The sequence below is a fragment of the Amphiura filiformis genome, chromosome 10 (genome assembly GCF_039555335.1).
Source record: "Amphiura filiformis chromosome 10, Afil_fr2py, whole genome shotgun sequence".
In the NCBI taxonomy this organism is placed as follows: Eukaryota; Metazoa; Echinodermata; class Ophiuroidea; order Amphilepidida; family Amphiuridae; genus Amphiura; species Amphiura filiformis.
This window is the reverse complement of record NC_092637.1, coordinates 42402516-42541433: the sequence shown is the minus strand read 5'-3', so window position 1 is coordinate 42541433 and position 138918 is coordinate 42402516. Positions and strand designations below refer to the sequence as shown.

Sequence of the window (138918 nt, the reverse complement as noted above, 5' to 3'; positions counted from 1 at the left end):
ATATCTTCCACAGGGGGAGTATGTTTTTCAAATGTAATTTTTCAGAGATAATCATTTTGAAACCATACTCCTCCTGAATTATGGCTTTCCTATATCTTGCACAACTGGAGTGAGTATTTCAAATGGAAGTTACCCAATTGTCTATTCTATTCAAAATTGATACTCCCTCTGTGGCATACTTGAGCTAAATCTTCCGCAGGGGTAGTGTGGATTTTAAATAGAATAGCCCCCCTTGAGGGTATTCAAGGGAGCTGTTCAAACTGCTTATTTGCTTATTTTTTCAGGAGTGGTCTAGATGTTAAGAAGAGTGGTGGGTGAGCTACGAGAGTTGTTCTACATTAATGTCTAATAAAGGACCTAGAATTTATTGATAGATTTCAAGTATGTTTTACTGATATAATTAGTCATAATTTGTGAATAAATTTCTGTGAAACTGTTGGGTGAAATCATAAAAAACAGCTCCCCTGATGTATTTAAGGGGAGTGATTTATAGCTCACACCAAAAGTATTTAAGGAGAGCTGTAGGAGAGTGACAGCTCTAGCTCTTCTCAAAACAAAAGGCCTGGGAATTTTGGTGATTTTATTTGATTTGCTTTGACTTGGTACTACAGTGGAAACTCTTTAATACAAGCTCTGATAATACAAAAAATCTGATAAGACAAGCTTGAATTTCATGTCCCTGACACTGAATCCCTATGTAATATGTGATGGATAAGACAAAATCCTATAAGACAATCTAAATTTTGTGACCCCTACAAATTTCGTATTAAAGAGTTTCCACTGCAAAAGCTTATTTCCATTGGGGTTCTTTATAAGCAAGAGATAACATTGAACCCAAATACCTGAACTGATGGAAACCAAAGCTTGCAGCAATAAAAGGCTATGAAAAATGTTGGCCTATACAGCCTGTCTCAAAAAAAATTGTGCAAGTGAAAAGCGCCCTCTGTAGCAATTAGAAAATACCGTTGTGACATAATGCTTACATCGACGCAAGGGCATAGTCTTAGCTCTCAAATGCCGTTTAGTCTGTTCAATTTGCTTGTTTTAATCTCGAGATATGCTTACTTAACAACGAAAGGCTAAAATCGCAATTGTGCCACTTTTACTAAGGAAGAAGCTGTACATGTAAATCAATGATAGCATTAAGTTTATCAAGAGTTCCTTCGTGAAATCAAAAGAATGCATCAATTACACAACAATACAAAATTGTTTTTAATGTTTTATCATGATAAAGGTATAATGATTCTCTTTTTCCTCTTACGACAAATTAAACGATAAATAAATATTTCACATTCTCCTTCAAAATGAAATACATGTGCATGTCAATGATTTTACCACGGTAAATACTGTTCTTTTTGTCATTCAAGACATGTTAAAAGACAAACAAATATTACACACTTATGGGTTAATTAACTTTGACAAGTTCATGAAATTTGACAAATTAATGAAATTATACGAAATAATGCACGCGCGCTGGTGTTGATGCGTTTAATGCACGAGCCACAAAGGGGAGTCCATTAGGCGGCTAGGCGATCAACATCAGCTATCATTGATTTACATGTACAGCCCTATTCCCTAGTAAAAGTGGCACAATTGTGATTTTACCCTTTCGTTGTTAACTGAACATATCTCGAGATTAAAAAGAGCAAATTGAACAGAACAAACGGTATTTGAGAGCTAAGACTATGCCCTTGACGTTGATTAAGCATCATGTCACAACGGTATTTCCTAATCGTCAAAGAGGGCGCTTTTCACTTGCACAACTTTTTTTGAGACAGGCTGTATACTGGTGTTTAGGCAACAGTTTTTGTCCAAAATATATCTTAGTTTTCTCCTTTTAGACCACCATGTTTGGATATTAAAAGTGAGTGTGTTTTCTTGCAAAATTGAAATTGAAGCTTTACAGAATCAATGCCATTAATACTCGACCGGCGGTTCCGTTCGGTAGCTATTGTTCTAAACAATGGCAACCGGGCAGAACAAGTTTTGATCTCATCCTTAGAGGTTGATTAGGGAAGAGAAAACCTGGTCAACAGTGCACACTGTTTTGCAGGGTATCCAGCTTGTAGTGCATGATTCTGATGATGTTACACCCGGAGTAAGTTGTTTCAATGGCCCATGATTGCAGGTGGAGGAAACTTGTTGTTGCCTGCTCTGCAGTCTACTGATGATGATGGTTAGCAAATAAGCTATGCTCCAGGAGCACTACATATTGAAAATATCTCAAATATTGTGTTGTGTTCACAGTATATCCCAACTAACTTGGTTTTGCTTAATTACTGATTGACAGCCAAAAACTTGGGCAGTTAATTTCTGGTTGACAGACAATCCTAAGGGAAGAAATCTTAAGTTGGATGAGGTCCTGTAAGTCCTTTCATTAGGGGCAGGGGGTCAAAAAGTCTGATTAAGTTTGCGAAAAAACTAATTAATACATTGGTCAAAGTTGATCGTTCAACATTTCAAACTTACTTGTTTGTTCCCTAACTTGTGTATCATACTGTATATTAAAATAGATGTTGTACATTATTATGTGTAATGTAAAAATAAAATAAATTAAAAAGCAAAGTGCTGAAAGAAAAGTACAATTGTTTTGTGAGTTTAATAAACCTGCCTCGCTCGCTCATACACCCTGCACTCGCCCACACACAGCCCCGCCCACACACGCCTCGCTCACTTACCCCTCCCTCGTGCCTAACTCACCCCTACCCTTACTCACTAGTAAATAAAGGCCTATTACAAACATTAATGCAACATACATAATGTGTGAAGAGTTTGTTTGGACTTTCTTCACTTCATACACATACATCCAAAACACCACACAAGAAAAAAAAAAAAAATCATACATTCATATTCATAATACATCAACTTCTACATTCCCTGAGATTATATACCATTAATAGGTCTGGGCGATGCATGGAAATACTGAAAAGACTATTTTAAAATCACTGAAATTGACCAAGTTATATGGCCAAAAAAGTACATTTTGGGGTTTGATGCTTCGAAGTGATATATTTTCTCTCATAATTATGACAGTTTTGTTGTTATATTACTAAAATCGGTATCGGCATCGGTTATTAGTAAATATTCGTCCTACAATTGTAACTTTCAGCTTCAAAGGTGCGCTGCCATTTTAAGGTGTTTACGGTTCTAAATAAGAAGTCTTAGGTCAAACCTGAGATCGTACATTACAATAATATTGTAAATCAGGGAGGCCCGAAGCATGGAAAGTCTACTTTAGTATCCTGAGATCGTGTATATATATTACAATGATATTGTAAATCAGGGAGGCCCAAAGCATGGAAAGTCTACTTTAGTATCCTGATATTTATTATTGCAATGACATTGTAAACCAGGGAGATCCGAAGCATGGAAAGCCTATTTAGTATCTTGAGATCGTACATTACAATAATATTGTAAACCAGGGAGGTCCGAAGCATGGAAAGTCTAATTTGGTATCCTAAGAGCTCCTAAGATCGTACATTACAATGATATTGTAAACCAGGGAGGTCTGAAGCATGGAAAGTCTACTTAGTATCCCGAGATCGTACATTACAATGATATTGTAAACCAGGAAGGTTCGAAGCATGGAAAGTCTACTTTAGTATCCTGAGATCGTACATTACAATGATATTGTAAACCAGGAAGGTCCGAAGCATGGAAAGTCTACTTTAGTATCCTGAGATCGTACATTACAATGATATTGTAAACCTGGGAGGCCCGACGCATGGAAAGTCTACTTTAGTATCCTGAGATCGTACATTACAATGATATTATAAACCAGGGAGGTCCGAAGCATGCAAAGTCTACTTTAGTATCCTGATATCGTATATTACAATGATATTGTAAACCATGGAGGTCCGAAGCATGGAAAGTCTACTTTAGTATCCTGAGATCGTACATTACAATGATATTGTAAACCAGGGGGGTCCGAAGCATGGAAAGTCTACTTTAGTATCCTGATATCGTATATTACAATGATATTGTAAACCATGGAGGTTCGAAGCATGGAAAGTCTACTTTAGTATCTTGAGATCGTACATTACAATGATATTGTAAACCAGGGAGGTCCGAAGCATGCAAAGTCTACTTTAGTATCCTGAGATCGTATATTACAAGGATATTGTAAACCTGGGAGGTCTGAAGCACGGAAAGTCTACTTTAGTATCCTGAGATCGTACATTACAATGATATTGTAAACCAGGGAGGTCCGAAGCATGGAAAGTCTACTTTAGTATCCTGGAGATCGTACATTACAATGATATTGTAAACCTGGGAGGTCCGAAGCATGGAAAGTCTACTTTAGTATGCTGAGATCGTACATTACAATGATATTGTAAACCATGGAGGTCCGAAGCATGGAAAGTCTACTTTAGTATCTTGAGATCGTATATTATAATGATATTGTAAACCAGGGAGGTCCGAAGCATGGAAAGTCTACTTTATTATCTTGAGATCGTATATTATAATGATATTGTAAACCAGGGAGGTCCGAAGCATGGAAAGTATACATTAGTATCCTGAGATCGTACATTACAATGATATTGTAAACCAGGGAGGCCCGAAGCATGGAAAGTCTACTTTAGTATCCTGAGATCGTACATCGCAAAGATATTGTAAACCAGGGAGGTCCGGAGCATGGAAAGTCTACTTTAGTATCTTGAGATCGTACATTACAATGATATTGTAGTCCGAAGCATGGAAAGTCTACTTTAGTATGCTGAGATCGTACATTGCAATGATATTGTAAACCAGGGAGGTCCGAAGCATGGAAAGTCTACTTTAGTATCTTGAGATCGTATATTATAATGATATTGTAAACCAGGGAGGTCCGAAGCATGGAAAGTCTACTTTATTATCTTGAGATCGTATATTATAATGATATTGTAAACCAGGGAGGTCCGAAGCATGGAAAGTATGCATTAGTATCCTGAGATCGTACATTACAATGATATTGTAAACCAGGGAGGCCCGAAGCATGGAAAGTCTACTTTAGTATCCTGATATCGTACATCGCAAAGATATTGTAAACCAGGGAGGTCCGGAGCATGGAAAGTCTACTTTAGTATCTTGAGATCGTACATTACAATGATATTGTAAACCAGGGGGGTCCGAAGCATGGAAAGTCTACTTTATTATCCTGAGATCGTACATTACAATGATATTGTAAACCAGGGAGGTCCGAAGCATGGAAAGTCTACTTTAGTATCCTGAGATCGTACATTACAATGATATTGTAAACCAGGGAGGTCCGGAGCATGGAAAGTCTACTTTAGTATCTTGAGATCGTATATTATAATGATATTGTAAACCAGGGAGGTCCGAAGTAGGGAAAGTCTACTTAGTATCCTGAGATCGTACATTACAATGATATTGTAAACCCTGGAGGTCCGAAGCATGGAAAGTCTACATTAATATCCTCAGATCATACATTATACAATGATATTGTAAAGGGGGAGATCCAAAGCAGCATGGGAAGTCTACTTCAGTAACCCGAGGTCTTCCATTACAATGATATTGAAAACCAATGATTTTTGAAATCCTTACACCTCAAATGATAAAACAAGGATTGGTTCCATTTTTCTATGCCCTCTAAACTAGCTTCCCATGGGTGGTCGTAGGTCATAATAGGATCAAAATGTAAAATGTGTGGTATCATGTTGTAATATACCTCACATTGTTTCTCTCATTGCTAGGAATAAAAAAAAGTCTGTTGTCATATTACACTAGGGTGCTTAGTTCAGGAGTTGACAATACAAATTGCACCAAAATTAAGTATATGTTAGAGTGGCCGACGCTGGTACTTTGGTGTAGTACCAACGTCGGCCACAAAGGGATTGGGTACTCGGTAGTAGCATCGGTAGTAGCCGCGAAGTAACTTTGCAGCAGAGGTACTACGTCGCCAGGAATCTTGTAGTGTAGCTATTCGTCTGACGTCTTGTTTGTACATGATAAATAATACAATCTGCTAATACACGCGTTTTAGGTGCTGGAATGAAATAGCAATTTATTTCGTTTTACCTTATTTGTTTGGTTCGAAATTTAGAGTGGACAATGTGATCCCGGGCGAGGGGGGGGGGCACTCACAATGTTAAGGTGGTACGGGCAGGGGCGTAGCCAGCTTTTTTGGTCAGGGGGGGCAAAATAAAATTTTGGGGCACAGACGAAAAAAATGACAGTTGCATCATACAATACATAGAGACGAAAGACTTTATTTGGACGATGTGCGCGCGTAGCGCGCAAAAAAATTGGTATTTTACACTATTTTCGCCTATTATCAGGATAGAAAGGGCTTAATCTTTGCAATATGCGCGCGTAGCGAGGAAAAATTGTGTATTTTCGGGCTGAATTTCGGTAGAAAAGGGCTCCTTGCCCCTTTTCTTTTCCTTTGCCCTCCTGATTTTCCCTTTTATTTTTTTGTCAGAGGGCACTTTTTCTTTCATTTTTTTGTCAGGGGGCACTCTGCCCCCTGCACCCCCTGCTGCTACGCTACTGGGTACGGGTATGTGCGGCGATCAAGGGTCCCTTTTTCAGGCTCTCCGGCAGTTTCCTTAAGCCCCACATTTGGATCTACTCCAGTTCTTTGAGCCTCAAACTCTGACAATTGTAGCTCTTTATGCTCAAATTTGGAAATAATTTAGAAATTTTTAGCTCAACAGCCTATAATTTGGCCCTAATTTCAGTTCTTCAAGTCCCTATTTTGTCGACCGAAAATCAGTTCTTAGTTCCCAAAGTTCGGCGCTCCGCGCCGCACACCCCTACCAAAATTTAAGTTGAGTGCCCCCCGGGTGGGAATGTGATCAGTGAAACTAACATTTAAATAGGAATCTTTTCTTTATGCAAAACACACATTATTGCTTTAACAGGGTGTCTGTTGCGTGTGCATACTACCACAGACGAAAAACAAACAGTCAAAGTCTCAGCATCACCCGATAATGAGGGCCGATCCTCGGGGCCGTGGCGTTCCATGGTGTGCTGCGACAGACGAAACTGCTACGCACATACCGCGTATTTTACGGTCTTTCACGTATAGGCCTACGAGAAAACACGCAATGCTAGGCACGCAGGATCGAACTAGTCTCCACCATGTCCACGGCAGCCAGTTTGGTTCCGCTCCCTCCACACAAACAGTCTGCCAATGGCCACTTATAACGCTGTTTCTGATTGGCTACACGTATGTAGCTGTAGAGCTGTACATACGGGAACTTGATTGACCTCAGTCAGCTGGCGAGATGGCGGGTCAAAATTATTCATGAATAATGAAGTAGCCGTCTAACCGATCGACCAATTGAAAGCTTTGTTTGACGTCAAGCTGGATGACGTCGTCAGAAAACCGTTAGCCAATCAAAAAGGACCAGTTCGTTATCATTGGCAAACTGTGTGGAGGGAGCGTAACCAAACTGGCTGCGTAGAAGACTAGGATCGAACGAGCGGTACTCATGAATTTGAGATCATTCACAGCATACAAAGCACGTGGACTTTGACTGTTTGTGATTCGTCTGTGGTAGTCTGTGGTTGCGTGCCCCTGTTGTACGACAGAACGAGGTGTCAGGATTCAAGAAAGATCATAGGCTAAACACAATAATCGCCAATAATTAGATGTTCGTTTCTATTACAAAAGCATCAGAAAAGTACAACTTTCTCTTTATTATATCCCATTACGTAACACTTGTCATTGTTGAGATATGAAATTAACTTGAATGGTCAACGCAATTTATGGCACTTTTATACACGACAGTCTAAGTTATATTAAAAATAATGTACTTCTAGGCAAACTGAAGTCCTCCGTGTAGTGTAATTAAATTCAAGAGTTTAGAATGTTGACAAAGTAAAGAATGTAAATATATTCCATATAATTATTCCATTTTATAAAACATTAGGGTAAAAAGAGACAACCTGCATGAAAAGATGAACTTTTCTGTACTTCCTGGGATTGCAATATGGATACGTCTTTATTATCAAAGGGTAGGTTTTAATAACATACACTCATAGAAATTGTTCGTTGGCATTACTCAGTAAGTTGATGTAAGTCGTTGCGTCAACTTTCCGAGTAATGCCAACGCGTACATTTTGAGTAACGCTGACTCGATATCATTATGTTGGTCGCACTCATTTGCACTTACTTTATTGAGTTGTTACAACTCAGAAAATGAAACTAGGTTAACATAATTTTCTAGAGGTGTGCTATAGTATACAAAATTTTGCACTGATTACAAAAATAAATATTTGAATACTGCTAATTGTGCAGAAAATTATCAAATTACGTGAATTAAGTAACAAAGTACCTAATTGGAATAACTCAAAACAATAAGTAGGCCTACCAGTAACTTAATATGAACGAGTTACATCAACTTACATGTTAAGTTGCAATAACTCAACTAATTGGTTCTTTGAACCTTGTTTATTTTTCTAAGTTCCCTGAACTTGAATTCAGGAGTTGGCATTACTTAAAAAGTTGACGCAACGAATCAAATTTTTAAGTAATGCCAACAAAGTTGATTAGTTGACGGAACTTTTTGAGCTTTTTCAGCATTTTTTAAGTTCGGATAACTAAAATGAATTTTGTTTTGGCAACTTTTACACTAATTTTGAGTTGTCTAAACTTACTCCTTTCGAATTGCGCCAACAAGGCGAACAAGTCATTTCTACATGTTCTATGAGTGTAGTGATCTACAATTCTTACGCACAATTAGAAACTATTTCATTGTTATAGATAATTCTAGCGCTGAAAAGTGTTGGAAAGCATACTGGGACCACCCTAGTGAACTTCTGAACCGGTCTCTCTAACTGATATAACTGTGTAAAAACGCCAGTGAGCCCCAACTAACATGACTAAGTATTTCACAAACCTTTCGCAGTTGGCATGGCACCGGTGTGCATGACAGTGGTGACATGTGGATTACTAGATTATAGATATCCGTACGTCATACTTTTCTCCTGTGGTTGTTAACCCTTCCAACAATACCATGTTTTCATTAGCCTCGACAGTAATGTTCTTCCATGTATCAGTTCCTGGCAATCTATCCATATCCCGCAATCTATATTCAATCAGCAAGTCATCTACCAGCAAATCTGAAGGCCAACGCACTACAGGATTTTCATATACCATCAACCATGCGCGATATATACATGTAATATTTGGATCTGAGTAAGAAATAAAAGAGCAAATAAAATGTTACGTCGAGATGTGGACGCTGCCACCACTCTAACGTCTTTTTGCGGCAAAAGCAGACAGTAACATGATAATTCCAGTGATCTATTATTAGAAATCTTGTTAAAACACGTTACGGGCCCATAACTCTTTTGTTTGATTTTAATGGGCCGTAAAAGAGCAAAGAAAAGAGATCTTATAATGGACATCTTGAAAATGAAAAGATGACTGGTGATTAGCTAGAAGACAATGTGACCTATCAACACTGGTACGAACAAGGTATCGAAGACTCTCACGAAATGAGAACGGAAAATATGAAGAAAAGAAAAAACATCAACGAGGGAATGAATGAAAACAAGCTAAGGAAAAGGCCTATCTGAAGACTCTATGTGGAGATAAACCATTTTTGACCATAGATAATGGCAGACCTCGAAGAAAAAACGGAAAAGGCATGGACATCATGAAAGCTCTGAATAGTGTGATAGGTAAACAGCAAATTCAGTTCGATGGTCTGTTTTAGTATCAAGACGATGAGCAAGACGAAATCGGCGTCGACGAAGACACTGATGATTAATTAGAGAAAAAAGGTGATGTTTTTAGCCCCTGGAGTACATCTATCGTCTCACCGTGTTATATGAGACGATAGATGCACGACAGCGGCTAAAAACAATACCTTTATTCTCATTCTTAATCACTTCAATTTAAATAAAAATATCACAAGAGTATTACAAATTTTAATCAAATTAAATCCTACATGTTGCAAGAAATTATACCCAGGGCTTAAAATCGATCAGTCCCGTTGTTGCTATGCGCCTCCGATTGGTTCAAATAGCGAGTACGCGTATCGCGTCGATGCACACCCGCTGACCCGTGTGATATCGTGTCATATCACACGGGTAAGAACCAATAGAGGCCTTGCATGTGACGTATCATCCCGTAAATATGGCGGACTGATTGCATGATTGCAATCTACCGTGACAGTTCACTCACACACATAACCCTGCACTACCATGACTACGATCAAATAGGTTGATGACAACATTTGATTGAATGGACTGCACTCCGCCATAACTACGGTGAAGGACACCGGCTCAAATCCTTTGTTTGGAGCCAATCGATAATTTCATGCAGGGCCTCTATAAGATTGTAGGAATATTCTCAAGTGTTTAAGAATGCGAAATACAAATATATCTTTATAGCTTATTAAAGGGTGAATCCGGCAATCACAACATTATGCCTTATATGTTAGAAAATTAATTATCAAGCACGCATCACGTGGTTTTATTTTAAACAAACTCACATTGACCATAAAAACGAATCAATACAGCCGTCTCCTAACACGTCTCTCAACACGCAGTGACGTCCCAGTAATACGATGAAGGCTGACAATAATTGAGCACAAATAATCATGACGTCATTGCACTCGACAATTTCGGCGCGGGAATTTTGAATATCGCGTGTTGACAGCCGGCTGTTTTTATTCGTTTTACCACGGGATTTGTGCATGATAATTATTTTCTAACAAGGCATAATGTTGACATTACCGGAGACATTATTTTTAACAAACTCTATTTTTCATTATTCTAAATTTAAAAGGGCATTTCGTAATCCACAGCATCATCCCCACACCTTTCTCAAAAAATGCGTTTTGCAAAGATATCGTGAAATTTTAATTTCGTTCTGGTATACCAGAACGAAATTACAACACATTGTCTATAGAGCAGTGTAATACATGCACATAATCATGCATAACTCGCAAACGCAAAATCGGAATTAACTGAAATTTTGGGAATAAGCTTTTTTCGTGGATATCTGCTGAAAAATGTCATAAAAAGAGGATGCTAGGATCACGAAATACTCCTTTCAGTGTTGTATGCATATATAAACTGGCCTCAAAAAGAAACTTATAATTTTTCACAAGGTCATATCTTAAAATCCTGTTCATAAAAATGAACCACAATTGCACACAGGGTTACTTTAATACTCTACTCTAAACACTGATCAGTTCAGTTTCAGTTCAGTTCAGTTTATTTCATCCATTCAAAATACATGTTAACATAATACAGAATAATATTTTCTTTTATAAAATAGTGCGGAACATTTTAAATTATATGACAAAAATATGAGAAACAGAGGATGAGGATGCCACCAAACGCACAGCGTGATGTTGTGGCACCCTATAGTAATGTTTCAATTATAGGCCTACAATAAACAAAACAAAATTTAATACATTAGGGAAAAAACGAACAAAGACAAAGAAGCCTTGTAAGTAGAGAAAATACAGGATTTATCAATGCAAAATTCAAAGTATACAATGCATATTAAATAGTCAATAAATGGTCAATAACTAAACAGTTGTCCAACTGACACAACAGCAAAATGCATTGACATCGAACAGGTTCCTGGACCACATTCACAACCCAATAATTGGCACCCAACAGAAAAAATATGTGAGTAAGTGGAATAGTGTGGAACAAGACATGATTTTTGAAGAAAGTGTGTGAAAAGCATTTTAAAGTAGCCCGTTCCACCGTATTCCACTTACTCTTTGGAAATTATCACACGTGTAAGGATCTTGTACGCATTCTCACAGATTTCCTTTGTTGGATGCCAATTATTTGCATATGAATGTGGTCCAGGAAGCTGTTTCGTGTCAATGCATTTTACTGTTGTGTCAGTTGGACAACTGCTTAGTTACAGACATGTGTTTAGAGTAAAGTATTGAAGTATTCTTGTGTGTTATTGTGGTTCATTTTTATGGACAGGATTTTAAGATATGACCTTGTGTAAAAATATATGTAACTTTTTGAGCCCAGTTTATATATAGATCCCTGTAAACAATAATTCCCTAGCTGTTTCTTGTAAAAAAAGATACAATTTGAGTTATTCTGTGAACAACCTGTGAAAAAAATTTCTATTATATTATAATAATCAGTTTTATATACTTATATGTGTTGAATGCAAAATATACTTGTGTTTATATTGTGTGTTGCTTCATTCTTTCCTAGCGTTGGATATAGAATTTCAGTACGACGAACCTAAAATCAATATATTCATCCTATAGACGAATCCAATTTCACGCGCATTCCTCAATGGCAGTCAAAGTTGGGCCCTCGTCGGCTCCATCTCACCTAAAATGTGAAATGATGCGGGCTTGGAGGGTATTTTAAACTGCATTCTATTACCTGTGTTACACGTAGACAAAAGAATATATAATGACAGTGTACAACACAAACGAATCTAACATCGAATTTTAAGCGGCTTTAATCCACCCAATTGGGCAGTCACTACACCAGTTTGGTGCATGCGGGGACCCGTCATGGCCGACCAAATCCTGACCATGACTTGGCTCGTTGGATTCGTCTATAAGTATAATAAGCGTATAGTGTAAAAACGTGTGGGTGGGTTGGTAGGAGGGATGAGTAATGGTATTATGGGGGAAAGTCCATCCATTACTTGCGTTAACGACTAAAATAGCCCGGAATACTCCTATGAGTTATACCGATGACGTCAATTCTGTACATGGAATGGGAAATTCGAATACGATGTCACGCTGCTAAAAATTGATATGAGCTGATGTTACTCTCAGACCTCCTCAGGGTCGATCGAATACAAATAAAACTACTTATATCCTTGACTAGAAAATTACATGAAGAATAATGAAGTCTTAATAACATACCTTGGGTTGTTGACGCAGAAATCAAGCCGTCAGTCATGGTAGTTGGTGCAGCTGTACTGGATGAAGTGATATATTCAGGCTGGGTTGATTCAGCAGGACTGAGAGGAGTGATAGGTTCTGTCTGTGTTACCTCTTCTCTTGTAGTTGAGTTAGCAGGACTAATAGGAGTGGTGAATTCAGGCTGGACTACCCCTTCTCTTGTAGTTGATTTAGCAGAACTGACAGAAATGGTAGATTCAGGCTGAGTTGTCTCTCCTCCTGTAGTTAATTCAGCAAGACTGACCGGAGTGGTAGATTCAGGCTGTGTTGTCTCCCCTCCTGTAGTTAATAATTCAGCAGGACTAACCGGAGTGGTAGATTCAGGCTGGGTTGTCTCTCTTCCTGTAGTTAATTCAGCAGGACTGGCAGGAGTGGTAGACTCAGGCTGGGTGGTCTCTCCTCCTGTAGTTAATTCAGCAGGACTGGCAGGAGTGGTCGATTCAGGCTGGGTTGTCTCCCCTCCTGTAGTTAATAATTCAGCAGGACTAACCGGAGCGGTAGATTCAGACTGGGTTGTCTCTCCTCCTGTAGTTAATTCAGCAGGACTGACAAGAGTAGCAGATTCAGGCTGGGTTGTCTCTCCTCCTGTAGTTAATTCAGCAGGACTGGTAGGAGTGGTAGATTCAGGCTGGGTTGTCTCCCCTCCTGTAATTAATTCAGCGAGACTGGTAGGAGTGGTAGATTCAGGCTGGGTTGTCTCCCCTCCTGTAATTAATTCAGCGAGACTGGTAGGAGTGGTAGATTCAGGCTGGGTTGTCCCTCCTCCTGTAGTTAATTCAGCGAGACTGGTAGGAGTGGTAGATTCAGGCTGGGTTGTCTCCCCTCCTGTAGTTAATTCAGCGAGACTGGTAGGAGTGGTAGATTCAGACTGGGTTGTCTCTCCTCCTGTAGTTAATTCAGCGAGACTGGTAGGAGTGGTAGATTCAGGCTGGGTTGTCTCCCCTCCTGTAGTTAATTCAGCGAGACTGGTAGGAGTGATAGATTCAGGCTGGGTTGTCTCTCCTCCTGTAGTTAATTCAGCGAGACTGGTAGGAGTGGTAGATTCAGGCTGGGTTGTCTCTCCTCCTGTAGTTAATTCAGCGAGACTGGTAGGAGTGGTAGATTCAGGCTGGGTTGTCTCTCCTCCTGTAGTTAATTCAGCAGGACTGGTAGGAGTGGTAGATTCAGGCTGGGTTGTCCCTCCTCCTGTAGTTAATTCAGCGAGACTGGTAGGAGTGGTAGATTCAGGCTGGGTTGTCTCTCCTCCTGTAGTTAATTCAGCGAGACTGGTAGGAGTGGTAGATTCAGGCCGTGTTGTCTCTCCTCCTGTAGTTAATTCAGCGAGACTAGTAGGAGTGATAGATTCAGGCCGTGTTGTCTCTCCTCCTGTAGTTAATTCAGCGAGACTAGTAGGAGTGATAGATTCAGGCTGGGTTGTCTCTCCTCCTGTAGTTAATTCAGCGAGACTGGTAGGAGTAGTAGATTCAGGCTGGGTTGTCTCTCCTCCTGTAATTAATTCAGCAGTACTAACAGGATTGGTAGATTTAGGCTTGGTTACCTCGTCTAATGTAGTAAGTTGTGGCAGAGGGGTCGGTGTTTCTCTTGTTGACCCAATGACTGTCATGAAAAACAAAAACGAAAATCAAATATTTACAAAGTAGATACTCGATTGAGCATTTTAAAACGTACGACAAGGATTTTGAAAGAACATAAATGCAGTGTAACAACAAGAGCCACCAAATCCATACAAGTACTTTTCTGATGTATACTTCCTGCATATTTCTGGTTAAAGAAAATTATTGAAAAACAGCATTTTATTGTGCTACATACAATAAGCAGGATTGGCGTTGTAAGCTTTGTCATTATGGCCAGATTTTCTGTTGTTGATCCATTGTCTGTCGATAAATACCAATACTGGTAAAATTTTGATTTGAAACTTGACCAATGTTAAAGATTTCAAAAATAATGTACTGACGGTTTTCAGAAGGTTAGATTATAAACTAAACGGCAACATGCGAACAAAGTAACAATAGGCAATAAACCAATCAGTTACAAAATATCGAGGGCTTAAAACCAGAACCATCTATGTCCATATATGTCTACAATGTTTATGTTACTCATTTCGGTACCCCATTTTGGCAACAAATGGACGGTTAATTCTGCCCTCCATAATGTAAGTGACTTTAGGGTATATGCATGGCCACTTGCGTCTGTATAAAATAGAATATTCAGAAGTATGTAAAACTATCAGGAAACGACTGAAGGTAGAGCTTAAAGAACACAATGTCAAGAAGGTACAGCAAACTTTGGAAGAAGGCAGCAGCTACAATGAGGTAAAACAACAGTAACACATGGGAGATCACAGATGGTTGCCCTGCCAGATGTGGATGGGGAAATAATAACAGACCGGGATGGTATAGCATCCAGAGTTGAACATTTCTACCAGGACCTCTATAGCAGCAAGACACCAGTAGAAGACCCATATGAAGGCTATATTGACATCTAAGTATGACAGGAATTCCATTTTCGTTATCGACAGCCCTGACCCATTTCATACTTAGAGACAGTCCGTCCACCATTATATACTTATAAATTTTTTGTACATTTTACCTCTTAATTTCCCTCATTCTTCAAGCCATGTCCTCTATAGGGGGCTAATTTAAAGTTTAACCTTGATTGTTTATTTGTAGCCCTGCTGGGCAACCTTAGACTGTATTGTGTTTGTGAAGAGATTCATCAGGTTTGTAGATAATTATAATTTGGAGTTTTCTTATTACAAAACCAAATTTTTGACACTGACCTGACAGTTTCGTATGTCTTGGACGACATACTTCCTCAGAGTGATTGGTATCCCATCATCCTCTTAGCTGCTGATAACACAGCTCCATCCCCAGGGGGCGTGGTCTTGAGACCGGCCGAAAATTGAACACCCGGCTGAAGGAACATCAGAAAGAAACGGAAAAATTGGAAAGGAGCAAAAAGAATTTTGCGCACCAGAAAAGAGTCACAGAACAAAGCAAGTCAGCAATAGCAGATCATGCTATTCAACAGAATCATATAATAAACTGGGATGATACAAAAGTATTACAGAAGGAGTGTGATGCGAGTACTCGCTTCATCAGAGAATCAATATGGATTCGCAAGGTCCTGTCGTCATGAACAGAGACGAGGGGGCCTACCATCTCAGTCACTTGTATGACATTCTCCTTAAGACCACGCCCCCTGGGGGATGGAACTGTGTTATCAGCAGCTAAGAGGATGATGGGATACCAATCACTCTGAGGAAGTATGTCGTCCAAGACATACGAAACTGTCACGTCAGTGTCAAAAATTTGGTTTTGTAATAAGAAAACTCCAAATTATTAGTATTGTGTTTTTTAGCAATGATTGTTTTTCACAGCGGTTACTAGGGGTCAAATCCAAAATGCCTCACGTCTTAAAATAAACTCTCTTGCATAGTGGCTCCCAATTTAGGGGTTTAAGATTTCACACCACCAAATAGAATAATAATTATGGTTGTGCGCCCTGAATTTCAATTCTCAGAAAAACCCATAGACAGCTAAACTAAGCATTAAAATGAGCAAATATTTGCATAATTTTGGCAAATTTTGGATTGATCATGATTAGTAATGTTAAATACTGCAAGTGTACCACAGATGGGAGAGATCGAGTAATTTTTAATGATTTTAAGCAGGCTTAACTTAACAGAAACACTGGCATGATTTTGCATGTAAAATAGGCAATTCCCGGACATCGTAGACTACGAGGACCAGTCGTAAAAAATAAGGATGATCAACCTATATTTTTCCCAGCCAGGCAAGGGCTGATTTCAACCATCATAGCTGTCGCTGAAAACTGAGTCGCTCCTGTGAAGAAAAAATTACGTTCTTTTAAGGCATATTTAGCACATATCTCTATGGGACTCTGATTTGGTGGTGTGATATATTAGCTTGTGAATTAATAAATGAAGCGGAAAAAACCCAACGATAGTGGAACATTTTGTTTGAAACCAAAAATATTCCAAAATGCACATTTTGTATCAAACTATATGGCGCCAAAAAAGTATCCTTACACTTGGAAAAATAATCACAATTTCAAAACTGAACCATATTGGGGTAAATTTATTTTTGTGATAGATGCACATTATGACACCACATTGAATCCAATGTGAACTCAAGAAGTAAAGTTACAAGCAATTGAATAGACGAAGGTCCAGTTTTAAAAGTGACAAACTGGCATATATACAAGGCGCAGAAAGATTCCAACAAGCGCAACAAAGAGACAAACACAGTTTCTTCAATGAAGCTTTATTTAAAGCAGTATGTATTTCAGTTTTTACTTCTTTGTACTTTTCATAACTTCCATTTTATTTGTCAGCTCTTTTGTTTCAGTTGTCTTTTGTTCCTTTTGTTTTAAATTAAAGGCACGCATAAATTAGTCATTTACCACTCTCAAACCAGATGTCTAGTCCGTGGAGTTTTGAATAGGCCAGTATGACACTTTTAAAACTAGAAATTCGTCTAAATTTGCTTGTAAATTTGCTTCTTGAAGTCACATTGGATTCAATGGGGTGTCATAATGTGCCGGATTGGATAGTGCATCTATTAAAAAAATAAATTCACCCCAATATGGTTCAGTTTTGAAACTGATTATTTTTCTAAGTGTAAGGATACTTTTTTGGAGCAGTATATAATTATCATAATAATTGGTAAACCGAAATGATTAAGCTGAAAGTAGTGATAGAAGCAATGGTACACTACGTGCACCGGACACATTATTTACATCATGCATCGTGCAGTTATTGTTAACTACATGTATGCACACAACACAGGGGCATTCACAATAGGCAGTTGAACGCTACTGGTAGCGCTGTGTTGTAGATATACGAGATGAACTAGTTAGCGTCATAGCTATGATTTTAGTACTTTCTCTATGTTTCAATTACTTATTCTTTTCAAAATATCTGAATTTTCAACCCGGTACAAGCTTTAATAACGGGGGAGCATACATTTTTATGAGAAAAAAATATATCCAAACTCCCGTGTTATTCCAATGTACATTATGCTTCACCGGGCCACCCTGGCTTGGTCACATTTACAAGAGGCGTGTCACGAAACCGTAATAGGTACAAATTTAGTACTTTCTCTCAATCAAGTATGGTTTATTCTCTACATGTCAATCTTTAAATCATTAGCATAGTCCTTATAATAACGGTGGAGCGTCTTGATGAGTAAATGACAGCAAACCAGTGAAAAATACCCCCAAACTCAGTCAGTGGAGCTCCGACCGTACATGTCAATAGCGTCATTATCAATTGGAATCGACCGTAGCAGACAATTCGATCGCTCATTGGATTAATATTATCACGTGGTAATAAATTTGCGCTGGACAATGATTGCTATAATGGTTTAGTACTGCATATCTCGGTTTAATCTTCACTAAGCGGGTTTATGGCTGGAAAGGTCACGGTGAATTTGCCGTGGACATAAGTGCACTATGGATGAATGTAAACCCTAACCTGAATGTAGATGTTAGTAATTTAAATGTTCTAATTGTGACTTAGAATAGGCTATGTATTTGCTTTGGTTGCAAAGGAGATATACAAGCATCTACAAGCATAATTATATGCCTCTAAATTGTTTTGTGACAAAAGAGACAAAAGGCAGACACCTTCCTCAAAACTCACAAACATTTTTGAGCAACTATATTACTGATACAGGCGGCTGTAAAAATATGCATTATTGTAAGACCTATTGTAATGTTTTGATTGTGGAGGGTGTCTGCATTTTGTTCTTTCGTTACAAAAAAAAAACCCACTCATTTATAGGCGTGTAATATTGAAAAGTCTACGGTATTTGAAAGGGTACAAAACACTGAAGGGATTAGTGGAATGAGTTTTACTGGTTTAACCAATTGTAAGGTTTTCCTTACTTTCCCCTCCAAAATACTTACTTTCAGTAATGTTTGTAACATTGAAGTCAGGTGGAGGTTTTGTACAATTATTACAGGGGTATATCCCGGGGTATATATAACCTGCATAACCTGCAAGCATAAAACACACGGAATTATGAGAACAGTATTCTGTCATGGGCCAGTCATAACTTATAAAACCCATAGTAGCTCATAGTCTGTGTTTTGAAACGTGGATCACCTCACAAAATCAAAAACAAAACAGCACAATAATTAACTGCGGTGATCAGATGTCAAAAATAAGTTTAAACCTGATAGTGACATTAATTATTCAAATACGAGGGCCGGTCAAAAAGTTCGTAGAACTCGGTATGCTACTTTGTCGCACGGTATTGAATTTGGTCGCATTTGAAAGCTTTTTCCTTCAAAACATTACTGCAAAGATATTATATTTTTGCATCACTGTATATGGGCAGGACACTCTTCAGAGGAAGCCTACCTCCATGAATTCACAGGTACTACCAGAAGTGAATACAGGGTCATCATGGAAATTACTCCCGACAGTGGTGAAAACTCAAAACTCAAAAACTCAACTTTAACAATGTAGAGTTGTTGTAAATGATAATGAAGTCCTTGGTATTCAACAGCAACGAAATGGTTCTTAGAGTTCAAGAATGGAATGAGCGTCCTTGAAGATCATCCAAGGTCCAAAAGACTTGCTGACGTCACTACTAATGATATACGCGCTGGTACAGTGGCATTGATAATGAATAAAGAGCCAAATAAGAAAGATGAGGTAGCCACAAAATATGCATGACAACTCTTATGAATGTGTTTTCAATATTATTCCATTAACATTTGGGTATTCCAGGGTGTCTTCTAAATGGGGTCCCGAAATCATCATGCACAAAATTGATACCAGTTGACATATTCAGGTCCACACCTTCTGTATACTTAGAATGAGGACCAAGGCAAGTTTAATCAATATGTGGCTAAAGGTGATAAGGCATACATTAATCACTGGAATTATGAGTGAATTTAGTGGAAGCACCAGGATCTCATCCCCCTAAGAAGATCATCACTTGGTCACCGTAGTGCAAGGTCTTCATCGCTATTTCTGAGATCCAGGGATAGTCTTGATGACAGATCGTTTGCCAAATGAAAGTACAATCATAGGCATATATCATACAATTTCGATAGCAAAATTGAGGCAAGCCATCATGTGAAGAAGGTTGATGGTAGGAATGTGGCTGTTCTCGGATTGTGTCCTGTACGCTATTCTTAGTTTGTCAAGCTGCCATTCACGACAGAGGGGTCAGTTAATTAAAGTAACCATATTGTGGTTCAGGCATGACCTCCAGTTAGTAAAACCTATTTTAGAATTTTAAGTCCTACCTTCATAATATCAAGTGTAATGGTGATCAATGCTGGTGAGCCTTCACTGAAGAGTGGCTCAAGGAGCTTTCGGAAGGCTTCCATTGTGTTGACATAGAAGGTTTCAAGAAAAATTGCGACGGGTGCAATCGTATATCATTCTTAATAAGCCCATTGATGTAGTCCAAAGTTATAAATACCTTGGTGTTTTAATTTCCTCTAATATGAAATGGGGTGATCATGTCAAGTATGTTACTTCAAGAGCTTCAAGACTCTTTGGTTTTATTAGGCGGCTGGTCCGTTGTAACGATCCAGATATTCTCGTCAGATTATTTTCCACCTTATGTAGACCCATCTTGGAATACGGAATACCAGGGCGGCTCCCTTACCAAATTGGTCATTTAAAATCACTTGAAAAAACTCAAAAACTTCTGGCTCGTGTTTGTGTTCCTGCTCCCCGTGGGGAGCTTAGTTACAATTTCAGATTAAGGTTTGAAGTAACCATGCTCAAGAGTGAGATAGAAAGAATTTGGCTAGTACTCTTTCAAGTACCTTATTCTACGAACTTATTGACCGCCCCTCGTAGCTTGTAGGATTGACCCGGGCAGGACTTCTAGTACTGATGCACTCAATGTTTGCAAGCTTTGGTCTTTCTTTGACATGAAGACGGATCATTGCGCTATTCCATTTAAATTCCCCACTACCCCTATGGAGGATATTTTGGAAATATCTTCCACAGGGGAAGTATGAAATTAAAATGGAATTAGCATATCAGGCAGGTCTACTTGAATTTCTTTCACCCTCTGACAAGGATTCAATCTGAATCTTTTACAGTGGGAGAATGAGTTTCAAACTAGAGTTGGCTAATACGCTAATTCCGTTTGAAATTCACACACCCCTCCCCCTGTGGAAGGTATTTCTAAAATCTTCCACAGGGGTAGTGTGGACTTCAAATGGATTAGGCCGACTCTTCTTAGGTTTCCCATACGACTTTCATCACCATAAGAAGAAAAGATTTCAAGATCTTCCTTCTTCCCGGGGATTATCTTGCTGAGACCGTTGGGGTGCACTGCGTGTAGCAAAACAGTCTAACCTGATATTTAATAAATATTTTGATAAATAGATTTAGATATGAGTGGTCTCTGACTTCATCAGAACTGAAGAAAAGTTCAAAAGCAAGTGCTATTTCTCTGACTACCTCTTCCTCCTCCTCCTCTTCTTCTTCTTCTTCTTCTTCTTCTTCTTCTTCTTCTTCTTCTTCTTCTTCTTCTTCTTCTTCTTCTTCTTCTTCTTCTTCTTCTTCTTCTTCTTCTTCTTCTTCTTCTTCTTCTTCTTCTTCTTCTTCTTCTTCTTCTTCTTCTTCTTCTTCTTCTTCTTCTTCTTCTTCTTCTTCTTCTTCCGCAAATAGCCTGACGGAGGACGTATAATGTTCTCCGGCAGGTCATTTATATAGATTAAAACAGCAGCGGGCCAAGCACTGTGCCCTGGGGTACCCCAGACTGAACTTTCGCTCACACAGGGAACGGCTGCACCGGGACTGTGATAACCGACAACGTACTCTTAGAAATACTATAACGTATATTATTTCACCTGCCCGTACAGTCTGAGTCTGATTGTTCGATAATATCCCTATACATTAAAATGGCGTGTAATGTAGTATACAGATGTAACTTCCGTAATGCTGAATAATTGTTATTCTCAATGTCTAATTAATATATTCATAATATGTATGTTTTTACCCTTGTTATTTAACATATAAATGAGCCTCAATTCAAACAGTACCGTTACTATGGTTACACTTCTAATGAATTATATTACTTTCTTACATGTTAAGGTTGTGTATGGAACAGTTGATGACACTTCCACAGTTGTAGATTCAACAGAACTGACAGTAGTGGTAGATTCAGACTGTGTTGTCTCTTCTCCTGTAGTTAATTCTTCAGAACTGAAAGTAGTGGTATACTCATGCTGTGTTGTCTCTTCTCCTGTAGTTGATTCATCAGAACTGACAGTAGTGGTAGATTCATGCTGTGTAGTCTCTTCTCCTGTAGTTATTTCATCAGAACTGACAGTAGTGGCATATTCAAGATGTGTTGTGGAATTAGTTAGACTGAGTGAAGTAGTAGACGTTGGTTGGGTTCCATTATCTTCAGTTGTTAATACGGGTTGGGTAGTTGGAGCACCTGTAAACGAGAAAAAGATATAAGTGAACATCGGAGTCTTTACACTTTGAGGCTAAGGGTTTTGGCGAAGCCCAGTGAGTTTTTTTACTTACACAAAAATTTTAAGTAATATTGACGTAGGTATTTCGAATAAATGGTAATTTAACTTTCTTTCATTTGTTCCCCAAACCAGTAAAAATCGCATGTTTGTACGACTTTCTAGGCAAACATAATGCCCGGCATTAATGTTGCCGGGGAGCCGAGTGTAGCATGACATTTAGAGTATTTATTTATTATTATTTATTATTTATTATTATTCATTAGGCATTTCAACTAAAATATACAGCAAAATTAGACCAGCAAGCAAGGGCTGCCAGGGCCAAACAAAAGTGGCAAAGAAAGCACTGACATCTAAAAGATGAGTGGACCCCACCCTTGCAAGCTGGTCATGAAAATAAACAAAGTATTGCACTATAAATACACATAAACATTACAAAGATTATTAACACATTAAAAGTACAAACATTTTTTAAAAACAGCACTATGTTAAAACTAGAAGCATGAAGCCCTAAGATACAAGGGACACAATATATTGCACTTAGCCAAGCAGGGAAAAAACACACCATAACATAATGAGATAATGCCCCCCCCCCCTCCCACCCTATCACCACAACAAAACATAGATGGCACCAAGGATTAAATTTCTTGAATGGACTGAAGTAGTCTCTCAAGTGGGATTTGAAGCAGTTAAAGCTATTGCACAAATAAATATCAGTGATGTGACGGGGGTCGCCAGACCATTTTTTGGGGAAGCGTTGGATGGAATGATAAAGAAAAGCATCAGTTTTGGCTTTGAGATGGTGAAAAATAAGGTGATCGGGATGCCTACTATTTGGACGGATTCTATTTAAAGCAGGCATAGCATTGCAGCAGTCAACATTGAGGAGGCATTTGGAAACAAGTGAAATGGACATGTATTCACGTCTTTGGGACAAATAACTGAGGTCAAGACGCTCCAAACGAACATTGTACTCCTCCTCGCGACGCTTCTGATGGAGAATAGCCCTGGTGGCTGTCCTTTGAACGCGTTTAAGAGCATTTTTGAGACGCTTTGTGTGGGGCATCCAGACAGGGGAGCAATATTCGAGGATGGGCAAGACCATGGTCCGATATAATTGGAGGAGAACCTCTGGGGGAGATTCCCCGGCCACATGGCGAATAAAACCAAGAAGTTTGTAGCTTCTTGCTATAACATCCTTAACATGGGCATCCCAATTAAGCTTATCTGAGATGATGACACCCAAGAGGGGAAGATTATTTACCTGATCAAGATTGATGTTGTTAATACTATACACTGATGGATATGAAGTACGTTTACGAGTGATAGATATAAATTTACATTTGGTAGGATTCAATTGAAGTGAATTACGAGACGACCATACTGAAAGCTTGTCAAGATCCATTTGTAAATCCCTTACATCATTAGCATTGCAAATAGCACGATAAAGAAATGTATCATCAGCAAATTACCCGATACCAGAGGTCAAGTGCTGGCCTAGATCATTGGCATAACTGGAGAAGAGCAGGGGGCCAAGAACAGAGCCCTGAGGAATTCCAGAAAGGACCGAGACCCAATCAGCACTCTGCCCTCTAAAAGTAACCCTCTGAACACGACCTAAGACAAAGGAACTGATCCAGGCAAGCAGTTGACCTCTGATACCATAAGTTTTTTCAAGTTTAGAAATCAGAATGTTATGTGATATACAGTCAAATGCTTTGCTGTAGTCTAGAGAAATGAGGTCAACTTGAGTAGATTTACTGTCCATTAATTCCAAGAGTTCATTTGTTTTATCAAGTAATAGTGTACAGCATGATAAACCAGGCTTAAAGCCATGTTGACTTAATGATAAGAGATTGTTGTTACCTAGATGGACACGAAGGTTGTCAGCCACGATGCTTTCAAGCATTTTACAGACAATACTAGTCAAAGCGATGGGCCTGTAATTGGCAACATTTGATATAAACCTTTTTATAAACAAGGACAATATTGGCTTGTTTCCAGCCGCTAGGAAGGTGACCAGAACTAAGAGAAAGATTAAATAATTTGGTGAGAATTGGAGCAACCTGGTACATGCAGAGCTTAAGCATCCTCGCTGACAAACCATCGGGACCAACAGCACCATCAGTTTTAAGTTTTTTGATGCGGTGTATAACTTGGTCTATGGTTATTTGGAGGGAGCATAAAGGGGTCACAGGTAATAAGGAGATGTGATATCAAAGGCTGGAGAGGTGGGGGCAGTGAAGTAGCTAGCAAAAGTTTGGTTAAAATTGTCAGCAATAACGGCCGGGTCAGAGCACAGTTTGCCGTTGACAACAAATGATTTAACATCGGGTTCTTTGTTGCGACGACGAACAAAAGACCAAAAGCGGTTTTGACTGTCGTCAGCAGTGAGGAGAGAATGAAGGTAGTTACTGTAAGCAGCTTTTATACCATTGGATACCCTGTTACGAGTTTTTTTTAATGCAGCCCAATCAGTTTGTGATTGAGAAGACTTCGCCTTACGAAAAAGGGCATGTTTACGAGTTATGAGTCTGTGCATTTCTGGTGTAATCCAGGGCTTGGGACGTTTTCTTTGAGTGCGAGAAGGTATGGAGTCCCTAACACATGCCATGAATAAATCGAGAAATTGATCCCAGGCACCATCGATGTCGAGGGGGAGCAAGACGTCCCATGCAGTCCGGGAAACAAGATTTTGCAATATAATCTTGTCAGCCTTTGCATAAACAAAGCATGTCCGGAGAGGGTTTTGAAGGCGACTCGGAGTACCACGGATGCGAAATTTCACACCCAAGTGATAAGACTTGCCAAGCCCATCAGTGACGTCAACGTTGCAAATACGGTCCGGTCTTGATGTAAACAGCAGATCTAACATGGTACCATCTTCGGGGTTCATGGCAGAACCTGATTAACAAGTTGATGGAGGTTATTTGCATTTGCCAAATTGGCAAGTTCAGGAAACAAGGGGTGATTGGAATTCCAGTTTATATTAAAGTCACCTACAACTAGGATACCACTGTAGGGTGTAGCAGTCAGCTCCCAGAGCATGGTTTCAAGGTCTTGGATACCATTTGTAACTTCCTTAGGGCGGTAGACTACACCACACAACCATTTTTCATTTTTGATTGTAAATGACACCCATTTGGTTTCAAGCAGGGTATCAATGCGAGGGGTGTTGACAACAATGGGATCTAATTCAGGTGACAGCGCTAGGAGTAGTTCTGAAGCACAACTGAGTTTGGAATTGAGTCATTCAACCATGTCTCTGTTAAAGCACAAATTGATGGTGAGCTTGTCTGAATAAGTGTTTGAAATTCGCGGAATTTGTTCTTGATACTCTGGGCATTGAAGTGGAACCCCAACATATAATTGTCGGAGTGTGATAATGTAGAGTTAATAGTCTGAGATAACTTTGAGTCCGAAAACTTGAACCAGAAGAATTATTGAAGAAAGAGTCTGTAAATGGTGGGAGTGGATCCGAACAAGTTAACGCAAGTCCAGACGAGTGAGTTCAGAGAGTGGAACTGTTGCATAGACAAACCGCTGCACCTGCGGTGGAAGTGTTCACAACATGCTGTGCACTGAACACGGTATTTATTGAATATTGGCTTATTACACGTAGAACACTCTTGCCGTGGTCCAGGATGAGGGTGGATATCGCCAGACAAGAGTAATGCTTGAAATGAGGCAGTGCTGTTAGCGTAGTAGGTTACTCGCCTGTTGAGGTATCTGGTGCCATGAATTTTGTATGAAGTGTGGTGTATGCCTAAGTCTAGACCATGATGAACTGCAACAAGGTGCAGAATTCTGCAGTCAGTAGTTAAGCCTACACCAGTGTCTGAGGATCTGGTGAAATGCAAGTCTAAAACAGTTATTGTGAGAGTCCAAACAACCAGCAGGTGTGTAAAACTGATGATAATCATCATTAATCCAGGTGGAATCCCACAAACATGCAAAGTCAGTACAGATCGAAGATGATATTTTCAGACACAGACATGACAGCAGCTCAACCTCTGGCAGCCATTGTTTTTTTTGTTGTTGAATGTTGGTAGTTATTTTGATATTGTGTTACTGAATAGTTGAAACATGAAACATTAGTACTAAATAGAACAAGATACGTGTAAATGGCGAAACGTGTAACAAAAGAAATGTAAAGCGGAAGCAAAACGTGTAACAAATAACAACCAAACACCAACAATAAGGGTGTCGAGGAACGGGATTTTTGTCAAAAAGCAGGACGGCTCCATCAAATTGCTCATATATCGCAAAAAGACACACACCGATCAGTATTTGCATTTCAATTCGCATCACCCCCTACAGCACAAACTTAGCGTCATACGCACTCTCATGGACAGGAAAGACAAAGTAGTAACAGAAGATGAAGATAAGAAACAGGAAGAAGCCAAAATCAAAGAAGCTCTCAAGTTGTGCGGCTACCCTGAATGGGCTTTTAAACAAACGCAAAGCAAAAATAAATCGCATAGCAAGGATCAACCAGAGTCTAAATCCAGAGGAATGGTAGTCCTCCCTTTTAAAGAAGGGCTCTCCCAGCGTGTGAGACGGGTCTTTAAGAAGCACGGCATTAACACCGCCTTCAAACCTCACCAAACGCTGAGAAATATTTTAGTGCACCCAAAAGACAAGCGGGACATCACACAAACATCTGACTGCGTATACGAGATCCCATGCCTCAATTGCGACAAAACATACATTGGAGAAACCGCCAGACTGTTTGGAACTAGACTCAAAGAACATAAAACCGATGCGGAAAAAGCTTTAAAGAAAGCATATACTAGATCTCAAAGACAAGCATCCATTACAGGGGTGGACAACAAGTCCGCTATAACAGATCATGTCGCAGAAGACAATCACGTAATTGGATGGGAAGAATCACAAATCAGAGACAGAGAACAGAACAGAAAGAAGAAGACACATAAAGGAAGCCATCTGGATAAGAAAGAGGGGCCAAAACACTCAACAGAGACGAGGGAATTACTTTCTACCGCACATCTACGACCAACTCCTAACAGCGCCACCAACGTCAGCTCCAACCGGAAGCAGCCGTCAAGGTGCAGGAATTGGTCAGTCAATTTGAGAAAGTGCTAAGTCTTAGCACGAAACTGTCATTGAGGTACGTAACATCAACCCAAATTTTGGATTTGTATACAAGAAACTCTAATTATCAATAGTTGACACAGTTCTTCCTAAGTCTTTAAAAGTTACTTACAATTATTTTTCTCTTGTCTTTTTTTTAAATTCTTACTAGCCCTTTAGAGGTTTGAGATGACATTTAATCACTGCACGTGTACGTGTGACAAATCATGTAACGCTGCTCGCAAGTCATAGCAAAACAGAAGTACACTGACTGCAAAAAGGTCAAACAATCTCTTTCATAAGGATAAACACTGGGATCCATAACAAGCTCATCTATAAGGGCTCAGTTCTATAACCCCAATACATTCTGACATTCATTGAATTACCTTTGAAAATTTAAGTACAAAAACTCATACTCTGCAACATGAGGTCAAAATTTGCACTATGATTGTTTATTTGAGGTTATTGAACTATGCCATTAGGATGAGACTATTGTGGTCTATAGTGAAACAAGATTTGCAGTATGAAAGTAATCTACGGTGCGGTGTCTGTATAATATGAATCCCCGAACAAGCTATTCTGCCAGAAATGTTCAATCCTAATGGCTGAATGTCAGTCTCTAGGATCTCCAATCCGGGATCCCCGAAGTATTTTAATGTGTTTCATATTTTGTACACCATTGACATAAATACATGTGAAGTAATTTTAAACGAGTTGATATAACTTTAATCAGAAGCGGCTACAGGGCGACATGTAACTATTGTTGTCACGCAGTAAGCAGTAATCCGTTGACCACTATCCTGTCAATCGACATCTAATTGGGGTTAGGGGTAGGGTTTAGGGTAAGGGTTAGGGTTAGGGTTAGGTTGACAAGAAAATACCGAGGTTACCTGTCGTCCCGTAGCCGCTTGTTTTTAATCTCACCTGATATTCCAACAATGCAAATAAATAGAACCCACAGAAGGCTGAAATACTTCATTGTACAAGTAATTGCCATTTTGTATTATGTTGAGTGTGAACAAGGTTCATAGTCAAAGCCGAATGCATGATGTAGCAAAATTCTACCAAAACCCGCTCACCTGACCTGTTATTTGTGTGCAATGAACTGATTCGATCCGTTTAGGCTTATTCCTTTTATAGATCTCAATAAACATGTTACACAGCCAAAAATTAAAAATGAGCGACAAACTGAAAAAATAAATTAAAAATAAATTTAAAAAAATGGAAAGACAAGGCGGGTAAGGTGCAGGAAATTAATTTCACCAAAATTTTATCAAATTTATCAAGATATATAATTTTAGAAAAGTGATTTGGAGTAAGAGCAACAGGAATTTTTGTGACTTACAAAATTAATTGTAAACTTGATGACGTTTCTTTCGACTCATTTCCATTTGCAAATTACGTATGTCTGTATCCAGTACAATTTCAGGTTTTTTAACACACACACACCCACCCCACCCCCCCTGGTCCTACGTACACCTACAACCACATCCACTACCGGCACCCACACTGTGTGGCACACCATGCAAGCAAGTAGAACTATAATTATTGAAAATAATAGATTTTGTATGAGGATACAAACACCAGAGAACCGCAAACTCCGACACACATACACACAATTTCTGGAGACAAGAATATCTCTGGGCAGACTCACAATTGTTTTGTTGTATATAAGATTGCAGATAACTAAATAAACTCTAATAAAGGATTTATATTGGTCTTCTGTAGAAATGCAAAAGTCTGGTTTATAAAACGACAGGTCTGTCAATGTAAGTGGAGCAGATTGGATTACTGGTCTGTTGCAGAAGAAAGTAGTGATTGGTGAAAGTAACACCGGTTTGGAGATTGTCATCTGTGTAAGGACTTATATGCATATGCTGCCAGTTGTCTTCAAATCTACACAAAATGTTTTTAAACTTTGGTTTTAAGGTTAGGTAAATCATAAGCTAGTAAACACTTGACGTCGGATAGAGAAACCATGGTCAACATACGTTTTCTAGCAGAGGGTGCTATGATAGGCCAATGGACAATGATTATTAATCAATTCGTGGAGCAGTTACGCGAACAAACCTAATGAGTAAACTCTACGTGTGCGATTATAGGGCACAGTGGCGTAGCTGTACGGGCTCTGCCTTACAATCGGTGGATTGCGAGTTCGAGCTCTTAGGCAAGGCACATTACCATACTTGCCCCTCTCTACCCAGGGGTGAAATGGATAGCTGTTATGAATATTGTCCATTGAGCGCCGCCAAAAGTTATGAGCATACCTTGGGCATTGTATGGCAGCTGATATATTCTAATGACAGTGGAATTTAATCCTATTAAGTTTTCTTAATAAAATACTAAATGTAAGTGAATAATAGCAGTCCAAGAGAACGCCAAATATGGATCAGGAGTATTACATAATAATACCCTGCTATGACAATAGCTGCACTAGGTTAATCGTATAATCTCCTTATGCGGTTAGCATGGCTGGGCCAGGAAATCCACAAGGTCAGCCAATGTATGTACATGTATTCGGTACATGTGCCATATCTTTTACAATGGGTGATAAATTTCTGGTTTGTTTTATTTCAAAACGCAACATTCGATATTCTAAAGCTTGGTCCAAATCCAAGAGAAGAACCAACTCTAGTAATTTATGTGGTTTCAAATTATATCAGACGTTGCCTTTTTTATAGAAATGGTGTTTGTTGATGTGCACAGTTTCCCATTAGATCATAACATGCTGTTGTACATCCAAGGTCAAAGGTCTTTTAATCCATATTTGGCGTTGTTCTGGGACTGAATAGAGTAAGTAAATATCCTTACCGGATATATCCCGATCTGATTAGTTTACTACCGGTATATTCCGAATTCAAAAATTAGAAAGCTTATGTAGTGATGTAGTAAAAGACAGAAAATAGATAATGATGTAATGGAATGAAATATGTAAATCTATAATGTGATGAAATCAAACGAAGCAAATAAAATAAAAGATATATAAAAAAAAAGAATGTTCTACAATTTTCAATATTGTTTATTCTTTGTTTCTACATCTTACAACCCTCCGTGATGCACGGTTGTTTGATGCCATGCAGTGGCGTAGATTTCTTTTTGACATGGGGGGGGGGGGGGGTGGATGGCGTTAGAATAAGTTTATGGTACAATTGCGAGGGAAGCGCGCGAAAAATGTGTACTATTTTGAAGCTAAACTGATGAAATATGGTGTAAAAGTAGAATAAATGCGCTCGAAGCGCGCGAAAATGTGCACATTTGGGGCTACAATGGGCAAATATGGGGTTAATGTGGTCAGAAACCTATTATCAGGTGTCAACATTGGGGGATGATTGTATGGACCATCCCCTGGCAAAATATTGGGGGGGATAAATCCCCATCCCCGGATCTACGCCTATGATGCCATGTAAAACTCTGTTCATTTTAAAGCAAAGTTGAACACTGATGGCGCTATTTATCTTTATTCTTGTTTGCAACTTTAGAAGGGGTAGACACTTGTATAATGGTGTTAAAACATAAAAATAGTAACATATAGCAAGGAAATTTTCAAACTACTTTTTATTATGAAATGAAAGGAATAATTCATATCATTGGACTAAATTAAATTTAAAATATATATAAATAGCGTCCTCAATTCGCACACAAATATACAGTTTATAGAATTAAATTTACCACAAACTGCAGAAAAATATGACAAATTTGATAAAGAAGTTTAAAAAGCCTTTAATCGTCTATTTTGAAGTAGTTATGTCAGCCTCGTACATCACGTGACGCGTGTGTCAGCGGATTAATAGTAATACATTGTTTTTGCATTTTGATTGACAATGTAAAGTCAATATTAAAGCTCAACATAAGGTACTTATATGATTGAATATAATGCTTATAATGATAAATTAATATCGGTTTCACTTTTTGTTGATATACGAGGGTCATTGAAACAGTTCTACCTGCGTTATCACATCTCTCTTATCTTACGTTTATACTCTGGCTGTTTAGATATGTTGGTTAAAGCGAATACAGATTTGGCACAAAAGTTTAGTAAGCATCATATTGTAGCTTTGGATAATCTCCATAAAATCGAGATTAAGGTACGGTTATCCAACTGCTTTATTCCTGTTTTAGCTCCTTGAAATACCTTGGGACTTCAAAACAAAATAAAACATGTTTTATATGAAAAGAAAAAAACAAAGAGTTCAATAGACACATAAATGTTAGTGAAATTTGCCAGCTTTCGACTAGACTACGTTTAAGATAAATTTGTAATTGCGTCCTTATAATATTTAGCAATGGCTGCATCTTGACGTAGAAATAAGACGAACAGTTTGTTTATATAATAACCATGTAGAATAGGCCTACTTAAAAAAAACCTTAACTTATAAACCAATTAATACGACTTGAACTAACAAGTGCTCAGTACTGCTCACCCGAACAACCTTGGAACAGATTCAATATGAAGGCTATAATTCTGAACATGTATCGGTTTGGTGTGCAAAAGACACTATACCCAATAAAACTGTACTAACTGCAAGCATTAGATATTGCTTAAATTATTTAAAAATTTTCAGAAAAAAAATCTCTAATGATTTCCACATAGATGTGGCCATATAAAGGGTCCCGTGCATCAGTTTTGAGTCTCCTATATCTGTTTAACCCGGTTGGCAATTCTGAAAAGTGACGTGGACTGAAATATTGTTGTTGAAAAATGTATTTTTTGTGACTTTTTCCAATTTTTACTCAAAAATGTCAAATATTAAAGTAGCCATAATTTCAAGAGAAAAATGGTTACAACCTTAATTTTTTAAATTTGTGAACAAATATATTCCATCATACCATATTGAGGCAAAATTTGGGTTAAAACATGTTTTTTCACGATTTTCATAATGTTTTACCCAAAATGCCCATTTTTACGCTATTTTTGTAAAAATTATTTATTTGACAAGAAAATGTATTAAGCTGGATGTTTGAATTGAAAAAAGTTCACAGTGACATGTTTCTGTGACCCATAGTTTTTGTATTATGACCATTAGATAACCATAGCCCATTTTATCATGATATAAATACTATTTGGATTTTTTCATTTTTATACAGTCATGTAAATATAATAAGGCCGTAATAAAAAGTCCTATGATTTAAGATTGTAGAGAGACCACATAGTGATTTTGAAGTGTCAAAGCTTCATTATGGTGTTAAAATGTATCTACACACGTGTACTCTGATATCTTCTTATTTTACCCGGCTGCAATTTCTGAAAAGTGACGTGGGCTGAGATATTTGGGTTGCAAAATGCAGTTTGACAGTAAACAAAGTATGAACTTCATGTTTGCTGTATGCAATATTCGTTAACAAATAAATTGCATCTGTATACTTTGACAAAATATGTTTTGGTGATTTTTGTTGAGTTAGGAGCAGTGGCGGCGCCAGGATTGTGTTTTTTTTGGGAGGAGGGGAGAAGGATTGGGGAAGGGGGGAAGTGAATTTCGGGGGGGCAAAATTGCTGCAAAAGTGGAAATTTACGTGACGTCATGGCAAAGACTGACGTGTTCCCGTCCTTCTGTCGCACTAACTAACATACCCTCAGAAATAAGGATCTTCAATCCCTACGCGGTGCGATCTGTCAATATCTTCTTCTGTGAGTTCAATATTTAGGGGTTCATTCTTAGGATTCAGGGCATGATCGCTGTTTATGACCGAGGCGTGAGCCGAGGGCATAAACAGCGATCATCCCCGAAATCCTATGAATGAACCACGTTCATACATACCCAACATTTAAATAACATTTCCATAGCGTTTTCCTTCAAAAATTGGGAGAAAATGAGTAGGACTACTTGCAGGTAAGCAGATCGGCTCATGAGGTCAACTGCCGGGAGTCAACGCGTCATCTTTTTCGCTCCGCGTGAGATGGGCGCGGTTACATGCGCGTGTACGCAACACTAGCAAATCGTGGATCGTGTTAATTGGGTTCCAACGCTGCGTGACGCAGCTTGTTTATGCCCTGCGTACTGGTCATAAACGGAATTTATGACCAGCAAGAAAGGCCCCAAATCCAATCAGAAACGTCGTTATATCGTGAGTATGTATGAACAAGATGTTCAGAAGCAAATTTCATGATTTTGGCGTTGGTATCCTCCTTTTCTATCTGTGGTATGCCAAATACTCTGATGTTATTCCTTCTTGAATATTGTTCAAGGTTGTTCAGGTCTCTGTCTACCTTCTCTTTATGATCAAGAAGTTGGGTGATCTTGGAAGTTGTGTCTCCAACTCCTTGGTCGACTCATCTCCTAAATTAGTCAAAGAATTCTCTTATGAATTAAGTACCCCTCTACTAACTTGCTCAATTGCTCGTTTACTGAAGGTGTGGTCCCGAAACAGTGGATCGAAAAGAGCCGTGGTTGTTCCCATCCCTAAGACACACCCACCCAGGGAAGACAATTACGCCCTGTCTCACTGACTGATTGCTTTGCCAAAGTCAGTGAGAGTTTTATTACCAACTGTGTTCGAGGATGTTTCTGAGAAAATAGACACTCAACAATTTGGTAATGTAAAGGGGGTGTCTACTTCCCACTACCCAGTTATAGTCTTTTACATTTTCTTCATACAGGTGCTGATGTTATCAACACCATTGGTACGGTGGTCCTCGCTGATTTCTCAAAAGCGTTTGACATGGTTGACCTTTGAGAAGTTTATTCATTTGGGAGTCATGGGGGGGGGGGCATCGTGCCATGGTTGTGTGATTTCATCAACGAGCGTCTGCAATGTGTTAAATGTAATCAGTCATTCTCAGATTTTAATGCTCTGCGTGCTAGCCAAGCGCTTCAATGGGAAAAGTTCAAGTTTTGAAATATTTTCTCAAAATATCAAGAGCTATCTTAAGAACTACTGAATCAATACTAGGCTTGTTTGTACTCATTTTAATGCATTTTTCATGCTGATTTAATATGGTAATGAAAATTTACATTTCTGAAAATTTTGCAGTCGACACCCGCGTGAAGAGCGTTAAAGTTCTGAAAAGGGGGCTTTCAAGCCATAATTAATGATGCTGCCGCTGATCTTGCCCCAAATTGTAAGTGTTTGAAATATGTGGATGACCTGACACTTGCTGAGAATCGCACTTATTCCACGCCTGGCAAGCTCCAAGAGGTTTTAGATGATTTTTCGCAATGGACCAGTGATAATAAACTGTGTTTGAATCCCAGCAAGTGTCAGGCCCTCAGGGTACATCAGACCTCTTTTAGAGTATTGTAACATAGCATGGCACTCATCTTTATCTGCTGGCCAATCTAAATCACTTGGAGAGCTGCAGAGAAGAGCTTGCATGATAGTCATAGGCAGGAATTTCTTATTCTGAAGCACTGAGTGATTGGGATCTGGACTCTCTCTGTGATAGGAGGGTGAACCATTGTCTGAGGTTTGCCGAAGGGCTCTCCAACAATTCCAGAACAAATGATTTACTACCCACTGTCAGGGGCAGAGTCCTTGGTCGCAACCTACGTAATGCTGACAAATTGCTTTTTGCCAGAACTTCCAGGGTAGCCCCATCCCATTTTTTATTAGTTTATTGAATAATTAGAGGTTTTTTCATATTACCTGCCCAGGACTGTCCTGCTAACTTAATTAATTCAGCCACTATCATTGTATTTACATATATGACATTGAAATAAAACAAACATTACTACTACATTATACTACTTATATGGCTTTAAGTGCAAATATTATTAAGTTATGCGCATATCAGTCTTAATCAGGACTTGGTGGCGATTCCGGGTTAAGTTTTCGAAACTGTACCGATAACATTGGTATTTACTCTAAGATTGTATTTTTCATATAAACAATATGGTTTGTCAGTTGATCCACAAATCAAACAAAACTATGTGATCAATCAGTCAAGTTTTGAAATATCGGAACCAGAGGCGTTCATTAAACCTACCTATAAAGCATCTCGCAAGAATGCGGGAATTCTGTATCCATAAAAAGATGGCAAGGTTTTCCCTTACGTGTCGGCTTAAACTGTGGAAAGTTATTGTGATTCTGGTTTTATTGGCCTTAATTCATAGAGGTAAGACGAAATGACTTTCAGTAAATCTTTTAAGCATAATTAATTATAATAATCTGGCGCATCGTTTTAAAAGCATATTTCCCGCAAATGCTATTAGAACATTGTCAACAGTGGCGGCACCAGGAATTTTTTTCGAGGGGGGGGGCAAAGTGAATTTCAGGGAGGGCAAAATCGACAAAAAAGTGGAAATTTACGTAATTTTATTTGGGGGGGGGGAGGAGGGGGAGGTTGCCTCAAAAGTGGGAGGGGCAAACTGGGGGATGTTGGTGTTATCAACAGGTTTTTTAGGCATTATACTGCTATATTATTACTTTATTCTTAATATAGCCCAACTATCAATTACAAATTGTAGCACCTTTTAAGGTACTATAATTACATAATTATACATATTAAAATATGCTGAACCATTTTCTTGGCCACACATACTAAATGTTAAAAAGTTAGTGGTGCCACTGAAACCTAGTATGGAATATATTGTGAACGGAAATATAATATGATCAATAATAAATACTAGTCTTCTTCAATCTTGACCGTGTTTTGTGATGGAATAGTCATAATGATGTCATGTTTTGCTTGATTTTTGAACTATTTTCTCTCCAGAGATGTTGTCACAGGCTTATCCACCCACCCAAACTTTGGCGGGAAAACATTTTGTCTTCTGTTTCCCAAGCATGCGTTATCCAACAGGAGAACTATTCATGGATATCCAACTTCAATCAGGAAATTTAGACGTAAGCAATATCACTATTGCCGCTCCAGGTATATCTTGGTATGAGCAAGTCATTTTGCAGCCAGAAGAAATCAACTCCATTAGAGCTCCAGATGAGGCTGAAGCCAACCCCGATGAGGTATTGCAGAATGGTACGATCATTATTACTTCAGATCAGGATATCTACGTAACAGCTGTCTCATATCGTAGTCCGGGTTCGCTTGCAAGCTTCCCTATAATTCCGTTTCACTCTGCTTCAGGTTTGGAATTTTATGCTGTTAATTATCCTCCCGTGTCGAGGAATTATCCATATGAACTCATGATTACAGCTGGTAAAGAAGACGCCAATCAATGATTGGCCGTTTTCACACAATTTTCAACATGAAACAAATGACTATAACATATCCTTTGTTATTCCGTCATATACATCTGCCCAACTTAGATACGAATCGGATATCAGTGGGTTGCGTGTTACAGCAAATGCCGTGGTTAGTGTCATATCTGCTGGGCAATGCGTCAATGTTCCAGTCAATGTGCGTTACTGCGATGCCATTGCAGCGTATATGCCTTCTGTCAATCGACTTGATAGGCATTTTACGTTGGCACCATTCAGCGGTCGGGACTCTGGATATATATTTCGCATAGTAGCTGTTAGAGATGATACGAATACCACAATAAGTTCTCTAGGAGATGTCGCTATAAACGCAGGGCAATACTATACAGGTGATATACAGGGGAAAAACAACGTGACAATCATAAGATACAACAAGCCAATATTGGTGGCACAGTTCGCTAAGGGCTTCATGACTGATATGATTGGAAGTCCTTTTATGATGGAAATTCCTCCGTGGGAACAATACAATAATTTCATATCTTTTGCGAGTTTCGATATGAGTTTGTATAATATTCTGAACAATTATCTCAACCTAGTTATAAAGTGTGACCAGTTAGACGGAATCCTATACAATGGAGAGACTTTTAACATAAGCGATTGGCGAGATATCGTATCAGAAGGAGACGAATGCGTCGCTAGGAGGGACTTAACTAGCCACAGAATTAACTAGACTTAGCTGTGGTCTAAGACCACGAACACAGCCGTGTTGTGACCTCTTAATCACCTTTGACCCCAAAATATATGAAAACCCCATAGACATCGGTTAATGTCAATGCACATGTCCACGTGGCATCACTTTGCTATGCTTTTTGTGGCAGAAGGGATATTTTGAAGGTATATCGTTTTATACCGGAAGTAACCCCTTACTGACCTTTGACCCCAAATGTATGTACACCATATAGACACTGTGTTATAACAATGCATGTGTGCAAGTGGCGTCACTGTCCAACGTAATTAGTAGAAGAAGAAGAAGCATTTTCAAGATTTTCGTTTTATACCGGAAGTGACCCCTTAATGACCTTTGACCCCAAATCTGTGTACACCCCATAGACACTGGATAATAACAATGCATGTGTGCAAGTGGCGTCACTGTCCTACAGAATCTGTGGAAGAAGATGCATTTTAAAGGCATTTCTTTTTATACCGGAAGTGACCCCTTAATGAGCTTTGACCCCAAATAAAAAAAAAAAACCACATGTACATTGGGTGACTGCAGATCATGTGTGAACATACCGTTACTGTCCCATGTTTTACTTATCTAATAAAAATTTTTGAAGGTATTTCGTTTTATACCGGAAGTGACCCCTTAATGACCTTTGACCCCAAATCTGTGTACACCCATAGACACTGAGTAATAACAATGCATGTGTGCAAGTGGCATCTCTGTCCCACATAATTTGTGGAAGAAGATGCATTTTAAAGGCATTTCTTTTTATACCGGAAGTGACCCCTTAATGAGCTTTGACCCCAAATAAAAAAAATACCACATGTACATTGGGTGACTGCAGATCATATGTGAACATACCGTTACTGTGCTATGTTTTACTTAGCTAATACAAATTTTGAAGGTTTTTCGTTTTATACCGGAAGTGACCCCTTAATGACCTTTGACCCCAAATCTGTGTACACCACATAGACACTGGGTAATAACAATGCATGTGTGCAAGTAGGGTCGCTGTCCTACGTAAGTTGTGGGGAGAGATGCATTTTTAGTTGAAATCCCGTTTTTGACCCCTGTGACCCCTGCGTGACCTTTGACCCCACAAGTTTCATGTGACATGTAGGGGCATGGTCAATGATCATTGTGACCAAGTTAGGTCAAAATCGATGTAAGCATGTGAGTGCTAGAGCAAATGTAATGGTTGACAGAAGAAGAAAGAAGAAAGAAGAACTAGACTTAGCTGTGGTCTAAGACCACGAACACAGCCGTGTTGTGACCCCTTAATCACATTTAAACCCAAAATATATGAAAACCCCGTAGACATTGGCTAATGTCAATGCACGTGTCCATGTGGTATCACTTTGCTATGCTTTTTGTGGCAGAAGGGGTATTTTGAAGGTATATCGTTTTATACCGGAAGTGACCCCTTAATGACCTTTGACCCCAAATAAAATAATACCACATATAAACTGGATAACCACAATTCATGTGTGAACATACCGTTACTGTCCTACGTTTTTCTTAGCAAATACAATTTTTTGAAGGTTTTTCGTTTTAAACCGGAGGTGACCCCTTAATGACATTTGACCCCATAGACACTGGGTAATAACAATGCATGTGTGCAAGTGGCGTCACTGTCCTACAGAATCTGTGGAAGAAGATGCATTTTAAATGTATTTCGTTTTATACCGGAAGTGACCCTTAATGAGATTTGACCCCAAATAAAAAAATACCACATATACATTGGGTGACTGCAGATCATGTGTGAACATACCGTTACTGCCCTATGTTTTACTTAGCTAATAAAACATTTTTGAAGGCATTTTATTTTATACCGGAATTGACCCCTTAATGACCTTTCACCCCGAATCCGTGTACACCCCATAGACACTGGGTAATAACAATGCATGTGTGCAAGTGGCGTCTCTGTCCCACATAATTTGTGGAAGAAGATGCATTTAAAGGTATTTCTTTTTATCCCGGAAGTGACCCCTTAATGAGCTTTGACCCCAAATAAAAAATACCACATATACATTGGGTGACTGCTGATCATGTGTGAACATACCGTTACTGTGCTATATTTTACTTAGCTAATAAAATAAATTGAAGGTTTTTCGTTTTATACCGGAAGTGACCCCTTAAGGACCTTTGACCCCAAATCTGTGTACACCACATAGACACTGGGTAATAACAATGCATGTGTGCAAGTGGGGTCGCTGTCCTACGTAAGTTGTGGGAGAAGATGCATTTTTAGTTGAAATCACGTTTTTGACCCCTGTGACCCCTGCGTGACCTTTGACCCCGCGAGTTTCATGTGACATGTAGGGGCATGGTCAATGATCATTGTGACTAAGTTAGGTCAAAATCGATGTAAGCATGTGAGTGCTAGAGCAAATGTAATGGTTGACAGAAGAAGAAGAAAGAACTAGACTTAGCTGTGGTCTAAGACCACGAACACAGCCGTTTTGTGACCCCTTCATGACATTTGACCCCAAAATATATGAAAATCCCATAAACATTGGCTAATGTCAACGTATGTGTGCACGTGGCATCACTTTGCCATGTTATTTATGGCAGAAGAGGCATTTTGAAGGCTTTTATGTCTCAGACCGGAAGTGACCCCTTAATGACCTTTTACCCCAAATAAAAAATACCACGTATACACTGAGTAACATCAATTCATGAGTGAATGTACCGTCTCTGTGCTATATTTTTCTTGGCTGATAAAGTTTTTTGAAGTTATTTCGTTTTATACCGGAAGTGACACCTTAATGACCTTTGACCTCAAATCTGTGTACACCCCATAGACACTGGGTAATAACAATGCATGTGTGTAAGTGGCATCACTCTCCTACGTAATTTGTGGGAGAAGATGCATTTTAAAGGTATTTCGTTTTATACCGAAATGACCCCTTAATGACCTTTGACCCCAAATAAAAAAAAATACCATATATACATTGGGTAAACACAATTCATGTGTGAACATATCATCACTCTCCTATGTTTTTCTTAGTTTATACAATTTTTTGAAGATATTTCGATTTATACCGGAAGTGACCACTTAATGACCTTTGACCCAAAATCTGTGTACACCACATTGACACTGGTTAATACCAATGCATGTGTGCAAGTGGCATCACTGTCCTACGTAATTTGTGGGAGAAGATGCATTTTAAAGGTATTTCGTTTTATACCGGAAATGACCCCGTAATGACCTTTGACCCCAAATAAAAAAATACCATATATACATTGGGTAAACGCAATTCATGTGTGAACATATCATCACTCTCCTATGTTTTTCTTAGTTTATACAATTTTTTGAAGATATTTCGATTTATACCGGAAGTGACCACTTAATGACCTTTGACCCAAAATCTGTGTACACCACATTGACACTGGTTAATAACAATGCATGTGTGCAAGTGGCATCACTGTCCTACGTAATTTGTGGGAGAAGATGCATTTTAAAGGTATTTCGTTTTATACCGGAAATGACCCCTTAATGACCTTTGACCCCAAATAAAAAAATACCATATATACATTGGGTAAACGCAATTCATGTGTGAAAATATCATCACTCTCCTATGTTTTTCTTAGTTTATACAATTTTTTGAAGATATTTCGATTTATACCGGAAGTGACCACTTAATGACCTTTGACCCAAAATCTGTGTACACCACATTGACACTGGTTAATAACAATGCATGTGTGCAAGTGGTGTCATTGTCCTACGTAATTTGTGGGAGAAGATGCATTTTAAAGGTATTTTGTTTTAAACCGGAAGTGACCCCTTAATGACCTTTTGACCCCAAATAAAAAAATACCACATGTACATTGGGTAACTGCAATTCAAATGTGAACATACCGTTACTGTCCTATGTTTTCCTGAGCTGATAAAAATTTGAAGGTATTCCGTTTTATGCCGGAAGTGACCCCTTAATGACCTTTGACCCCAAATATGTGTACACCTTATAGACACTGGGTAATTACAATGCATGTGTGCAAGTTGCGTCACTGTCCTACGTAATTTGTAGGAGAAGGTGCATTTTGAGTTGAAATCACGTTTTGACCCCTGTGACCCCAGCATGACCTTTGACCCCACCAGTGTCATGTGACATGTAGGGGCAAGGTCAATGATCATTGTGACGAAGTTAGGTCAAAATCGATGTAAGCATGTGAGTGCTAGAGCAAATGTAATGGTTGACAGAAGAAGAAAGAAGAAGAATTAGCTGTGGTCTAAGACCACGAACACAGCCGTGTTGTTACCCCTTAATGACATTTGACCACAAAATATATGAAAACCCCATAGACATTGGCTAATGTCAATGTATGTGTGTACGTGGCATCACTTTGCCATGTTATTTGTGGCAGAAGGGGCATTTTGAAAGTTTTTTTGTCTCAAACCGAAATGACCCCTTAATGACCTATGACCCCAAATAAAAAAAAACCACCATATATACATTGGGAAAAAACAATTCATGTGTGAACATACCATCACTCTCCTATGTTTTTCTTAGCTAATAAAATGTTTTGAAAATATTTCAATTTATACCGGAAGTGACCCCTTAATGACCTTTGACCCCAAATCTGTGTACACCACATTGACACTGGGTAATAACAATGCATGTGTGCAAGTGGTGTCACTGTCCTACGTAATTTGTGGGAGAAGATGCATTTTAAAGGTATTTCGTTTTATACCGGAAATGACCCCTTAATGACCTTTGACCCCAAATAAAAAAAAAATACCACATATACATTGGATAACTGCAACTCATATGTGAACATACCATTATTGTCCTATGTTTTCCTTAGATAATAAAAATTTTTGAAGGTATTCCGTTTTATACCGGAAGTGACCCCTTAATGACCTTTGACCCCAAATCTGTGTACACCTTATAGACACTTGGTAATTACAATGCATGTGTGCAAGTGGCGTCACTGTTCTACGTAATTTGTAGGAGAAGATGCATTTTGAGTCGAAATCGCGTTTTTGACCCCTATGACCCCTGTGTGACCTTTGACCCCACAAGTTAGGTCAAAATCTATGTAAGCATGTGAGTGCTAGAGCAAATGTAATGGTTGACAGAAAGAAGAAAGAAGAAAGAAGAAAGAAGAAAGAAAGAAAGAAGAACCTGTAAGAAAAAAGACACAGCCGTGACTAACGTCACGGCTGTGTAAAGAAAGAAGAACCTGTAAGAAAAAAGACACAGCCGTGACTAACGTCACGGCTGTGTAATTGTATTAATCATGTATCGAATCATGTCAAATTCCTTGCATATCTATATGGGTTTGGAGACGTTTCTTCTTACGGCCATGCTTTGGATCACAGTTTTACTCAATTAACATGCGATATGGGTGAGTAAAATACAAGCACCACTTTTAAAACAACATATACACAACTATTATAGCGCTTAATGTGGACACCATTTCATAGCGCCACTGTATATTGAACGTCAGGATCATTAGCACGCCAATGTCCGTTCCATTATTATATCCAAACAACACCGTAATGGATTTGAACAGTCAGGGGTTATATCATACTCTTTTCGAAACTGACTGCGAGATACATCCCCTACTTCCAATATATCGAAAAGGGGGATGTGAGGCTAAGTACGATATATTTTCTTTTCTTGTGGAAGTTGTGGTAGAGAAATGGCAATTTCTCGACACTGTCACGAATGCATGGGCACAGGGAATTTTGATGATACCCGGGAAGGGCGACTGACAAAAAGTCACGAGACGTCAGGGGCGTAGGCAGGGGGGGGGGGGGGGGTTTCCCTCCCCAAATCACCAAAAAGCCCAAAAGGTTTTTTATTCTTTTTCTGTCAAAATAGGTCCCAACTTGTACAATATTGGCCCATTTCCGAGCGTAGGTCGCAAAAAGTCTTTTTGCACTTTTGCAAAATCAGCTCCCAAATAATTCCTGGCTACGCCCGCGCAGAGTCACGACCCCAAAGCTTAGTAGTCACGTTCCGTAGATGATATTATTCTTGTGTTTCACATAATACTTATACATTTTGTCATATACAGTAAACATAGTAGAAAAACTGTAGTAAATCGGTTGTACCAAGGAACTCATGAGGCATATTATATGATACTAGAGAGATTGCGAAGAGGCGTTCACTAGAAACGCCATACGTGTTACGTATTACGATGCGGTGGAACGTGATAGTGCAGTTCACATCCAAACTAGTCTCCTACACCGCCAGTTTGTGTCGGTCCTAACGCTCATCGTTCCTAGTATGTTTGTGATAGCTGCATACAGTCTGACCTAAGACTAAATCTCAAACGCAATTGCAATAAGCTCATGGTGGCGCTATGCTGAGACAAATATATCTAAAGATATAGGAAGCACCCATTGATTCGCCTTGGGTGCATCGAACCAAGAAGATGAGAATAGGTTCTCATCTTCTCTCTTCAAACCCATTTTCCTTGGTATTGATATGCAAATACGACTTGCCAAATGAGTAGGCCTATCGTTCACACGTGTATGCTATTTGTCTATCAAAATAACCTAAAAAGAGTTTGGTGTTGGATGCCTTGGAAGTCGCCATGGGGTATATTATTCGAACAACAAGAAACAAACCCCATTATCATATAAATAGTACCCTGTTTACTTTTCAAAGCAAAATGAAAATAGATAATTTAATATGCCTAGTTCGATTACTACCTAGTAAACACAAATATATTACAAAAAAACATTCGGGTTAAAGGGTATGTGAGGGTCAAGGGTATAAAAGGTTTTAATAACATTCTAAAAACATTTTGTTCAAAACCTGCTGCAAAACATTCTAACATAATAGACTTAAGTATACAAAATGTTTGCCAAATAATATTTTATTATAGCATTTTGAATTTTGGTTTAAAATGTTGTTGTATTATTATTTTTTCAGTATAACACGTTTTAAAAAAGAGTTTTCATGATTTTTTTTTATATAAACCGACATTGATATGTTATCAAAATGTTTTAACTAAAACCAAAAACACATGCATTATCATGTTTTAAAAACATTTTGGTGTTTGCTGAATAGTATCCATAAGCAAAACACTTTGACAGCTGTTTAACACAACGAAAAATCAAGGCGAAAAATGGCGTTGCACGAACTTCTGTTCCCCGTCCATAACAGACAATTCATACCGCATTATGCGGTAACACGACACGATCTTGCCTAAAACGCCTCTTCGCAAGCTGATTTTTGGACGGCATTTTCCACACACAAATGAATAGGCAATCTGCCCGTTCGAATTCGCGTCGAAAAAATCTAAATTTATTCACTTCTTCTTGTCTATACTAGGCCAAATTGTAACCCTCAAAATAGATTTTATTACATGTCAGACTCTACTTGTTCTATTAGGATACTTTGATTCGCTTCATAACACTTCAAACATAACATTTTTCTGCATTTTATAATGCGTTTTTTGTAATTTTGGAACGCCATTTTTGCTACCAACCGCAACGTAATCGCCTTACGGTAATTCCACGATTGACCATTTCACAATAGATATCACCCTCTAGAGGGCATACTAACTGATTTTCGACTATTGTAGCTTGCCGTTGGCGTTCCCGTTTCACGTAAATTTCGCAATCTCTCTACTAGCCACAGACCGTCCGACAGAAAATAGTTACAACAGCGACTATGCGTTAGAATGATTTAAATGGCCGTGGTGATATCATCTTTTCTCCTTCCTTGTGACCCGAGGTCCCGACATTTCACTTATGAAGTTTCATCCTCCTGATGGGCACTTTACGCTCACGCACGTTCTTACAGATGTTTCCCGTTGAGTAATATTTCGTCGGCCGATCACCAGTATCACACAGTTACGTATTAGTGAGAGACTGTATAATGGCGATGTTTCAGACAGCCTAGGGTACCGGCTTATTTGATGCAGCTTTTTGTTTTGAGTAATTTTACACCATTTTATTCGTCCAAAAGCCGAGATAGTGCCAGCCAAAAAAAACAACAAAAAACAAAAACAAAAAAAAACGTCATACAATAGGGTGGGTGGGGGGGGGTCTATTTGACTTTTATTTGCTAGTTTTACGGTAATTTTGTCACATTAAGGATATGTAAATGCATTTTTGGTACATTGTATCTACATACATAGTTTTAGGTCTAGGAAGGCCATTTATGCACTTTGCGTCAAATGAAACTTTTTGGTGTCCTTAAAACATGCGGTTTTGGGTTAAATTGACCATATTCTGAAATGTTCAGCCTTTTATCACATTTGCTGTGGCCGTGCGTTTATAATTTTTAATATAGGGGTAACTTGGCCAAAGTCAACGAATCTGGTCAGATTTTCATGAAATTGAAAGCCATTATTTTGGCATGGTCATATAAATTTGTTATCATTTTGCTACCTGATTATATAATAAATGCACTTATCACCGCAGCGTTGTGATAACGTGGAAATGGTAATTGATCTTTTGTACACACACTGATCTATCCATCTTCTGCCAACAGGTGAATCTCACTCACATTCATTCTCTGATACGGTCAGTCTAAAATTTGTGTGCAAGGGGTCAATTCGTCCCACATATTCCCCCTCATTTTTTTTTTTTTAATTACTAAAGCTATGTTTGTTATCGCGTAAGGTATATTTGATGTGATTTATATTATCCAAGTGTTTTGCTCACCCTGATATAAATGTTCATAACAGTCTGTTATATAACATTGTCATGTTCAATATGTTTTAAATACTACTGGTTTTTCTTGTTACCAATGATGCATAATAACTCGTGATGTATTAGATTGCGTGCTCTTGATACATTGTAATATGGTAATCATCTCATTACCATGAGACTTATTTTTTTTCCATCTATTACCATTATATTATCTTACAATACTGGGGTAATGGTCATCTCGTTGATTGAATCTGATTTAATCATCCATACAAGTCAGCAGTCATCCGATACATGTAGGTTTTTCGCAATTTAACAACTTGCAATTGTTCCTCTCCACAATTCATTCTGTTTGCCGTCCATGCGTGCTATCCCACAAGATAATTAGGCTTCATCTGGGGAAAAATCCAGGTGTTCGCTCATTTTTCTAGATCAAGGATACTGTTTAATCCTTGAAATTCGATTTTTTGGCTTTTGTGAACTCCATGAATTGCATTGTAGTTATATGTGAATGACCTGCATGTATTTCAATAATCAGTAAACCACAGACAGCTGATCTAGTATTGCGAGTACTTTTCATAGACTTTTACTATTGTGTTACAAACATAATCCATCAAAACACAGCTGAAATTGCATGGTATTTATCTCATGTATTGTACATCAATCATCAGTTATTCTTTGATAATATTCACCAGTCAACCGAGGCATGTAGGTTTTTCACAATTGACTCTGTTAGCCGTCCATGCATGCTATCCCACATTATAATAGGATTCATCTGCTTTTTTTTTTTATCCAGGTGTTCCCTCATTATTCTTGATCAAGGATACTATTTTACCCTTGCAATCGGTTTCTTGGCTTTGTGAACTCCATGAATGGCATTGTAGTCATATGTGAATGACCTGCATGTATCAATAATCAGTAAAATACAGACAGCTGATCCAGTACTGAAAGAGTTTTTCAACTAGTATTGTGCCCCAAACGAAATCATTCAAAACACAGCTGGAATTACAATGTATTTACTTCTTGTATTGTATTTATTATCAAAGGGGACTATGAGTCCCTTATATTTGTTCTAAACCACATATTGATTGTTAACTTAACCATGAATTTATTTTATCTTCATGGTTTCAGCTTGTTCTCGTAAAATGGCTTCTTTCCTCTTTTCCCTCAGACCAAATCCAACCTTATTTGCTTTTTTTTAACCAAATTCCACTTTAATTTAGTTTCTCTCCTGCACCCTTTGTCCCGTTCGCACCATGCCCGATTTGTCAACTTTCATGTCAGAGCACAAATTCACTCCGTCTAAATTTAGTAGCGTACTCAATTCACATTCCCAAACTTCAGATAATTCATGTAACATTGACCTAAACCTGTGCTGCAAATGCAAATATTACGACACTAATTCAATTATTAATGAAAATGCCCTCCGCCAAAATAAATTTTCTTTATTCCACCACAACACCAGAAGTATTAACAAAAAGGCTAGTACTATTGTGGATTACATTTCGATTCTAAATCATGATTTTGACATTATAGGTTTTACAGAAACCTGGTTCAATTCAACCGATGAATCCAATTTAATTGACCTTGACAACTATGACAGAATAGACTGTATACGCCCCGATAGATCTGGTGGAGGTGCGTCCTTATTTATCCACTCTAAACATAATTTCATTCAAAGACCTGACCTTAAAATAAAAGCCACTCACTGCGACTCTGTTTTCATCGAAATCCCTGATAGAAATATAATCGTTGGCGTCATTTATAAACCAGAATATGTCGATTACCATCAGTTCATTTCTGACCTAGAATCAGCCCTGAATACCATCTCTAAAGAAAGGAAAAAATGTTTTGTCTTAGGCGACTTCAATATCGATCTCCTAAAATTTGACCATAACCATCAAGTCAATACATTCGTTAATCTGATGTACGCCTATTCATTTTTCCCTGTATTGATCGACCCACCCGAGTCTACACAACCAAGACCGGTACTACAATCTCGCTAATTGACAATATTTTTACAAATGATACTGATAACCAAATAACTTCTGGCAACTTGGTTACAGACCTCTCAGATCATTTCCCAAATTTTATTTCTGTTAAAGGCTCTCGTTTTGATAACATTTCTCAACCTATAACTAAACAAACAAGGCAATTCAAACCAAATAATATTAAAGGTTTCAAAAACTCCCTGTCTATTGTCAATTGGGATTTTATACTCCACGACGATAATCCTGAAAACTCATACACGAAATTCATTAATAAAACCACTGGCCTATTAGACATCCACTGCCCTATAAGAACAACTAAAATGTCCAAACGTAAATCACCACGTAAGCCCTGGATCACTACAGGCCTTGTTAAATCAATTAGAACTAAAGATAAACTATATAAAAAGTACATCTCTAAACCTACATCAGAAAATAAACTTAAATATACTAAATATAGAAATATATTAAATAATTTACTACGTACAGCCAAAAAATCCCATATTACCGCCCAAATTGAATCAAATAAATTTAACATGAAAGAAACTTGGAAAACATTGAATAATCTTCTAGGTAGAAACAGACGTACCAAATTACCCGACTTCTTTAAAGATAAAGATGGCAAAAAAATTACCAATTCAACTGAAATAGCCGATAACTTCAATAATTTTTTTTTACCAACATAGGCACTAAGCTAGCTGAGAAAATAACTACTCCTGACGATGACTACATCTCTCCACTAAATTCATTAAATCAGCATAGCAGTATGTTCTTAAACCCAACATCCCCTGACGAAATAATTAAAATAACTAAAAAACTTACGGCTAGCAACAGTAGTGGCTTTGACAATATAAGCACTAAACTACTCAAAACAATAATCAATGAAATAGCCCCTGTTCTCTCACATATTTTCAATAGGTCCCTACTCACAGGCATTGTCCCATCTTTACTCAAGATCGCAAAAGTAATACCAATTTTTAAATCTGGTGATAATCAGATTTGTAGTAATTATAGGCCGATTTCAATATTACCTTCTGTCTCGAAAATACTTGAAAAAATAATATACACCCGGCTTTCTGATTTCATTGCTAAAAATAATATCTTAAGTTCCCACCAATATGGTTTTAGACCAAACCGGTCCACATACATGGCAATAAATGACCTTTACTGCAAAATTACAGGTGCGTTAGACGAAAAATTGCATAGTCTTGGGATATTCTTAGACTTAAGCAAGGCCTTTGATACCCTCAACCATGATATACTTCTCCAAAAACTAAATAGCTACGGTATCAGAGGTCTTGCCAATCTAAAAATAAAAAATTATCTTTGTGAAAGAAAACAGTATGTCGTTTATAACCACCAGAAATCTGCAGAAGGTGACATAATATGCGGTGTCCCCAGGGATCAATCCTTGGGCCACTTTTATTCCTTTTATATATAAATGACCTCCACTTTCATCTCCTTCCTCCCATTTTATTATTTTTGCTGACGACACCAACATTCTTTTTTCCCACAAAGACCCAGAACAACTTGAAGAATTAATAAATAAAGAACTCAAGAAAATTTCGAACTGGTTTAAATTCAATAAGCTTTCATTAAATATAGATAAAACTAACTTCATGATCTTTAAAAATAAATACAACAATAAACCTGACCATAATTTTAACATTGAAATTGATAATAAAGATATCGAAAAAGTAGAAGTAACTAAATTCCTAGGTATTTTAATTGATAACAACCTTTCATGGAAGACCCATACATCCCATATATCAAAAATTGTTTCAAAATATAACGGCATAATTAGGAAAGTCAGACCATTTTTAAACCAGTATTCACTCCAAACACTTTACAACACTCTGGTGCTACCATACCTATCCTATTGTACAATGGTATGGGGTGATAAAAATAATAGTAACTTGGAATCCCTTTTTATTATGCAAAAGAAAATCATCAGAACATGCACTTATTCACTTTGGCTGGATCATTCAACCCCTCTTTTCATTTCCTTAAAAAAACTAAAAATTTGTGATATTTACACGTTTCAACTAGCAACTCATATGTATCGTTACCACCATGACCTCCTCCCACAGGACTTACCAAATAATCATTTCATGACAAATTCTGAAATTCATAATTATGAGACCAGACAGGCCCTTGACCTTAACATCGCGACGACAAACACACTGCTAGCCAAAAACACAATTAAAACCCAGGGACCTACCACTTGGAATTCACTGAACGACGACATTAAAACTCTTGCTCCCTATCCTCCTTTAAAAACGAATGAAAAATTATATCCTGGATCAATACCACTCTGAAACCGTCAATAACGAGTACGCATCAATCATGTAAATTTCCTTACCCCCCCCTTGATGCTTTTTTTTCTGCACCCTCATTTTCATGGATGTTCTAGTTCATATCAAAGTAATTTTTGTCAAATATATTCATGTGGTATATGTATATGTACCTAATATGACATCCATTTACTGTTTTTCTTTTCTTTGCAAAAATGTTATTTTCATATTTAATAAATTATTAAATTCTATGTTTTTCATTGTAATATTTTCATGTAACCTTGGGTGCCATCAGCCACACGCTCAGCGTTCTTGATGGCATCCACATCTCATATAATTTATAATGTATTTGATTATCTGTATTTAATAATAATTTGTATATATGTGAGAAGAAACCAAATAAACTTGAATTGAATTGAATTGAAAGGGCCATCTGAGGTCAAATAAATAGATATTCTTGGATTTTCTTTAAAGCTAGTGGAAATGTTAAGAGTACGACATGCGGCCAGATGTCCTTGCTGGTTCTTGCTTTTAGTTCTCGTAAAATAAAGCGCTAGTTTGTTTGATCACATTCTTTATAATTATATCAAACGAAACTATTAATGAATGATATCATTCAAATTATTTTCTTGAAACAGTTGAAATCGACTGTCCAGAGAACTATCTTGACCATCCGACTGATCCTGGAATGCCTACTGCTGAAGTCACGTGGCCCGACGTAATAGCCAATGATACAACAGGAATTTTGAACGTGACATGTGATTATATGTCAGGTGATGCCTTCCCAATTGGGACCACGAACGTAACATGTTGGGTCGAGGATGAAGATGAGAGCATACGAGCAAGTTGCTACTTTGAGGTCAATGTCATTGGTAAGGAAGGAATAAGATACATGTTGCCGTAAAAGGAGGACTAAGTCGTGAAATTTCATTATCGGGTTTTGTTGACATTATCTGTGATAAAGTTTCGTATTTCGTTGCAGCAGGTTTCGTCATAGAACATTAAGATCCGATGGAATCTGTACAGGTTCTTTGGTACCAATTGGCACACTGGGAATGTATTCGTGTTTTAACACGAATACATAATAACAATTATATAATTGTAATTATATTGAATATAATTATTATAATTAAAATTATAATTAATAACAATAACTATAGCTGTTTAATTATAATTGTTAGATTTATAGCTGTTGCAGTCATTCTTGTACTACATGTAGCAATTGCTTCAAGAGGTTTTAAGCTCGATTCCTCATCGCATAATAATGGTTTGTTATTTTGTTTGCTAACAGCATTAAAAAAGGTTGAATATTTATTAAACTATCCGATTATCCATCTTTCAAATTTAGTAAAATGGAAATGGTACAGTGGACTGAAATTCACTGTGTCCCAACCTTGAAATTGGATTTAAGCCTAAACTGAATTCGACCAAAATACTGATCATTATATTTTATCGTTGTTCTGCTGGTAAGTGCATTATGATTTTATGTTATATATTTGGGGAGTATGATGACACAGAAATATTCTGTTATCGACTTTGATCATGATATTTTAATTTTAAAAAAAATCTATTCAGTCTAAAATTCAGGATATCTTAACGTAACGAATAATATTCTTCCTTTTATTTCTGTATAATTTGTTATTATAAAAAAAACCAATAAATAGATATCGAAGCACCTGTTTTGGAATGTCCTCAAGACATCACAAGTTACGCTGAAAGTACAGTATCTATTCCAGTAGAATGGATACCGCCCGTGCCGACTGACAATTCTGGAGATGTGTTAAGGACAAATTCAACCCATAGTCCAAATGACGTGTTCTTCGTAGGTAACACTACAGTGACGTACTCCGCTTGGGATCCTTCTAATAACAAAGCTGTCTGTAACTTCAATGTTATTGTAATATTGATTGGTAAGTTCATTTAAATTCAAGCGTGAAATAAGGGAGGAAAAAATAGTTCATTTCTTGTAACCAAACTGAGACCGTGTGAATGAAAATTTGATTATATAGTGATTAATTAAGTTAGTATTTTTGAACTTATGAAACAAATACTTGTAAATGTCTTGTAAATCGCTGGCTTGTTTGAATTTATTCTGTACTTATGAAACGAATGTGAATATATCTTTCAATTAGTGCGTTTTTATCGGGTTCGCCGTCGGACAAGTTTACAAATGGTTTAGAACTGTCAAGCTTTCGTCAGGAGTAGCTCTGACTTCTTCAGGACAAAGTACCTAAGTCATCTGTTTCTGCTATCTGCAAAATTAGCAGATAGGCGAGGTCTGCTTGTTTTTTGTAGACAAGAGGCAGTCTTCAGTGAACGGCTCTTTTCAGAACCACCAAACCTTTAATTTAGCAGATGGGCGAGATCTGCTTGTTCTCTGTTGACAAGGGACAGTCTTCAGTAACGGTTCTTTCAGAGCCATCAGTACGCATGGGCCTGCCTACATGTCTCATTCTTAGGTACTTTGTCCTGAAGAAGTCAGAGCTACTCCTGACAAAAGCTTGACAGTTCTTAACTTGTCCGACGGCGAACCCGATAAAAACCCACGAATTGTTATGAATTCCCGTCGTAAAAGCCTATTCAAATTATTTTCCTCATACAGTTGACATGCTCTGTCCAGATAACTATCTTGACCATCCGACTGATCCTGGAATGCCTACTGCTGAAGTCACGTGGCCCGATATAATAGCCAATGATACAACAGGAATTTTGAACGTGACATGTAATTATATGTCAGGCGATGCCTTCCCATTTGGGACCACGAACGTAACATGTTGGGTCGAGGATGAAGATGAGAGCATACGAGCAAGTTGCTACTTTGAGGTTAATGTCATTGGTAAGGAAAATAATTATGATACTTCTCTAAAAAATATTATAGGATAAAGACGGGAAATTTCATTATGTGATTTATTGCCGGTATTTGTGACAGAGCTATGGAGATTCTGTTCTGGTATTGTTGCAGCCGATTTCATATTATGACGCATAGAACATGATACCCGATAGCACGATCTGGTCCGTGGAGGCCAAAGGAGACTTTTTGTGAAAATTGAGTTACTATAATTACCTTCTACAAAACAAACATAAGGCTATCATAAAACTGGAAGCATCAAAGGTATATAATGAAAGACAAAGATAAAAAGACTAGTTTGCGTCTGACGTCACTGTCAATCAAATTCTCTACGATCCTTGATTGGCTAATAGCGTGTATAAGGAAGGTCAATTCGTCTGGCTGGTGCCGATCGGAGAAAAGGAATAGCAGTGAATGGCGAGGATGGCGAAAATTACGTACTTTTACAAGGCGAAAAGCAGCTTTTCTAGGCATTTGGTACCTTCGGTTAAGAAAGTTTCCTACTATAAAGACCTAACTTTTGAGATGGTTTGCATGTCGAAAGGTGCAAAATTAACAATAAGGCGCCCGGTTATAAATCCGCGTTCAGCAAGTCATCATCACGACACTTGTAAACAAACACCGTGCTCGAAGTTTGATTGACAGATGACGTCAGACGCAAACTGGTCTTTTTATCTTTGTCTTTCATTATACCGGTAGCATACTTGGTTTTAAAGGTTTCTTATGTATTTTATTGTTTTTTCTTTATATTTATGCCTTTATCTCCATTTCAAATTTGCCGCCTTTGGCCTCCATGGACCAGATCATGTCACATATTACGGTTTCTTACCACACATATTGAATTTAAGGATACGATACATGATTTACCGACAAGTGACTCATTTCGGAATGCGATCATGAATTTTGAAGAAAAAAAGTTTCCACAGGCTTCGTTGGGACTCGAACCAACGATTCTAAACTTCCTTCGATTACGCGTCTAGTGCTTTACCGCTCGGCCACCGTGGCAGTTGCGCGGATGAGTGTAATGATAAAAGATAAATCTTATAATGCCATCTTTAGCCTTTTGTTTACTAAAAAAAGACGCGTTTTGTAAAGATAAATTAGCCGTTTTATGCATAAATAGCACGAACGTTTGGGAAAGGTTTCAAACAAATAATAAAGACACTGATGTGATGATGAAATTGCGTAAGTCGGGAATTATCTGCGTCGCAATGTTTTGTTTTGGTTTTAGGAATTTGACCTTAAAATTTACGACTTCATGACATTATCATTCGAAATCAACAAATGATATTTCAACACTATATGCTCTCATTCTTTCTCTAGAATGTTTTGTACATGTATGTGAAATAGCTTTAACAATGGTTTGCTGCATAATGGTAAAAATAGCCTTGACCTAAAAAAAGGGCGAGAGGTACCATATTTACGGATTCAGGCTATATTTAAAATTGATATAAAACGTTTGTTTTTTGATCGATTACAAAATGAATTTTTGTCGTATAAAGAAATTGTATCTGGCGTGAATTACACTACAGTTTTTATTCCTAGGGCTCTTTAACTTCTTCAAATATTTTTTTTAATGATAGAGTGAATCCCCTGGCCCTCTATAATTACGCACAAAAGATCGAGTTCCCTTAAACTTATCCGATTTGTCGTCTTTTGAATGGAGAGAAACAGAAAGGGCACTGTGCTGTATTTAATTTTGAACCCTTTGCTAAAACCCGTTTCCTAACTCTAAATAAATCCCTTGCTTTTTCATTTAAGTCCAAAACTGAACCAGATACTGATCACCAGACTTTACCATTATGTCATAATTTATGAATGAAGATAATAGAAATAATAATAGTTATATTAACCCCACTAATGATTGTATTAAGTTTATTTCTTTACATCTTGTTGCTTAAAAAAATAATATGTAGATATCGAAGCACCAGTTTTGGAATGTCCTCAAGACATCACAAGTAACGCAGAAAGTACAGCACATATTCCAGTAGAATGGATACCGCCCGTGCCGACTGACAATTCTGAAGATGTGTTAAGAATAAACTCAACCCATAGTCCAAATGACGTGTTCTTCGTAGGTAACACCACAGTGACGTACTCCGCTTGGGATCCTTCTAATAATATAGCTGTCTGTAACTTCAATGTTATTGTAATATTGATAGGTAAGTGTTTAAATACAAACGTGTATAATAATTTATATTGATGTGGCAGCTGGTATTTTGTAACATATGCACCAATACCTAGTACATGTGATTTAAATTTAAACTTTAGATAAAAAATACTTTTTTTGACCTCATAGGTACTCGTAGGCACAAAATGAATTAATTCCGGATTAGTTTGCAAATTCAAAATCCAATTCAGTGTGAAATTGGGTCCCATCTCCCGACTGGGTAGTACACTCTGAGAGTGTCACAAACCGTAAAACCTTAAAATGGCAGTGCGCCCTCGAAACTGAAAGTTACAATTATGCAGGGTGAATATTTGTTAAAACCCATGCAGTGCGGATGAAGTTTGTTCATATAATGAGAGAAAATATCGGATGAAGTTTGTTCATATAATGAGAGAAAATATACCATTTCTAGGCATCTAAATAGGGATATATATATTAACTTGGTCAATTTCAGCTTTTTAGATGCCACACAAACAAATATTTCCTCGTCGTATTTCCATGCATAGTGGTATATATAACAAATAGCGTAATGGCCGTATAGCAGTTGCAATAAACGTAATTGTATTGAATAACTTTTTTGAGTCTAAATCACCCTTATTCGATCGCATGCTCCAGCGTCAAATCGAGCCCAGTTGATACCAATGCAACTTTCTAGTGACATATCTGCATTTTAATGCATTTAATAGATGTAGCTGTAAGGCAACAGGTAACAAAAGCTCGTGCGAAAATATGAAAAAAAAAATATTTCGGGAGTATCACATTGATATGGAGTAGTAGCCTATGTACAGTACAGATTGGTTTATTTTGTCAATTTTTCAGAAAGCTCACCAATCAGTACTACCACCATCATCATCATCGCTGCAGCTGTTGGAGGTGGAAGTATTGCAGGGGCTATTTTAACGTGCCTCACTGTCACGTACGTGTCGAGATAAAATATTCGTACAGTGACAATTAACCATCCGTGTAGATATGCTTTAATAGTAGACAGTAGACAATGGTAGAACCTTTCTTACGGTCACATTCAGGTAAAAATGTCAATTTTTTTATTTTTGAAACGCACTCTACTTCATCAACACTTTTATCTCATTGCACGATCGTGACAGTGAGGCACGTTAAAATAGCCCCTGAAGTATTGCCATTATCATTGCAGCAGTAGCTATCATGTGTTGCAAAAGGTATGGAACTTTTGATTTTTGGGTACCTGATCCAATTCTCGCTATTCGCAATAGGGGCGCCGCCAGCGGTTTGCGATGTAATCGTGATGTATCATGGGAAAAGGTCGACATCCAAGTCCGCGCAATACGAATATTACCATGCTATTACATAGGAACACGTGACAATATTTTTTAGTTTATCAAAATAAAGGTGTTACACGCGAATCGATACTCAATAATACTTAATAATGTGATTTGAAATGTGCACAATTATTTTTTTCTCTATCGATTTGCGTGTATTACCGTTATATTGACGAACTAAAAAATATTGTCACGTGTTCCTATGTAATAGCATGGTAATATTCGTATTGCGCGGACTTGGATGTCGACCTTTTCCCCATGATACATCACGATTACATCGCAAACCGCTGGCGGCGCCCCTATTGCGAATAGCGAGAATTATACTATGCTTATAGATTGTTCTATCCGTCACTACCACAATGGGTCCAAATAAACCTTCAAAATCTCGAAATGTGCCAATTTTGTCACTATAGCCATTTGTGGCAGGTTTTATTTGATTTACGAGCATCTTAAAATTGACACTACATCACAATGCATTTCAATTCGGTTTTTTGATTTTTGATGCTTATAAAGCTTATTCATGTAGAAACATTAAATAACGTGTTTCTGCTGCGCTTATTTTTTGAGGTGGTATGCCTACTAAAAGATAAAATCATTACTCCTGTTTGTTCGAGATCACAAAATACGGGAAATTATTTCCGGTCTGGTGCCGTATTCCATTCAGGCTTCGGCTTCATGGAATACGACGCACAGTGTCTTCGACCCTATATCTTCATGGCAGGAATCGCCATGGTAGGTTAAATCCACAGCCACGATTAGCCATTTGGTTCAAACCTTTAAAGCTCTTTTAAACTAATAATTAGTCGAGGGACATAACTAAGGCTACTCACAATAGCCGGGTAATCGATCTTGGTTGTGCGTGATTAAGCTTGTATACCCCATTGAGGTCAATGGTCATCGACTTTTATACTGCCTACAGTGAGTGCAGCTGTACTACACGCTGCACGCTGTAGTCCATAACAGGACCAACGCAATATAAAATGGTCAAATTTTGAGTTCAAAGCGCACGGCCAATTTTCAAAGCGCATTCTAGCGACTATCATATCTGTTCAACACGTATTTCCAAGTTTATGAGACCAAATCTGGTTTCTTGAGAAAAAATCATGACGGGAGATATTCATCATTTTCTAACCCGGTATCAGAAGATTTTCGTCTGATATCAAAATCGTGCATAGCAATTCACGTGTATCGATCCCGTGTATTCATTTTAGTGTCCCTTCTGCACCAAATAATTATTAGCCAGGCGGTGTCGGTGTGCGACGCCAAATCATAGATATTTCCCTGTATTTCGTGAACAAACAAGAGGTAACTAATAGTATTAATTGTGATGTGCTTTGCAGGAAAATGAAGTCAGAACGAACATTCTCCATTCATTCAATTGAGTTTCCGCCTAAATCTGCGCAAGATTTAAACGATGCACCACACCAACAACAAAAGGTTACAGGATATGACGTAGCTCTTGATAATCTAGATAACAGGGGTTATGAAAACACGGAAGTCGACACCGCGATTCCGAACTGCTACGAGGATTTTTAAACGTTCCGTCGGCAATGTATTATGGTCAGCTGGTTAGGAAAATAGCCCGCCCGATGACTCAGTAGCCCGTCTCGGACGTGCGGACAGACTTATTGGATTGGCTGGTTAGGAAAATAGCCCGTCCGATGACACAGTAGCCCGTCTCGGACGTGCGGACAGACTCATTGGATTGGCTGGTTAGGAAAATAGCCCGCCCGATAACTCAGTAGCCCGTCTCGGACGTGCGGACAGACTCATTGGATTGGCTGGTTAGGAAAATAGCCCGTCCGATGACTCAGTAGCCCGTCTCGGACGTGCACTATTTTACACAGTGTTAAAATATATACCTAAATGAAATAGATATTTTGTGATTTTCCCAAACTTGCAGTTTCTCATCGGTCTTAAGAATAATTAGAGTTTGGAAGTATATGGATATGATTCACGAAATGAAGTAATGCGCCTGAATGAATTAGTTTTAGCCATATTTTTATTTTCATGTTAATCATCACTTTAAAAAAAGTGATGATTAACATGAAAATGATATGATTAGCATTTATGTAGCAACTGTCAGGAAAAATGTATTTCACTTTGATAATTTTAATAGTAGTAGTAGTATAATATCTTTATACTAGCATTTGGCAGTAAATGTCCAACTACGAATTACTATTAGCCTATTTCCAAACACTGATTAAAATGTTTTATTTACCAACTCAAGTAAATACATAGGCCCCAAAATGAGCAAGGCATCGTATAACACCATGAACACAGAGAGTGTGCATGCAATAATATTTCGTGCCGTAATATCACTTGGATGATAACGGACTTTCTGTCCAGCAGATATCTGCGTCGTCTTTTGTTCATTTTTTTTACAAATGAGATGTTAAATCAAAGAGGAAATTATTTGTAACAAAACATATAATTCCGATTTTTGTTTAATTATTATGAGCAGCGGCGACTTAAAATACTGAGTAGGTACTGTTTGTGCCAAGTATAGTTCTGGTTCCATGGCAACGATCTGGCGGCGCTTGTGTCACGTTAAGAGGTTGTTTGGAATGACAGGTGAGTCAGGGGTCAAAAACAAAATTTTTACCTTTTTGACCTCAGCACATGTGTATGTATGATCTGCCATACAAAAATTAAAAAAACAATACCTCAAAGTATCATTTTTTAATGTTTTTGTCATAATCACGCTTTTCTACAAATTTCATCTGTTTGTACCGGGGCGTGTCTGTTGCCAGGTAGGCCTACATGACAGCATAGACACACGTTACAACCTTGAATAATAATACAGAATGACGTTATATTCTTCTTAACCTATCTTAGAACTGCCTATTATTTCAATTGTTATACTGTTCTGGTTGGTTTATTGCATATACTGTATAGAAATTATGCAATATGACGTCGAGCATGACAGAGTCATCTTCATTCAAATAAAATTCAGGTACCCGTAAGGTACCACGGAGCAATTCGCACGATAATACAATAAAACAGATGAAAGGTATGAATGGTTGTGGAATCGAATTGCAGACCTGTCCCTCTGTCACCTTAGAACTGCATCTCGTAGGCAATGGTAGGTAATAAACCAACCGGAACGATATAACAATTGAAATAACAGCATGTCTTGGTCTCAATTCAAGATGTGCAATTTGGACACACCTACTCGTTGGCTGATTTATACTTCAACAGTTCCTCAAAGTGATATCAGAAAAGCCACTATCTCATTGTTCATTGTGCTCGCATTATATTTTGTTCATGGCTCGGCTTTTAAAACTCCCACACATCACAATAAGGCTATTGAAAAGTGTATAGAATAGCTAATGATAGACTGGTCCCTGCGATTAGTCGCGGACCCGAGCGACAATATAGTAAACACATCGAGTTTATAACACAAGTGACAGTAGTCGTGAATTATGGAGGGTTTCATTGAACTTCTACCAGCAAAATATGGAATAATACTAACACAAGACACCAATCGAGATGATGATACCAGCCATAATGGAAGGCTTGTATTTGACCTTCTTATGAATCCAATTTCGTGGCGAGAAGTTAAAAAGGTAATGTATATTTCAAGAAATTTGGGTTCAAAAATTCCGTATCAGCTCGTATCATCAATTCCGTAAATATGGCGTATAGAGGCACAACTTGACAATAAACTGAACTATTTAAACGTAAAGGACGCACTGGATACACATAAATTTGTGTTTCCTTGCTGGCGGAATAGTTGTAAAACTCTTTTTGTCAAAAAGTTGGACAATTTATGAATTATGATTGGCAAAATAGCGAAAGGAAATAGACTTTTCCAACCATGTAAAACTACACTGGGTTGTTGACATGGTCGACATACATTAAGACATACGCATGTTCCTAAAGTAGGAGGTAAGTACTATAATTAATTGTTTAAAGTGCTCAACATACCAGCAAAAAGTCATAGGGTCATCAGAGTACAGGGACTTTGTGAAATACTGGGTACAAAAATAAAGTGCGTGAGCCGATATGCAACATCAAATATAAAAGCCGATATACATAATTTCCCATGACCTTACAGAAGTGATCGTGCTCAAATATAAAACTATAGAGTTTGGTCCTTGATATGCACCATCAATTGTGTACTTGTGATCAATATTGCTAGGCAAACAATCACAGCAAACATGCCAAAATCCTCCCATTTCTCCTCCATTTACACACATATAAACCCATCCCTTAATGGGCTGCGTGCTGGCCATTGGCTTCAACATATTATTCAAGTTTTAAGATATTACACGGAAAAACAGTGGCATGATCGACGGGAATTATATAAATAAACATTATTTTTCATCAGGTTCGCCGTCGCAAATAATAAAGGAGACAAGGAGACAAAGTGATCCCGCCTGGGAATCGAACCCAGGACCTCAGGTTTACGAGACCTACGCCTTAACCACTTGGCCATGGGAGCTTCATGATTAGGCTGGTTGAAATTCGAACCCATAAGCGGTCACTTAAACTTATCTCCTCCCCGCAAATAGCCCATAGTAGCTAGGGCCGTAAATGCGAGATATAAATTGCCATCCTCCCTGTGAGGAAATATAACACGGAAAAACAGTGGCATGATCGACGGGAATTATATAAATAAACATTATTTTTCATCAGGTTCGCCGTCGCAAATAATAAAGGAGACAAGGAGAAAAAGTGATCCCGCCTGGGAATCGAACCCAGGACCTCAGGTTTACGAGACCTACGCCTTAACCACTTGGCCACGGGAGCTTCATGATTAGGCTGGTTGAAATTCGAACCCATAAGCGGTCACTTAAACTTATCTCCTCCCCGCAAATAGCCCATAGTAGCTAGGGCCGTAAATGCGAGAAATAAAGATATTTTCCCAACTTCAAGAGCTATCTTAAGAACCACTGAACAGATACTAGGCTTGTTTGTACTCATTTTAATGCGTTTTTAATACATGCTGATTCCAAATATGGTCATGAACATTTACGATTCTAAAAATTTTGAATTTGAATTTTATTAAACTTGTCGTCTGCTGTCGGCACCCGCGTGGAGAGAGTTGTGCTTGTTATGTGCCACTCATAGTGCACTAACGTCCACGGCGAATTCACCGTGGCCTTCCCAGCCATAAACCCGCTTATTGAAGATTAAACCGATATATGCAGTACTTAACCATTATATAGTAATCTATTGTCCAATGCAAATTTATTACCACCTGATAATATTGATCCAATGAGCGACCGAATTGTCCGCTACGGACGACTAATCCAATCGATAATGACTCTATTGACATGTACGAGCAGAGCTCTACTGACCGAGTTTTGGGATATTTTTCACTGGTTTGCAGCTGTTTGCTGTCATTTACTCATCAAGGCGGACGACCGTTATTATAAGGACTATGCCAATTATTTAAAGATTGACATGTAGAGAATAAGCCATAATTGATTGACAGAAAGTACTAAATTTGTACCTATGACGGTTTTATGACACCAATCTTCAAAATACGATTAAAAAATGGCTGCCCGGTGAAGTAAAATGTGCATTGGAATAACACGGCGAGTTTGGATAGATGGTAGGATTTCTTTTAATAAAATGTATGTTCCCCGTTATTAAAGCTTGTACCGGGTTGAAGATTCAGATATTTGGAAAAGAATAAGTAATTGAAACATAGAGAAAGCACTAAAATCATAGCTTTTTGATATATGATACTAACTAATTTAGTTCAACCCGTATAGCTACAACACAGCGCTACCAGTAGGGTTCAATTGCCTATTGTGAGTGCCCCTGTGTTGTGTGCATACATGTAGTTAACAATAACTGCATGATGTGTATTACAACAAGATCATAGTCTTTACAAAAGCATCAGAAAAGTACAACTTTGTCATATTCTAGCTTCTCAGTTACTTGCCACTACGTAACAGCTGTCGTTGTCAAGATATTAAATCAACTTGATGATCAACAACACAATTTCTGCCACTTTTATATACACAAAACAAAACAAAACCACCAAGCGTAGTAAGTTATGTTAAAAGTAATGTACTTCTAGGCGGATTCAAGTCAGTGTCATTTGATTTCTAGTTTTGATTAGTCTGCCAGGGGCCTGTAAAAACAAGCAAAACAAATATTCTGAATGACAAGAGCTATGAGATTAGACTGTTAACAAAATAAATAATGTAAAATATAGCCATATAATGCTACAGAAAGAATAAAACATTTGGGTAAAAAAGAGCCATCCTGCTGCATTATTGTCTTTATTATCAAAGGGTAGTTGTTAAAAACATACTGATCTACAATTTGTTATACAGTCGTCTTAGGGCATTTAAATAAAGGCACTTAATTTAATGCCCACGTGACCAGATGGGCGCTGACATTACAGCGTCTAGACAGGATGTCTGGAAAAGTGACCTGTTATCTCAAGGACAATATTGTTCAAGGTTGCGCCGCAGGCTTACAAAGAGACAATATTGTTCAAGGTTGCGCCGCAGGCTTACAAAAAAACAATAGCAATCAAGCTTAAACTTTAAATTAGCACCCGATAGAGGGCAGGGCCTGAAGAATGAGGGAAATTATGGGGTAAATATTTAACGGAATAAACTGCATAATCATATTATTTAGATTTATTCCGTTAAAAATCTTATTTTAACTTATCAAATTACTAGTTTTTATATTCTATGGTGTCAAATATTTAATATGTGATCCTGTCTTCTGGAGTACAAGAGTATACTCTCACATGATACTTAATATGTGATCCTAATACAGTATCTCATATTAGTTTTCATGTTCTCCTACCCACTATGGGTGGTATCTCTTAGCATTGTAGCACATCTACTGATCACTTGGTGGTCTTGGTATGGCGGCGCCCATGGGTCACGTGGGCATTAAATTTAGTGCCTTTTATTTAATAAACATTATTATTAAACAGAAAAGTGCTGGAAAACACACGGGGACCACCATAACTTCTGAACCGGTCTCTATATATAACTCTGTAACAAAGCCAGTGGGCCCAAACTAAGTCTCAAATATTTCACAAACCTTAAATCAAATATTGGAAATTATTTTCAAGAGTTTAGAATGTTTACGAAACAAAGACTGGATTATATCCATATATTCTACAGACAGAATTAATAATTGGGCAAAAAAGAGACAACCTGCATGAAAAGATGGACTTTTCTGCATTTCCTTGGAACTGAATATGGATTGACTTTATTATCAATTAATAACACACTCATCTAGAATAATTACGCACAATCTGTTACGTAGCTGCAAATTATTGCATTGTTACAAATTATCATAACTCAGAAAGTACTGGAAAACACACGTGACCCCACTCCACCCCAGTGAACCTTGGCAACTAACCGAACCGGCATCTCCGTATTAACTCTGTAACAAAGCCAGTGAGTTCAAACTAAGTCTTATATATAGGCCTATATTTCACAAACCTTTCGTAGTTGACATGACATTGGTTGGCATGTCAGTAGTAACATTTCATGCATGTGGAATAGTAGGTATCCGTACGTTGTAATTCCAACTATACTCTTCTTTGCCTCGGCATATTTGACACTCCAAGTTTCAGTTCCTAACAATCTATATTCAATATGAAAGCCTTCTACCGGTAGTTCAGGAGGCCAAGCCCAAAAACACTGGACGAACCAGAAGTAACAAAGCTAGTGAGTCCAAACTTAGTCTTAAATATTTTAAAAACCTTTCGTAATTGGCATGCCATTGGTTGGCATGACAGTGGTGACATGTCATGCATGTGGAATAGTAGAAATCCGTACGTTGTACATTGTTCCTCTGGTTAGCCCTTCCAACAATACCATTCTTTCATTTGCCTCGGCATATATGACACTCCATGCATCATTTTCTGACAATCTATATTCAATCTGAAAGCCATCTACCGGTAACTCTGACGGCCAGTACCAATGCACTGTAAGACTTGTTCTGTATGGCACTAAACTTGAGTCATATATAATATTTATAGTTGAACCTGAGTAAGAAATTAAAAAGCAAATAAAGTGTCACCTTGATATTTGGACTCAGCACTACTTCATATCGGGTTACTTAAATATTATGCCCCAAACTGAATCTGATCTGCACTATTACTGTACATCATTGAATTGGCGGCTGAAGTGAGGTGAGGCGGAATTGACAATGTCACTCTAATTTCGTCGTTCCGTAATAATCAAATTTTAATACTAGTAAATATGCCATCTCCTGAATGTTAATACGTCCGTTGTGTCAATCTTGACCAATCAGACCCTTGCACCATAATGCTGGATGTTAAAACCTGAGCTGTTGCTGAGCAAGTTGATGTTCGGTTGCAGTGGCCATGACCAGGGCAACATCAGGACGGGGTTGTGTTGTGTTTGTGAGTCTGTCGTAAGAAATAGTCAAGGGGGATTCAAAGGTTTATATAATTACGTAACAGGTTTATATAGCTCCTCTACAACTCAGTGCAACACGTTTGCACCCCGGGTTTGCACCTTTCCCTTTTTCGGGAGAGCAATTTCCAGTCACCAGCATGGCCCACACATTGCCTAGATCAAAGTCGTACAAAGGATTGGAAAAAACAACAGCACTGGGGCAACTAAGTGGACCATTTTACGATGTGGGTGACAGGATCTGACCAAAAGATGTTTATAACGAAATAGCATTCTGGAAAATATGACCTCATATTGTGGGCCAAATAAATCATCAGACCGTAACCTGCGATTATTTATAACAGATCGGCGGCCAACACCTTTGATCAAACCCCTCTCATAGCGATGGGCCAGAGCTTGATTCCAGAGGGGCGTTGTTTATGAAGAAATAGCATTCAGGAAAAATCAACTCAGATCACGCGCCAAATCACCCACCCGAATATTTTACTCCTGAAAAAGAAAACAAATCAATTTGTGGCGGAGTTGGGAATGGAACCCTCATGACATTTAGGTCTAGAAACAAATGTGACGTGTCATGTCAAAAGGAGACACTTTTGGGCAGGATCCTAAATGGAGAAATAGCCAAAAATATGCCCGGGGGGATTTTTTTCACATTGGTGATGTTATTAATGTTAAAAATATTGTCTGATATTGTCGGAATATAACTGGCATCTTGTGTTTTTGAGACATTTTTCAAGGTAATTCCTACTCTCAACATTGTCAATAATATTTTTAAAGGCCGATATCGCAATTTCAAATTTTACAATACTATAACTTACGAATTCAATATCTTCGCTTTGGAATGTCCGATTACATTGGTGAAAACGGCGTTTGTTGAGCAAAATATCTCTATATTTAAGATATGAAAAAACCTCAAAATTGATAACCTGCCCAAAAGTATCTCCTTTTGACATGACACGTCACAAATAATATATCCATCTATTCCACAAAAAGAATAACTATTTGGTTATAGACCTGCAGAAAAGATGATTTTTTCTCTATTTGACACTGAAAATTGATTATATTATCAAAAGTATTAAAGATGGTTGACCTGAACGACAACAGCCTCATCTCCCCACTTTTTAATATCAAAATACAGATTTTGGCATCAGAAGAAAGCTCATATTTTCTCATAATCCCAGGCCTGATATATATTCTGTTTAGATGTTATGAACGAAAATGTGATAGCCTCATCCCCAAATGTGGTATACCACACATACCGTTCTATGGGGCATTGTGAAACATGTTTTTTCTTCTAATATCAAAGCCGCTTGTATTTACCTCACAATTTGGCGATAGGATTATTTTGGTACAGGCTTTAATGCGACGTACAAAAGACAATATGAAAACTTGACCACTTACCTTTAACTGATCTACTAATTGTTGTGTATAATTTTTTTTATCTAACTGTAGATAATTGCATTGTTATGAATACCCTTAACAGAGAAACGTGCTGGAAAACGCAAGAGACCACCTTACTGAACCTGGGCAAATAACAGTGCAAGCCCGCTGCATAAAGCACCTAACAAATCTAGTGAGCCCAACATATAGTGTACATATTTCAAAAACCTGTTGTTGTCGCGACCTCAGTAGTTGGCACAGCAGTGGATGGCTCGATTGTGGTAACATAGGGAGTAATAGATACCCGTACGTTATAAAGTTGTCCACTGGTTAGTCCTTCCAACAATGCCACTCTTTCATTTGCCGCGGCATATATGACACTCCATGTATCAGATTCTGATATTTTATATTTAATTTGAAAGCTATCTACTGGAAAATCAGGAGGCCAGATCCATTGCACTGGCAGGATTGTATTGTACGCTTCTAACCATTCGTCATATATTATATTTGGATCTGAGTAAGAAATAAAAGAGCAAATAAAATGTCACCTCGAGATTTGGACGCTGCCACCACACTAACGTCATATTTTGTTAAACTTAAAGGCATTAGGCCAAAAACTGTTGTTGATCTGAATTATTGTTGCACGTAAGTTGCATTGGCGGCTAATGCGTGGTGGGGGGTTGACTTGCCCTATCTCAATTTGACGTTCCCAAATAATCAGATTTTTAATATGCTCATCCCCTGAATGTGCTCATCCCCTGAATTAGCTACGTTGTGTTAGTTGTCCAACCATCCGACCCTTGTTCCCTATGCCGGATGTTAAAACCCGAGATATTGACCATGTTGACGGCTTCATTTCCGGTTGCCATAGGGAAATATCTGACGGGATTTTGTTGTATCAGCCCCAAGAAATAATAAATGTAAGGTGATTTCAAAGGTTTTAATTACGTAACAACCCGTTTGCATCTGTACCTTGTTCGGGAACGTGATATCTGATTTGCGTCACAATGGTTCATTATGTAAAAAAAGAGACCGTTTTAAACAGTGTTAAAAGTTGCATCTGAATCCATAGGAGTCAGCTCTCAAACAATACAGTAGGCCAGGTCTATTCATGTGTTTGTTAAGGGATGGGGTATGGACATTTGGACAGTATTTATTGTGGGATATTAGAGCACATCAGACATATCGAATTGCATTCTGAATACGAAGAATGTCCTTTTGATATCAAATAATTTTGATTTTTTGAAATTCGCAATGTAATACACATTTTATGGCAAATGATTAAAAATTGATATTTTTGATATTTAATAGTACTCGAAGTAAACTTTATAAATCTGAAGATTTATGCTTAAAGTGTATGTAGGTGGGATGAAAAGCCTATAACATACACTAAAACACCAAAGTGCGAATATTTCCAAACATCTAAATTAGCTAAAAATTTAGGACATGTTACAAAACTATTATTTTCTAGAATTTTAGAAGAGTACTTTTAATATTGGCCGGTTATTTTTCACACAGCGACGTTAACTAGGCAATTACCCATACTTCTAACATACACTATTTGTAGAGGTTACGCGTCAATGGTAAGAGCACTGTGTATTGTCTATAGGAAAACGGACAGTAACTGCAGTATGCTGCGCATCCCCCGTGGAAAAAGGATCGGATTTCCGCCATCCAACGTCGTTTTGGAAATAAGGGGTAAATGTTCCACTGTTTTGACATTAATGCTCTGTTTTTGGAACTCAACGCTCATCACCATTTAGGCCTAGGGTCATAAATGGACCTTCATTTAACATTCCCAAATTTTTTACAGATTCCGACCCAGAGCGTGCTCAAATGCTCGCCTCGAATATGATTTTGATATCATACACCACAAGTCCTTCTGACTTTGTATATCGTCCGTTTTCGGCGAATAACAACGAGACTCCAGCTTTACGGTGGTAGTATAAAGGTCTAAAAATACCAAAATGGACGAAGCTAGCTACGTGGCGCAATTGGTTAGCGCGCTATGATTTCATGCGTGAGGTACCCGGTTCGATTTGCTGCCTACCAAACCTAATACCCTTGAACATAGGCGCCATGGCTACAGAGCTATGTGCTCTGTAGCCAGGCGCACCTGTACGCCCTAATAACCCCAAACCAAGTCATGTAGTCACGACAGGCCCAAAAACCATTGCACAACTGGATCAGAAAAGCGATTATCCAAATATTATATTTAACACACACACATCCCATCCCACCCATCCCTCCACACACACCCTTTAGACGCTTTTCGTGTCTTTTTTGCTTTTCGTGTCTCTTTTTACTTTCTTATCCATTGCTTCATCGGAAAAGCGATTATCGAAAAATTATGTTAAACACACACATCCCACTCCATCCCCCACACACATCCCTTTAAATCCTGTAAACTCCTGTAAAAACCCTGATCATAAGAGCCGTCAAAGATATGCTAGTACTAGTTTCGTAGGTATACTTTAAAACTATACTTTAATTGTTTTACTTTCTGCATATTTTGGTGAAAGAAAATGATTGAAAATACAGCATGTGCTACGTAATAAGCTGAGATGATAGGGAGACATCACAGCCCGTTCTGTTCGATTTATTACTTCTAATAATTTGCTAATGCAGAAGATACACATAATACAAAGGTGTCTTCTTAGATCATCCTATATCCTTGACCAGAAAATAACATGAAAAATAGCAAAGTCTTAATAATTATACCTGGCGTTGTTAATGCAGAAGTCAAGCCGTCAGTCACTTCTCGTGTAGTTGGTGCAGCTGCACTGGTAGCCGTGACAGATTCAGGCTGGGTTGATTCAGCAGGACTGAGAAGTGTGGTAGATTCAGGCTGTGTTACCTCTTCTCCTTTAGTTGGTCTAGCAGGACTAACTGGAGTGGCGGATACAGGCTGGGTTACCTCTTCTCCTGCAGTTGATTCAGCAGGACTAACAGGAGTTGTGGATTCTTCTCCTGTAGTTGATTCATCAGGACTAACAGGATTGGTAGATTCAGGCGGTGTTGTCACTCCTACTGTAGTTAATTCAGAATGACTGTCAGTAATGGTAGATTCAGGCTGTGGTGTCTTACCTCCTGTAGTTAAATCAGCAGGACCAACAGGAGTCATAGATTCAGGCTGTGATGTGTTTTGTCCTGTGGTTAATTCAGCAGGACTGACAGAAGTGGTAGATTCAGGCTGTGCTGTGTTTTGTCCTGTGGTTAATTCAGCAGGACTAACAGTAACAGGAGTGGTAGATTCAGGCTGTGTTGTCTCTCCTCCTGTGGTTATTTCAACAGGACTGACAGAAGTGGTAGATTCAGGCTGTGTTGTCTCTCCTCCTGTGGTTAATTCAACAGGACTGACAGAAGTGGTAGATTCAGGTTGTGCTGTCTCTCCTCCTGTAGTTAATTCAGCAGTACTAACAGTAACAGGAGTGGTAGATTCAGGCTGTGTTGTCTCTCCTCCTGTGGTTATTTCAACAGGACTGACAGAAGTGGTAGATTCAGGCTGTGTTGTCTCTCCTCCTGTGGTTAATTCAACAGGACTGACAAAAGTGGTAGATTCAGGTTGTGCTGTCTCTCCTCCTGTAGTTAATTCAGCAGTACTAACAGTAACAGGAGTGGTAGATTCAGGCTGTGTTGTCTCTCCTCCTGTGGTTATTTCAACAGGACTGACAGAAGTGGTAGATTCAGGCTGTGTTGTCTCTCCTCCTGTGGTTAATTCAGCAGGACTGGCAGAAGTGGTAGATTCAGGCGTTGCTGTCTCTCCTCCTGTAGTTAATTCAGCAGTACTAACAGTAACAGGAGTGGTAGATTCAGGCTGTGTTGTCTCTCCTCCTGTGGTTATTTCAACAGGACTGGCAGAAGTGGTAGATTCAGGTTGTGCTGTCTCTCCTCCTGTAGTTAATTCAGCAGTACTAACAGTAACAGGAGTGGTAGATTCAGGCTGTGTTGTCTCTCCTCCTGTGGTTATTTCAACAGGACTGACAGAAGTGGTAGATTCAGGCTGTGCTGTGTTTTGTCCTGTGGTTAATTCAGCAGGACTGGCAGAAGTGGTAGATTCAGGCTGTGTTGTCACTCCTACTGTAGTTAATTCAGAATGTCTGTCAGTAATGGTAGATTCAGGCTGTGGTGTCTTTCCTCCCGTAGTTAAATCAGCAGAACTAACCGGAGTGGTAGATTCAGGTGGTGTTGTCTTTTCTCCTGTAGTTAATTTAGTATTACTAACAGGATTGGTAGATTCAGGCTGTGTTGTCACTTCTACTGTAGTTAATTCAGAATGACTGTCAGTAATGGTAGATTCAGGCTGTGCTGTCTCTCCTCCTGTAGTTAAATCAGCATGACTAACAGGAGTCGTAGATTCAGGCTGTGCTGTGTTTTGTCCTGTGGTTAATTCAGCAGGACTGACAGAAGTGGTAGATTCAGGCGCTGGTGTCTTTCCTCCTGTAGTGAATTCAGCAGTACTAACAGAAGTGGTATATTTAAACTGGGTTACCTCTTCTCCAGTAGTTGATTCTACAGGACTAACAAGGGTAGTAAGATGTGGCAAAGTGGTCAGTGTTTCTGTTGTTGACCCAATGACTGTCATGAAAAATAAATATCGTCGGACGCATCACATACTGGTCTATCTCGAAAAACACGCATTTCGAGAAAATCACAATTGAAAATCTTCGTATTAAGTTAACCTTTCCATAATTTATTTAGACTATGGACTTTAATGAAAGTGGTTTTAAATTAAAGTATATACTTAACAGATTTATTTAAGTGGAATCTTGAATTATATTTACCTTTTCAATATTGCTTAAAACTACACTAAAGTTGTAGTTCTGTATGTGAAATAGTTAATTTCCTGATATCGTATTTAAAGTGCATTTCATACTGGTCTATCTTGGGGGCTCGATTTCGCGAACAATGACGTGATTTTTGACGCATCACATACTGGTCTATCTCGAGATAGACCAGTATGTAATGCACTTTCAATACGATATCGGGAAATTAACGATTTCACATACAGAACTACAACTTTAGTATAGTTTTAAGTAATATTACATACGTAAATATAAAAAAAGATTCCACTTAAATAAATCTGTTAAGTATATGCTTTAATTTAAAACCACTTTCATGAAAATCCATAGTCTAATTAAATTATAGAAAGGTAAACTTAATACGAAGATTTTCAATTGAGATTTTCTATAAATGCGTGTTTTTTCGAGATAGATCAGTATGTGAAAAACGTATTTTGAAAAAATCAGAGATAGTTTAAATTTAACATTTTATTACTAATTATCTAGGAAAAATTGAGGTCTGTAATTTGTTGTATTGGAAGAGCTTCGTAAAAAAGAACTATATACCAATTTTATCAAAAAAGTCAAAAAATCAAGATAGACCAGTATGTGATGCACCCGACGATATGATACACAAATAATTATATACAAAGTAGATACTCTTTTTGAAAGTTAATAATTACATAAGAATGCCATTTTGAACTTTTTAGAACGTATGACATGTACGACAAGAATTCTGTTTAGTTTATTGAAAGAACATAAAAGCGGTATGGCAAGTAGAGCCATCAAAGGCTTTTTCTGATATATATACTTCCTGCATATTTTTGGTTAAAGAAAATGATTGAAATTGTGCTACATACCGGGAGAAGGATTGGCAAGAGTTGTAAACTCTGTCATAGTGATCGGAGTTTCTGTTGTTGATTCATTTTCTGTCGATAATAACCAATACAAGGAAGACTATTCATTTGGAACTTGGTGAATGTTAATCTTAAACCTAGAAGAAATCAAAATCCATGTAGTAAGTGCCGAAAGTTTTTATTTTGAATATTCAGAAGATATAACATGGATTTGATTTTTTCCAGGTTATTGAAAGAACATAAAAGCGCTACAATCCAAGTTTATAATACTCTTTATCCCCCTTCCGCATACACAGACACAAGCATTATTATTCATTGCCGGAACCGTAGGCGAGGAGCGCACAAACATTTTAGAGCGCAGAAAGTGTGCGGAGTGCGTTATATTTTGATCGTGTGTGTAAAGAAGCACGCGCGCAAAAATTTTGCATTATATAACGAAAGATTGTACGCACATTTTGATTGTTAAATTAAAAGAATGCGCGAGCAACGCGCGGAAATATTGAGTCACCAGCCCTAAATAATTCTATAACCCCCTATTTTGGGTGTTAAAAAATTATAACTCCCCCTATATTTGTTCTAAAAATTCTATGACCCCGGTATATTCATGACCCCCCCCATTCCGAAGAAAATGACAGCCCCCTTAGTACTATTGTGCTACATACCGGGTGAGGGATTGGCAAGAGTTGTAAACTCTGTCATAGTGATCGGAGTTTCTGTTGTTGATTCATTTTCTGTCGATAAAAACCAATACAAGGTAGCTTGTATAAAGCTATTTACAAAGTTCTAAAACATCTCCAATATAAAATAGGTGATGTTGACATACCTCAATGACGTTTTGTGCTGTACCACAGCACTTTCTCAAATTGAATGACCAGCTTTGACCTTAGACGTCTGTTGCTTCCTGTTGGTAGCTGACGTAGTAACTGGTCATAGATTGCGGAAAGAAGTAGTTTCCACAATCTCTGTTGAGAGTATTAGCCTGCCCCCTCTTTCTTATCCAAATGTATTCCTTTATATGCCTTCTTTTTCGTTGGTTTCAATGTCTCTTATTTTGGCTTCGTCCCATCTGATCACGTGATTGTCTTCGGAAACATGATCCGTAAGAGCAGATTTCCTGGGGGCGCTTTCTACAGATGCTTTTGGGCAACCTAAACATGGAATTTCATAAACACAGTCCGCACAGTAGTTTTAACGACCCATTTATATTTTTGGGTAAACTAGATGGATTCTGAGCCTTTGATGTGGCTTGAAATTTGCTTGGTAACTACTTCCTTCCGCACATCTATGACCAGTTACTGACAGCGCCACCTACGTCAGCTACCAAGAGGAAGCAACAGACGTCTAAGGTCAAAGCTGGTCATTCAATTTGAGAAAGTACAAAACCACGTTTAGGCATCTATGCGTCTATTCCACGGTATTTGAAACGGTCATGATGCAGTCATGTCTACAGTAGAATTCACCACGACCTTCGCGGGACTTAAACCCCATTAAAAGCTATTAAACCAAGATGACACTCATTGGAAACAGCTCAACTATGTTGTTAAATCAGATCTCCTCTGGTTAAATCCACACTACACATGTTTCTGTTTTACCTGTGCGATTTGCAATGAGCTGGTATTATAATTTCAGTTGGGTGAACGATTATAAAGCAAACGAAAGGTAACAATACTGTGTTAACCTTTGTTTACGAAATGAGACAATAGTGCATATTGTTAAAAGCATTCTTGAAAATGCGAAAAATAATGGTTGTAGACTTAACACGGTTTGGAAATAATTTCTTCATAATTTTTGGTGTTATCTGTCGTTTACATATCCTTCCTAAAACACCAAAGTGCGAATATTTCCAAACAGCTAAATTAGCTAAAATTTAGGACATGTTACAAAACTATATTTTCTAGAATTTCAGAGAGAACTTTAAATATTGGCCGGAAAGCCATAGTATAACATTTGCTGAGGAGGACGCCCTCACTGATTTTTTAAAATTAATGTTTTACACGATTATATTGTACTTTATTAAACCAATATAGCCTGAAAAAATCAAGACTCTAGCTGCTGTAGTTTTGTCAAAATCCGAGATTTTGAATAAAACGCCGGAATCAGCGTTTTATTATTACGATGGAATTATTAGTCGAACGCATACACGATGTACATAACACACAGTACGTACACGGCGTGCGCGACGTTGATCTACACAACAAAAAGGGCCGTACCATAACATGACCGAAGGAGTGGTACGTATTGGCGACATATGCGCTGGTAGTAAATTCCAATTTTCTTTGCTCTGCCGTAGTTGTTCGGCTCAAAAATAAAAGGGGATATATCTGACAGTAAAAACTACCATTTTATGGCAAAGAAATGCTAATCTATTTTGTATGAAAATGTTATAATATGGCTTTAACTAGGCAATGCCAATATACCTATAACATACACTAAAACATCAAAGTGCGAATATTTCCAAACACCTAAATTAGCTAAAAATTTAGGACATATTACAAAACTATATTTTCTAGAATTTCAGAGAGTACTTTAAATATTAGCCGGTTATTTTTCACACAGTGACGTTAACTAGGTAATGCCCATATACCTATAACATACACTGTTTGTAGAGGTCACGCGTCAATGGTGAGAGTACTGTGTATCATGTATAGGAAAATGGACAGTAGCTGCAGTATGTACAAAACCGGAGAGATTTGTGGAATGAACTTAACTGGTTTAACCAATTGTAAGGTTTTCCTTACTTTTCCTCAAAATACTTACTTTTAGGAAAATCTGTAATATTGAATTCGGCTAATGTAGGTGGAGATTCTGTCCCGGTGTTTGCACAATTACAGGAGTATGTCCCAGGATATATATACCCGGTATAACCTGCAAGCATAAAACATACGGAATTTTGATATCAGTATAACAAAGTGGGTCAGCCATAACTTGTAAAACCCATATTCTGATACGTGGATCAACTCACAAAATCAATTTAACAAAAAAGCACAATATTGCTGTGATCAGATGTCCAAGATAAGTTTGAAAACCTAAAATTTACATCACCATAAGAACAAAAGATCTTCTTCCCGTTTAGAATCCATTTAGATCTCCGGTGCAGCCGGTCCCCGTGTGAGTGGTCGAGCTTTCGTCACATGTGTCTCTGACTTCATCAGAACTGAAGAAAAGCTCAAAAGCAAATGGTATGTCTCGACTTCATCAGAACCGGAGAAAAGTTGAAAAGCAATAAGGTATTAGCTTTTGTTTTTCAACTTTTATTCAATCCTGATGATGACAGGGACACATCTGACGAAAGCTTGACCACTCAAACAGGGACCGGCTGCACCGGTGCTGTGATAACCGACAACGTACTCTTAGAAATACTATAACGTATATTATTTCCCCTGCCTATGCAGGCTGGTTGTTCGATAATATCCCTATAGGTTTAATAGGTCTGGGCGATACATGGAAATAGGACGAGTAACTGTTTGTTTGCATGGCATCTAAAAAGACTGCATTAAAATCGCTGAAATTGATCAAGTTATATAGTCAAAAAAGTACTTTTTAGGGTTTGATGCTTCAAAATTGTATATTTTCTCTCATTATATGACATTTTTGTTGTAATAGTACCAAAATTCACACGCACGGCTTCGGTTTTTAGTAAAATATTCGCCCTACCATATTGTAACTTTCAGCTTCGAGGGCGCACTGCCATTTTAAGGTGTTTACGGTTCAGTGCGTTAAAACAAGAAAAGTCTCAGGTCAACCTATGTTGAGTTTTTGATCATTTGGCATCTAAATCATATAGTTTCACCTGATATTAGTGGAACTACACTGTGAGAGTTCTGAATATGAGAAAATTCCACCCGAAATTAGGCATTTTCCCATTGAAACCCGAGTAATACATACATAATTAGTGGTGCTGAATAATTGTTATTCTCAATGTCTAATTAATATATTCATAATGTGTATGTTTTTACCCTTGTTATTTAACATGTAATTCAGCCTCAATTCAAACAGTACCGTTACCATTCTAATCAATTATATTACTTTCTTACATGTTAAGGTTGTGTATGGAACAGTTGATGACACTTCCACAGTTGTAGATTCATCAGGACTGTCAGTACTGGTGGATTCAGGCTGGGTTGTCCCTTGTCCTGTAGTTAATTCATCAGAACTGAAAGTAGTGGTATACTCATGCTGTGTTGTCTCTTCTCCTGTTGTTGATTCATCAGAACTGACAGTAGTGGTAGATTCATGCTGTGTTGTCTCTTCTCCTGTAGTTGATTCATCAGAACTGACAGTAGTGGTAGTAGTGGTAGATTCATGCTGTGTAGTCTCTTCTCCTGTAGTTAATTCATAAGAACTGACAGTAGTGGTAGATTCATGCTGTGTAGTCTCTTCTCCTGTAGTTAATTCATCAAAACTGACAGTAGTGGCATATTCATGATGTGTTGTGGAATTAGTTAGACTGAGTGAAGTAGTAGACGTTGGTTGGGTTCCATTATCTTCAGTTGTTAATACGGGTTGGGTAGTTGGAGCACCTGTAAACGAGAAAAAGATAAAAGTGAACATCTGATATTTTACACTTTGAGGTTAAGGGCTTTTCGAATTAATGGTAATTTGACTTTCTTTCATTTGTTCCCCAAACCAATAAAAATCGCATGTTTGTACGACTTTCTAGGCAAACATAATGCCCGGCATTAATGTTGCCAGGGAGCCGAGTGGAGCATGTCATAATGCTGTCATAGGGAGAATGTTGGCCCGGAATGTTGGTAATTATTTTGATATTGTGTTATTGAATAGATGAAACATGACCTAGCTAGTCATTAGTACTAAAAAGAACAAGGTACGTATAAACGGATTGGCAGAGCGTGTAACAAAAGAAATATAAAGCGGAAGCAAAGCGTGTACCCAAATAACAACCAAACACCAACTCAGTATGACAAGGACTACCCTCGGTTTGCATAACCATGCTTATCATCAGACCAGCGATATGAAGTCGCCTCTATTGTCTTAGGCCCTGGGATCACAACCGAAATATTTCCCCTTAAATTACACCACATTTGCAAATAAGATAAAATAGAATAATCTAACAATGACGTCAAAAGTTCAAATTGCTATTAAAATGCAATTATGGCAGTTTGGCAGACATTTTGAGAATAGCGCACTCACCGTTTAACCCAGGGTCAACATTTTTGCAGACAACCTGATTTCAATTCCCATATGGGTGAGGCTTCCAATTATAGACTAACCAAAATTTTCTAGGAGGGGACAGTTTCCGGTTATGAGCCCAGGATCCTATCCTCAAACTAAAAAAGGCAATGTTTCCAAACATTTAATTCTATTTCTGAACATAGTTAACACAGTTCTTCCTAAGTCCTTTAAGTTACTATTCTCTTGTCCTTTCAAATCCTTTCAAATCCTTACTTGTCCTTTACCGATTTAAGATTACCATAAAATAATCACTGTACGTGTGTCAAATCATGTTAGTCAATTTATAACAAAACAGAAGTGCGCTGAATTCAAAAGGTCAATCATTCTCTTCCATAAGCATAAACGAAAAAAGATTTACCGAGGTCAATCAATCTCTTCCATAAGCATAAACGAGATTTACCGAGGTCAATCAATCTCTTTCATAAGCATAAACGACATTTACCGAGGTCAATCAATCTCTTTCATAAGCATAAACGAGATTTACCGAGGTCAATCAATCTCTTTCATAAGCATAAACGAGATTTACCGAGGTCAATCAATCTCTTTCATAAGCATAAACGAGATTTACCGAGGTCAATCAATCTCTTTCATAAGCATAAACGAGATTTACCGAGGTCAATCAATCTCTTTCATAAGCATAAATGAGATTTACCGAGGTCAATCAATCTCTTTCATAAGCATAAACGAGATTTACCGAAGTCAATCAATCTCTTTCATAAGCATAAACGAGATTTACCGAGGTCAATCAATCTCTTTCATAAGCATAAACGAGATTTACCGAGGTCAATAAATCTTTTTCATATGCATAAACGAGATTTACCGAGGTCAACCAATCTCTTTCATAAGCATAAACGAGATTTACCGAGGTCAATCAATCTCTTTCATAAGCATAAACGAGATTTACCGAGGTCAATCAATCTCTTTCATAAGCATAAACGAGATTTACCGAGGTCAATCAATCTCTTTCATAAGCATAAACGAGATTTACCGAGGTCAATCAATCTCTTTCATAAGCATAAACGAGATTTACCGAATTAAAGTAATCTACGGTGTCAGTATAAATATCATGATATGAATCACCGAATGGTAACCTGTTCTGCCAGAAATGTCCAAATTTTAATCCGAATCGCCGCATGTCAATCTCTAATCCAGGATTACCAAACTATTTTGATGTATTTCAAATTTGAAAGTAATTCCAATGACAGAAATACACAGAAACGAGTTGATATTAGCTGAATCTCACCTGATATTGCAACAATGCAAATCAATAGAACCCACATAAGGCTGAAATACTTCATTGTACAAGTAATTGCCATTTTGTATATGTTGAGTGTGAACAAGGTTCATTAGTCAAAGCCGAATGCATGATGTAGCAAAACTCTACCTATAAAGCATGCCCAACTGACCTGTCATGTGCAATGAACTGATTCAATTCTTTTTGGCTTATTCCTTTTATAGGTAGTACCTCAATAAACATATTACACAGCAAAAATTCGAAAAATGAAAATGAAAATAAAAATAAAAATAGAAATAAAAAAATAAAAAAATGACAAAAATAAATAAATAATAAAAATAAATAAATAAAATAAAAATAAAAATAAAAATAAAAATAAAAATAAAATAAAAATAAAAATAAAAATGAAATATAAAATAAAAATAAAAATTAAATGTAAAATAAAATAAACAAAATATAACAGATTCTTATTCAATGAGTGCGTCTTGTAAAGAATTCACGTAATTTGATTGGTTTTCTGGTGTATAATATCTCACAATAGTTGATAGTGATATTAGTCAGGACGTGCGCCGCCACGCAACGGCGGCACGCTTGTTGCTCCTCAATGATCGCGCGATAATGAGTTCGCGTAATACACGTGCGAGAACTAAGAACGCGATTCGGCGGCATAGATGTTCGTGATGGTTTCGTTCATTTAAAACAACGGGGATGTCCTCACAAAAGTAACTTTATTTTTTTCTGAAAAAGGGCAGTTTTTCTCGCAAAAATTACATTAAAACTGAATAAGAATGAGAATAAAGATAGGATTTTGTCTTTTGCCTATCAATATCGTGTCATAATGGATAGGCTGGCCAATATTTTTATCGTAGTGTACCGGCTGCGCCGGCATCCACTACTCAAAATATTGGCCAGCCCATCCATTATGACACGATATTGGATAGGCAAAAGACAAAATCCTATCATTTATTCTCTAAATGAAATGAAATGAAATGAAATGAAATGAAATGAAATGAAATGAAATGAAATGAAATTTAGAATAATAGACAATCATATTCAGAAAAGCCTTCACACACCCCAACATAAACCCACATCCACCGTCACTTCCAGCGGCACCCATTAAAACCCACTATCGGCATGTGAACATTGTACCGCGATATATATTTATATTAGCTTGACACTTCCTGCATATTAGCTTGACACCTCTTGCATATTGCAATAAGTGCTATCCCTGCATGCATTGCAGTGGATCTGAAGAGTAAACGTACAAAACTGAAAATAACTAAGACCACTCAGATATTGGGGAATGTGGATAGCTTCTGAAAAAAGCATTGAGCTTCTTTCTTAAACAATGTGAGTAATTTAATTAAACTTTGAACGTGAAGTATTTTGTATTGCTGCGGAACAAGCCACAGGGCTTCAAAGAAGTTGCTTATGTGGATTAACATACTTAAAAGTGGAGATTCAAAAGGCCAACCAAAAATAAGATGTGTTATGCGTGTTCTACTTTTCAACATGACCAAAATAATAACTATTTAATGTGATGGGACTATAATAAATATTCCAAACTGAGTATACACTTGGAATACAGGTAAATATAATACAATTTACAAATATATATCAGCAATGGGAACAAAGCACAAACATGTCTTTGTAATACTTACTAATAGCAATAATCCATACATAAAAGGCTTATTGAAAGTTATTGCGTCCAATTTGATTACAAAAACTACAATGTTTTGTTTTTATGGCCTTTCGCTGTCCGCACACTTTGGTTTTTAAGCTAAATAATGCGCGAGCGCGCAAAAATTTGAGTCACCAGCCCTTAATAATTCTATAATCCCCTATATTGGTTGTTAAAAATTATAACCCCTATTTTTGGTCTCAAAATTCCATGACCCCCCAGTATATTCATGACCCCCCCCCTTCCGAAGAAAATGACAGCCCCCTAGTCAATTCAGGGTTTTCCCTTCCAGAGGCACCAACAGTGCGCAAAACTGCTAAACAAATAATATACAACACAGTGTCATCGCCCCGATATCTTCATGGCAGAAATCGCCATAGTAGGTTGAATCCACAGCCACGCATGGCCATTTTGTCATAATGAGACGAGGGACATCCGAAAAAGGCTACTGATAATAGCCTGGTAACTGACCTCTCTGTGTGTGAGTGAGCATGTATACGCCATGAGGTCATCTGCTTTTAGACTGCCTCCACGAGTGAGTGCAGCTAGCCTACTAAGCTGCGCTATTATAGTTCGGCACATATAAAATCAGAATTTTGTCAGTTTTTGAGCTCAATACGCACGCTTCTTTCTCAATACGCAAGCTAACGACTATCATATCATTTCAACACATATGTTCAAGAGCAAGGAAAAAATATTGCTTCTTTAGAATAAATTTTTTTATTTATACCGTAAAACCCCGTCTACAAGCATATATAGTGTTTTTTTATGAAAGCTAAATTAATTCGAAGCAAGCGTAAATATACCAATACAATAGATTGGTCTTAAAATAATGCTTGTTTGTATATGCTTGGATCCGTAATTTATTTGCTCAAACTCCATAATGGCGCCTGGATAAATGTAGCTTTCATCAGAAGTACTCTATATGCTTGTAGACGGGGTTTTACGGTATTCATCATTTTCTACCCCGGTATCCAAAGATTTATCGTCTGAATATCAAATCGTGCACAGCACATTCACGTGTATCGATCCCGTGTATTCATTTTAGTGCCTCTGCTGTACAATGTAATTATTAACCAGGCGGTGTGTACCAGTTCTTCTACAACAATCTGTTAGCTAAATTTAACTTGAATGTTTATGAGAGTGAGCTTACTATAGACCTTTTTCCCTCTTTCCCATCATGCACTATTCCAGGGGGGGGTATGAGTGTCGCAAAATACATCATCTCCCCGGGGGAGTACAGAGTTATGTTCATTACATTCTGGAATACGGACATTTCGGCTGGTGCCTTCATCACAAAAAAGGAATCCCCGATCATCACGATAATGGCGCGCGATCACTAATACCTAACAAAAAAAAAAAACAACATTTCTATGCCTTATGGACATGGTGTCGTCACCAAAAAAAGTTTCCTGCTATTGAAACCTAACTTTGTATACATTTTATAGACATAATGGTGAAAAACTAATGACGGGACACGCAGTGATATTTTGTCGGCGTCCGTTTCACTTTTTTTCGGAGATGAAAATAAGACGTAAACAAACATCTCTTACACAGATGTTCTGCATCGCTCCGTAACTGCATCACTCGTGTATTCAATAATTGCATAATTAGTAACATCGATGGCCTTTACGATAATCCGCATATATGGAATCAGTATGCCCATATTAAGACAAAATAATTGCAAACACCATCGGATGCACACGATCTATGAGGTTGATGAACTACGTCATACCCCCTGTAATAGTGCATTGTGGGATAGAGGAAAAAAGGTCAATTGGCGAATCTAAAATCAATATTTACCCTGTGATTCGGAATCTCGGTTGCTACGTTGACAACAACTTGTCACTAACTGCGGACATTCCCTCATTTCAAATAATACGTTTTTGTTTTTGTTTTTTTTCCTTTTTTTTCAGAGGAAAAAAACATTTATTCAAGTTTAACTTTAAACAGAGGTAAACATTAAGCATACACATGATACACAATGATATTACATGATACACATGATGAAATATAATTTCATACACACAGAGAAGCTCTCACACAACGCTATGCAAGTACAGAACCTCACATTACGAGGTTCTGCCACTACACATAGCCATGCAAAAACCTCTCCGCGTGTATGAGGGTCTAAATCTTATTCTCTACAGAGTGAATTGAAAATACCCCATCTTTTATAAAATAAACCAATATTATTGTTACATATGTAAATATATTTTTCTAATTTATAATGATTTTGCAATTCTTTCTTGAAAATGTGGATCGAAGGGTTATTTTCTTTCATTTTCATTTTATATATATGAAATCTACATAAAACTAGAATCAAATCCAAAACAATATAGCTAGGACCAACGCCAAAAAGCAGATTATCTTTTTTCCAAGAGAGATTTATATTAACTTTGTTTTCGATCCACCTTTTCATCATCCCAAAATTTCCTAACCACATGACAATCACAAAACATATGAATCAAAGTTTCACTCTCCTCCAGACAGAAGGTACACATACTGGAATCTTTTATCCCAATTTTAAATAAAAATGCGTTTGTACCAAGGATTCTGTGAATTATTCTGAATTGAAACCACCTGAGTTTAGTACTTATTGTACATTTGAAGGGTGTATTAAAAATAACATTCCATCTTGAAGGATCAAATGTAGCTTCAAGCTTTTCTTCCCATTTTTGTACATATTTACGAACAATTGTTTTTCGAAACAAGAATATTGTATATTCTTCTGGAACCCTTTTTATCTTTAAAGAGAACATCAAAGTGAAATGGAATAGTGGGATAAACAAGGGTATCACCAGGTTTGTCAAAGAATTTTGGAAACGACTTTTTGATCGCCAATATTACACCACCGTATTCAACAAAATTTGTGCGAACATGAAATATACGCATAAAATCCTCCAGCAAGAGGAATGCCCCTCTCTCATTTAATAGATCATTTACAAGATCACACCATTACGAACCCAATGCTGGTAATACAAACTTTGTTTACCCACTTTAATGTTTTCATTGTACCAAAGTGAACTTTTCAGTACCTCCTGTCTGGTAGTTGGTTGATGACAGTTAGAAAAACTAAACCATGCCCAAAAACATCTTTCCAAAATTGATTCGGTTTATCATTGTTATTATTCATGAAATTCATAATATTAGTAGATCCACCCTCAATGTCCTGGATACGGTTTATACCTGTTGTCTGAAGAAAAAGCTTTACCCACTCTGTCTCCGCATTTTTAATGATTCTACGAATCCAGGTTATTTTTAGTGCATGTATATATGACTGGACATCAACCATTCTCACACCTCCTTGACCATAATCTTGGATCATTTGATTTCTTGTAACCTTATCAATACCTTTCCATATAAATTTATATATTATTTGGTTTAAATCTTTTATTAACTCGTATTGTGGATTAGGCAAAGTTAAAATCAGAAAGGTAAGCTTAGATAAAATAAGTGATTTAACTATTGTTACACGGCCCAGAACTGTAAGATTACGTCTTGACCATTGGTGAATTAATTCATGAATTGACTCCATTGTTTTTACATAATTAATCTGCACCATTCTTTCAAGTGACACAGTGAAGTCAATACCTAGTGCTCTAAAACAGTTATTATTATGAATCCATTTAACGTTCAAATGATCACAAATTGTTTCATTGCTACCACTTTTTGATCCAATCCACACAACATTAGTTTTGTCTATATTTACCCGTAAACCACACATGTTTTCAAACGAATCGAGGATTTTAAAAGCTTCATTCATTGACTTCTCTGTGCCATCAAGAAAAAAGAACAGTATCATCAGCATATTGAGATATGCGATATTCTGCATCCCCTATTCTAATACCTTTAATATTCTGATTTTTCGAACCATCATACCTAGGACTTCCGCACAAAGGATGAATAAATAGGGACTTAGTCCGTCGCCTTGTCTGCATCCTCTACCCACCTTAAAAGATTCCGAAAGAAATCCATTAACTAGTACTGATGATGAAGCTTGATTATAAAAAACACGAATCCATTTTTTAATCGAATTGCCAAAATTGAATTTATCTAATATTTTCATTATAAATGTATGTGATACCGAATCGAAGGCCTTTTCGAAATCAATCATGAGAAAAAGGCCAGGAATATTTTTATTCTCTGCCAAACTCATCAGGTCGTACATTAAACGTATGTTTTCTCCAATATATCGACCCGTGACAAAACCTTTTTGGTGTTCGTGTATAATATCGGACAAGCAGGATTTTAATCTCGTTGCGATGCACGACGAGGCGAGTTTATAAGATACATTTAGGAGGGATATAGGCCGCCAGTTCTTCAAAAATTGACGTGGTTTATCTCCTTTGGGTAATAAAGTGATTATACCATATTTTTGAGTTACAGAAAGTTGTCCATTTTCATACGCATAATTTAACGAACGAAGCAAATACCATACAAGATCATTGAAAAATACTTTATAAAATTCCGAACTAAATCCATCAGATCCAGGTGATTTATCATTCTTGCTGTTTTTAAGAGCATTTAAAAGTTCCTTATATGTTATAGGACCCTCAAGACTATCGCGCTGGGCGTTTGACAAGATTGGAGTATTTATATTTGCAAAAACAGAGTCAACATCAGCATTATCATCAGTTTCAGATTCCGAATATAAATCTTTATAAAAATTTCTTGCCTCAGAAAGAATATCCTTTGAGTTGGTTAAAACAGAACCATCTGTACGAACTATTCTATTTATTGTTTTGTTAACTAAATTACGTTTTTCCATGTTCAAAAAATATTTAGACGGTTTTTCACCAAGCTCAAACCAGCGAGTTTTAGATCTTATCATGACCCCCTTCATTTTATCTTTACGCAGATTCTCAAGATCGTTTTGCTTCATATTCAATTGTACATTTAAAGTGTGGTCACCCGAGGCGACCTTTGTAAATAATTCTGTTATCTCAGATTCAAGTTCTCTCTCCAATCTTCCCAAATCTTTCTTTTTGAAAGCTGAGTAAGAAATAGTTTTAGCACGAATTTCTAATAAAATCATTTCAAAAAACAGTTGATCATTGATTATAAACTGGATATCTCTAGGATGGATTGTGTTTAAATTTGACAAAATATATGGAGGTGCCGCATACTTCTCTACCACTTCTTTTATAGTTTTCTTCACCAAATTAACATATTCTGTATCCTTTAAAAGAGAGTTATTAAACTTCCAGTAGCCTTTGCCACGCTCAATGTCATTGAAATCTAGATGTATATCGACTAATGAATGGTCCGTACGATAACCTGGTTTGATATCACATTTAGATAGTTTGGAATTTAATTCTGACGATATTTAAAAAAAATCAAGACGGGCTTGTTTCAAAGTATCATGTTGCCGCCATGTATATTTGCGTAAATCTGGATTATTTATGCGCCATACATCCGTCAAATTCAATGAATTGCAAAGTTCTACCACTCTCTTTTTTGCATTTGGATTGTTAGCTCTAACATAATTGTAAGTATCAAGTGCCTCATTCATTACCAAATTCCAATCGCCGCATATAATTATATGTTCGTTATCAAACTCATTAATTACATTGTATAAATTATCATAGAACTCTGGTTCATCGTTATTGGGACCATATATATTAATCAATGTTATATTGCAATTGAATACATGAATACAAAAGCCACCTAAGTCCATGGGAAGTGATTTTGAGAGAAAAACCTGTGTATCATTTTAATTCCTTCAGTTAGATTTACCTGGTCAATATGGTAAGTTTTACGTGCAAATGAGTGGATTAACCTGTATTAGGTATGACGATTAGCATTTCAGGGACTTCGTGGGGTTCATTTTAAATTTTGGACTTAGGTGGTTGTTTGAATCATATACAAAGACAACAATGTTAGAATGAGATTACCACTAGTAAGATAATACAAAATAAAGCGCACAGGTATGTATAATGTTGATAAGCATTCTGCCATGTAATATAAACCACACACTTTCCTTTATTAAACCCATTTTTTTTCAAAAGTCACTCTCTAGCAATGAATGTGTTACAAGTGGACTTTTATACATACTGGATTTTAATCAATGTGTTACAAGACTCAAATCATGGAATTGGGTGATTCTTTCATACATGCTATTTTTCACATGCTCAATAGACACAGAGGATGAATTTGAGTTGTTCTTTCATACATATGACAGGCCTATGTAAAGGAACACTTTCCCATGCTTAACTCAATTTGGTTTAAGTATGGACTTAGGTGGTTTTTGTATTCATATATTCAATTATTTATTACAATATCAATTACAAGCATATTTCCTTTTGTATCGCACTTAAACTGATTAACTTTATATTCAAAATTATTATTGAATAATATTGCCACGCCCCTTGCGTTGCTTTTATATGAACTAAAATAGCGATCAAATCCCCATTCAGAACGAATTATATTTTCAACATCTTTTACAAAATGAGTGTCCTGTAGACAATATAAAGAATGGTTTTTCTTCCTTAAAAAGTGAAGTACATCTCTACGTTTTTTTACATTGGCTAAACCTCGACAATTCATGGAAGCTATTGAGAAGTGTTTGTTCATGTCACTAGTCATGTAAATGTGGGAATCCTATTTGTAAACATGGGTAGGCCTACACAAAATGGAATGATATGAATAAGTTTTGGTTTCTCTTTTGTTCAGAAGCCAAAAATCAAGGAATTAAAAAGTGGAGCAGATCTCGTCTGCAATCATAACATTATTGTGCTTGGAAGACACAGTATAGGGTAGGTCTATACATTATATGTTTCACGTGCAATCAGTTGCCGATTTTCGCCGACTTACATTATTTTTTCGGTGGTTGTGTTTAATATTCTTTCTTGTGTTTACTGTAGATTGTAATTGCTTTAATACTTTTAGCTAGTTTTCTTTTGTAATTACTATCAGTGTTTTTATCGTGTAAAGCGCACAGATGCCTTTGCTTAAGGGCGTACTACACCCATATATTGGTTTGATTGGTCTAAATAAATATTTTTTCATTTATAGCTAGGCGATATATGCACGGATCATGTGAAATAAAAAAAAATATGAAAAAAGAAGAAAAAAAGTGCTTTTAAACAATTGTAGTAAGTCATTTTAGCCCTATATATATTTTGTTTACTGTATCCTAGTTACTCAGATGCGTGTTTCATAACAAACCATGATTTATTCAGCATGTTCAAGTAGGGTACATGAATAGAATACATTAAATCCTTTGTTATACTCTCTATAGAAAATCTAGTGGTGCATGCAAAATATATAAACACTTACACAATGGAAGTATAGTCATTAGTCAATAATATTATAATGTGTTGTTAGGAGAAGAAAAGGCTATTAGGTCACCGTATGTCAGGTTATAGGTCAATTGGGTCAGGTCAAATTTAAGCATCAATTTTGAATACACATGTGAGAGTTTGTGATATCATAATGAGGAATAATTTTGATATTCTGTCTTTAACTGGATATATATCGAGAAGTGCAAGGTGGATATACTAATATACCTTGGGATGTAAATGGTGAGTACAATTTAGAATGCCTAGTTGCGATGGATTTCACAAATAAATATAAAATAGTTACCAAAATCACAAACGTTAAGCTTACGGAAAACTACCCAATATGGTGGTATAGGTGACAAGAAATACAATTTTTTTCAACATTGCTGTAGTATGGTTGTGGTAACCTGTTACCTGTGGCTTAATTAAGTTTCAGTGAAATAATGTCGCAAGTTAAAAATACAAAATATAGCTCAACATTGAAAATAGAAGCATTTTAACCAGTTCCTTTTTGATAGTTGTGGAGCACCAAGTTCATGAAGTCATAAAAGAAATCAGGAACCACTTATTCCCATTTTACATATCAACTTTATTTCCCTAACGTGTTAGCAACACATATCCAAAATTTTAACGAAATCCGTTGATAGTAAGCTTTCCAAAATGAAGTGAATTTAAATCATCAGTGATGTACCACCTTTTGGCTTCTACTTTTAAAAGCATGTAAGCTACGTTGATACCGATGCCACCAATAAAACGAGAAGATTTGCCCCTTCATTTTGCATACCACTTTGTCCATTTTTTTTTTGTAATTTCTTCACAAAATGCAAAAAAAAAAAAAAAAAAATCAATGGGTGTAGTACCCCCTCAATGTGCTATATTAAGTCTTTGTTGTTATTATAATTATCATTATTGTTATTATTATTATATAATTATAAGTATATAATGGCCTATTATGTTACCGTAATCATTATTGGATATCAGTTAACACAGGAGACAGTTGATGCTCTCTGTCGTAGGTGGCATATTTTTATGTCAACATATAATTACACCCCGAGTTCTACGATGCCTAGAAATCATGCGCGTATATTGAGGAGGGGGAGGGGCGGTTTGTTAGTTGATTCCCCGGAAAGCACAACCCATACTTCTTACCTAGCCCCCCTTCCCCTCCTCCTCCGCCTTCCCAACACTCGATATCGACTCTCCCCTACTACACTCTTGAGCTATCCTCCCCATCTTTCCCAGAGGCTCTATAATATAGCTAACACAGCAAACACGAAACGTTTTCGAAATCTTGCCAGAAAACGTTTAAATGTTGGGTTATATAAAGGGTATAAAACGTTTTCATAACATTCAAAAACATTACTGCAAATATTCTAACATATTTTTATTTAAGTATTGACAAAATACATTTTGAAAACCTTTTAAAAATATTTTGGTGTGTTTACAATCAAAAGGGTTTAAAACGTTTTTACGGCCTTTTATATAACCCATCATTTAATGTCATTAAAACGCTTTTACATGTGCCAAAAACCCAAACCCATAAAATGTTTTAAGTACGTTTTGTGTTTACTGGGAAGTCTATGCACAATAATTATTATAAACAGATTCTCTTTTCTCTTAGTTTACAAAAGCATCTAAAAGTACAACTTTCTCTTATTCCAGCTTATTGTCTGTTATATCCCATTACGTAACAGTTATCGTTGCCGAGTTATTAAATTAATTTAAATGTCCTACAACGCATTTCGTGCCACTTTTATGCAAGACAAGTTATAGTATAGTATAGTAAGTCATCTGACAAATAATATAATTCTAGGTGGACTGAAGTCCTCTGTGTAGTGTAGTTCAATTTGTTGATCTGTTTAGGCTGACCCTGTAGAAATAAGTTAAAGAAATAGCCTGAATTATTTTGTAAAGTTTAAAATGTTTACAAAATATTAATAAAGAATGTAAATAAAATATAGCCATGTTCTAGCGTAAAAACTACTTCTTTGGAATAAAGCTTGTGCATATGACGTATCCTAAATATGGCGAGTTACTCAAATACATTCAACAAAATCATGAGTGCAATATATCGCGACAGTTCGTCTCGCACACATAACAAATGCACGACGATCAAATAGGTTGATGACAACATTTGATTGAATGGACTGCACTGCACCATAATTACGGTGAAGGACGCCGGTTCAAATCCTTTGTTTGGAGCCAATCTATAATTCCATGCACAACCACTATTTCAATATGAATTGTCTTTATTATCAAAGGGTAGTTTTTATTATTATACTTATCTACAATTGTTACCCACATCATAGACCGTGAAGACATGGACGGTCATCTGCAGCATATCCTTCGAAGCTATGAGCGTGTTTATAGTGGTGTACGGTATTTATACGGTATTCTTATACGCATACGGGATTAGAATGGAATGTGACTTATCCGTTATCTCGACTGTTTATAGTGGCAATCAATAGAGCTCAATAACGCTATTCTGAATCCGAGGTGGTTGAACTCAGCGTGTTCGAGGTCACCGCAATGCAATGTGGGAGACACAAATATGATGCCAGTTTCAAATAGTTTGCCGTGGAAACGATACCGGCCTATTTTTTAAACATAATTGCTACAGTACCGTACCATTTTGTAGGTGATGTGTTATTACAGTGACAAATTTGAGCTCGGAGAGTTATATAACCCTGCTCCACTTCCTTGAATAACGGTATCGTTAATCCCTGTCTGTTTATAGTGGCCGTATACGGAATGAATGTACTGCAATATCCATCGATATCGAAGGATATCAGTTCCGTATAATATGTGCGGCAAATAGCGCTATTGGTCTGTTTATAGTGGCGACCAATACCGTATAAGATGTACTTATACGCTAAATACCGGATAATCTGGCTCACTATAAACACGCTCTATGAGCGTGTTTATAGTGAGACAGATTATGCGGTTATTTAGCTAAACTACCGCGTAGTCTAGATTTGCAATGGTTAGTAAAACATAAACAAATATAGACTGCGTGGCAGTCCAGCTAAATACCGCATAATCTGGCTCACTATAAACACGCTCTATGATTGTCTCGCCTGAACACAAAGACCAGATAGTCTTCAAACCTGCCATCAATCGATTTACCTTACAAAAGGTAAATAACCCAACTCTTGTCCACTCAATTGTATTATCAGTCGCAAACCAATGGAATGTTGTGCTCTGAGCATCCGTGCAAGCATGACGTTGAGACCAAGGCTTATATAACGCAAAGTGAAATTTATTCAATGCCAGAGTAACAGGTTTTGTTAGATAAATCGAAACGGCGAAGATACGTATTTATTTAATTAACTTGAAACTGCATCAAATAAGCGTTTTTTACCGTAGCATTTCTTGTAAATATAATTGTTTTGTAACAACAGAGTTTACATTGCAGTCGTAACTGTGTCAGAGACAAAGTATGTACTTCGATTGAATGCCGATTCTTTCAAACACGCTAATCCAACAGGTGCGAGCGAGACGTACATGATTTCAGCATAATGTGAAATTTCTATAGAATCACAGTCCAGACAACCGTCCATCTCTTCACGGTCTATGCCCACATTTAATTACCTAACTGCAAACTATAAAGGAAAGTTGAAAAAGAAGGAGGGAGAACGGAATTATATCCTTGAGATAATCCCGTAGGTAATCCTGTCGCACCTATTCATAGTCCTTTATTCTCAAGTAGTTACACATCTACTTGAAAGTAGCCTTTGATGTGATGTGTGTTGCCGACTACGGTTGATTAATTTTCACTCCAGAATTGAAACAATATCCAATGTTTCTATACGCTGGCGAAGTTACGTAATTAATCGGATTAATTACCATAGCGATAGGTGAAAACAATTTTGAACATATCGCGCTGCACTACAAGCAGGTTACACTCACCACCTGTGTATGTCTGCAATCATAGATTGAATACAATACTGGTCTTTTCAAAGATACTTATCTTACAGGGGCAAGTGATCAATATGATATGGTTCAATGCAGAGGTACCGCTTGAACATATCAGTGCAGCGCGGTATATTCAAAAATTGTTTTCACCTATTGCTATGGTAGTTAATCCGATTATTACGTAACTTCGCCAGCGTATAGAGAATCCCTTGAAAGTATGACACGTGTGTTTAAGTACCTGATGTTGCTCTGAAGGAATGCCACACGTGGATACTATAAGAAAGAAATGTAGTTTTGTAAAGATTCCAAAAAAATCCGCCCATTTTGGAACATATATTAATTATTTAGGAGAGTGTTTTAGGATTTTGTTAGAAAAGGGATGATTTTTGATCATCTATATTTTATTGTTTTATGTATTTTCCTGTCATTTCCTGCAAACCTAATAAAGATATTTTGACAATTGAAAATAGGCTGTATCATAAATCGTAGAGGTTGAAAGCGTAACCAAGCGTGCAAAATATTATTTGCCATGGAACTTCGGTCATATTTTATTTGAAATAAACTGGATGTTAGGATCTGCATGCATGGTATGCATAGTATTGATGATATACAGACACTGACCTTTCCCTAAAACTAGTAAGCAGGAACTTGTGTATCACACCCGTTATGGGTTCGAACCCTTTTGTTGTATTTTATTGTTAAACCTAAATAGCGTGATTGCTTTTGAATGAGCGGCAACACACATATTTTGTTTGAGGATAGCTGGATCTATCTCCTTTCTTTACATCTTCTCTGAAACTATAGTATTATTACAGATTATTCTAGCACTGAAAAGTGCTGGAAAGCACTCTGGGACCACCCGAGTGAGCTACTGAACCGGGCTCTCCATATACGACGTAACCATGAGTCCAAACTAAGGTTATTAATTATTTTAAACTGTTGTGATTTGGTAGTTCACAGCATCTTACGAATGGCAGTGAGCTTTGGCAAAAACTGCATTGCTCAATTCATAGCGAGCGTGTAGAAGAATTAAAATATCACAGATATACTTTTATAGGTGTTGCGGTTCTTGAGTTATGTTGTAAAGAGGGCTGAAACAACAACACTTTTGTAAAACGAACATAACTCATTAACAGCAATAAATTAAGCAAGTTTGCAAAGTATACGATTGTAGAATGAACTTTTTCAAAACATCAAGGTGTTAATTTTCAATAATATATTGATCTAGATAATGAAAATCGATTTTTAGGTTGCTTCGACCAACAATACCTCGTCTACCCTTAAATATTTCACAAACCTTTGGTAGTTGGCATGGCATTGGTTGGCATGACATGTACAGTCATGATTATTAGTAGATTATTATCCGCACTTCATACTCTTTTCCTATGGTTGTTAGCTCTACCATGTCTACCAACGATACCATTGTTTCATTTGCCTCGGCATATTTGACATTCCATGTATCAGTTCCTGACAATCTATTTTCAATCTGAAAGCCATTTACCGGAAACTCTAAAGGCCAGTACCAACGCGCTATAGGATTTTCATATACCATCATCTTTGCGTAATATATAATATCTGAATCTGAGTAAGAAATAAAAGAGCAAATAAAATGTTACGTCGCAGTAGGTATTATGCCCCAAATTGCTGTTAATCTGAATTATTGTTGCACATCAGGTACTACAAAATACTGCTTGATATATGCACTGTTCGTGCGTGCATCCCACGTGATGTGATGACGCAATCACCTTGAGTGATAGCAAGGCATGCTTTCGTTGGCCAGGCCAGCGGAAGACCCATACTAAGTGTCTTGCTATGTGCTTGGCATGGTAGGAATTCGAATCCCACCCAGAGTAAACAACTTCTTTATTTTCAATCTGTATTCTTTCTTCATTCTTTCTCTTCTCGTCGCCAAAAAGCCCCATGGGGCGTTAGGTTTATGAATGTTAATGCTTCCGTGTGTTTGTTAGCTTGCTCCCTATGCTGGATGTTTAACCTGAGATATTGACCCTCATAGAGTTAGGGTTCAGGGTCATTGATGTGCCAGAGCTTGATTCAAGTGGGGGTGTTGTTTACGAAGAAATAGCATTCAGGAAACAATAACACATGAATTTTTGGTGGGTATGTTACCCCGGAAGTTCGAGGTGTCTTTGGGAGCTGACGGAAAACCGTTAAAATAGGGTCTTTTGGAGCTGCAAACAAGTAAAAGTGGATCTTTGGAGCTGCGAATAGTCAAAATCAAGGGTCTTTCTTGACTTTCTTGTTAAAAATCGCCTGCAAAAACAGCTATGTAAGGAATAAGCAACTTAGGGATCTTTTATATCTTAAATTATCAAAGTCAAGTCTTTTGGAGCGGCGAAATACAAAAAGGGTCGTTTTTCCGGGGGAAACATACACTTTTGGTCATTTGTGTTAAGTGCCTCCTAGGTTACATCATGTACATCCAGAGGACGATTTAAGGAAGCCCCATCATGCACTGCAAAAGTGTTATCACAAGAGTTTCAACTGCCACTTTACTTTTCAAATCCCATTGAATTCTGTGCAAAAGATGTTGTTTAAGATTGTGTGTGTGTCATTATTACTTGGTCGATTTCAGAACAAAAGTGATGTATGCATAAAGGATGATTCATACCTGTAGATAACATAAAATGTGAAATTGACCAGCATTTTGAATGTGTTTTTATTGTAAATATATCAGTCCAAATTCAAATTTAACCATGCACGTATATGCAGTGTGCGAACAGTGGTGTCATGTTTTTTCACACAGCTGTGCTAACAGCAAGTCAACACAGTGGCGTGATGGGTAGTGCTTAAATCATCCTCTGATGTACATCTTACAAATCCAGTGAGCCCAAACTATTGCTTAACTATTTCACAAACCTGTTGTTGTAGTTGGCATGACAGTGCCAGGGGGTGGCATCACAGTGGTGCCATGTGGAATACTAGATATCCGTACGTCATACCCCTTTCCTATGGTTACTCCTTGCAACGATACCATTCTTTCGTTTGCCTCGGCATGTATGACATTCCATGTATCAGTTCCTGACAACCTGTATTCAATCTGAAAGCCATCTACTGGTAATTCAGGAGGCCAGCTCCAATGCACTGTAAGATTTCTAATCTGCACTTGTAACCATCCGTCATATATAATATTTGGATCTGAGTAAGAAATAAAATATCACCTCTAGATTTGGACGCTGCCACCACTCTAACTTCATATTTTGTTACAGGCATTAGGCCCCAAACTGTTGCTGATCTGAAATATTGTTGCACATCAGTTGCATTTGCGGCTGAAGCTTGGTGGGGCAGAATTGACACTTCTAAATTTGACGTCCCTTTATCATGCGCGTATTTTTTTTTGGGGGGGCTTTGGGGGCGCCAGCCCCGGGGTCAAAGTAGGGGGCGGCAAAAACGAAGGGGCGGCGGAAGAAGAAGGGGCGGCAAAAATAAGGGCGGCAAAATGAATTGGTAAAACTGTCAAAAAACATTGCTTTTAGTGCGCTAGCGCCTAAAAACCTTTATTTTTTTGGCTCTTCACTTTTCAAACCACCGAAAAAAAATTGGGTCAACCTTTTCGGGCTGTTGAGGAAGGGGCGGCAAAATTTTATTTTCTTCAGCCCCCCGGAAGGGGCAGCCACGGTACTCCACTGTTTATATTATCAGATTTTTAATATGCTCATCCCCTGAGTGTTAAAGCCATTTACCGGTAATTCAAGAGGCCAAGCCCAAGACAGTAAAACATTTTGTATGATTTACTTCGGAACTTGAGTAAGAAATAAAAGAGCAAATTAAATGTTAGTGTTTTGGACACCGCCATCACTATCACTTCCTCAAGTTCATAATTTCATATCATATCCCAGGAATTTATTACCTTGGGTAATAATTTTAAATCATAATTCTGAAGGTTTTCTGGGTGTTTGATTAAAAACAAAACAGCAACAGGCAAACCCGAGCAGGCAAACTCCGGTGATACGAAAGTCACTGGCTGTCATTTATGTATGTGGATACTACTTGTGTTAAAAACCGTTCTCATAAATACAGTGTGGGCCAAAAACAACTTTACCCAATTTCAGAGGGTGGTTGCTCGAATTGTAGAAGAGCTATTCGTGATATTGTAACACTTTCTAAATGTATATCTTTCTAAAAGTATGTGATGAAGGAAAGAAAGCAAAAGAAGCTAAATTAACAAAATGGTGCTAATTTTACGTCCGAGGGTCAAAAATGACTTTGTCTACACGTAATTCAATGGGATGTGTCCAATTGCTCAGAGTAAGGCATACATATGCGTTAGGCATACATGTACTTGGTAAACACGTTTGGCTTGTCTTTGAAAAGTGATGATTGTTTAATCCCCATTTACTTGTCGTATACTCGAACTTCACTCCTGTCATTGACCAATAATTAGCATAAAATTACACGGTTTCATCTGGCGTAATTCTTGAATTTTAATTAGGCCTTCGTGCATTTTGTGACTGCGTGGCTTATTTCTAAATAGGTTTGCAAGGTGTCAAGATAACGCAATTCATATCACAACGGAGTACTTTTATGGCAGAGGTATACTTAAGAACAGAAAGCTTTTTGGAAGTGCAGCGTCAATTTTGGATTCGTTTCCCGAACGTAAGAGTCCCGCCGAAACCTACCACAGCTCTACTACGAACAACTTTCATAACCTCGGAAGTGTGCTGAATAGATGCAAAGCACGGAGCGGACGTCCAAGAACTGACCTTGTTACAGTATGACTTTGTGTATGTACATGTTTCTGTGGTATTTTGGGCTTATTATATATTTTGAGGCTTTTTGTGTCTACACCGTCGCTTGATCGGGAAAGCGAAAATCGCTACCAGTTTTTAGCAACAAATGCTAGACACGACTAACAGCACCTATACACTACCAGCGTTTACAATCGCTACAGGTATTTGACCACTATTTTTAATAGTGATTTTCTGTCACCCGTGATTGCTAAACGACAATGGGCATTAAGGAATGAGAGAAACTGGTCATGTTGGTGAGACCCTCAGATTACATTACTGGAATGCATAAATGTACACCTCGGGTTATATTGGACAAGTTTTAAAATATCACGAAAAATTATATTAAACACACGCAACCCACGGAGCGGACGTCCAAGAACTGACCTTGTTACAGTATGACTTTGTGTATGTACATGTTTCTGTGGTATTTTGGGCTTATTATATATTTTGAGGCTTTTTGTGTCTACACCGTCGCTTGATCGGGAAAGCGAAAATCGCTACCAGTTTTAGCAACAAATGCTAGACACGACTAACAGCACCTATACACTACCAGCGTTTACAATCGCTACAGGTATTTGACCACTATTTTTAATAGTGATTTTCTGTCACCCGTGATTGCTAAACGACAATGGGCATTAAGGAATGAGAGAAACTGGTCATGTTGGTGAGACCCTCAGATTACATTACTGGAATGCATAAATGTACACCTCGGGTTATATTGGACAAGTTTTAAAATATCACGAAAAAATTATATTAAACACACGCAACCCACACCATCCTATGCCCCAACCCCAATGACTAATACCTACACACTGTAAAAACCCTGATCACAGGAGTCGCATTTCCAGATGATACATATAATATAGATAGAAAATGACATAAAGAATAACAGGTCTTGATAGTTATACCTGGCGTTGCTGATGCAGAAGTTAATTCATCAGTCGTGCCTTCTTGTGAAGTTGGTGCAGTTACACTGGCAGTAGTGATATATTCAGGCCTGGTTGATTCAGCAGGACTGGGGGAAGTGGTAAATTCTGTCTGCGTTACTTCTTCTCCTGTAGTAGATTCTGCAGGACTAATAGGAGTGGTGGATTCAGGCTGTGTTACCTCTTCTCCTGTTGATTCAGCAGGACTAATAGGAGTGGTAGATTCAGTCTGCGTTACTTCTTCTCCTGTAGTTGATTCTGCCGGACTATCAGGAATGGTGGATTCAGGCTGGGGCACCTCTTCTCCTGTAGTTGATTCTGCCGGACTAGTTAATTCAGTATGACTGGCATGACTGGTAGATTCAGGTTGAGGTTTCTCTTCTCCTGTAGTTGACTCAGCAGTACTGACAGAATTTGTAGATTTTGGCTGGGTTACCTCTTCTCCAGTAGTTGATGCAACAGGACTGATAGGAGTAGTAAGTCGTGGCAGAGTGGTCAGTGATTCTGTTGTTGACCCAATGACTGTATATACAAAGTAGATATTATATTTGAATGTTGATAATTACATAAGAATGTTATTTTGAACATTTTAGAACGTACGACAAGGATTTCTTCCAGGTTATTGAAATAATATCAAAGTGGTATGACAACAAGAGCCATTCAAGCTATGCAAGTACTTTTTCTAAGGTATACTTCCTACATATTTCTGGTTAAAGAAAATGACTGAAGAAACAGCAGCATTAGTTGTGCTACATACTAGGTGAAACCGCAGGATTGGTAAGAGTTGTAAGCTGTGCCATAGTGGTCAGAGTTTCTGTTGGTGACCCACTGGCTGTCGATAAACAGCAATACAAGGTATGCTATTGATTTAAAACTTGATCAATGTTACTTATTTCAGATCATAATTCTGAAGATTTTGTGAAGGTTAGATTAAAAACAAAACGGCAACATGCGAACAAAGTATCAATAGACAATATCAACAAGATATGCAAGTACAGGTTTCTATGAATACTCACTACATAATTCGCTTTTCATGTCTTATCCTTTGTTTGATCAGAAAAGCGATTATCGATCAGAAGTCGCCAGCATCAAATCTCTACCAGTCTTATTAAAGCAATAGTTGCTCAAAAATTGACATAATGAGTAACAAGGTCTTACTTATACCTTGCGTTCCTGATGTAGAAGTTACGTCATTAGTCACTTCCTCTTGTGAAGTTGAGGCAGTTGCACTGGCAGCAGTGATAGATTGAATCTTGGTTGATTCAGCAGGACTGAGAGGAGTGGTAGATTCAGGCTGGGGTACCTCTTCTCCTGTAGTTGCTTCCACAGGACTGGAAGGAGTAGAAGATTCTGCCTGCGTTACCCCTTCTCCTGTAGTTGATTCCGCAGGACTAACAGGAGTGGTGGATTCAGGCTGGGTTACATCGATATCTACTCTTGTAGTTGATTCATCAGGTCTGAGAGGAGTGGTGGATTCAGGCTGCGTTACATCTTCTCCTGTAGTTGATTCAGCAGGACTGAGAGGACTGAGAGGAGTAGTGAATTCAGGCAGCGTTACCTCTATCCCTGTAGTCGCTTTTACAGGACTAATAGGAGTGGTAGATTCAGGGTGGGTTACCTCTCCTCCTGTAGTTAATTCAGCAGTACTGACAGAATTGGTAGATTTTGGCTGGGTTACATCCTCTGCTGTAGTTGATTCAACAGTAGTGATAGGAGTAGTAAGTCGTGGCAGAGTGGTATACAGTGTTTCTGTTGTTGACCCAATGACTGTATATACAAAGTAGATACTCTTTTAGAATGTTGATAATTACATATAAACAATGCTATTTTGAACATTTAGAACTTACAATGATATCTTCTAGGTTATGGAAAGAACATAAATGCGGTATGACAACAAGAGCCATTAAAGATATGCAAGTATTTTTTTCTGATGTAAAATTCCTATTTTTTTCTGATGTATAATTCCTGCATATTTCTGGTGAAAGACAATGATTGAAGAAACAGCATTAATTATACTACATACCGGGTGAATCAGCAGAACTGGTTAGAGTTGTAAGCTGTGCCATAGTGGGCAGAGTTTCTGTTGTTGATCCATTGTCTGTCGATAAAAACCAATACAGGGTAGACTATTGATTTGAAACTTGATCGATATTAATAATTTCATTCTGAAGGTTAGATTAAGAACAAAACAGGCAACATGCGAACAAATTAACAATAGACAACAAACCAACCTGATATGCAAGTATCGAGATATACTCACTACTTAAATGTTTTTTACGCTTGTCATGTCTTATCCGTTGCTTCATCAGAAAAGCGAAAATAAATATACGTAGTCGCCAGCATCAAAGCTCAATCTTTTAAGATTGAGATTGCTCAAAAGCAACAGTAACTCAAACATTGACATGAAGCATAACAAGATATTTTAATTATACCTGGCGTTCCAATTATAATGACCCCGCAGTGCACGAAAGCAAGATGAATAAGATGATACCATCTACAAGCATAATATGCCTCTAAATTAGAGTTTTTGACAAAAGAGACGAAAGGCAGACACCTTCCTCAAAACTCAAAAACATTGTTTGGAGTGTGAGCAACTATATATATTACTGTATGAAACTAAAATGTAATTAGCACAATAGACAACACCAATGTGGAGAAGGTCGTACAAAAATGTATTATTGTCAGACCATTCTATTGTAATGTTTTTGTGTCTGCATTTCGTCTCTTTCGTCACAAAAAAAACCCTAACCCATTTAGAGGAGTCAATGCTTGTAATTATACGGTATTTGGTTAGGTACAAAACATTGAAGTGATTTGGGGAACGAGCTTTACTGGTTTAACAAATTGGTAAGGTTTTCTTTACTTTTCCCTCCAAAATACTTACTGTCAGGAAAATCTGTAATATTGAAGTCGACTAATGTAGGTGGAGATTTTGTCATGTTTGCACAATTACAGGAGTATATCCCAGGATATATATACCCGGCATAACCTGCAAGCATAAAACATACGGAATTTTGATATCAGTATAACAAAGTGGGTCAGCCATAACTTGTAAAACCCATATTCTGATACGTGGATCAACTCACAAAATCAATTTAACAAAAAAGCAGAATATTGCTGTGATCAGATGTCCAAGATAAGTTTGAAATTAAACCTAAAATTTATTATTCAAAGGGCTTAAGATTGTCCCGGCCAGGACTTTCTTCATCTGATTCTGAAGCACTTTTTGAGAGCTTTGGTCTTTCTCCGACAGGAAGACGGATCATTGGGCTATTCCATTTGAATTCCCCACTACCCCTGTGGAAAGGGGAAAATGAACTTCAAAATGGACAATATGCAGCTCTATTTGAATTTGTTTCATCTTCTGACAAGAATTCAATCTAAATCTGTCAGAGTGGGAGGTTGAATTTTGTTGAGTTGGTTAATATGCTAATTCCTTTTGAAATTCATACTCCCCCTGTGAAAGACATTTCCAAAATCTTCAACAGTGGTAGTGTGGACAGATTAGGCCGACTCTTAGGCTTCCTATATGGCTTCCATCACCATAAGAACAAAAGATCTTCTTCCCCTTCCAGGGAATCCATTTAGATATCCGGTACAACCGGTCCCCGTGTGAGTGGTCGAGCTTTCGTCACATGTGTCTCTGACTTCATCAGAACTGAAGAAAAGCTCAAACGCAAGTGGTATGTCTTGACTTCATCAGGACCGGAGAAAAGTTGAAAAGCATTAAGGTATTTTATGCAGTTGTAAGATATATAATAAATGAGATGCCCATGTTTTACCGAAATCTAATCAAGGTATGGTTGTCAACAAAAAGTACTCAAGACAAAAACCAAGTGCAAAACTGGGGGGATGAAGTTATTTGGAACAATATTTGTATAATTAGCAGAGGTAAGACTTTTTATTACAAGGAATGGGCTAAAAGAGGTATAATATGTATTTCAGACTTGTATGATCAAAACGGTGTCTTTCATTCACTAGACGAAATCAAAAGTAGGTTTCCACAGCCAGCCAGTGTTTGTATACAATATTTAGCTCTAAAACAAGCAATTTTAAAGACATACAAAATAAACAGCAGAATGCTATTAACAAGGACATATACTTTTATGATGGAAAAACTTTTGTTGCATTAATGAATTGCACCACACAATTATATAGGAAAGCTATGTTATCAAAGATTTCGACTAAACCAATATGTCAAACCTTTTGGGAAAATAAATTCAAAAATATGAAATTCAATTGGAGCAAAATTTGGAAAAATATTCTGGCAACAAAAGAACCTAGGCTAATGACATTGAATTGGAAAATAACCAGTAATATTTATGCAACAAAAGTCTTTCTTAACAAAATAGGAAAAGAACAAAGTAATGTATGTGAAATTTGTAACGAAGTAGATTATATTGAACACTTTTTTTTTTGTTGCAAAAAAAATAAAAAGATATGGAGCGAAGTGGACAAAATAATTTTGCAACACTACAATGTTAAAATTAAAACCACACAAGCAGATGTTATCTTTGGTTACTATCATGCAGGAAAATGTAATACTACAATCAATAAAATAATAAGTGTTAGTAAACTGTCAATTAGTAAATATCGTTACGGGAAATATCCCGATTTGATCAGTCTATTACATTCTGAATTAAGAATCAGAAAGCTTATGTAGTAAAAATTGTAGAAATTAGCAAAGTCAGAAATTAGTTAAGTGAGAACAAATGAGTTATGTAAATATATAATGTGATGAAATCAACGAAGCAAATAAAATAAAAGATAAAAAAAAAAAAATTAAGGTATTTTATTTTGTCTTTCTGCAGTCCTCATGAAGTCAGAGACACAACTGACGAAAACTCGACCACTCACACGGGGACCGGCTGTGAAAACCGACAGCGTATAACGTATATCATTTCCCGTGCCTATGCAGGCTGGTTGTTCGATAATATCCCTATAGGTTTAATACCACTAATAGGCCTGGGCGATACATGGAAATACGACGAGTAACTATTTGTTTGCATGGCATCTAAAAAGACTGCATTAAAATCGCTGAAATTGTTCAAGTTATATAGTCAAAAAAAGTACTTTTTAGGGTTTGATGCTTCAAAATTGTACATTTTCTCTCATTATATGACATATTTGTTGTAATAGTACCAAAATTCACACGCACGGCTTCGGTTTTTAGTAAAATATTCGCCCTACCATATTGTAACTTTCAGCTTCGAGAGCGCACTGCCATTTTAAGGTGTTTACGGTTCAGTGCGTTAAAAGAAGGTCAACCTATGTTGAGTGTTTTAATAATTTGGCATCTAAATCATATAGTTTCACCTGATATTAGTGCAATTTAACTGTGAGAGTTCTGAATATGAGAAAATTCCACCCGAAATTAGCCACTTTCCCATTGAAACCCGTGTAATACATAATTAGTGGTATATAACCTAGCGTGTAATGAAGTATTAAAATGTAACTTCCGTAGTGCTGAATAATTGTTATTCTCAATGTCTAATTAATATATTCATAATGTGTATGTTTTATACCCTTGTTATTTAACATGTAATTCAGCCTCAATTCAAACAGTACCGTTACCATGGTTACACTTCTAATCAATTATATTACTTTCTTACATGTTAAGGTTGTGTATGGAACAGTTGATGACACTTTCACAGTTGTAGATTCAGTACTGGTGGATTCAGGCAGGGTTGTCCCTTCTCCTGTAGTTAATTCATCAGAACTGAAAGTAGTGGTATACTCATGCTGTGTTGTCTCTTCTCCTGTAGTTGATTCATCAGAACTGACAGTAGTGGTATACTCATGCTGTGTTGTCTCTTCTCCTGTAGTTGATTCATCAGAACTGACAGTAGTGGCATATTCATGATGTGTTGTTGAATTAGTTAGACTGAGTGAAGTAGTAGATGTTGGTTGGGTTCCATTATCTTCGGTTGTTAATACGGGTTGGGTAGTTGGAGCACCTGTAAACGAGAAAAAGATATAAGTGAAGACCTGAGCGCAAGAAGACCGTAAGTCCACTTGGCCCCTCAACATGTATGCACTAACGTTACGTTTAGTTTCTTAGGATTTATAATGTTTAATACATGTTCCAGGGTGAAAACATCATGAAAGGTTGTGAAAGATTTATTTTGGCCCCTGAACATGTACAAAACATTACCAAACTATACGAAACTATACAAAACTTTAGTGTATACACGTTGAGGGGCCAAGTGGACATACGGTCTTCTTGCGCTCAGCTCTTCAAGTCAACATCGGATATTTTACACCTTTGAGGTTAAGGGCTTTGGCGAAGCCCATTGAGTTTTTTATTTACACAAAAAGTTTAAGTAATATTGAAGTAGGTATTTCGAATAAATGGTTATTTGACTTTCTTTCATTTGTTCCCCAAACCAGTAAAAATGGCATGTTTCTACGACTTCCTAGGCAAACATAATGCTCGGCATTAATGTTGCCGGGGAGCCAAGGGGAGCATGACATTTAGAGAATGTTGGCCCAGAATGTTGGTAGTTATTTTGATATTGTGTTACTGAATTGACCTTTTCGGTAAATCCCATAAGCCTTTGCGAGTACACCTGAGAACTCGTCATTTTACGTCACGCCGACTTGCAATGCGCAGTAACGACGTTCGATAAACGATGTGCGCATTGGCGCAGAGCGGCGTGACGCAGAATGACGAGTTCTTAGGTGTACTCGCAAAGGCTTATGGGATTTACCGAAAAGGTCAATAGGTGAAACATAAAACATTAGTACTAAAAAGAACAAGGTACGTGTAAATGCATGGCAAATGGCGAAACGTGTAACAAAAGAAATGTTAAGCGGAAGCAAAACGTGTACCCAAACACCAACTCAGTATGAAAGGACTACCCTCGGTTTGCATAACCATGCTTATCACCAGAGCAGCGATATGAAGTCGCCTCTATTGTCTTAGGCCCTGGGATCACAACCGAAATATTTCCCCCTTACATTACACCGCATTTGCAAATAAGATAAAATAGAATAATCTAACAATGACGTCAAAAGTTCAAATTGCTATTAAAATGCCACCATGGCAGTTTGGCAGACATTTTGAGAATAGCGCACTCACCGTTTAACCCAGGGTCCGTCTTCCTGTCGGAGAAAGACCAAAGCTCTCAAAAAGTGCTTCAGAACCAAATTTGTTATACTGATATCAAAATTCCGTATATTTTATGCTTGCAGGTTATGCAGGTTATATGTATCCTGGGATATACTCCTGTAATTGTACAAACATGACACAATCTCCACCTACATTAGCCGACTTTATTGAAGATTTTCCTATAAGTAAGTATTTTGGAGGGAAAAGTAAGGAAAACCTTACAATTGGTTAAACCAGTGAAGTTCATTCCACAAATCTCTCCGGTTTTGTACATACTGCAGTTACTGTCCATTTTCCTATACATGATACACAGTCTCACCACTGACGCGTGACCTCTACAAACGGTGTATGTTATAAGTATATTGGCATTGCCTAGTTAACGTCACTGTGTGGAAAATAACCGGCCAATATTTAAAGTACTCTCTGAAATTCTAGAAAATATAGTTTTGTAACATGTCCTAAATTTTTAGCTAATTTAGCTGTTTGGAAATATTCGCACTTTGGTGTTTTAGTAAGGATATGTAAACGACAGATAACACCTAAAATTATGAACAAATTATTTCCAAACCGTGTTAAGTCTACAACCATTATTTTTTCGCATTTTCAAGAATGCTTTTAACAATATGCACTATTGTCTCATTTCGTAAACAAAGGCCCACACAGTATTGTTACCTTGCGTTTGCTTTATAATCGTTCACCCAACTGAAACTATAATACCAGCACAGGTAAAACAGAAACATGTGTAGTGTGGATTTAACCAGAGAAGATCTAATTTTACATAGTTGAGCTGTTTTCAATTAATGTTATCTTGGTTTAATAGCTTTTAATGGTGTTTAAGTCCCGCAAAGGTCGTGGTGATTTCTACTGTAGACATTACTGCATCATGACCTTTTCAAATACCGTGGAATAGACGCATAGATGCCTAAACGTGGTTTTGTACTTTCTCAAATTGAATGACCAGCTTTGACCTTAGACGTCTGTTTCTTCCTCTTGGTAGCTGACGTAGGTGGCGCTGTTAGTAACTGGTCATAGATGTGCGGAAGGAAGTAGTTACCAAGCAAATTTCAAGCCACATCAAAGGCTCAGAAACCATCTAGTTTGCCCCAAAGATAAATGGGACGTTAAAACTACAGCGGACTGTGTTTATGAAATTCCATGTTTAGGTTGCCCAAAATCTTACATCGGTGAAACTTCAAGACTCGAGAATGAAAGAGCACAAATCTGAATGAGATGTAGCTTCGGAAAAACCCTACACCAGGGCACAAACAAAAGCATCTGTAGAAAGCGCCCCCAGGAAATCTGCTCTTACGGATCATGTTTCCGAAGACAATAACGTGATCAGATGGGACGAAGCCAAAATAAGAGACATTGAAAAAGAAGGCACATAAAGGAATCCATTTGGATAAGAAAGAGGGGGCAGGCTAATATCTGTACTCTCAAGAGATTGTGGAAACTACATCTTTCCGCACATCTATGACCAGTTACTACGTCAGCTACCAACAGGAAGCAACAGACGTCTAAGGTTAAAGCTGGTCATTCAATTTGAGAAAGTGTTGTGGTACAGCACGATATGAAGTCGCCTCTATTGTCTTAGGCCCTGGGATCACAACCGAAATATTTCCCCCTTACATTACACCGCATTTGCAAATAAGATAAAATAGAATAATCTAACAATGACGTCAAAAGTTCAAATTGCTATTAAAATGCCACCATGGCAGTTTGGCAGACATTTTGAGAATAGCGCACTCACCGTTTAACCCAGGGTCAACATTTTTGCAGACAACCTGATTTCAATTCCCATATGGGTGAGGCTTCCAATTATAGACTCACCAAAATTTCCTAGGAGGGGACAGTTTCCGGTTATGAGCCCAGGATCCTATCCTCAAACTAAAAAGGCAATGTTTCCAAACATTTAATTCTATTTCTGAACATAGTTAACACAGTTCTTCCTAAGTCCTTTAAGTTACTATTCTCTTGTCCTTTCAAATCCTTTCAAATCCTTACTAGTCCTTTACCGATTTGAGATTACCATAAAATAATCACTGTACGTGTGTCAAATCATGTTAGTCAATTTATAACAAAACAGAAGTGCGCTGAATTCAAAAGGTCAATCATTCTCTTCCATAAGCATAAACGAGATTTACCGAGGTCAATCAATCTCTTCCATAAGCATAAACGAGATTTACCGAGGTCAATCAATCTCTTTCATAAGCATAAACGACATTTACCGAGGTCAATCAATCTCTTTCATAAGCATAAACGACATTTACCGAGGTCAATCAATCTCTTCCACAAGCATAAACGAGATTTACCGAGGTCAATCAATCTCTTTCATAAGCATAAACGACATTTACCGAGGTCAATCAATCTCTTTCATAAGCATAAACGAGATTTACCGAGGTCAATCAATCTCTTTCATAAGCATAAACGAGATTTACTGAGGTCAATCAATCTCTTTCATAAGCATAAACGAGATTTACCGAGGTCAATCAATCTCTTTCATAAGCATAAACGAGATTTACCGAGGTCAATCAATCTCTTTCATAAGCATAAACGAGATTTACCGAGGTCAATCAATCTCTTTCATAAGCATAAACGAGATTTACCGAGGTCAATCAATCTCTTTCATAAGCATAAACGAGATTTACCGAGGTCAATCAATCTCTTTCATAAGCATAAACGAGATTTACCGAGGTCAATCAATCTCTTTCATAAGCATAAACGAGATTTACCGAGGTCAGTCAATCTCTTTCATAAGCATAAACGAGATTTACCGAATTAAAGTAATCTACGGTGTCAGTATAAATAGCATGATATGAATCCCCGAATGGTAACCTGGTTTGCCAGAAATGTCCAAATTTTAATCCGAATCGCCGCATGTCAATCTCCAATCCAGGATTACCAAACTATTTTGATGTATTTCAAATTTGAAAGTAATTCCAATGACAGAAATAGACATTTTTAACGAGTTGATATTAGTTGAATCTCACCTAATATTCCAACAATGCAAATAAATAGAACCCACAGAAGGCTGAAATACTTCATTGTACAAGTAATTGCCATTTTGTATATGTTGAGTGTGAACAAGGTTCATTCGTCAAAGCCGAATGCATGATGTAGCAAAATTCTACCTATAAAGCATGCCAACCTGACCTGTCATGTGCAATGAACTGATTCAATTTTTTTTTGGCTTATTCCTTTTATAGGTGTCTCACTAAACATATTACACAGTCAAAAATACGAAAAATAAAAATAAAAATAAAAATAAAAATAAAAATAAAAATAAAAATAAAAATAAATGATTCAATTCTTTTTGGTTTATTCCTTTTATAGGTGTCTCAATAAACATATTACACAGTCAAAAATTTGAAAAATGAAAATGAAAAAAAAAAATATAAATAAAAAAAAAATGACAAAAAAATAAATAAATAAATAAATAAATAAAAATAAAAATAAAAATAAAAATAAAAATAAAAAAATTAAAAAAAAATTAAAATTAAAATTAAAATTAAAATTAAAATTAAAATTAAAATTAAAATTAAATATTAAATAAAATAAACAAAATAAAATAGAAAAAGTATCCAGTACATCTTCAGGCTTTTAACACACACCCCCACCCACACCTCCCACACCCCACACCTTCACACACCCCAACATATAAACACATCCACCGTCACCTCCAGCGGCACCCCACATAATACAATTTACAAATATATATCAGCAATGGGAACAAAGCACAAACATGTCTTTGTAATACTTATTATATCACTCATACATAAATTCTAGACAGTTCATTGGTTGATTACCATTTATCATTTTTACCATCAGCCTCTCCGTGTGATAGTCTTTACCATCATAGTGCTCTGCCGTATTGCGCCTGCGCCAAGCCGTGCGCTGACTCTTGGAATCACCGATTTAGTTATGGGGTGGACCCCAAAATGTGAAGTATATAACGGCAAAACATGGTGTTTTGCCGTTCCGGCTCGTGGAATGGAATAATCCATCTTTCACCTCGTGATTATATTTCGACCATCACACTTATAGGCAGTTAATATTTGTATACGAATAGCAATAATACATACATAAAAGGCTTATTGAAAGTTTTGCGTCCAATTTGATTACAAAAACCACAATGTTTTGTTTTTATGGCCTGTCGCCGCCCAGTCGATTTCTATTGGTTGTATGAATGCAATTCCATTTACATCTTACGGTGTATGGAATGACCGGAAAACTTAAATGAGGTGTCATATGTCAGGTCACTATAAAGGTACTATAATTGTTTTACCGGCAGACGTTTCATTTCATTTGCCTGTTCCAACTCCAGTGACACGTAGCTCATTCATATTGTCCTGGGTAGGATTAGGCCAATAATCACTGGAGGGGCATGAAAACTATAATAAATTCATTTTAACTTGACAGTCGCGGGGGGGCGTTTAGAACGTTCCAATGAGTCCAAGAGGGACCAAACTTACGCTAGAGTGAACACGATAATGCAATTGAGTTTCTTACACGTAAAAATACGACCAATGCAGAAAGAAAATATTGTTTATCGTTTAGGGTCTACTATACACACTTACTTTTTGTTGACCGCTGAACATTTTGAACATGATAAAGTTAATCTGTTCTTTTCATTATTGATCGTTAACCTTTGGAACATGTCACATGCACGCTGCTTGTCTCGATGCCTTCTCGAGCCGTATAGTAATTTAAAACGTGAAGCTACACCCTTTTTTGAAATACTGGTTACCAGCGACTTAATGTATGCACTATAGCACTACGGCCCTTATATTGATTTATCAAGTAAAATGTTAATACTTATTTCAATGTATCCAAAGGCAAGGAGGTTAGAGATAGAAAGGAGCGGCAATAGATTAGGCATACGTAATGCTTTGTTCCATTGATGCCGATTTGATTTTCCGACAGGCTATTCATAAAAGTGGTACCATTGTTTCGAACAAAGGGGTTCCGCCATTAAATTGGTCACTGATCCGGCATCATATTAACGCTTTGCTTTACACAACAGGCGAGTATCAATAACTGACCACAATACAGTCATGTGTAAGGGCAGTCTTGTGTAAAATGGTAAAAGGAGGCTTTAGCTGTCGATGTAATCTTCTTTGTCACCCACCTGACTTTAGGCGCTTCATTTAAATAAATTGAATGTTCTTCCTGATCGATTACACATCAGAATGTATTAAGGCTGCCATGTCCACATTTCTATAGTACTCTATAATGGTAATCGCTATACGTATAGGCGCCTGCATGTAAGTATAACTATAGGCCTATAAAGATTTTTTTTTTAGAACTGTCCAGGCGTGAACGAGGCCATATATAAAGAAAGTTGTGCTACTTCGCAACGCAATATATAGGTAACAAAATGGTCATTCACCAATCAATGAATAAAAGACAAATATAGGGCTAATAAGTATATGCCAAGTATATTGAAGTACATTAAGGTATACTTAGCAAATTTCCTCCAACCTTGATATATATTTTAAACTTCACTGTTTGAGTTTGGATAACACGTTCCGTATGCCATGATTGAAGAACAGTGATATGATAGATATAGTAGGACTATATTGTCATATCTGAGAGTACATAGAGTTAATCATATATGTGTTTCAATTGTATTCAGTGATTATCTAAGATATTACTAAAATTAGAATTTAGTTTATTTCAATATGCATAACAGGCCTTGCCGTTTGAGGCGAGCGATCGCTCTCGCTCGCCACCGCTCGCCCAAACTCAATTTCTAGCGAGCGATTTTCCACTCACCATAGACAATAAATATCGCTCGCTGCGAATCACCCAAATTGAATCTAAATTACATTCAAGTTTTAGCATTTCCAATGTATTCAATTTATCGTAACAAACTAGTCTTGATTTCTGAAAGACAGGATATCAGCAGTGTAAGTGTGTCATACTGATTGCTCTTTCAGACCTAGAGAGTGATTCGACCACTAGCGAGTAATTCGACCACTAGCGAGTGATTCGATTACTCGCCTAGCATCAAGGTAGCGAGCGATTGACCACTCGCCTTTGAAATCTAGACGGCAAGGCCTGCATAACATATTTCTAACAACTGTCATAAACCAATGTGATTACATATAGGAGAAGAAAATACAAGTATTGTATTTTTGTATTTCAATGTCCCCTCAGTTACAAACACAACCAAATAGCCTATATATTTATCTTCACTAATCTGATCAAAAGACCATTCATAAACTAATACATTAACAAAGGTCAGAGAACGGGCAAGTTTAGTACCGTAGATTTCGGCTATTATCATGACAAGACTAGCACACTCGTGTTTTTCCTTTTTCCCCGTGACACATTTTAATTTGGGGTTTCAATACAAGATAATTAACACCAAAATTGGAATTGAATATATGAATACAAAACCCACCCAAGTCCATACTGTGGCCAAATTGAGTTAAGCATGGGAATTTGTTGCTATGCATAGGCCTGTCATATGTATGAAAAAACAACTCAAATTCATCCAATGTGTCTATTGAGCATGTGAAAAATAGCATGTATGAAAGAATAACCCAAGTCCATGATTTGAGTTTTGTAGCACATTGATTGAAATCCAGTATGTATAAAAGTCCGCTTGTAACACATTCATTGCTGGAGAGTGACTTTTGAAGAAAAAAATGGGTTTAATAAATGAAAGTGTGTGGTTTATATTACATAGTAGAATGCTTACCAACATTATACATACCCGTGTGCTTTATTTTGTATTATCTTACTAGTGGTAATCTCATTTAAACATTGTTGTCTTTGTATATGATTCAAAAAACCACCCAAGTCCAAAATTTAAAATGAACCCCACGAAGTCCCTGAAATGCTAATCGTCATACTTAATACAATTTAACCCACTCATTTGCACATAAAACTTACCATATTGACCAGGTAAATATAACTGAAGGAATTAAAATGATACACAGGTTTTTCTCTCAAAATCACTTCCCATGGACTTGGGTGGGTTTTGTATTCATGTATTCAATTGGAGTTATACACTAAAAGTAGTGCCCGTATTATTTTCTATAAATTATCATTTTCTAAATTTTGGAAATATCGGCACCGGTCACAATTGTCCAACATCTCTTTAAACAATTTGGGGTCATAACATCGTTTTTCTACGATAATTAAGAAACATAATTAAATGGTGACTTATAGCAATGTTTTTATTTGAACTAAAATGGAGGGAAATTATAATCTGTTGACCCTAATTAAATGTCTAACTTTCTAACTTTCTAACTTTCTATATTAGTGATAGTTTTGTTCATATATATATCATATCATTTATATAGTCAATCTTTATTAAAGTGTTATTTAGTATGCCAAATATAAAATGTTTATCACCTATGTCACCAACGAGCCATGTTTTGCCCTAAACACGCTCTACTCTGCATGAGATCTCACAAGATTTGAAATAGATAAATAGTGATGTGACACTGGATCTAGAATAGAGTTCATCAGACTCTCCTCGCATGTACCATTTTATACATTTATATTGTATTTTGTACACTAGTGATAGCAACTAATGAAAGAAAATGCATATACACGTAAAAAATCTTGTGGCTCTGAGTTTGACATTTTTTATCATTCTGTCGGCATTCATGTCGTTGCAGAATCTTGCCAGTAGCCTGTACGCCACCGGAGGTTTAGGACTCGCGTCTTTTGCCACCATCTACTGCTTCTATGCCATATCATGTCCTGTAGCACCGGTTGTGATACGTTTTTTAGGGACAAAATGGGTCATTGTTGCAGCATGTTGTACATACTGTGTTTATATCGCCATGAACTTCTACCCAACATATTACACTTTGATACCAGCAGCAGTTCTAATGGGCATGGGAACAGGACCCCTGTGGTCTTCTCAAGGGACCCATCTCACTACTTCAGCTATGAACCTTGCTGACATTATATCGGAGACACATGAAGCCGTCATAAGCAGATTTAATGGAGTCTTCTTCTTCTTCAATTTAGCTAGCCAAATTCCAGGAAACCTGGTGTCTTCTCTAGTTCTTTTCAGCGGGGTAAATGGTGGGACTTCCAATGACACTGATCTCAGTTCCTGTGGTGCAAACGATTGCGGAGCTGTCCCTGTTGCAAATTCTAGTGGTTCTAACACCCCAGATCAAACGACTCTGTATATTCTATTCGGAACACTTCTAGCCTGGGGTACCCTGTCAATTCCGATGGCAGCATTCTTCATGAACCCTCTTCCATCGTACTGCCCTGTTCTACCAGCAAAGAGGAGTGCACTGGAACAGTTGAAGGCCACTTTTAGATTGGCTCTGTCACCTAGAATGTTTCTTCTTATACCACTTATCATTTACAATGGAATGGAACTGGGATTTGCTTCCGGTGATTTCACAAAGGTATATAGATTTACTGATCAAAAAATTATTTTAATAATTCAATGCCGTTTTTTAAATTCAGTTCATTTTGGAAAGCTTACAACGGATTTCGTTTAAATTGTAGATACGCTATAATGTTGAGCTATATTTTGTGACCCGGCAGCAGTTTAAGTAATGTATCCGGTAGCAGGTTATGAATCATGACCTTATAGCCAACGTGAGGGTCAATTTGGTGACCATAATGATCTCAAGGATGTTTTCTTCAATTTGAGATACCAATAGAAATGTCCAAGTTATTAAACGAAAATCGACAGAAGGTACAGATTCAAAAGTTGCACTCCTATTGGTGTGTACACATCATGACATCACTCCTTCTCTACTACCTCCATGGTCAATGTGTGTCGGTTTACGATACCCAATCACCCGTCAACCGTGAGCGCTTGACCAAAGTATCTGAGAGTGGAAGCTGTACATCCGTCTGACAAGTTGAATGGAATTTCAATCCCGCGTGAAAGTAAATAATACTATCCATCACGCATTCACGAAGCAATACAAAGTCATAATCCTAGTGGATTTTAATGTCAGTGTTACAAAAGTAAAGACCTGATATTCTATTTTAAAATATATCTCATTTTGTAACCGAAGGATTGATTTGTTTGTTCACAGGCTTATATCTCGTGTACACAAGGTGTTCAGACCATAGGGTTTGTCATGACAGCGTATGGTATAGGAGGTGGTATCTCAGCATTATTCCTCGGTATAATCAACAAATACACCGGTAGATTACCAATATTTACAGTTGGTTTCCTGAGCCAAATGGTTCTTATAACCATGATGTTATTCTGGGATCCATACCATGGACAATTGTGGCATTTATATCTCATGGCGGTGGCATTGACTTTTGGAGGTGTTTTACGTGAGTCCCAACTTGCAGGTGCGTTGTCAGATCCTAACCTTTACATCACCTGTGTGAAAGTTTAAAACAAGTCTTCAACACTCACCTTTTTGATCCGTATATTCCGGAGAAGCCTTCGGCTCCGTCATCAGCGGCTGAATGTTGACTAACTCAATACTCATCCTCTACCCAATCTGGACGTTGGCGGTGCCCTAGGTATTTCCAATAGAGAATCATAAAGTCTTGATTCATAGAATCATAAAATCATAAAGACACCACCAACGTCCAGATTGGGTAGAGGATCAACTAGCTAACATTCAGCAACCATCCGCTGATAACTGAGAAGGATTTCTCCGACAAATACGGATAAAAAATTCAGTGTTGAAGCCTTGCTTTAAACTTTCACATATCGTCATTGAGCAGGAAAAATCTTCTATGTGCTTGTGGCCCCTGAACATGTTTAAAACAAAACAGCCAACAGGTTACATGGGAGGTTTTGCTTTAAACATGTTCAGGGGCCAAGGACACATAGGAGGTTTTTCCCGCCCAGCGACGATATATACTACCAATACGTATTAAGAGTATTCTTCTTTACAACATTTATCATTGAACAGTTTCATCTGTAGGATTAATTTAGTTATCAAAGGTAAACAAATCCAGCAAACTACTCACATCTTTAGCTTTCGCCATCTTGGATGATGGCTTTTTCAAAAGTGACTTTGTTCACTGCTACTCCCGCGGAAACCGGCTGTAGCCTCATTCCCAGCGTGTGATGGTGCAAGCAGTGAGTCACATACGTGATCTAGAGTGTATGAGCCTATGTCCTGGTTCATGGTGGCGGCCGTTTCTCCTGATCCATATGGCCTCCCTGACTTTTCTATGGAACTAGTTTGCTTCCTTGTCAAGTATTGTAGCTCCCTCCCAATCTATTACATGGTTTTCGGCAGCGAAATGGTACGTAATTGCTGATTTGTTGAATTCTGGGGGTAGATTCTTTCCTTCTTGCATGTTCCCCGTTTCGTCCACCTGGTTTAGATGCTCAGTTAGTTTCTCTGTGGTGTCCTTTTTGATGACCTCAAGCACGCCATCCTCATAACGGCGCCAGTATTTTGGTGCACAATCAAGCGGTACCGTGGCAATAGCTTGTTGTTCTAGCCATTCCAAGCATAGGTTTGCCACAATCGCTGCCCCAACTTCTGGCGGTAGAAATTCATATGCAAACTTCATAAGCAAACTTCGCGTTGTAGAATGATGCGCTTGGAATTGCCCAAATATTAGTAGCAACATCGAAGAAAGGGAACACGAACAACTGAATGTAATTGTGATACAGTAAAGCTCATTAAAACTCGTTAAATAAAGCAGTTTAAAATTTAGTTAAATTGAGATCACTTCAGATGACATCACTTCAGGTGGTATCACTTAAGGTTGTATCACTTCAGATGACATCACTTCAGGTGGTATCACTTTAGGTGGTATCACTTCAGATGACATCACTTCAGGTGGTATCAATTAAGGTGGTATCACTTTAGATGACATCACTTCAGGTGGTATCAATTAAGGTGGTATCACTTCAGATGACATCACTTCAGGTGGTATTGCTTCGGCCGGTAATACAATTACAAAATATTTGCTCGCTTTGCGCGCATTGGCCCATCAAATAGCAGAAAACATAATCTGTGGCTGAAATAATATGATTGTAATGATTGCTCTATAGTTTAATTAATATTATAATTTTGTACTTCATTATTAATTTACTGCATATTTTAAATTCATTTGAACAGCTTTCGTTGGAGTCCTATTTCCCAAGGACCAGGAACCAGCCTTCGCGAATTTCCGTTTTTGGCAAGCAATAGCATATTCTCTTGCCTTTGCGTTCAGCATACCAGAATTTATGTGCGTATCTTATACGTTGATTGCTCATCTTGGGATTCTGTGTTTAGGAATGGGTCTCTACTATCTTCTGGAATGGAGAATACGACACGCGAAACCTGTATATAAAACACTAGCTCAAAAAGAAACAAATACTGAAGAAATTCAGGAAAAACATGAAGAAACTGGTGAAACTGAGTTAACTTCAATGTGATAATACGATTTCGATTTTATATATGCAATAATATGGTTCTTAAGCTAGGCACTGATGTGTCCAAGAAGGTTTTAATAAGAATGGAGGGGCTATAGATTACATAACGCATTGTTCCTTTGTGCTGATTTGATTTGCCGACAAGGTATTCATCGAGGGGTACAAAAAGATTCCGCCATTAAATCGGTAACTGACCTGACAGTGTATGAACGCTTTACCAGGCAGGCTACTGCCAAAAGTGATTAAAAGAAAGTCATGTGAAAGCGCCTATTTGAGCGAGAAGTATCTTTTGTTCTTATACAGTCCACGGTGTGACTGAGTAGCCTCAAGCACAAAATGACACACTTAAGGGCTCTGGTATTTACGTTTAGACAGTATTTTTTGTTGGACATGAGAGCACATCAGACATATCGAATTGAATTCTGAATACAAGAAATGTCCTCCTGTTATCAAACAATTTGATTTTTTGAAATTCGCGATATACAAAATATAATACAAGCCATTCCTTCATGCGATACCCAACTTAATAAATAAATTGAATAAAAGCCAATTCAAACCAGTTTTCTATCATACTGATTTTCCGTCATGCGACCTGCACATAAATAGAGTAGTGTATATTAGTGTATCACTTCTCAGGGTATTCTTTTGTAATGCCGGTGGAAATATTAGGATGGTCTATATTAATTTTTTCACAGTGAAATAAGCCATGGCTATTTCGAAAACTAAATCAATGCTTTCAAATGTAGACTGACTTGTTCGACTTCTCTGCTCGTGAATAGTGCACTGCGAAATTTAACAACTTCTTTTGTATAATTTGATGAATGTAACTTCAAACCTGATTTCATGTGGTCGCAGAGTATAACAAACTCAAATGAAAACTGAAACGGCTTACAACAAATTATAAGTTTCTAACAAAGGGTACAAACAACGATATGGATAATGACATCACTCAAGAGCTTAGGCAGGATAATAGGAAACCATGTGACTAAAACCAAAACCAAAACTAAAAATCAATATTTAAAATGACTGAATGTATGTGATACCTTTGTGAATGATGTGGCACTGACGTCAACACGTTGTGAATCTATGAGACGTCTTTAAGCTGAGACCACAGAATTAGAAATTCTCTAATTCTATGGCTGAGACAAATATTTACTTATATTCGTCTCAGTATTTTAAGTGCGTGCGTATGCCATCGCTTTGAGCGAACGCAAGCTGTTTGAACTGCGCCCCAATGAAATGCGCACTGACGTCAGTGCCGCATCAGGATTAAATATGGTTTAGTAGCAACGGCAGTATTACTTTGATTGATCAAGCCAGCTACATTTTCTGATATTCCGAAGTTTCATAATTCCAAAATTCAGAATTAAAATTTAAACGTCAAAGATTCAGAATGATGAACCATGTAAATATAAACAAACGTTTAGAATTACGAGTCTGGAATAAAGAATCGTTGAATATGCGAGTACTACGAGTGGCCCCGACGATCAATAACCCATGTAGCGGGTTTAATCACTCTTTTAAGAAATCTTTGCCGGTGATGTCGGAGATTTTTTCGCACTTCTTAATGGCGTCGTCATCAACCTATGATAAAACAACAACAACCAAAATTTATAAAGCGGCAATATACAAGAAGTCAATTGTTCAAAAACACATAAATTGCAATTATATATAGTATCTAATCAACAATTTTACGTTGTAACAACGTCATATAAAAGTAATCTATGTTGAAAATACATAAATTTATGAACTTATATTTGTGTTGTGACAACGTTATTTTCGATGTTGATTTTAGGACGCTTAAAAAACGTCATTATGACGTTGTTTTTGACGTTGTTTTGACATCAAGTTGTGAATATGTTATTCATACGTTGTTACAACGTTCGACAGGACTTAATATGGACGTTTGAATAATACGCTTACAACTTGACGTCGAAACAACGCCATTACAACGTCATTATGAAGTTACACCAACGTCCGAAAATTAACACGGAAAAGAACGAATAGCGAAAATGACGTCGACGATGACGACAACGACGATTAAATTGTATACCTTCTTCAGCGGCTTGTAAGACGGAGGAAACTTGTTTTGAATATCGCTATAAGCAACTCCATAACACCAGCGCCTTGTTTTATGATGGTTTTGCGGGGCTCGATGAACCAGATTACCTGGAATAGAAATAAGCATTGTAACTTCCGGTTTTTGAGAGCAGGCTTGGGAAACTTTGACCTCTGACATATCGGGGAAATTGCTTTAATTATTATTCATTCATTTATTATTGTAATAATGTTGTCGTTTACAATATTTTAGATAATTAATTCATATAGTATTCATATATTTTAACAATTTTTATTCTAGTAAAACATTTTAATAATATTTTGGACGCAAAAAAAACAGCAAATTTTTCCCGATAGGTCAGAGGACAAAGCGTCCCAAAACTGCAAAAACTCTCCCACAATGCATTGCAAATTTCAATGCCGATTTGGCGTATCCCTTGATGTACAAATCTACGATAGCCTATTCACCAGCGAAGTGTTACGTGTAATTCGATTATAACTATGTCAACTGGATCACGCTTTTGAGTTCTGCACCACGATCGAAATGATCGCGACTCAAAATCTAAGGCACCAGAAACAAATATGTTCGATCTTTGGATCGACCGTCGATGCTGCTTTGAGGCTTGTTATTAATGAACTATCAACTAATTAACCAGAATTAACGATAAATTTATATTGTTCAATATCCATACAGGCACAAATTACTATTTTATCACAATTAACTATAATAGTAAATTAATTGATTTCATAAATAATAAGGATCGACCAAGCATCGATGGTCGATCGAAATATCGAACTAATTTGTTTCTATTGCCTAAGGCATGTACTACCAATTCAAAAACGTGCGTGATCCAGTTACCAAGCAGTTATGTAACCACTTCGATGGCGTATGTAATGAATGTAATGAATGTAATTGCCAATGTAATGATTGCAATAAATCGTCGTGGCATAGTGACAAACCACGGACTTCTATTAATAGACCTTTTCAAATTGAAGTTTTTCGAAGATACCTGCCGTTTGTTTATGGATGACCCAGTATATAGTTACTGGTCATCAACGCTAACACATACGCAACTATTTAACTCGAACGCAAATCTGCATGAAAGACACGATCAAGCTCGGGGTGTATCTTGAGTAAGAGATTGGTGTTTACATGTGTGACGTAATTTTTGTCATAAATATTGGCACTGAAAAATGAGGAACATTTGCCCTGTTCTGTACAGTTATACTGTCACACTGTGAAGTGCCATAGCAGGTGTTAGTTCAATATGTTAGGATGACACCCATGTTCACATTGGCTAAATAAGCTGTATTTTCAATCACAGGGGTAACATAGTACCATATTATTTTGACCCCCCCCCTACCTAACTGCATCCGAAATTGTCCGAAATGGTCTACCCTTTGTAACACAATTCATCGTGATCGCCTCTACTGCTCACAGCTCCGAACACGGACGAAATAAGAAATTAATTGTATATAGTACTCGCATATATTGGCACGCTTCATGTACCTGTCAATAGTCCCCTTTTGTCAGTAAATCTAAAACCCAATGACCCCTTTTTCATCAGCTTACACCCAATGACTTCCTTTTTGTATAGAAATGTTGAACTTTTTTGTAGAAATTTTTGCTTAAAAATGGCAAATTTTTTACCAGAAAGTTATTTTTCACGATTTTTCAATAACACTCAATTCTAAGCGTTTTCACACATAATGACATCCATTTTCTTGGAGCCGCCACTGAATGACCCTTTTTTGAGAAAAAAAATGGCCACCGATAGACCCCTAGTGTCGTACGCCGCAGACACAGGTACGTCACTTTCATATTCGAGCGCCTCCCCCCATATTACTGTATAGTACGGAAATCAACGATATGACTATGGAACCGGGAAAGCTGTTTTCCATTCCATTTTCCATTGTCGAAAAGTTTTAATTGGTCCCAAACGGACAAAATGGTTTAATATAAGTGATTGAAAGCCGCTTGAACTAGTGCGATATTCATTGAAAGAGGTTCCCTGTTCCACTCTTACCATGAGTAAAGGCAGCATCACCCGGATCGAGTGGCACGTGGTAATGCTTCAGGTGATCTTTCAGTTCTTGCAGTCTCTCGTGTTCGATCATCAACTGGCCACCGACTTTCACATGATCTACTCGACCGCACAGGTGCGAGCCAGACAAAACCTTATGCATGGGAAAGAAAAAAGAATGGAATAAATAAAAAGAAAAATACGATAAATGTGTGTTGTGGTTTCTGATGAGAGCGTCCCTGCGAGTCCTTCATCGTCATTATAATCTGTCGACTGCGGAATTAACAGGCGACCACATGTTCCATCCAACTACTGCAATCTATAACCATTGAAACAACTTGGTCTAGCTGCAACATTCCATCAAAGATCACCCAACTGGCGTTCGCGTGAACACACTGCAAAACAGTATGCGTTGTCTTTTGAGTTTCCTCTTCCCGTGCGGTAAAAACCTACATAGTGTCCTTCCATTGGCAGGCGACCCTACATGGTTCAGACATTTGAGCAGATTGGCCCTATAGAAAATCCTATAAACTCGGATTACCGGGGGAGTGTAATATAAAATAAAGTTACATCTTGATGGATACAGTGTCGTATGTAAGGTCGTATCATATTTATTCTTATTTTTTGATTTCTTAAAATTACATTCATCTTCTTGACTACCGGAAAGTTTTAAGGATTAACACATCATATCCTCAAAAGACCATACGGATATAGTCTCTCGGAAAGACCCCTCCCCTTTTTGGATGTCGCAGCTCCGAAAGACACCCTAAATTTGACCAAAATAGAAAGACGCTTAATTTCGAACATTTCAGCTCTAAAAGATCCCCTAAAATGCTCATTCCTCACATTTATTGTTTTCAGGTGGTTTTCAACCAGAAAGCTTGCTCGCAGCTCCAAAAGACCCCGTTTTACCTATACGCCATCAGCGTCCAAACACCCACCACCTCAAAATTCAGGGGGAGCATACCCACCAAAATTATGATGTGCCTCCCCTCCGGGGGTCGATTTATGGGGAAATATGACTGTTCTTCTCCTGGGAACTCGCTCCTGTTAAAGTTTTTTGTCGAAAAAAGTGCGTTGTTTGCGTCCCTATAATATATATTCCATAAGGACACATCAACCATGCGCTCTTTGACATTTACCTCTAAACATCCATTTTCTGGAGTACATGCATCAATTCCGATGAGAACGGTGCCAATATCAGGATACAATGCTCCCTCAGGGTACCAGTATCTATAAAATAGTGAACAAACAATACACAATGATGATATTTCAACAAGATAAATTTATTGTGGGATATGCTTTTACGACGGGAATTCATAACAATTAGTGGGTTTTTAGCGGGTTCGCCGTTGGACAAGTTTAGAAATGTCAGGCTTTCGTCAGGAGTAGCTCTGACTTCTTTAGGACAAAGTACCTAAGACTGAGACTTGTAGGCCATCCCTTGCCTACTGATGGCTCTGAAAAGAGCCGTTCACTGAAGACTGCCCCTTGTCAACAGAGAACAAGCAGATCTCACCTATCTACTAATTTTAAAGGTTTTGGTGGCTCTGAAAAGAGCCGTTCACTGAAGACTGTCCGTTCACTGAAAAGAGCCTTTCACTAAAGAACCATTCACTGAAGATAAATTTATATTTGCGAGCTTACCACGAGGGGACTTTAACATAACTTTTATTCAGGCATCTTAGGTGGAGGTGTGTTGCGCCAATTTTTTAATAGTTTAGCCTGAACAGCTGTACATGCTGAATGAACTGATATAGACCAAACAGCGTGTCTAAATGAACAAACGTTGGTCCAAGGGGGTGACACTAAATTCACGGTTGTTCTATTAGCAACGCAAAACCTATGAAAAATTCCGCTGGTTTACTAGCTAGAAAGTGAGGCCAGTTATCGATCCGTTATGAATAATTCATGTTCGACCCCTTGGATCATGTTAATTGATATTGGCAAATAACAACGTTGTTAGTTTTGCGAACTTTGCCTGTTCAATGAGAGTATAGCGCGCCCCCAATACATCTGGGCACAAACCAGGCGAAAACGATCCAGTTTAATGAAATGGCGGACGGGTAGTCCCATCAGGCACCAGTGATACGTTTTTTTCAAAGAAAGTCTACTAATTTGATATGAAATGACATTTTGCAATAGCAAAGTCAAAATTAGGACTTGGGGTCAATAATATGAAGGAAATACGTGACAGAGGCAAGGTGTGAAACACAAGTAGTATTTGAAGTTAAAATAACCTTTGATACCCGACCTGACCTTCCATAGCTTTCCATCATGGCGCCTTATTCGTCTTTATGTATTTCTATTATGCTCTCAAGTAAAATAAAATACCAATCTGCACTAAGCAGACAGAATGTTACTTGGCTCCCAGCATGAATTATTGATTTTATACGGAGGTAAAGAAATACACAGTTGCCTGCAAGCCGTGCACCATACTCCAAATACTTACGGTAAATCTGAATAATGGTCACATGTTGACATATCATGTGTTCGGGAAATCACGTGGCAACATTTTAAGATTTCAGACTTGTTTACTAGTAAAATTGTCATTTGTATTATTGATTTTTTATCTTTGTTAATTAATATATCTTTTAAATGCTGATAAATCGTGGTTGGCTGCCCATATTATATGTTAAATTCAATGTTTTATGAATATAATTCTACCACGCAGAGGGGTCACACAGCATAATTTCACACTACACGGTTTAGCTAGATTTGGAGCTCTGCACTTCAAATTCACGTCAATTTCAAAGTTTATACACTTAATATATTTAATATAATACTTATTTTTTTGTTATAACAAACTGGAACACGAAATATACTAGCTTATTACCTATACAGAAAGGGATTTATACACATTCACTCAGCAATTTGACATGCCTGGCGCATCAAGACATTCTCTGTCTGGATAACATGACTGTCGCCCTCAATACGTCTGGGCACAAATTTAAATAACAATACGCTATTTACATATGAATGCGGCCTCATGCTAATTTCTAGTGCCGCTTCCAGGTATTGTTCTATGGTTGGTCGGCCCTCCCCTGAACACCTGAGTGCCTTTGGCTCGTTCTGCAGGACCACCTGTACCTGCATTGGCCCTTAACGCGGGCCACAATATTTGAGGGCATCCCCTGGACCATGGTAGTCCGTACAACATACATGGTATCTTCTCAATCACCCAATTTTTATTTTGCTAAAACCATGAAAAATCAGCTGCCGTTTTTTGGCCGAAAATGTTCAGAAAATACATTACCAAAAATCTTGTCAGATTTTGGTGAAATTTTAGGGTAATTTTAGCCTCCAGAAAACAAAACGTCCGACAGACCGACCCTACTTGAAAGGTCCGTCCGCCCGTAGAACAGGGTTTTTTTTCGTCGCCTAAGGAAAAAGTGTTCTCCACCACTCGATGAATGTTGCATGATCAGTACCTACCCGGGGGTACCTACCCATAGTCTTGATGCCAGATATGTGCTCCCCCTTTTCGTGCATGCTTCATGTTCATCCATGAATGCCAATGGTACACCTCCTTACATCCCATCAACTGGAACATGACAACATGCGTAATATAAATTGTCTGGATGAATTCATGCTATACAGGGACCAAAAGAACTAAACTAAACTATGCAAGTACTTATATACAGTGCTCTTACAAAGAAAAACCAAGTATCACAGCGCTTTACAACAAAATAAAATAAAGAAGAAAAAGAACCATACAAGAACAAACAAGAAATCAATTATCAAATAAATAAGTTTTTATTATTGATGAATGATGAGATTCATCATGATCATTCAAAGTCAAATTAGATAAATAAGTTCTGGTACAGAAATGAAAGTACTCACTAGATATATTTTAGTTCCTATCAGGAACCTTGTTCACTCTGCAATGACTGGAGACTTTAAAAAACACGGCCTTGTCGACAGTCATGAAGCCGCACTGCACCATACACAATATGCTCGTGCACCAAAAAGACAAATGGGGCCCCTCCAAAACAGCTGAATCAATATACAGTAAGCCAAAAAATTAAGGTATCAGTTATGTTCACCCCTTGTATATCCTAAATAAAAACAGATATGTCATTATTGGAACCAGCAGCCAATAGCTGCATCTTTTACCTTGAATTTAACGAATTTAAGACCTCATTTGTTGAAATTGTTCCAGAAGTAAAGATATGACGATCCAAAAACCCAAGGAAGATGCCAATTTAAAAGTTGCAGTTTGCCCCTTTGCGTCACAAATTTCATGCCCTATTGATTTGCACACAGTGCGTTCACGAACAAGAGAAGCAGCGTCGTGCTTCCGTTGATGAACATGTTAAAACTAGCGTCGTGCTTTCATTGATTAGAACACAAAAGTGCAACTTTTGATTTCGTTTCTTTATTGGGTTTTAGACCACCGTTTCTTAAATTCTCAACTAATTTCAACAAATGAGGTCTCAGGTATTAGCTGCTTGTTTTAATTTTGACGCATTTGTCTTTATTTAGGATATACAGGGGTGAACACAACTGGTATCTTAATTGTTTGGCTTACTGCACATGGGGTTATATCTTATACTTGCCTGAGTGTTTTTGCCAATGTGGTTCGCCTATATCTGAAATTTTGTTTGAATTGGTGGAGGTATTATTATGTCCTTGTTGAAACACAAATCCTGGAAAGAATTCTTTCCAAGATTTATGGTTGGACTGACAATAGCCCGTTGCTTGAAAAGAAGCGTACAGTGCTCTACTTGCTTGAAATGTGTATAATGTTTAGATCCGGGGTTTAGATATTTCACAATACCTATTAAGTAACTGATGCGCAGTCATTACCCTATCAACATGTGAACATTGTACTCTGTACCGCAAATATACAAAATATGAATGCTTTGGACCTCGAATATCCCTCCGGGCTGCGCCCTCGGATATTCCTCGGCTCAAAGCAAAATGTTTAGATATTTCACAATACCATCAAAACATTAACCTATCAACATGTAAACATTGTACTCTGTACCGCAAATATACAAAATATGAATGTGTGCAACCCTGGACAAGACCGACTTCATTAACCCAGAAAGATCATATCTCTCCGGGCATACCCCTCGGCTCCAAAGCAAAATATTTAGATATTTCACAATACCCTCAAAACAACTGATGTGCAGTCATTAACCTATCAACATGTAAACATTGTACTCTGTACCGCAAATATACAAAATATGAATGTGTGCAACCTATGGACATGACCGACTTCATTAACCCAGATAGATCATATCTGTACAAGGCAAAATAAAATTTAAAATTCGTTTCGCGTCGCAGCTTTGATGAAAAGTGAAGAGGGAAGGAGGTTTTTTGTTTGTTTGTTTTGTTTTTGCTAAATTGACAAAAAAATACAGCAGTTTTCACGTAATATTGATATTGCTAGCAGTTTTCAACATTTTTCAGGAAAACGATGAGGCCCGTTTTATTTTGGACTATGAGGGGTTTAGACCGCTTATAGGTCCACTAAAACACTTGCAAGTGATTCACTATAAAGTTGTTATTTATCTATTCCAGCTCCAGTGACACCCCATTAATTTCACTGGGCCTTTGAATGTATTGAAATAGGTATTAGCATTCTTCTTTAAAAAATCAATAATAACAGGCCGTAGTGCTAGTTTTCATGCCCCTCCATAAACATTGGCCTAATCCTACCCAGGACAATATGCATGAGCTAGTTGTCACTGAAGTTGGAACAGATAAATTGAAAAAAAAAAATGGACTGATCGCAACAATTGAGGTGAGAAAAGGACGCGAAACTAATTAATTTTTATCTGGCATAAATCTAGTATTCTAGCGCATTGAGCTATAACTGTCTCATGCAACTATCAGCTGATGAACATTGTACTCTGTACAGGCAAATAATTGAAATATACAGTTATTAATGACCTAACTAGACACAAGGCCGGCATCATTGAGCTAGAAAGTTCACAAATTAATTACACCAGGGGGCACTTCAATATGAATGGCTATAGGTGTAGGGCTGGCACTTTCACTGTAAGGGGCATTCGGTGAGAGCAAAATGTCCAAAATATGGGGTCATTGGGTGAGAACTTTTTTTAATGGAATCATTGGGTGAGAGCCGAAACAGTCCCACAGAAAGCTCCAACACTGAATTATGGCTTTTTTTCCAAAATAAGTAACAAAATCAGTGATAAATGAAAGTTGCTATTCAAATTGAAAATAAGGGTATTTGGTTGACAGATCAAATGGAAAAAGAACGGATCTTCGGGTGACAGAGCATGTATTCATAAACAAATATGGGGTCGTTGGGCGACAGCGACGCTAAAAGGGGGGTCTTAACAGCCCTACATACGCGTCAACTCCAAAGTGGGGGTTCCCCCTCCCCCGGAATTACACACATTTCAAGCAAGTAGAGCACTGTACGCTTCTGTTCAAACAATGGGCTATTGTCAGTTCAACCATAGATCTTGGAAAGAATTCTTTCCAGGATTTGTGGTTCAACAAAGACATAATAATACCATAATAATAACACTAAGACAAGTATAAGATATAACCCAATGCTAATTATAGAAATCAGATTTCATACCATGAAGTTAGGCCTAGTAATCTACCCTTTCTCCCACTCGCGTCTCCAACCCTTTCGTATATACTGTCAATACGAACACTTCGGATGTCCTGATTTCAATCACCTCTAAATTCTGTTAACTGGTCTCAAATTGTTCTTTTGGCAAAATAAATCAAAACGAGAAAGGCTGCATTGTTTTGGATGTTTTGTTATATAAATTACATCACATAATAGGTCAAGGTCAAAACTGGCTCAATGGAATTTGATCTTCTTTCCCTTGTTACCAAGGTACCAAACCACCTGAGATATTGCAAACTGTTCTTTTTTTTCATTTTCTAATCAAAATCAGAGATTTTTTCAATTTTTGTCCCCTGTGGAATCTTTTACTTTTTCTGATTCCTCATGATGAGAGGAATACATTGCTTTAGTTTTTAACAAGATTTGACCAAATTTGACATCTTACCGGGACCTCCGAGGTGCTCGTATTGGCCATCTATATACAGAAAGGGTAGGAGTAAGGGTATAGATTACAAGCTTAGAACACAGCTGCACAACAAAATAATGAAATATATAAAAAAAAATATATATAGGTTTTAAAAAACATAATTATTAAAAGACCAGCGTATAGGCTAGGATAAACAGGTGTTAATTCACCTCCAGAATCACCCCATTTGATTTGAATAAAACTAGGAAAAAAATAGTTGAATGCCGGAGAGACTTATTAGACAAATAAGTATCACGCACGAATCACAAGGTTTTATTTTAAACAAACTCATATTGATCATAAAAACGAATAAAACAGCCGGCTCCCAACACGCGATATTCAAAATTCCCGCGACGAAATTTTCTAATTTCAATGACGTAATAGATAATTTTCGTCAGCCTTCATTGTATACTGGGACGTCATTGCACTAGACAATTTCAGCGCCCAGGAATGTTGAATATCGCATGTTGAGAGACGGATGTTTTTATTCGTTTTTGCATGATCACTATGAGTTTGTTTTGAAAATAAAACCACGTGATTCGTGCTTGATAATTATTTTTCTTACAAGGCATAATGTTGTGATTGCCAGAGACTTCCTTTAAATACTACAATTTGGGCAGTGACAAGCAGAAAACCAGGTGCAGGTATCAGTATTATATAGTTTAAACGTTTACCCGCGTGTGAATCGTTGAAAGGAAAAGAACGACATATGTGACATACTTTTTCCATGGATGTTGCCATCTTAGGGACTCGAACCATCATACCGGTGACGTCATCTCCTGGGTGATTCCACATGACCATCTCCATATCTCGACGTCCTGGATCACCTTCATTAGCATCTGCTGTGAAGAATGATTCAGTGACCAATCCTTCATTGTGTTCAGCTGCTTGACGTAATTTGGTGTTCTCTTCATCGTCAAATAGAGATCTGACATGGAAAGGACAAAATCATAAATCGCTATAATTAAAGACCAAATTAAAACGACTAGTTCGCGTATGACGTCAGAGCAAAGGCGCGACGTTATTGGTTACTGATCTGCGCAGTACGACATTTCCGTGTAGTTGACAGAATCATATCCATAATTACAAATAGCCATGATAAACTAATCACGGTTCTTTGATGGCATGTAGAACTGTAATCATTTTAAGCAATATTTAACACTGAAGGCGCTATTTATTTTTGTAAATCTTTACAAGGTAGACACTTGTATAATGACATTAAAACATCAGAAAAAAAAGTAAAAATAGCAAGAACATTTTCTAACCAATTTTTGTCATGAAATGAAAGGAATAACTCATATAATTGGGCTAAACTAAACTTAAAATATATAAATAGCGCCCTCAATTTGCCTCAAAAAAGCAGAAAAAGATGAAAAAAATTATAGAATAAGGAAAATTTATGTTAAAAATAGCTAAATATATATATGTGTATATTAGTATGATAGCTGTTGGTATTACCTAGGTCTAGAATTGAAAATTAAATAATGTTTTGTTAGAAAAGTTAATTAATTATCACATAAAACAACCGTGTAATATCGAAGGGTAGTAATTCGTTGTTAAAATCGAAAATGATCATTTTAATTGGCAAATTGTAAGGCACCTTATTTTTCAAAACGACAATCGAGTTATTAGAAGATTAAGGAAAACATTTAAAAACAATCTATATCAAAAATGTGTTAAAATGCTGTCAAAATGTTATTTTTTATAAAAACATTTATGTTTACAAACGTTTCAAAAAAGGGTTTCTGTTTGCTTGGTAGCTATTAATTAATATCATCATAATCTATTGCATTTTTTTTATTTGAAAACAATAGAGATGTTCGAGGCTTACCTGACAACAATGAATCCATGTTTGTCGAACATTGCCTTCATTTTAGGCGTCACTTTCATTTGTTCTCCTGGACGTAATTCGAACTCCCATTCTTAAACAAGAGGCGGAAAAGACAACAATACATATAAACAGCGATAATTCCATTAAAACAATTCGTCGGTCGCAACACATAATGGCGTAGAGTGATTTTCAAAATTTTCCGTTTCACATAGTGGCGTATAGGTATAGAGCTAGCTATTATCCTATAATAGTTAGTCCTTGTTAACTATTAAAGATACAATTTAATAGGTTAAACCTTAAACTTCAATTACAAATGGAATCGGGGCACTGAGAGATAACCATGGAGGAGTATCGACTCTGTTACTAGTAGCATATCTTTCAAAAAAGTTTTGATCGGAAACGTATTTTGTCCTTCACGTACGCCACTATGTGTTGCGACCGACGAATTGACCATTATGTCGGATTTTGGCACTAACAAAGTATTTCAGAGAGTGCAAACTATTCTTTATTTGACCCTATTAAGGGGTCGATTATTAATATTACCCTATACAGGCCTAGCGTAAAGTACACATCAAGTGAGTGGATTTTTATGCTGCCTTCTATCATTTCACCGAAAAATACCATATTATGCTGGTTTCATACTTTCTGCCACTTGCCGCTGAGCGGCGTGACACGTCATCATGCCGCTTGCACTTGTCTGCAAGCGGAGCGGTACACAAATGAAAGCCACTCTTGCCGCTCAGCGTCAGAGCCGCACCGCTCCGAGATGACTTGAATTCAATTCCCAGCGGTGCTGCCGCCGCGGCAAAGCGGTGGAGCGATCGATCAGCTTGCCGCTGGTCATCGCTAGCGTTTATGGTGAGACTGCGCAGTGAAGTAAAATCATCTTCAGAGCGGCAACGCGGCAGGAAAGTATGAAACTAGCATTATTCATCTGTGAAATTTCATGCATATCATTAACTACACAGGCTTTTTGTTTCATCGTTTTGTTTTTCAGCGACACTGCAGAGCAGATAGAGACTAGACATACGAGCGTACCTTGCTTTTCTCCAGCATGTTCAGGCATGATGACGGTTTGTCTCAGGGTTTTTGCCACACGGTTCGTGACGTTCTCCACGGAGCAAAACGACACCGACGACAAGACAGTACCATAAACACTTGAATAATTATGATTATGATCTATGATGATACATCAAACGATACATATACATGTATTATCATGATTATCACAGTCATGATAACAGTAGTCATGTGAAATCATACTATTATAGGCCAATCAAATTAAGAAAAACAAGGGGTTAACCCTCCACTTATTGTAACAGAATCCATTTAATCACCATTCATTTCAGAAAAGCATATTTAATAACACATGAAAAGTCCCCAAAAATCCAAGAAGTTGAATAGTGCCTAATTTGCATAAACCCAAAATAGCCGCTTATGCAGGGGTGAAGTTTCAAACTAGGACCAATCTTGTTAACAACCATAACAATGTATTGCTCTCCTCATAAGGATTCAGAAAAAGTATAGTTTGACCAGACTCTGACATATAGTTCTTGAGTTATAGGCCAACTGGTCTCAAATTGTTCCTTTTTCAGTAAATCAAAATGATAAAAGTACATTGCATTGGATGTTTTGTTAAATAGGTAACAATAGGTCAAGGTCAACCAGGATCAATGGAATTTGATCTTCTTTACCATGTTACCAAAGTAACAAGCCACCTAAGATATGACAAACTATTCTTTTTTTTTTCCATATTTTGACATTTGACCGTTCCCCTATAACTCAGGAAATGTACATCGGAGAAATGTCAAACCATACTTTTCTGAATCCTTATGACGAAATGAATACAATGGTATGGTTTTAAACAAGATTTGACCAACTTTGAAATTTCACCCTTTGCAAAAGCGGCCATTTTGGATTTATGCAAATAAGGCACTCTTTCACTACGTGGATTTTTGGGGACTTTTGATATGTTTTTGTGTAAGCTTTTGTAAGATTTGACCAACTTTGAAATTTCACCCTTTGCAAAAGCGGCCATTTTGGATTCATGCAAATAAGGCACTCTTCCACTACGTGGATTTTTGGGGACTTTTGACGTTTTTGTGTAAGCTTTTGGGAGATGTATTCACATGAAATGGATTCTGTTACAATTTAGTGTTGGGTGATATCCTTAATTTGATTGGCCTATTAGGCCAACGTCACAATTCAAATAAGGTGATTGTAGGCCATAGTCGAATGAATAAGATAACGACGCTATTTGCTTCTTATTATTTTACCGGCAGGCGTTTCATTTGAACATTTACCTGTTCCAACTCCAGTGACACCTAACTCATGCATATTGTCCTGGGTAGGATTAGGCCAATGTTCACTGCAGGGGCATGAAAACTAGCACTACGGTCCTGTTATATTGATTTATCAAAGTAAAATGCTAATACCTATTTCAACGCATCCAAAGGTCCAGGGCAATTAATGAGGTGTCATTATGTCTAGAATAGAGTTCATAAAATTTTAATGGCGTCGGACTCTCTTCGCATGTACCATTTTATACATTAAAATTGTATTTTGTACACTAGTGATATCAACTATTAAAAGACAATGTATATTCACGTAAAGAATCTTGTGGCTCTGAGTTTGACATTTTTCATCATTCAGTCGGCATATCTGTCTTTGCAGAATCTTGCCAGTAGCCTATACGCCACCGGAGGTTTAGGACTCGCATCTCTTTCCACCATCTACGGCTGCTATGCCATATCATGTACTGTAGCACCGGTTGTGATACGCTTTTTGGGGACAAAATGGGCCATTGTTGCAGCATGTTGTACATACTGTGTTTATATCGCCATGAACTTCTACCCAACCTATTACACTTTGATACCAGCAGCAGTTCTAATGGGCATGGGAGCAGGACCTCTGTGGTCTGCACAAGGAACTCATCTCACTACATCAGCTATGAACCTTGCTGACATTACATCGGAGACACACGAAGCTGTCATAAGCAGATTTAATGGAGTCTTCTTCTTGTTCTTTTTAGCTAGCCAAATTCCAGGAAACCTGGTGTCTTCTCTAGTTCTTTTCAGCGGGGTAAATGGTGGGAATGCCAATGAAACTGATCTCAGTTTCTGTGGTGCAAACGATTGCGGAGCTGCTGCAAATTCTAGTTCTTCTGACTTGCCAGATCAAACGACTGTGTATATTCTATTCGGAACCCTTCTAGCCTGGGGTACCTTGTCAATTCCGATGGCAGCATTCTTCATGAACCCTCTTCCATCGTACTGCCCTGTTCTACCAGTTAAGAGGAGTGCACTGGAACAGTTGAAGGCCACTTTCAGATTGGCTCTGTCACCTAGAATGTTTCTTCTTATACCACTTATCGTTTACAATGGATTAGAACTGGGATTTGCTTATGGTGATTTTACAAAGGTATATAGATTTACTAATCAAAAACTATTTTAACAATGTTTTCTATCTTACATTGAGGCCTACCATATCCAAATTTTGCTCCAGCAGTTTTGATATGAGAAGCAAAGAAGCAAAAACTTAGAATAATGTAAAACATATCCTGGGCGTCAAATTGTGTCTGATGTGCTCCCATGTTCCACAAAAATGTTACTGAAATATTTCCTTATCTGACAAAAATAATTGGTTAAAATGGTTCTAATTCAATGTTGAGCTAAATTTTGTGAGCATGCTGCACTATAAGTAAGGTAACGGAGGAAAATACGTCAATCAACATCATAAAGTGCTCTGATTATTCGTTGAAATGCTCCCGTTTAACGAAAGAATCGTCTGTGTAGCAAAGCCACACTCTGTTTGGATGTGGTGCAGATTTTAAACTGTTCTATAAATAGATTGCATATCGTATGCGGTGCCATGGTATTGTTTGAAGAACTATACACGGAAAATGACAAATTGAAAAGAATTTCAATCCCGCGACACCGTAAATACATGTACTATCCAGAGCGCACACATGAAGCAATACAAAGTCACATAATAATTGACAAAAAAGTGTAGTGCGTTTTATTCTATGGTTTGTCAGAGCTGATGTTCCATTTCTGTGTATATCTCATATGTCAGTGTTAAAAAACATAAAGAGCTGATATTCCATTTCTAATATTTCTTTGTATATATATCTCATTTGTTTCGTCACAGGCTTTTATCTCCTGTACGCAAGGTGTTCAAACCATTGGGTTTGTCATGACAGCGTACGGTATAGGAGGTGGTATTTCAGCATTATTCCTCGGTATTATCAACAAATACACCGGTAGATTACCAATATTTACAGTAGGTTTCCTGAGCCAAGTAGTTCTTATAACCATGATGTTATTCTGGGATCCGTACCAGGGACAATTGTGGCATTTGTATCTCATGGCGGTAGCGTGGGCTTTTGGAGGTGTTTTACGTGAGTCCCAAATTTCAGGTACGTAGTCTGAACCCAATCTTTACAACACCTATAATAGAAATACATACAGTTTGTCCACTCTGAAGTACAAAGTGACAACGCGCGCGTATACAGCGCGTAAACAGTGCGCAGTTATGCGTGTCTGCTGCATGTATGTGTGCTTTTAAAGTCGGCACAATGTGTGCGTCTGCGTCGCTACTTTGTACTTCAGAGTGGACTGACTGTATGTATCACGTTCCTAAAATCTAATATTTCGGACAAAATTTATTCGATTGTTTCAAGTAAAACCTGAGAGTACCAAATTCAGAGAGGCGCTACTTCGATCGCAAAATTGAGGACAGTGTGTGCTCGGGACCTTGTGTAAGATCATGGACAGTGTAAAATTGGAACACTGATGTTTTTGCTTGCGAGTGACTCCACACACCCTCCTGAACAACATATCTAAAAAGGACACGGAATTTGCACATGTTCAAAATGGCCACTAATGCAGAGCTCAAATTTCAAAATTGGGCGAATATATAAATTTAAAAAAACACCTATGTATTCCATTTATTATTAGGATTCAAAGGTTTACCCATCTCAGATGTACAGTTTTTGAGTTATAGGCTTCAACGTGATCTCAAGTTGTTCCGCTTGGAACTATATTTAAAACAAATAATTGTTTGCTATATCTTACCCGGGTAACATCACAAAATATATCAAGCTCGATCAAGCTAAACAAAATCCAATGGGCTATGATTTTTTGCCCTGTTATCAGGTTACGAAACACCTGAGATATGGCAAACTATTCTTTGGGTAAAATATTTTTTCAAGCGGAACAATTTGAGACCACTTTGGTCAAAATCGGAGCATATTTTATTTATTTTTACCTACGTGAACAATTATAGAGACCAAAATTTGACATTTGACCTTTATGCCTATAACTCAAGAACTGGAGATCGGAGATTATGTCAAACTATACCTTTTCTGAATCCCAATAATTCTGACTTATTACATATTTTTACTTTATATCAATTTACTCTATTTCAAATTAATTTGAACAGCTTTCTTTGGAGTGCTATTTCCCAAGGACCAGGAACCAGCCTTCGCGAATTTCCGTTTTTGGCAAGCAATAGCATATTCTCTAGCCTTTGCGTTCAGCATACCAGACTTTATGTGCGTGTCCTATACGTTGAGTGCACTTCTTGGGATTCTGTGCTTAGGAATGGGTCTTTACTATCTTCTGGAATGGAGAATACGACACGAGGAATCTGTGTATAAAACACCAGTTCAAAAAGAAACAGGAACGGAAGAAGTTCAGGAAAAACAAGTAGCAACTGGTGACAAAGTTGAATTAACTTCAATGTGATCAAACGAGGTCGCATTTCTATAATGCAATAATGTGGAACTTCAAATCACGACGAAACACGTAAGGCGCGTCATCAGGTCATGTTCCGACTTGTTTGTCAGCTATAGGCCTATGTAATTATTATTTCCAAGAAGACCGCCAAGACGAAATAGACTTCTATCCCATATACAAACGGCTCTTTTCAGAGCCACCAAAAACTCCCAAAATGAGAGATGATTGTGTTGTAAATATGTAATTAAGATATGAATAAATATTAAGATTTATTCTCTAATACTAAGGGATTTAATACCATATGCAATAACTTAGATTTGATAAATATTGTTTATAAACAAACATACATTACATTATTATAACCGCACACACATCACAGTATAAAGTAGAGTTGTGAAACTTTGTACTTCAGAGTAGACTGTATGTATCACGTTCCTAAAATCTAATATTTCGGACAAAATTTATTCGATTGTTTCAAGTAAAACCTGAGAGTACCAAATTCAGAGAGGCGCTACTTCGATCGCAAAAGTGAGGACAGTGTGTGCTCGGGACCTTGTGTAAGATCATGGACAGTGTAAAATTGGAACACTGATGTTTTTGCTTGCGAGTGACTCCACACACCCTCCTGACCAACATATCTAAAAAGGACACGGAATTTGCACATGTTCAAAATGGCCACTAATGCAGAGCTCAAATTTCAAAATTGGGCGAATATATAAATTTAAAAAAAAAACCTTCTATGTATTCCATTTATTATTAGGATTCATAGGTTTACCCATCTCAGATGTACAGTTCTTGAGTTATAGGCTTCAACGTGATCTCAAGTTGTTCCGCTTGGAACTATATTTAAAACAAATAATTGTTTGCTATATCTTACCCGGGTAACATCACAAAATATATCAAGCTCGATCAAGCTAAACAAAATCCAATGGGCTATGATTTTTTGCCCTGTTATCAGGTTACGAAACACCTGAGATATGGCAAACTTTTCTTTGGGTAAAATGTTTTTTCAAGCGGAACAATTCGAGACCACTTTGGTCAAAATCGGAGCATATTTTATTTATTTTTACCTACGTGAACAATTATAGAGACCAAAATTTGACATTTGACCTTTATGCCTATAACTCAAGAACTGGAGATCGGAGATTATGTCAAACTATACCTTTTCTGAATCCCAATAATTCTGACTTATTACATATTTTTACTTTATATCAATTTATTCTATTTCAAATTCATTTGAACAGCTTTCTTTGGAGTGCTATTTCCCAAGGACCAGGAACCAGCCTTCGCGAATTTCCGTTTTTGGCAAGCAATAGCATATTCTCTAGCCTTTGCGTTCAGCATACCAGACTTTATGTGCGTGTCCTATACGTTGAGTGCACTTCTTGGGATTCTGTGCTTAGGAATGGGTCTTTACTATCTTCTGGAATGGAGAATACGACACGAGGAATCTGTGTATAAAACACCAGTTCAAAAAGAAACAGGAACGGAAGAAGTTCAGGAAAAACAAGAAGCAACTGGTGACAAAGTTGAATTAACTTCAATGTGATCAAACGAGGTCGAATTTATATAATGCAATAATGTGGAACTTACGACGAAACACGTAAGGCGCGTCATCAGGTCATGTTCCGACTTCTTTGTCAGCTATAGGCCTATGTAATTATTATTTCCAAGAAGACCGCCAAGACGAAATAGACTTCTATCCCATATACAAACGGCTCTTTTCAGAGCCACCAAGAACTCCCAAAATGAGAGATGATTGTGTTGTAAATATGTAATTAAGATATGAATAAATATTAAGATTTATTCTCTAATACTAAGGGATTTAATACTATATGCAATAACTTAGATTTGATAAATATTGTTTATAAACAAACATACATTACATTATTATAATCGCACACACCTCACAGTATATAAAGTAGAGTTGTGAAACTGGTGCCAATCGGTATGTTTCACCACGCTGCACTTGTACGTTCACATGGTACCTCTGCATTGAACCATATCATGCTGATCACTCGCACCTGTAAGATTAGTAGCTTTGAAAATATCGGTATTGTATTCAATCTATGATTGCAGACATACTTATTTTATTGATCAACTTATTGAACTGTATATTGATTTGTTATGGAAAATAAAATCTGAATTTGAATCTGAAAAAAAGTTGCACTTTTTTTTTTCTAAGAGTGTATTATGTTAAATAATGAAGAAGGAGGCGGTCTATATGCTTCACCCTGGCAGGGCGTAAGACAATGCGAAACACAAATTAATATATGCGAGGATCGGAAATAAACGATGCAAGCCCGAGAAATTATAATTTAAATGACGTGATAGAGGCTCGAGCAAACTGGCATATGAAAATATTGAGAGAGAAAAAATCAGGACTCAGCGGGGATTGAACCCCGGTCGCTGGATTACCGGTCCAGAGCTTTACCACTGTACAACCTGAATTCACAGTCGGTACTCGGGCAATCTCAACTTAAGTCCCCATGATAACTCTCTCATTGTGTCTCAGCGGCCAATTATATATTAAATAATGAAGAAGGAGGCGGCCTATATGCTTCACCCTGGCAGGGCGTAAGACAATGCGAAACACAAATTAATATATGCGAGGATCGGAAATAAACGATGCAAGCCCGAGAAATTATGTTGCTAGAGGTGTTGCTTTGGAACATAAGGCTCAAATTAGGACAAACTGGATTTTTATGGAGTAGAGTTAAGGCTTTCTGGCTAAATTGCAATTTTGCTCCTTATGGTTTTAAGAACCTTTGGGTGTTGGTGATTATTTTGGTACCAAGAGAGATCTGCGAGATTCGCCGAGCACGGGCAGCAATGACACAAAACGCGACAACGTCGCCCTTTATATAAAACAAAAGAGACCAGGTTATAGTCACCCTGGATTCGTTAATATGAACGTGGTGATCACATCGTGAAGCTAATCGACCTTTAATTAAAACATATTTCTGACTAAAGCATTTTTCACTCTGATGTGGCAGTGACGTCAACGCAACGCGTTGAGGCAGCTATGTCGCGCACGCATCTATGCGACGTCTTTAAGTGCGTGCGACGTGCGTTATTTGAACCTGCGGCCCAATGAATTGCGCACTGACGTCACTACCTCATTAGGATGAAATATGGTATAGTAGCATCGTCATTATTATTTTGATTGATCAAGCCAGCTACATTTTCCTGATATTCCAAAGTTTCATAATTCTAAAATTCGGAATTAATTGTATTATTTTAACCTTATAGGCACTACCGGCTGAATTATCGGCTTCTAAGAACTATTTTGATTGGCTTCAAAGAGGGCTATATCATGTATTGAGCCAATCAAAGATGTGGTAAGAACAGTCCATAGGGCTGAAGGGGATTAAGCAGCGATTAAGCTTAAAATTGCTAAAAGATTTAAAAGCTCTATCTTGATTGGTTACTTGATTGATTTTATCATGATGTAATTAACCAATCAGGGAGTCTGTAAGAAAGGTAGTAGTTCAGACAAAGATTCAGAATGACAAACCATAGGAATTACGAGTCTAGAATAACGAATTGTCGAATACACGACTACTACGAGTAGCCCCGACTACATCAATATAGCTGATTTAATCACTCTTTCAAGAACTCTTTGCCGGTGATGTCTGAGATTTTTTCGCACTTCTTAATGGCGTCGTCGTCAACCTGTAGTAAAACATATAAAATTGCAATTTAGTATCTATAATCATGATTTTATGAAACTGATAATGTTTATCAAACATATTCCGTATAACCATGATAACAGAAGTTACAGAAGAGATATACGTGAAAAAAATCAACCAATCAATCGATCCATTCACCAATCAATCAATCAATCAATCAATCAATCAATCAATCAATCAATCAATCAATCAATACAAGTAAAGACAAAGTGCAGTGATAATGATGATGAGGACGATGACGATGACTACGACGATGATAATGATGTGATAATGATAATGATGACGACCACAATATACTGGTGATGATGGTCAGGATGATGAGGATGATGATGACGATGATAGTATTGACGTCGACGATGACGACAACGACGATTAAATCGTATAAATCGTATACCTTAATCAGTGGCTTGTAAGATGGAGGAAACTTGTTTTGAGTATCGCTATAAGCAACTCCATAACACCAGCGCCTTGTTTCATGATGGTTTTGCGGGGCTCGGTGAACCAGATTACCTGGAATAGAAATATGACTGTGAAACACGGTTGTTTGATGTGATCATTTATTAGTTTTTCAAACAAAACATCATGTATAACCAAATTTTTGGCTTAAACAGCTAAAAGTGATATCGTGTTAATGTATACAGATTTGAGTCGTTCTCAACTTTAATTTCCCCTCTTTTACAAAATTATTCACCTTTATTGTACTTGGTCCTGTGTCACAACCTGGGGTACCTTTGTGTTACATAGTAAAAAAATGAAATGATTCAAACATTTTACCTACACATCTTATTTGAAGTGGTTCATCCTTCTGAGCATTTTGACACCTTTTTTTATGGAAATCGGTTAAAAAATGAGAGTGTGCAGGCAAAAACAATCACAAAGTAGGGAGGATGTAACCCCTCCTCTTTTTTCCACATTTACCTTCATTCTGAGCAAGTATTGGTCTTTTAAATGAACTTCTGTATTTATTTACTTGGTTAGATGTCTGAGAGTTCATTTAGACATTTTTTACTAGCTTCAAATTTTTAAAGGGGTTTTAAATCAAATTTACAATATGAATCCCTCCCCCTAATCCTCCTCCCCCTAATCCTCAGCCACCCTTGGCACATTTCATGCCAAACGCCATAAGAAAATAATTGAAAAATCTTTTAAAACAGGATAAAAACATGAGTAATAAAGAATAAATTAGCCTTAATTTAAGACCTAATTGAATCTTCTAAGTGAAGGAATACTCAAGAGACAGTGTTTTGAAATCCAAA

At 37.5% G+C, this 138918-nt stretch overlaps 7 protein-coding genes and 1 non-coding gene across 8 annotated transcripts in view; 2 read left to right on the top strand and 6 right to left on the bottom strand.

Annotated features, from left to right (window-relative positions):
- Positions 1-6704: 6704 nt before the first annotated feature.
- On the bottom strand, positions 6705-28496 carry LOC140162886 (uncharacterized). The gene is made up of 5 exons (XM_072186188.1): positions 28368-28496; positions 21956-22312; positions 18798-18887; positions 12828-14462; positions 6705-9141 (listed from the first exon to the last, which is right to left on the bottom strand). The coding sequence occupies exons 1-5, from the start codon at positions 28438-28440 to the stop codon at positions 8900-8902; spliced, it is 2397 nt and encodes a 798-aa protein (XP_072042289.1). The 5' UTR covers positions 28441-28496; the 3' UTR covers positions 6705-8899.
- A 32657-nt stretch (positions 28497-61153) lies between these two features.
- Trnat-cgu (transfer RNA threonine (anticodon CGU)) lies at positions 61154-61227 on the bottom strand. Its single transcript has one exon. It is a non-coding gene; the product is annotated as a tRNA-Thr (tRNA).
- A 5498-nt stretch (positions 61228-66725) lies between these two features.
- LOC140161900 (uncharacterized) lies at positions 66726-78397 on the bottom strand. Its single transcript, XM_072185195.1, has 7 exons — positions 78299-78397; positions 75897-76382; positions 74620-74727; positions 72525-72593; positions 71866-71934; positions 69082-70802; positions 66726-66737 (listed from the first exon to the last, which is right to left on the bottom strand). The coding sequence occupies exons 1-7, from the start codon at positions 78369-78371 to the stop codon at positions 66726-66728; spliced, it is 2538 nt and encodes an 845-aa protein (XP_072041296.1). The 5' UTR covers positions 78372-78397.
- Positions 78398-88120: 9723 nt separating this feature from the next.
- LOC140161899 (uncharacterized) lies at positions 88121-107041 on the bottom strand. The gene is made up of 9 exons (XM_072185194.1): positions 106944-107041; positions 102455-102799; positions 99727-99831; positions 98866-98940; positions 98007-98609; positions 96825-97364; positions 94046-94324; positions 92466-92749; positions 88121-89123 (listed from the first exon to the last, which is right to left on the bottom strand). Exons 1-8 carry the CDS (start codon positions 107014-107016, stop codon positions 92517-92519), a joined length of 2253 nt encoding a protein of 750 aa, XP_072041295.1. The 5' UTR covers positions 107017-107041; the 3' UTR covers positions 88121-89123; positions 92466-92516.
- Positions 107042-111575: 4534 nt separating this feature from the next.
- LOC140161898 (protein unc-93 homolog A-like) lies at positions 111576-113300 on the top strand. The gene is made up of 2 exons (XM_072185193.1): positions 111576-112340; positions 112986-113300. Exons 1-2 carry the CDS (start codon positions 111576-111578, stop codon positions 113298-113300), a joined length of 1080 nt encoding a protein of 359 aa, XP_072041294.1.
- A 3506-nt stretch (positions 113301-116806) lies between these two features.
- On the bottom strand, positions 116807-129298 carry LOC140161896 (L-proline trans-4-hydroxylase-like). Its single transcript, XM_072185192.1, has 8 exons — positions 129271-129298; positions 128233-128323; positions 127122-127329; positions 122826-122920; positions 120519-120609; positions 119380-119530; positions 117348-117463; positions 116807-116878 (listed from the first exon to the last, which is right to left on the bottom strand). Exons 1-8 carry the CDS (start codon positions 129296-129298, stop codon positions 116807-116809), a joined length of 852 nt encoding a protein of 283 aa, XP_072041293.1.
- Positions 129299-131073: 1775 nt separating this feature from the next.
- On the top strand, positions 131074-135519 carry LOC140161895 (protein unc-93 homolog A-like). The gene is made up of 4 exons (XM_072185191.1): positions 131074-131652; positions 132382-132631; positions 133675-133950; positions 135215-135519. The coding sequence occupies exons 1-4, from the start codon at positions 131074-131076 to the stop codon at positions 135517-135519; spliced, it is 1410 nt and encodes a 469-aa protein (XP_072041292.1).
- A 2042-nt stretch (positions 135520-137561) lies between these two features.
- LOC140161894 (L-proline trans-4-hydroxylase-like) overlaps positions 137562-138918 on the bottom strand; it is a 9353-nt gene continuing 7996 nt past the window's right edge. The window contains exons 5-6 of the mRNA XM_072185190.1: positions 138057-138172; positions 137562-137645 (exon numbers count right to left, since the gene is read on the bottom strand). Of these exons, the coding sequence (XP_072041291.1) occupies positions 137574-137645; positions 138057-138172 (188 nt within the window). The 3' untranslated portion in view covers positions 137562-137573. The remainder of the gene's footprint in view (positions 137646-138056; positions 138173-138918) is intronic.

Coding starts and splice junctions, on each gene's coding strand:
- LOC140161896 (XM_072185192.1), bottom strand. CDS start 129,298: ATGCCTGAACATGCTGGAGAAAAGCAAG. Junction 128,324..129,270: donor ACATGCTGGAGAAAAGCAAG/GTACGCTCGTAT, acceptor CTCTTGTTTAAG/AATGGGAGTTCGAATTACGT. Junction 122,921..127,121: donor TGGCAACATCCATGGAAAAA/GTATGTCACATA, acceptor GTCATGTTCCAG/TTGATGGGATGTAAGGAGGT.
- LOC140161895 (XM_072185191.1), top strand. CDS start 131,074: ATGAACTTCTACCCAACCTATTACACTTTGATACCAGCAGCAGTTCTA. Junction 132,632..133,674: donor GGCTTTTGGAGGTGTTTTAC/GTGAGTCCCAAA, acceptor TAATTTGAACAG/CTTTCTTTGGAGTGCTATTT. Junction 133,951..135,214: donor GGAAAAACAAGTAGCAACTG/GTGACAAAGTTG, acceptor TCATTTGAACAG/CTTTCTTTGGAGTGCTATTT.
- LOC140161898 (XM_072185193.1), top strand. CDS start 111,576: ATGTCGTTGCAGAATCTTGCCAGTAGCCTGTACGCCACCGGAGGTTTA. Junction 112,341..112,985: donor CTTCCGGTGATTTCACAAAG/GTATATAGATTT, acceptor GTTTGTTCACAG/GCTTATATCTCGTGTACACA.
- LOC140162886 (XM_072186188.1), bottom strand. CDS start 28,440: ATGGCAATTACTTGTACAATGAAGTATTTCAGCCTTCTGTGGGTTCTA. Junction 14,463..18,797: donor TGTTACAAACATTACTGAAA/GTAAGTATTTTG, acceptor TTTTCATGACAG/TCATTGGGTCAACAAGAGAA. Junction 9,142..12,827: donor TTCTGCGTCAACAACCCAAG/GTATGTTATTAA, acceptor TTTCTTACTCAG/ATCCAAATATTACATGTATA.
- LOC140161899 (XM_072185194.1), bottom strand. CDS start 107,016: ATGGCAATTACTTGTACAATGAAGTATTTCAGCCTTCTGTGGGTTCTA. Junction 99,832..102,454: donor TCCATACACAACCTTAACAT/GTAAGAAAGTAA, acceptor TTATGCTTGCAG/GTTATGCCGGGTATATATAT. Junction 94,325..96,824: donor TTCTGCATCAGCAACGCCAG/GTATAACTATCA, acceptor TTTCTTACTCAG/ATCCAAATATTATATATGAC.
- LOC140161900 (XM_072185195.1), bottom strand. CDS start 78,371: ATGGCAATTACTTGTACAATGAAGTATTTCAGCCTTATGTGGGTTCTA. Junction 76,383..78,298: donor TTGCATTGTTGCAATATCAG/GTGAGATTCAGC, acceptor TCTCGTTTACAG/GTGCTCCAACTACCCAACCC. Junction 70,803..71,865: donor TCTTGCCAATCCTTCTCCCG/GTATGTAGCACA, acceptor TTTTCATGACAG/TCATTGGGTCAACAACAGAA.